Source organism: Myodes glareolus, chromosome 10 (genome assembly GCF_982192425.1).
Source record: "Myodes glareolus chromosome 10, mMyoGla1.1, whole genome shotgun sequence".
In the NCBI taxonomy this organism is placed as follows: domain Eukaryota; kingdom Metazoa; phylum Chordata; class Mammalia; order Rodentia; family Cricetidae; genus Myodes; species Myodes glareolus.
Window position 1 is genome coordinate 13,608,396 of NC_142035.1, and position 142,099 is coordinate 13,750,494.

Here is a 142,099-nt window from a genome sequence, read left to right on the forward strand (position 1 = left end):
ATATGCCATGTTTTGTTGATATCCACAGGAGACCTGCCCTTTTCTAAACAGAAATGGAGGAGTGGAATGGGAGGTGTGAACAGAAAGGGTGGGGTGGAGGAAGGGACTGGGGGGAGAGGAGGGAGGGGAAACTGGGATTAAAAATAAAAAAAATAATAAAAGCATCTCGCAGGAGGCAGCAAGCACAGAGTAATGAAGACCAGCTTAAAGTCACTGAGAATCTGGGCTGGGGAAGTCCAACAGGACACCAACACATGTCCAACCCTGAGGACCCTGGTCAGCACTCCTCTACTGTAACTAACTGCTCATGGAACCAGTCCTTGGGTACATGAGAAGCGGCTGCTTCTGTAAAACTTGACATGGTGGGTGCCTCATGAAGAGTATGCTGGTAAATGGGATGAGTGGGCCATGCTACACAGTGTTACTGTACTCTTTTGGGAAGGCCCCACTTGTGGAGATGGGGGTGGGGCGTGAGCTGTAACTTCAAAAGCAAGAGCAAATACTGGCCCCAGTAAGACTTTTTCAAAAGCAGGCAGCTATGAGCTGCCATAAACCATACCGTATCAATTTGTTTTGTTTTGAGACAGTTCTTCTGTGTAGTCCTGGCTATCCTGGAACTCATTCTGTAGATCAGGCTGGCTTCAAACTCAGAGATCCATGTGCTTCTGCCTCTCAAGTGCTGGGATTAAAGGTGTGCACCACCACCCTGGGCTCCCAACATGATTTTAAAACTTAAATTGTCTGCCTTGGCTATTGAACTTTCAGCACTTCAACTTTGCACCCAGGCAAGCACCTCACTGCCTTCCTACTCAGGGCGTTGCTGCCCACCCAGCCCTGAAGCCCTTAGCAGCCCCTCACCAACAATTTGGGCAAGTAAACTCAGTCTGCCTTCTGATACAGGGGAATGTGACTCCAGGACAGTTTCTGTCTTGTGCCACCAGAGGCATGCTGTCATCACTCTGGAACAGGCAGAGGTGCAGAGGTCCCTCGCCCTCTCTCCCCTCCTCCCTCCTGACACCCTCCTCATTCCCCTCCCCCCGCGCCCCTGCTTGCCGTTGTTCCCTCCCCTCGTGAACCTGCCCATCAGCTCAGCTCGCCGACGTCTCAGCTGAGCAGACACCACTTCTCATCCGCACTGGCAGCCACTTCAGTGGTCACTCAGTGCCACAAGCAAAACGCAAGTAGTTGGCTCTTCCTGCCCCATCCTCTTCTTCACTTGATCCTCACCCAGGTGTCGGGTGAGCACTTTGGCTGGACTGTGGGGCAGCCCCAGTGATGGGGAAATCCCACTGATGGCCCTGAGGTTCCTGGTCCCTGCTGACCACCAGGACTTCCTCAAGGGGCTTCCTGCTCCTGCCTGGCCCTGCGTCCCTTCACACTCAGCAGGGAGATGAACACTTTCTGAAAAATTTTTAAACAATTTACATTGGGGGCGGGGTGTGCCGCACCACTGCACGAGGAGGTCAGGACACGTGAGAGTTAGCCTCCCCCCTCCGCCTTTGTCAGTCCTGGCCATTGAACTCGGGTCTTCAGGCTTCGCAGCAGGTGCATTTGACTGCCGAAATATCCCTTTTCAATCCAGCTATGCTGCCCCAATGTTAGGAAGTTCGTGGGCTGTCCACCTGTGTCTTCTTGCTTGTTAGCTGCAGGCCTGGACCCCCTCCTGCACCTCTGGAGAGAGGACCGGCAGCTGTGCCTGTGTGTGGTGCTTGTCTCTGAGTCACTGGAGCAGGAGGAGGCTGGGAGAGGCGAGCCAGGACGGGGGCCAGCAACACCCACAGCCAGATGGCCGTCAGAGATGTCGGAAGATGGGACAGGATGGCCAGCCCTTTGTTATCCCACATTAGAGACTTCAGTGGGCTTCCCCGGGGTGAAGCAGGAGCTTGAGCGAGCAGTGTGCACACAGGAGACCTACACTGCAAGGCTAAACAGTCAGAGGCTGACTGCTGTCCCTACCTGAAACCTCAGTCCTTCCTTAAGGGAAATTGAGTCACACATACACATCAGAATACACCACAAAACACGAATGTCACCATTCACATGGGACATGGCCACAATGAGCAAGCATTGTCGTGAAACCACTCAGGTGGTGATGTTCATGGACTGAGGACGGGCCCCAGCAGTCCTTTGTAAGAGTAGCTAGGCCTGAGGACGGGCCAAAGCAGCCCACTGTAAACCAAGTAGCCAGTCCAGTTCCTGCTTCCCTCGCTGAAGAATATTTTTCTAACAAGTTGAGAAGCAAAGGGATGCCAAGAAGAAAGCTGAAATGCTTGCTGGGAGGGCAGGAGACAGCCTCTTCCAGATGAAGGAGTTGAGTCAGCTTTCCCCAGAGTTGTCAGACACCCTGGGCTTCCTACAGAGCCAACTCCAGTGGTCACTGCATAATGCACCTTTTGTCTGGGAAGTCATTAGGGGAGGATCAAGCTAGTCCTTGATAGAGAGGTGGCACATGGCTGCTGGCTGGGCAATGAGACACCAGGGCAGATCTGCAAAGGTGCCTCTGGCAGGAGAGGACACGAGGGCTCTCTCCCTGTCCAGACATAACCCCTCAGCAATTCCTGCTTTTCTTTTCAGGGGCCAGGGTTTGAGACAGAGTCTTACTACTATGTAGCTCTGGCAGTCCTGGAACTCACTCTGTAGACCAGACTGGCCTTGAACTCACAGAGATCTGCCTGCCTCTGCTTCCTGAGAACTTCGATTAAAGATGTGTGCTGCCGTGCCCTACGATAGTTCCTGCTTTTAAAATAATGCTGGTTGGAGCTTCTGTAGCCATGTTGAGAGTTTGAGGTCACAGCACAGGTGGAGACTGAACCTGCCCTCTGCCATAGCTTTACCCCGGCCCTGTTCCCCATCTCTCTGCTCATGGAAGTAAGCATCTCCTTATCACTCACATACAGGCTGCTGTCAGTAGGTTTTTGGTTATCTGAAGTCCAAAGAATATGAACTTGTATAGAGAATTCCCAGGCCTGAGAACCATGCTTGTCTCTAGCTCCTGCTGCCTTGCTTAGTTGTGTGGGACTTTGGGGAATATAGTCTCATCCATTTAGATAAAAGTCAGAGGCAAAGAAGACCCATTCCAGACATATTTTGGACTCAGAGCACAGCCTTGAACTCAAGGCCTGGCCAATCTGTTTCCAGCTGCTTCTGTGAGCTCAGAGAGTCCAGGTTTCCTTGGGTCTCAGTTTCCCCACCTGCGAAGTAAAGCAATTGGTGTGGGCCAGACATTGCTGCACCTGCAGGCCTCCTGACTGGACCCACGCAGTCTTCAGCTACCAATGTAGAAGGGTTGGGTGGGTGAAGAAATCCAGGGAGTTGACTTCCATGGAAACAGCATCAGGAGAGAGCCATGTGGGCTCTGTTCCTACTCACCCCTTTTTGAAGGGTGTGTGCTCCCCTCACTCCAGCTCCGTTCCTCCTCCCTGTCCTTCACTCGGGCTGCTTCTGGGCCCTACAATCCTGCCATAGTGCCCTCCGAGTGTCAGAGGGGAGAGGATGTCTTCCCATCTCCAACCTCTTCACTTGCCTTGGAGAACCCCAGAGCAGGCAGTCTGCAGGCCTTCCTGGGGTTTCCTAGGCACCTCTAAATCACCTCACAATTCCACACTTCCTCTCTGTCTCCCTCCACACTCAGCATGACAGCTCCCACCCCAGGCCCTCGTGAAGGTAAGCTTTAACTGTGAACTTAACCTAGTGTCAGCTGGGAAGAAAATCATAGTGAGGAATTGTATATATTGGGTCAACAACGTGTGGGCATGCCCGGGGTGGGGGGCACTGTCATACTTAATGGATATGGAAGGCCCAGACCCCTGTGGGCAGCACCATTCCCTTGGCAGGGGGTCCAGCAGAATGCAAGCAAGGAAGCAAGCACAGTCAATGAAACTGGTGAAATGCATTCATTTCTCTCTGCCTTTGAATGGATGTGACTAGCTGCTTCACATTCCTGCCACCGTGAATTCCCTAAAATAATAGACGATGCCCTGGAATTGCAGCTACAATAAGACCTCTCTCCCCTAAGCTGCATTTTGACGGTGTTTAGCCAGCAGCAGAAACAAAACGAGACCGTGCTCCTGTGACCCTGTCTTCAGCTCAGAGACTGTGCTCCTGTGACCCTGTCTTCAGCTCAGAGACAGCCAGACCAGCATCTTAGGAAGGACAGTGATTTGGCTGCTCTTGGAGGGATGGGCAGGCTCTCTTTCCTGCACTTGGTGGTTGACCATAGACCATGCATGCTCTCTCTGTGTTTCTCTACTACCAAAACTTGTTAGGAAGTGAACAGGACCTGCCGCTGCTTATTGGAGAGTGTCAAAGGTTGGTGGTGTGAGCCTTCCTCTCACACATCCACACACATCATCCACATTCAGAAACATACATATACATATATATATACACATACATACATACATACACATTTGCATGTCTATATAAACATATTTACTTACATATATACACATATGCATATAATAATACATACATATACACAGTTAGACATAACATACGCATACATACAAATACACATACATATACATGCATATATATACACATACATATAAGGACACATCACACATATACTATACATATCCTTGAAAATACATCACATACATGTATATATAAACTCATACACACAATACACAGAGAGAGATCACACGCTCCATACACATATACAGGCCCCGCCTACCCACTGACTTCTCTGCTGGAGGCAAAGCTGAATGTAATCCTGGCCTGGGGTTTGGAACAAAAAACAATGAGAATGCTGGGGTCTGATGCGATCAAAGCCACTTGTGTGTAGTCTCCTCCTCTACCGGGAGCCAGAGTACTGCCCTCCCCATAGGAAGGAAAATCCCCGAGGATGAGCTGCTGGGCCCCCAGGCCACGAGGGGGGCTGCTAATCCCAGCCCCCACCTGAGGGCTCTGCTGGGACCTGCCTCAAAGCCAATATTGCTCTTGGAGCCTCTGAGCAGTGTCCCACTGGGAGTTGCTGACAGTGGCACCGGGGAGGAGCAGGGAGGAGCAGTCGTCCTGGGAAGGAACGCTGGAGTGGTTTCAAGCATTAACCACTCTCGGACTTGCTACACAGTCCCATGTTGATCTCCTTTCTTCTTTCTTTCCCCACTCCTCTCTCTCTTTGAGGCAGGGTCTCGCTATATAGCCCAAACTAGCCTCAACCTTATGATTCTCCTGCCTCAGTTCTCCAGGTGCTGCCCTACTACCTTGAGGTCATTTTCCCACACGGAGTTCTTCAGCACTCTGGAAACCAGTTCCATCGATGGCAGTAAGAATCCCACCAGGGATCACAAAGCCTTCCTCTCTCTGACATTACCAACTTGGTAGCACAATGAATGCCTTGAGTCACATCTTCTAGTTTGCTTTGGGTGTCCCAGGACCACCCGGGTCTGGCTCAAGAGGCCTCAGGACAGCGTGGCCAAGGGTGAGCAACACAGGCCTGAGTCACAACCAGCATCTCTGAGCTCCACTCTCTTGCTTTGTGAGGAGGGCAATTGAAGCCACCTGGGAGGCCATGGACACATGAAGGAGAGGAGCCAGGCAGCACCAGCAGGGCCAGAACTAGGAGGGCCTGACCTGCCTCCTGAGCACCGTAACTGGGAAGAAGTAAGAGGCAAGAGTTCTTCCTCTGCTGCAGGCTGTCTCCCAATGTTTCTCATCTGCAGGCTGGCCCTGGGTGTCCCTCAGCTGCTGGCTGGATCTGGAAATAGGCTCCTGGGCTCACTACGACTCAGTTATTGTCGCTACATCTGAGCCACAGGACAGCCCCTTCTGTTCTAAAGCCAGGCACCCCATTCTAAGCTCTCAGCTTGTTCTGGAACAGGGGAGCCCACCAGGGCTCCTTTTGATACTCCCTGGTCCCAGCAACGTGCACTTGGACCTTAGGGAGTGGGTCGGTTTGTGCCCTTTGCAGGCCTGGCCTCCTCACTAGAGGTTTTCTGCTCCCTTTGATGATGCCGAGCTGGGCTGACTGGGGTCATGGGAGGAGGTTTCATCACAGCCTGGGGCAGGTCCACTGGGAAGTCCCTTGCCCTGGGATTTACAGGAATGCTGTAGCTCGACAGGGTTGAGGGTGAGCCTGGGGCTTCTCATCCGGCATCCCGCCCACCCAAGGCTTCCCAGGCCTGTGAGTTCCCAAGGTCACTGGGACTGCGCTGTCTGTGCCCCCAGGTACTTAGTCTCGTCCTGTAGATCACTTGTAGACTTAAGTAGATTTTATTTTAAAAGGGGCTTTGAAAATTCACGGGTGAAATAAATTTTTGAAAATTCACTTGCCCAAAATCAAAGGTAAGAATGAATGAACATCGCCAGACAGTAGTGGCACATGCTTTCAATCCCAGCACTAAGGAGGCAGAGGCAGGGGGATCTCTGAGTTCGAGACCAGCCTGGTCTACAGGGGATGAGTTACAGGACAACCAGGGTTACACAGAGAAACAAACAAAGAATGAAGGAATGTACCACAGTGTCATGTGACTCTGGCAAGAGACCAAATTCTACCACCCCACTCCAAGTCTGCCATTCCAGTTCTCAAGAACCTGAGGCAGGAGAATTGCCGTAAGTTCAACACCAACCTGATCTACAGATCTGTCAGTAAAGTCACTGCCAATATAAATTGTAAGAATGAATTTGCTCCCGGGCACCCACATAAAAAGCCAGGCATATTGGTGTGCCCTGCAATCCTGGTGCCAGGGAGGCAGAAACAGGAGGCTCTTTGTGCCAGTCAACCTGGCCTAACTGGTGAGCCTTGGGTCCCGGTGAGACATCAATCACAAAAATTAAAGAGTAATTAAACAAGTTACCGATACCCAGTGTCAACCTCTGCTCTCCACACACATGCACACACACCCATATGTGTATGTGTACAAACCCCCCCCCCCCACACACACACTTGGGTATATAATGCTCAAAGCAGCACCATTCTGATCAGCCAAAAATGCAAATCATCCTAATGTCTGTCAGCTGATGAATGAGCGATAAAATGTGTAACATTGCACAGTGAACTCTCATTTAGCCATGAAGAGGAGTGAAGTGCACACTAAGACAGGGATGCATATGGAGAGTATGTCGAGTGGGAAACACAGACAACAAGGGGCCCACACTATCTGATTCTATTGACATTAGCTGTTCAGGACAGGCAGAGCTCTAGAGGTGGGAAGTAGGCTCCCAGTTTCCAGAGGCTGGGGGATGACTGTTCACAGTGTGGAACTTCACTGGGGGGCAGGGAGGCGCGAGCATCTCTAATAAATCTCCCAGGAGTTCCCACATGCAAATAAGGTTGGGAATCACCATGCTGGACATTTTCTCATGGGTGCTGAGGTGGGGATCAGCTTGGAGGGCGAGCACACACAACCCACTGAAGTTTACAGTACCTGCCAAAACCTGGAGTGTGGAGACATGCACTGGCTGCAACGGCCCTGTCCCATGCTATCACTGACATCAGTGACCTCACACCTAAGAAACACACACATAACTGTCCCTTGGTGTCTGTGGTTCTGGAACCATGATGGATGGTTGACATGGCAAAGGGACATCACGAGCCTGTGAGTACAGAGGGCCAGCCACACTGGGTCATGGCTGTATAGGTCTCAGCTTGTGAACTCGGGATACACTACTGTGCTTTGAATCCCCATTTGGTATTCTTGAATATGCTTCATAAGCTCTTTGTATCAGTCTCCCCCTCTATAAAATGAGGCACCTGAGGATCAGTTTCAATGGCCTGAAGCATGCAAAGCTGTTGATGGAAGTTTCTATCCCACCAGCCAGCTCCCAAATAACCACGCAGAGACTTATTATTAGTTATAAATGCTCAGCCGATAGCTTAGGCTTATTACTAACTAACTCTTACAACTTAACCCTTATTTCTTATTTACATTCTACAAGTTGGTTCAGTACCTTTTCTCAGCACTGCATGTTTATCTTGTTTCTCCTGGGATCTCGTGGCAACTCCACCCTTCTTATTCTCAGCGTTATCTCAGTCTGGCTCTCCTACCTAACCTCTTCCCTGCCTAGCTATTGGTCAGTTAACTCTTTATTAAACCAATGAGGGCAATACATCTTCACAATGTACAAAAGGATTATTCCACAGAAGAAAGCCGTTGAGATTGCGCCAGACTCCACATAAGCACCCAGGGAGTGATGACTGTTGGTATTTCATGAATAAGAAGAATTGAAATCGACACCCAGGACATCACACAAGTCAGAAGCATCATTTAATCCCATTTAATCCCTTCCTGAGTTGCCTTTTGTTGCTTTGAATCACTCTGACCAAAAACAACTGAGGGGAGAGAAAAGTGTATTTCATCTCACAATCCCAGGTCACAGCCCATCATGGCAGGAAGGCATATGAAGCAGAAACCACAGCAGAATGCCGCTTGTTGCCTTATGCTTTCTTATGCATCCCAAGACCACCTGCCTAGGGGATGGTGCTGCCTGAAGAGAACTGGGCCCTCCTCCGTCAACTACTAATGAAGACAGTCCCTCATAGATATACTCACAGGCCAGTTATATCTGGGAAATCCCTCCGTTGAAATTCCTTTCTTAGGTGACTCTAAGCTGTGTCAAGTTGACAGTTAAAACTGACTGGCAATTCTCTCCAGAGCCTGAACTATAGTTACATGTTTCCATAAAGCTAACTCTTATATGTTAGCTTCTGTATATGTAAATATACAGAAGTCCCCTTGTGACAAGATTCGCAAGCACCCTGACACCACGGCCAACACGAAGGAGTCAAAGTCATAAAATCTACTTTTTTCATTTTACTTTTTCTTTTTCGCTTTTCTTTTTGGTGGTGGTGGTATGTCCTATAGCCCAACCTAGCCTCAAGCTTACCTTGTAGCTGAGGTTGGTCTTGAACTCCTGATCCTCCTGCCTCCACCTCCCAAGTGCTGGGAGTGCAGGAATGTGTGCACACAACAAGCTTTATTTCCTGTTAGAACTTTGCTAGGCTTTAAGTTATCCCTTCCCAGATTTTATATATATTCTTTCATGGTGGGTTGGAGAGATGGCTTAGTTGGTAAGGTGCTTGTCATGAAAGCACAAAGGACCTGAGTTCAAATCCAGCTCCAGCGAGGCAAAGGCCGAGGTGACTCTCTCGAGCTCATCAGCAGCAACCCAGCTGAACTGCTGGCTGAAAGCAATTGAGGAAGACATCAATGCCTGCCAACCTCTGGTCTCTACATATAAATGCATGCTCAGGCACCTACATGCAACTACCGCCATGAACATATACATACAACATACACACACACACATACACCACACCAGACCCACAGACCCCACACCACCAGGTCAGGCCTAGCCCCATACTCTCATGTCATTCGAGCTCGAACAACAGGATACCCACTTTTCTCACTCCTGAAACAAGTCTTCTTAGGTAGGCCAGGCTGGTCTTGAACTTCCATCCTCTCCGTCAGCCTCATAAATTCTGGGGCCCCACACCTGGCCACCATGTGCTCCGAAGTCCCTATAGTCTACGCAGCCATATCGAAAGTGCTGCACTTCTGGTTGGTCTAGGACGTTAACAAGAGAGTACACAGGATCTGGAGAGACGGCTTAGCCCTTGAAAGCTAAGGCTCACAACCCCGAGAGTCTGCTTCCACTTCACCACTCCCCACCCCACCGGGAAAGAGACTTTCTAGGCTGCAAAAGAACCAGTGGAAATAGTTCATACAGAGCCGAGGACATGAAGAAGCCTTACAGAAATAGTGTTTTGCACACGTATGTGTGTGTGTGTGTGTGTGGTTCATGTGCGTGTGTATATGCGTGTTAACACATGTAGGTAAAAGCATATGTATGGGTGTATGTGCACTTATTTGTGTGCATATGTGTGGAGGCCTGAGGTTGACACTGAGAGGTTTCCCCGCCACTCTCCACCTTATTCACAGAGGTAGAATCTCTCACTTGACCCCAGGGTCTCTCGCTTGACCCCAAAGTTCACCCATATGGTCAATCTTACTCTGGGTACCCCCCATCTCCACTTTCTGTGCCGCCACGCCCATCTGGTATTTACATGCGTTCTGGGGATCTGAACTCTGGTCCGCAAGTTTGCATAGCAAATACTTTATCCACTGAGCCAGCCACCTAAGGAACTGCATGTTAGCAGAAATGGCAAGATCATTTCTCATCACAGAGAAAAGCCCCGGCTACTCTTGTTCCAGATCAGCTGTCCAAGAGCAGGAACCTCGCTTTAGGCAGCCAAGGAGCCAGCCATGTGCCCCACGGTCAGACTGGCATGAACAAAAGCTCCTTACAAAGGAGTTCAACTGCCCGGTATTGTGGGGTTCACCACGCACAAGGACAAGATACCAAAGGGAAGGGTTGGAGTGAGTGAGGATCGCCGGGGAAAAGGAGGACTCCCTCAAAAGCAAGACACTACAGAAGTTTGGGCAAGGAGACCAGAGAACCGACGTCAAGGCTGAAGTGGTCCACGTCCAACTTGTTTTAACTTCGGCACTGTGGCTGCATCTTAATCTACTGCTGTTTCAGCCTGTAATGGCAATTCCACAGTTACCAGGCGGCGCCAGTTACCCCAGCCATTTGGGTGCAGCCTGGTGGGAATCCTGTTCCCGCAGGCACTGACTCTGTTGCTGCTGCTAAAGGTGTCTTAAACTAAACCTATCATTCTGTTTATAAATAAGACTCAAGATTCAAAGGCTGGGGTAAACCCTGCAAACTCAGAGAGACTGGGTCACAGTTAGCTAACCTTCCCTCTTTGCTGGCATCTCTGAAAGACCCCTGCTTCAACTTTGCCAAGCCAGAAAAAGCCATGAACCTCCAAGCATCACCCTACTTCTTCCCGTGGCTCTCTGTCTCTCCCGGATGCCCTCTGTCAACTAGTTGCTAACACAGCCTCCATGGTTAATTTGTTTAATTAACATAAATGTGAGCTTGGGGTTCACAGTATGATTGAATCCCCCCCCCAACATTGCCTACAACACATGAAGAATGGAACTGAGGAACTAAGAGGTGTCCTTGCTCCCACCAACTGTGGCTACCAGCAACTGAGTGAAACATGGGGTATCTAAGAAACGGCCATGCACGGTGTTTCAGACCTCCAAAAATACACGGGTTGACATCCTGCCACCATCGGATGAATGACAGCAGTACTTGCTAGAAGACTCTTCCAGTGCCAGGATGTGAGGCGGCCTTGGTGGGAACAGGAGACCCCCCCCAACAATCACAAAAAAACCTATAGCATTTGGGTGGCGGCGGCGCACGCCTTTAATCCCAGCACTCGGGAGGCAGAGGCAGGCAGATCTCTGAGTTTTAGGCCAGCCTGGTCTACAGAGTGAGTTCCAAGACAGCCAAGACTACACAGAGAAACCCTGTCTTGCAAAACCAAAACAGACAGACAAGCAAGCAAGCAAGCAAACAAACAAACCAAAAACAAAAGAACAAAACAAAACAAATATATGACAACTCAGCCTTCCAGGAGGGAGGCACCTCCTGCCATCCCTAATACAGATGCTGGGAGCCGAGGCAGAGCTTTGGCTTCCCTGGTGCTCAGCTCCCATCCTGCTGTGGGAAGAGTCCAGCTCCTTCCTTGGAGCATTTGAAGCCAGAGGCAATTGGGGCTACACAGAGGCTGAGGCCTGGCTCAGCTGGGACCTGTGAAGACCAAGCTCCCCTTCTAAAGGGAAATGGGATGAACGCCTTTCTCTGCTGATCCTTCACACAGAGTGTCCACAGTGTGTTTGAAGATTAACAAACAGAATGTGACGTGGGACCACGGGAGAGCTCGCTCTGTTAGTGACAGTGCACGCTGCGCTCATGAAGGATCAGAGTTCAGTCCTCAGCACACACATCAGGCGACTCATGACCAAACTATTGTTCCAGGGAATCAAATGCCCTCTTCTGGCCTCCGTGGACACTCGGATGGCGGACATTTAACGCAGGCCCAGAAATAAAATTAAATGTTTTTTAAAAAAATGTGAATGTCAACAGAATCAAAAGATCTGAGGTTGGCTTGGGTCTTTAAAATCTGGGACTTAAAACTTGAACAAAAAAATGGATTCTTTTTAAAGAATAACATTCATAAATAAAGGGGGCAATTCCCTTGAGGCGAAACTGCGAAAAGCTAATGAAGATGAAGACACCAGGATCAAATGCATGACCCTGTGTACAAGGACTGAGCCCCGCACACATGGATGCAATGAAAGACAAGCCAGGGAAACCAAAGACAGGCTACTTAGGAGCACGCAGAGGGAAAAAGGCAGAAAAATGTAGACGACTCTGAAATTCGCATGCTGACCCCAAGCACTCTAAGGAGTGCAGGACAGGAGAAGGCGTGGGGAGAAGGAAACATTTGAGGGGAGAATGCCTGGGTCCATGTCACAGCTGGAGAAGACATGTCTCCGCAGGTCCCAGAACCTCAGTGGACTCTAAAGAAACAGACACAACGGAACCCTGGACCAAACTCAAACCAAGGCCACGACACCGAGAGATCTTCCCAGACAGTCAGAGTTAAGATGGACACCATCAGCAGGGGACAGGAATTAAAAACTGGTTAAATTGTTACTGGAATCATCGGAGATACGAGCGCAAGGCCCTCCCTTCCCATTTCTCTCTCTTGTGTATTTTTTTAAAAATTTTATTACTGGGGGGGGAGAGAGAGAGAGAAAGAGAGAGAGAGAGAGAGAGAGAGAGAGAGAGAGAGAGGAAGAGATGTGTCACCACTTGTGTGTGGAAGGTCAGAGGGCAACTTGCAGGGTCATTGTTCTCCTTCTATTGTGTGGGTCCCAGGGATCAAACCACTCAGGTTGCCAGGTTTGGCGATGCCTTTACCTGCTGAGTTATCTTATGTTTTTTTTAAGCTCTGCATATGTGCATAGGTGTGTGCGTGTGAGAGTGTGGGCATGCATGAACCATAGCACATGTGTCATCAGAAGTCAGCATTGGTGTTCCTTGTCACCTTCTGCCTTGTCTGAGAGAATACTAAACTAATGTGGCTATATCGAAGTCAGCCATGGTAATACGATCTTGGGTTTTCTAAGTCTGAAGCTGAGGCCAAGATTACAGCTCTGCCGTGATTCTTAATGCATGCAGAGTAGTGGCAGTGTTAGAAATAGAGGAGATAAATATGGTTTTCATATTTGACAGAAACTGGTAAAATAATGATGCCTATAGACTATAAACTGTATATTCAATGCTGTTCAATATCCCCACCAAAAAAAAAAAAAAACAACCCACAAAAAATGACAAAAAGCAAGAAACTTCCCAACAAGGCCCTTTCTCTACAGAAGCCCAGAGCCCAGCATTGAGGACAAGGCACCCAGCGACAGTAGCCAATGGGGAAACATGGCACACTACTAAGGAGGTGGGGGGACCTGCTCAGTGAAGAACGCAGAGTCAGACCTCACGCCTTTTGCATTGCATGTGCAAGGCCCTGGGTCCCTTCCCAGCACCTCGGGGACCAGTAGAGTCCCGATGATCCGAAGCTGCACACACAGCATTCCCCGAGAAGCGGCCCCAGGAGCTGCTGGCAGGAATGTAAAGTGCAGAGTCGGAGGAAAGATTCCCCATTTTCTTAAAATAGTAGAGGCTGGATCTTAAGCTGACCCAGCAGCTGCCCTTCTGGGGCTCCGACAGAAAACTACACTCCATACATAACCCGCCGTGTTGGCAAGCTTCCAGAATGCCAACACTCAGTAAGTGGAGACAGGAGGATGGGAGTTAAAGGTCATTCTCAGCTGCATAGGGAGATAGAGGCCAGCCTGGGCTAAATGAGAGCCTGTCTCAAAAACACACAGCCATCAGTCTGTAGCAGTTGACACTGCAAAGGGAAGACTCCCGCCCACAGGTGACTGCACCCTTTGCACAAAGCACTATCTCATTTCAACTCCCCACCAGCCTCCAAGTCTAGAAGAGGCTGCAAGCCCCGTCACTCGAGGCCATTTGTGGGTCACAGCAGCGTGGTCTGTCCCGAAGGGTCTGAACTGGGGTGGCAGTGCTGAGGCCTTCAGCCCCACCTGGTTTTCTCCCCATTTCCCACCTGAGTCCAGAGCGCCTAGCGTGGTGCGGGTCTGCGGGGTGGGGGCCCTGGGGCCCCTTCCCTGCTCCTTGTCCCCCGACTCTCTGCCGCCCAGGAGGCGCGGCCGGGGCGGTTCCGCGTGGCTCCTCCCCGCCCCTCGGGGTTTTAGGTCCCTGCCCGCCGCTAAGGGGTAGTCGGGCCGCGCTTCGGCGATCGCGCGGATGGCGGCGCTGGCGGCGCTGGCCAAGAAGGTATGGAGCGCACGGCGCCTGCTGGTGCTGCTGCTGGTGCCGCTGGCTCTGCTGCCCGTGCTCTTCGCCCTGCCGCCCAAGGTACGGTGGCCCCGGGCCGAGACCCTCCCCTCTTGAGCCTGCCTCCCATTGGGAACACCGGCCCCTCTTCTCCCTTCGTTGCCTCTCTGGGCGCTCCAACTCTTCCCCACTTCTAAAGGAATTCTAGATTTTGAGTTCTAACCGCTTGCTTGCTACTGGGGCATCTCCCTTCACAGTGACAAATGTGTGACCCGCCGTCAGTCTCTTAACCTCTTTGAACTTTGGTTTGCTTACCTCTATCTAAAAAGGGGATGCGATAACGCAACTCGGGCTCACGGTGAATTTGAAGGAGTCAGTGTACGTCGGTGTCTTAGAACTAGCCTGGTATGTAGTAAGCGCCTAATGCGTGCCAGCTGCTTTTGCTTTGTACCAAGTTGCTCAATGGTTGGAGACCAACACCTTCCTGAGCGCTTTCTAGAGGAGACACCACCTGAATGCGTCACCTCTGAAAAGTCTCTACAGAAGCCCAGCTCAAGCTGGGACAATTAAAGCTGGAGGCAGCAACACTCTCAGAGTGCCTTCGAGTGAGGACCCAAGTGCCGAGAACCCAGGGCCTTTGCTGTTTCCAGGGAAGGCTGGGATGAGCTCAGGGCTCACACCAGTTCCTAGGGGCTCCAGTACCAGTACCCAGAGGGTGTGAGACCCCATCACACTTAGCCTATTCCAGAAGGTTCTTGGCCACGTCAATAAATTAGTCAATGTTCACAAAATAAAAGATAGCTGAAGCTGTCATTTAAAATATGACACCCAAGAGCAAGCAGCTGGGCCCCAGGAGCAACCTGCAGAAGGTCTCCATCATGCCTGACAAGAAACGGTGACTCTAGATTATTGTACAACAAGTTCTTTGGTGCTCACTTCTCCAGCCTATCAGACCCTGTTGACTTTGAAGAGAGCAAATAAATAACTACAGAAGGAGTATGTCACCCTTGCCAAGACCAACGGGGCCCTGGGCGAATTGCTGGCCTGGGGGGCTCCCCAGCTTCCTTCCTTCTCTGGCTCTCACTTTTCTTAGCTTTAAAATGGGATGATTTTCTCTTTGCCTTTGGGGACCAATGAGAGGCTGGTAGAGGCTGGTGCAAATGGCTCGGGAAAAGATGGAAGGTCAAGCTGGAATGCTGGTCCTAGGGGCCAACAGAGGTCTGGATAAAGGCAGTGGTCATATAGGAGTAGTATTCCTGAATGGTCCCATGGTTGCTGTGCGCCCTGCCCCAGAGACAAAACCGTAAACCTAGGAGCGGGTTCACCAGCACGGGTCTCTGAGGAGGTCTCACCAAGAAAAAGGGCATTCCTACCCTGGCTTTCACTGAGTGGGACAGCCACAGCCGCCTGACCTTGTGTTGGATTCGTGGGCAGCAGGGAGTATGGCAGCTTGGGCCCCCTGATGAGGAAAGGTCTCAGACCGGGCTCTGCAGCTGTCTCCTGTACTTTCCATTCAACCAGGGAGGTGACGGGGTTTGCCTCCATCCTTGACAAGCAGGGATGTGAAGACTCAGCAAGGTAATCTGCCGGATGTGGCCCAACACAAATCTCAAGCTTAGTAAAAACATCATGAGATGTTTTATATATATATAAATGATTTATATATATAGATGATTTATATATATATATTTGGTAACTCAATGGTGGGTTCTCAAGCATTCGTAGACGACACTGTAGAGCAGTTTGAGAAGGTAAGGTTGTGCACACTGGACTGGTGCCTTAGTTATCTAGCAAGGACCTTGTTGGTGGGGCTCCCTGGTGAGAATTCTTTATGTGACCCTAGATGCCACTGCCTCTTAGTGACTGACAGACAGCTGGGTCAGTTTGGGCGAGGAGGCTTGAACCCTGTGCGCACAGAATGATTTAGATAGTTCTTCTCAAGACCCTGGCTGGTACGAGCTGGTTTGTTCTATTCTTTGTGTGACGTGAAATGTGATTCCATGGAGGGCCTTTCTTTTTATTGCTAATGCTTGGTTCATAGCTTGCAGGCCGTGTAGATGTGACCTCTCTAAGGTTGGTGGGCCAGTCTGAAAATGTTAATTACAGCTCGGAGCATCTATAGTGTCTGCCCCCTTTCCCTTGTCATCAGATGGCCTCCTGGAAGCCTCTGAGGCCAAGGCAAGCCAAGGTCACCATGTAGGTGGCATTGGAAATGCTTGAGTGTGACAGAAAAGGGAAGGAACTCAGAGGGCCTGGGCATCTGCCATCTGGTGTGTTGTGGAATAGCAGCGCTTGCCCCAATTCAGCCCTGGTTTCAACCTCTGTGATGCCTCTGGGCCAAATGTTTCTGATGTGTCGGGGTCACTGATCCAGATGGAACTGGTCCACTGCGGGAAGCCGGGGTCAGGAACAGAGAAGCTCCTGGCACTATGTCTTATACTAGGACACAAGGTCTGACCTGAGAGGAATGGAGTGAGCCAAGTTGAGGCCTAGATTCCCCAGCACCTTGAGGATTTTTTTCCATGAACCCTAGAAACTTTGGAAGCCAAGAGTCTGCCATGTTTTTCACCAGTGGCTGTCTCAGGAGGTGGAAGTATACAGGTAGCCCTGGATAGCTAGTGAGTGTGACCGAGACCATTATAACGTGCTTTGTGATCAACGCCAGCCCGTCTGCTTGCCAGCCTGTCTTCCAGGGGGAAGAAAGTGGTTTCTTTCCCTCTGATCCCCACAAGGCTCAGACTGCTGCACTGGTGGGTGACGCTGAGGATGCTCTGAGGAAGAGTGGCTGGAACGTTCCAGACGGGACAGCTACAGAATGTTGCACCGACGGGGCACTGAGCAAACTGCAATTGAGGCTGCATTGAGCCTTGGGGCACAGCTGGATCCCCCTGGGGAACATCCTCCTCGACACACACTTTTAAGTTTGCCCATCATAGCTGTCTCTGGAGAGGCTTGACCTAGGGTGGTCGTCTTTTTAGGGGTTGGTAGTTCATCTGCAAGTTCAGAGATACCCTTTCTTATGTTTGGCTTATTCTTCATACCAGCGGGTGGCCATGGAAGGAAGAGGCGGCACAGGGACAGCCTGTCGGCCTTCTGTGTCCCACCTAGTCTTCTGTGCTGACCTTTGCTACCTCATTCGGCAGGCTCGGCATGAACTCCTGCCCCACTGGGCGACTGTGAGAGTGTTTGGGGGTCCTGGCTGCTCACTGTCCTCCTACGAAAATGCAGGGACCACCCACGTGATGGCTGGTGGCTCTTAAGTTCAGGAAGTTTCTGAACAATGGTCACCAAAGATGGTGGGGCCCAAAGGTCTTGTGTGATGTGTGGGAGAGGAACTTCACGGAGGTGACCCACTGAAGGGAAGACCCTTCCTGTTATCTAGGTGAACCGTTATCACATGAGTTATATAGGATGGACCAGGTGGTATTGGAGGTGGAAGGTGGCATGATGACCTCAGAACTGCCTCTCACCCCAGGGTCTTTGCACCTGTTCCCCTCTCTCTGAACCACTGCTTCCTGAGGAGCCTTAGAGGTGGACACTCTCACTTCACCCATGTGGCTCGCCTCCTCCAAGGCCTTCTCCACCCCCACCTGCAAGTCCTGTCTAAAAGAGAAAACAAAAGATCTGCATACCTTGCTCTGTTCTCTGCCCCTTCCCCTCACCACCTTGATCATTAGATGTATCTACCGGCATGCCATCTACAATCCCCCGGACAGGGTTTCCTGTCCCCGTCGCTGCGGTGTCTTCAGTCCAGCGTGGGGCCCGACGTGTAGTAGACACTCAGCAAATACATGTTGCGTAAGAGAGCAAAGGAATGCTGGTCACCAGCCAAGCCCTCGCGGTACGCTTCTCACAAATCCTCCGGTGACCCTGGAGGAGCCCCTGAGCTCCTTTCTGCCCACCCCTGCAGATCCTGGGGCCTGGCTTTGCTAGTGCTGGCTGGTGGCTGCCGTAGGGTGCTTCCCAGGCGGAGCCAAAGCTTTGTTTGTCCCCATAGTGCTGGGGTGACAGGGATAATCGGTCCTTGGGTCATCTGTCCCATCGATTGTTCCTGGCCTGGATGGAGTAGGAACAGGGTGGAGGAGGGCAGGACAATCCTGGGAGAGGCAGGGAAGAGGGCCTCCAATGCTTCAGGGCACCTTGACCCCGGAGAGTAGGAACTGACAGAAGTCACATTGGCTGAGCACCTACTCTGAGTCTGGCTGAGAGCCTACTATGTGTGTGGCACATTGTATTCAATGGAATCGATCCCATACATCAGAAAAGGCAGCCTCCAGGACTCCAGGCAGTAGAGCACCAAGAACATTAGCAGAGGTCTTGAGTCACTTTCAGGGTCCTGCCCTACATCAGGCTGTTGTCTACCTGCCACCTCTTCTCGTGGTGCCGGGATTTATCAGTGAGCTCCTAGACACAGGGTGATTGTCATGGAGGAAGAAGCGTGTCACACTCATGGGTGCCTAGAAACAGGAGCGGGCCACCATGCCACCAAGGGTGCCCAGGAAACCCAGGGCCTGCAAGAGCCAAAGGGAGGGAGGGAAAGAAGGAGGGAGGAGACTCTTCTATAGGAATGAAAGTTGAGGTAGGGCTGAGGCAGAGTTATAGATCAAGGCTGCCCACTGGGAGGACCTCAGTGGGCTCTGGGACACAGGGTTGTCCCCAGATAGTGTCTGGTCCTGGACTGATCTGGGGAGGTGAAGAGCAGTCTGGAGCGTGAGTCCCTCTGAGCAGGCAGCTGGAGTGTAGGCTCTGCAATGGTTCCTCCGCCGTGTGAGCAATGCTGCAGACGTCTTAGCTCTAGGAATCTGTGCATCTTGGGTGGTGCGGCCCCTCCCAGTATCAGACCACCGGCAGCAGAAACTCTCTCCTGTCCTCGCTTCTTTACCTACTACTATCCATCCAGACACTTGTGAGCCTGCCGGGTCTTCGCACCTGCCCAGATGAGCCTGCCTCAGGGCTTTTGCTCCTTCTTTGTCCTGGAACTCTCCTGAGCCAATCTGTGTAGCTTGATGCTTCTGGTTATTGAGGTCTTAGGCCCAAGGACACCACTTCCAGGGAGTCCTCCTGGATGACCACTTTGAAAGATCTTGACCCACTCACCCCGCAGAACCCCTGCAAAGCTACTTCGCTTTGTTGTCTGCACGGAGTTGTGCACAGGTCCCTTGCTTTGTTCAGTGTCCTCTCACCCTGGGCTGCGGGCAGCGTCAGAGCAAAGCCCCATTTGCTATGGTTCCCTCTGGGTCCCTAAGGTCTAGGACTTTGTCTGACACATAGAGGGCACTTGGCAACAGCAGAGAGGTCAAGCTTGGGTTTAAACACAGGTCCTGGTTTCAGAGTGTGTACGCCTCTTAAAACCGCTGCCCACATCTGGCTTGTGGCACACTTGAACTGAAAACAACAGCCTCTGCTTCTTCAGCTGGGAGATTGAGGTCAGGGGACAGAGGGAAGCAGGCCTGGGCTCCCCAGTGGGGAACCCCAGAGCATCCTAGGAGTCCTCCCAGCTAGGTGGCCAGCCTCCCATCGCTTGTGGGCATCCCTAGCTCTGGGCCCCAGCCGTAGTCCTCTGAGGCCCAGCCAGCTTTCCACTTGTCCATCCTTCTGCCAGGTGTGTAAACAGGCCCGCGTGGTTCCTGGTGGCACAGCTGGGGGCTAGATCGAGTGTCCTGACCCAGCCCCACAGGACGGTGCTCTCGGCACTGATGAGCCAAGGGTTCTGATACCCCAGACCCTGAAGACACAGTCAGCATGCCAGTGCCACGCTGCTGCCTCCAGTGCAGGTGCACCAGGGACTTGGAAAGAGACACGTGGCCCACGCAGCCTCCTGGCAAGTTGTTTTCCTCCCCAGCTCCCCAGCCTCAACTTTCTCTCCTGCAGAGTGGCTCAGTGAAACCCCCTTGCCAGGAAAACGAAAATGTTTGGTGACGACAGGTGCCTAATAAAGGCTGGCTGCCGCTGCCTGCAAGATGAGAGGACCAGTGTCCATGTTCTGTCTCTGAAACCCACACCAGGCGTGGCAGCAACCCGAAGGACGAAGACACTGGAGAAGGGCTCTCCAGGATAGCATGCCTCTGCCACCCAGCCCTGTGGGTACCCACAGTTTCCCAAAGATACCTTAGTTTGTAGGCTGGGCTGAGAGGGGCCTCGGTGTTCAATGTGTCATACTCTTCTGCGGGGAAATGCTGGAACCCAACCCAGGAGGCTGCGGGGAGGGACCGCTCCCCACTCGCCAGAAGTCCTTGAAGAACCACAGCTCATAATTCATATGCCAGCTCAGGGATGTTCAGGGCAGCTCCACACGGGTGTGTGAAGCAACCATGGTACAGAATAGTTCAAGCATTGCATTGAGCTGCCCTGACTGATTCATGGCAAATTGAAACTACTTTGAGATAGTCCCTCGTCCCAGTCACAATGTCTTTTATTGAGAAGCATGACAACAGGGGACTGGAGAGACACCTCAATGGTTAAGAGCACTCACTACTAGGGCAGGGATAAATAAGTATTATAATACTAAAAAAAAAAAATCTGACAGAAATGTTGGAGAGGATGTTGAGAAAGAGGAACCCTTACTTACTGCTGGTGGGCATACAAATTCATAGGACCATCATGGAAACTTGCTTGGAGGGTCCTCAGAACATTTTAAATAGCACTAACATGAGCCAGCTATTCTGCTCCTGGGATATACCCAGAAAACCCCACATCCTGTCATTTGCATATTGCTGATTTAGGGATATTGAACACTTTCAGAATTAGGGATTGGCTATTTGTGTTTATCTCTCTCTCTCTCTCTCTCTCTCTATCCTTCCTTCCTTCCTTCCTTCCTTCCTTCCCTCCTTCCTTTTGGAAGTTGCCTATTCTTTTCATTTGCCCATTTGTTGATGGATTTATTGCCTTGACTTTTAATTTCTGAGATTCTTTGTAAGTTCTGCTCTTAGCCCCTGTCTGAAGCAGACTTGGAAAAGACTGCTGCCCATCCCGTGAATCTCCCATGCCAACTGTTAACTCTGCCAGCTGTTTCCTTCTCCGTGTGCTGACTTTATCTCCACAGAGTTCCAGTTGTTGGTACTTGGTGCTGGCTCCCAGGCCGGAGGTATTCTGGTCAGAGTTCTTGCTGACCCTGCTGCCTTGAGGGGTCTTCCTTGGCTGTTGTCTAGGATGTTCAATGTTTTGGATTTTAAGGTCTCTCATCTCTCTCATGCTGATTTTTGGGTAGGGTGAAAGCTGGAATCAAATGTTCGTCTTCTGGAGGTGGATTCCCAGTTCTGTCAGCACCAGTTGAACAAGCTCTCTTTTTTCCAATGTACATTTTTGCCTCCTTTGTCAAAACCCAAGTGGCTTTGTCAGTTTATTTCCAGGTTTCCAATTCTGTTCCGGTTGACCTGTCTGCTCTTACGCAACACCAGGCTGTCTTTGTCACTATAGCTCTGTAGTATAATTTGAGGTCAGGTGTGGTGACTCTTCCAACTATGTTTCTACTCCTTAGGGTTGCTTGGGCTATCTGTGATCCCATATGAATTTTTGGGTTGGTTTTTTTTTTCTAGATCGGTGAGGTGTGGCATCAGAATTTTGATAGGCATTGCATTAAACCCACACATTAATTTTGGTAGGGTAGCCATCTCCACAGTATTAAGTCTACCAATCCAGGACCGTGGGTGGTCTTCCCTTCAGTGGGTATCTTCTGTGATTTCTGTTTTTAATGACTTGACATTTTCATTGTGAGGTCTTTCTCTTCTTTGGTTAACTGTATTCACAAGTACTTAATTTTGGGGGATGTATTTTGAACGGGATTTTTTTCCCCTAGTTTCTTTCTTGGAGAACACAGGAGAGAGTAAGGTACGGGGGTATGGCCCTGCCTAGACTGCACGGCGCACAGGAAGCGTTTCTTCCCCAGCCTTGCCAACAGCTGCTCCTGGTCACCACATGTTGGCTGCAAGGACACCTGTGCCAGGCGCTGATCTACGGATTCCCTTTGGAGGCTCCCCCTCCGCCTTGATTTACAGAAGCTCACCGTGAATGAGGCACCAGGGTCACTGTCTTCCTGGAGAAAGGTGGAGAGGAACAATGAGGTCACTCTCTTTAGAGGATGTACCACACATGCCATACCAAGCAATGCTTCAGCCTTGCATTGGCTCCCTCACTCGTCACAGCCACTCTGTTTAGAAACGGGTGAACTGAGGCATGGGGTCAAGTTCAGCAACTCCTCTGTCCACAGATACAGTTAGCATGAGATGAAATCATGGCTGAACCTTGATGGTCTGCACCCTGGCCCTCAAACCTCTGCCTGGCTCAGGTGCCTGTGTGCAGTGCTGGATTCAGCCCTTCACAGTCAGTGTCGTTGACTCCTCACACTGGATGGTTCTGGTAGAGGGAATGAAAGGATGATCCCAGAAGAAAGAATTCTGTGTGTGCTTCCACTTCCTCCCTGGGCCGGTCAGCTTGGAGGGTCAGCAGAGCTGGGTGCAGGTTCCTTCTTCCTGAAAGGAGAGACTGAGGCGAGGAGGGCCAGAAGCACACTCAGGGTTCATGGTTGAGAGGTATGCCTGGGTCATCCTGTTACACAAGAGATGGTGGGTCTCTGCTATTCTCCCCGTACCTTACCACTGCATGGTTCAAGACCCAGAAGTCATCAACAGAGTGGGTAGTGACTCAGGAGCCCACCATGTTTCCTCTTGAGTGCCCTGCTCAGTGTGCGTGAGAGGTTTTCCCGGCTGCTTCTGGTTACACACAGGGCAAGGAAGGGTTAAAGGGGGCAGAGAAAGCTTCCCTCTCATTGTATCTCATCCCAACTCCCCAGAATCAACAGTTTTCAGGAGACAGACAGAGAGGAAGAGAGAGAGGGAGAGAGAGAGAGAGAGAGAGAGAGAGAGAGAGAGAGAGAGAGAGAGAACAAGTACATGCAGGGTACAGCTGGGTGATGGAAGGTGGAACAAGACTATCTTTCATTATCTCCGCCACTTCAAGGAAGGTACCACTAGATCCCAGGAGCCCAGAAGGCAGAGGGCTTAGGCCTGGGGATGACCAGAGCCAGGAAAGCCAGGATGACCCTGCTTCCCAGCCCTTACCTTCCCATGACCCTCTGAGGCCAGGCAGTACCCAAGGTTTGCTGATCCCACTGTGGCCCAACTTTCCTAATGGCAAAGTTGGACATCTAGAGAGACCAAAGAACTAACACGTGTGAGACAGGGCTGCTTCCCCAGGGCACCTGGCAGGTGCTAGGGCCACCCTGCACTCATCAGATGATATCACCGACTCAGGCATAGAGAGGCTCAATATTATACAGTTGGCTGAAAAGCCAGGCCTTAACCCAGTGGCCAAGCCTAAATTCCCTTCCCCACCTCCGGCTCGACTACCTATGTCCATTCCAGTCTCCATAAAAATCTGTCTTCTGGCGAGCTCCAGACACGTCCAGAGTCCCAGCTTAGCGTATGATTGGCTAAGATAAGTCCCAGATAAGCGTGTGAAGGCATTCCCTTGGGCAGCCTTCTTCAATGTCCCCACCCTGTCCAGCACAAACTCCCCTTTTACCGCACCTCCCAGCACAGCAGCCGTCTCAAGCTGGCCTGAAACCTCACCTCCAGGTGTTAGATAAGCAACACTGGTGGGCTGCTGCCCTCTCTGAGCCTCGACTTGCCCTTCAGCACAATGGGCCCGTCCTTCCAGGAGTCACCCAGTGGAACTGAGACTCCAGAACCGCAGACTGGGGTTGGTGCAGCTCAGCTACTTGACCAAGCTGCTGTGGCTGAGACAATCACCCTGAGGGTGCTTCTGGCCCAGTCCTCCCTGCCTCAGTCTCACCTTCTAGCAAGAAGGAACCTATAGACAGCTCTACCCACCCTCCAGGCAGAGCCAGAGGGTAGGCAGGAAGTGGAAGAGCACATAGAACCTTTCCCGCGGAAGGTCTTTTGCTGTGTACTGAGCAGGGGCCTGCCTACCGTGAGCTGGTGCAGCCTGCAGAGTCACCTCCAGGTTGGGTATGGACTCCAGAAGCAGGTGGTAGAGTGGCTCGGGCTAGTCTTGTTCTTCCCCTTCCTGGTTCTTTGAACTTGGGAAAGATATTCAGATTTTCTATGCTGCAGTTTCCACCTCTGGAAGAAGAAGAAGAAGAAGAAGAAGAGGAAGAGGAAGAGGAAGAGGAAGAGGAAGAGGAAGAGGAAGAGGAAGAGGAAGAGGAAGAAGAAGAAGAAGAAGAAGAAGAAGAAGAAGAAGAAGAAGAAGAAGAAGAAGAAGAAGAAAAACTGCTGAAAAGCAGCTAGCAGTGATAGGGAGACTGGTTTGCATATCTGAGAAACTGAGGAGCAACGTCCATTAGGGGTGCTTGGGCAGCCCTTTGCAGTACTGAGGGCTAGCATGGAGCGTAGATATTTGCGTTACAGTAAGTCGGTGACTGGTGGCTTTAACGGGACATGGGGTTCATCCATGAACCCTTTAGGCCTCTCCTCTTCACTTCTTAGAGCCCCTTTCTTTCCCTCTAAGCTGGAATAAGGTTCATCTGCGCTGGTGGGCTGCCTGTGCAGAGAACAATCTCAGTGGCCACTCTCTCGTTCTTCTTATCTTTGGCTCAAAGAGCCCTAGAGAGGGAGGGTCTGTGAGCGGTAGAGGCTCCCTGTCAAAAGGAACCTGGAGGGTCCCAGGGCCAGGCCTGGGAGCACAGAACCAGTTTCCTGGGTAGGACAATGGCAGATCACTGAGATGGGGCAAGTGACCCCATGCCAGGAAGCCATGGACACAAGGCGATAAGGCATCTAACCCATGAAGCGTCTGGGCTGGGCTAGATCCCCCTTTGAGTAGAAGCCAGGCACCTGCTCACCGGCCTCCATTTCCTCACCAGACTCACCTCAGAACAGACGCAAGACACACTGGACCCATCTGTCACGCTCAGTCTTGCACCAGTACCAGGCACACAGGCGCCTCAGATTCATGTGTTCAATAAGTCAAAGGAAGCATTCTTTTATTTTTGAGACAGGGTCTCAGGTAGGCCAGGCTAGCCTTGAACTCCTCAGGTAGCCGAGGATGACCTTGACCGTCTAGGCTTTCTACCTTCAACCCCCAGGGACCCTGGTCACAGACTGGAACAGCCTAGATGGGATTTGAAGCTCATCCCACCAGGAATGGACTTTCCCCAAGCCAGAGAAAGTCAGTCTTAGCATTGGACTGCTAAGCATGGGAGGCCTCTCCTCAACTCCACATTTAGAGTTGATGGGATTGTGGGACAGTTGGGGAAACTGAGGCACAGACAGGGTAGGAGCTACTCAAGGTCATACAGTGAGTCAGCTTCTTTTCCCAGTGGAACACAGTCTGCTGAGGGTTGAGTCAGGCTGCGGGGACTCCTGATCTGGGGCCATTCCTGACTGGTGCCCGCCTGCCTGGTGTTTTGTGAATGATTAGTGAGGGCTTAGGCAGCCAGAGAGTGTGAGCTGCCCCAGGACCACTTTTAATGAATGGCTCCAGAAGCTTGAACTTGTCGGGACATCTACTAATGAGTCCAGGGATCAGCACTGCGCTGAGCGCTGAGCGGGGGCAGGGGGCAACATTCCCGCTCTCCTGTCCCTGCTCTCTCCCCTGTGGATGGGTGGGGGCAGGGGCAGCATTGTCCTTTCTGGTGCCTCCTTTCTCCCCTGTTGAGAGCCCAGTGGGGCTTAGTTGCTTTCTGTGAGACAGACAGGGGAGCCTGAGAGTCAGACTTACAGGTTTCTGGTACTCTGAGAGCGCCTTCTGTAGACCTCATTTACAAACTGACACACGAGGAGGCTCAGAAGTGAGAAACACTTGCCCCAGAGCTCTTGAAGTCTGGGAGCTGTGGTACAGAGTCTGCACCTAGGACTGGATGACGCCTCCTGGCCTTGTCTCCGGGTCTCCAAGGCCTTTGAGGGTCCCTCACTTACTAGTGGAAGCCTCTGACTAGTCTGCTTCTTGGCTTGGTGGCGCGCGTTTCTGTTGGGCTCTTGTTTGTGTTGTTAGGCCTGTGGGCCACCGACCAGTGGTCTGTGCTCCAAACACTGGTGCCCTCAGCATCCGTGTCTAAATGATATCACAGAAAAGACCTCGAGTCCCTTGCAGAAGTCAGATGGAAAGTCTGAGGCCTGCCACCTTTCGTTTGGCTTTGTTTGAGATGTAGGCTAGGCTGGCTGCAAAGTTCAATCCTCCTGCTTCAGCCGTCAGAGTGTTAGGCCACCAGGTAGGGCAAACACAATGTAAAAAGCTCGTAAAGTGCACAAAATGACAGTCATCTACGGGAAGTGGCCTCGCATTTGTAGGGCACAGATGTGACTCTGCACCATGCTTGGCTGCCAGGGATAGAGAACCCTCACAACAACTGTGCTAAGATGTTGAAATTCTTTTGAGAAGAGTTAAGTGATAGAGGCAGGATTTAAATCCAGGCACCATGGCACTGGACACCACTCCTTAAGCCGCAGGTTCCTATGGGTCCAGGTTTTTCCTCCCTCTCGATTCCCTGTCTACTGCTGTCCCCGCTCCCCAGGTCCCAAACCTGCTTTGTGGGGGACTACCTGCCTTCCGGAGGCCAGCCCCTCTGGTAATAAGATTGGCCATTGTTCCCATGCTATATGTGAAGTGTGTCTTAGTGAAGGAGGTGGCTTGGCCAAGGTCACACACCACAACCTGAGCCCCTAAGCCTGACACTTCCAGCCCTGCTTGGCTGTTTCCCTGCTGGAGCCCCAAGTTTGAGGCCTCACAGTGGTTGTGCATTCCTGGGGCTGCTACAGGGCCTACATGAGCCTCAAGGAAGGAGCAGGTAGCACTGTGGGCAGCTGGTTCCCTTCCTTATCCCCTAAGGGTCACCTGACTCTCTACTACCATCCTGGTCACCGCCCACACGCACTCCGATAAAGGTTTCAGGAAAGCCAGTGGAAGGAGGAGATGCTAGAGTGGATTTGGGGTTCTGTGAGCCCCTACCCTTGGCTATTTCCTTCTCTTTCCCTCACTGGCTGAGGGGCCAGCCTGGAGCAAGGGGGGAAAAGTCACCTGGACTGCCTGGAAATCATTCCCCAGCTCAAAAATTAACTTTCTGACACGGCATTTTCTCCCCACCCCCCTGCGTGCTTTGTGTAAAGACTTTAATCCCTGTGGCGAGGTCCGACCTAAACGCTGAAGCTGGACCTACTTTGGCGGAGGAGTTACAATGTTTCCTGTGAGAAGGCAGGGCTCCAGTCAGAGTGTCAGGGTAGCCCTGGTGTGACTTTGGCTGAATCAAGGGGCAACCAGCTGCCAACTCTGCTCTTGATCCTCTCTGGACTAGGACAAAAGTGAGCCCAGGGCATCCCACAGAGCAGGATGGGGGAGGGGCTTCCAGTCTGGGGGAAGGTACACAAGCTGTGCTGTAGGACACAGTGGTGCATGTCCAGAGTCCTAGTTCTCAGAAAGTAGAAGGAGGGGGGTGGCTAGGAGTTCAATGCTGACAATAGCTATGTAATAAGTTTGGGGCCAGCCTAGGCTACACAAGACTTTTGACTCAAAAGCTGAACTGATCTACCAAGTAAGGTTCAGAGTAAAGGTCTGTCCTGGGGCTTAGGTCGGGGTAAAAGTGGAAGCTCTGGCTGAGAAGGGACAGCTCTGATAGGCCTGCCCACTGCTGCCTGAACCCTCCTCAGGGCCTTGTCACTCAGCCTCACTTCAAAGGCCTCTCTCTAGAGAGTTTATCTTCATTCATGTATTGTGGTTGTTGGTGGGATTATCTCAGGCTAAACCTCTTCTCACTAGCTGGAGTTGATAGCTGGTCCACAGCCCATTCTCGCTCCTCCCTCTAGCCCCACGCTCCGTGAAGATAGGGCTTTTGCTCACCTCCATGCTCAGGTCTGTAGATACCAGCTACAGGGATGAAGAAACAGTACAAACCAAGCCACGTGGGCTTGCAGGCAGGGCACGGCAGAGTAAGTGGTGGGCTCACATGAGCAAAACCCCTGCATAGATCAGACTTGCTTTTCTGACAGCACTCTGGGTGAAGAAAGAACATGCTTCATGGGGAGGAACGCCCCACTGGAGGGTAGCTTAGAGCCACGACTGGGCTTCAGTGTCTCAAGGGCCACAGGGAGGGGTGGGGGTAAAGTGGGGCTCAGGCTCCTAGGGACAGAAAGTATTGCTGACCCTCTGTCTTCCGGATAACAGGTGTGTATCCCCATGCCCAGCCTGAAATGGTTTAAATTGCTGGCCACAGACACCTCAGGTATTGAGTAGATACGCTGAGGGAGTGCTCACACCTTCAGTCCTTAAGGTGATACCAATACATGGAGGGACTATGAAGGACCCCAGAGCCCTGTGCTAAAATGGTCTGCTCTGTCTTAAAATCCCCAGCTTACAGATGTAAAAGTTGAGACCCGGAAAGGCTGGGGAAAATTTCAGGACCATGGAGAGCACATACGGCGCTCACAGGTCTGCATCCTGGCCACCAGTGGAATAGTGGGCCAAGGCCGAGAACCCACGGCGGTCACAGTTTCACTGCGCCTCAGAGCAAATGGGTAGCACTTCTGCCTCTAGGCCCCGTTTCATGACCACACATGACCACACATCAGCCACATGACCACACATCTACCAGCTACATCTGTGAAGTGCTGGCTTCCCTTTCCTCCTCCAGGCAGGTTGCGGTAGCAGCTGCTGGTACCTTTGAATTTTCTTAGAGGTCATTGAGGAGACACTTGAGCATCCCAGCTTCCTTTCTGGATCACTCTGGGTAACTCCTTTGCTTTTAGTTCTGCCCAGAGGTTCTGATTCTGGAGGAGAAGTTGGCTGAGAGATCGGATGACTCAGAAACAAAACAGAACAAAATACTGACAGTGGAGGGCCCAGAAAATGAGGCCTGGAGATGATGGCCGTCTGAGAGGCCAGGTGCCATTGCAAGAAAGATGTCCCAGTCCAGAGCTACAGATGGGACCTGGGAAGTAGTCAAGCAGTCTTTAGCATAGGAAGAGAAGGACAGTCTACTGCATGCCTGTTCAAATACCATAGTCCCATGTCACAAACTTAAATTAAAGAAGTGAATTTTAAAATTCCACTTTCTTGGTGGCACTAGTCACATTTCAAGTGCTTACTGGGCTCACCAGGAAGCCACTGAAAATTGCAGTAAGTGGAATTACCGTCCAGGGTCTGGAGGCCTGGGATGGGGATAAGGTGCCGCAGAATTCTCCAGATGCATCACCAAACACCCTCAGCCTCGGTTTGCTCCTCTGAAAATTGAGAATCGGGATTCTGAGACGTCTGCATCCCATAAGAGCCTGTGGGAACAAAAGCCTGAAAACGGGAACTGGAGAGGTGGCGCATAGGTTGAGAGCACTGGCTGCTCTTCCAGAGGACCAGGGTTCGAGCTCCAGCACCCACTTGGCAGCTCACACCTGTCTGTAACTCCAGTCCCAGGGGACCTGAAATCTCACACAGATATATACGTGCAGGCAAAACACAAATACATATACAAAATAAACTATTTTCTTTTAAAAAAATGACTGAAAATGCATTTTGAAATGTGTAGTTTATTAAGAATTATCTTAGAGATGAGCTCATTTTTTTAAAAAAAGTTACTTATTCATTGCTCTGTTCTAAATCTCCACAGCTAATATGTGTGTGTGTTGTGTTTGTGTGTGTGTGTGTGTGTGTGTGTGTGTGTGTGTGTGTGTATGCCTGTGTGTAGATACATGGTATATGTACTTTTTAGTGTGGAGTGTGTATATATGAGCATTTATTTGAGACTGGTTCTAACTATGTAGTCCAGGTTGAACTTGAACTCGTCATGATTCTACACCTGCCTTTGCCTCTCAGGTGCTAGGATTGCAGGTGTGTACCTTCCATCAGACCTGACTCTCATTTTGTGGGATCTTCTTGCCTTGTGTTTGTTTTGAATCCTTACCTCAGTCACTGTCTCTAACAGGCTGGCTTTATGTTGCCACTTACTGCCTGTGCCCTGGTTTTCACCACCCTCTATTGAATGTCTATTGTTAGAGTCATTTATCAATTTATTTTCATGGTGTTATTTATTTTCTTTTAAGACAGGGTCTCACTAGGCTGGCCCGGAGCTTGTAGCATAGCCCAGACTGACATAACTCAGAGCCTCCTACCTCAGCCTGCCCAGCACTGGGATTACAGTCCTGTGGCACCTGTCTGGGGTTTCTGTTTCTTATTTGGAGATTGGTTTGGGGGAGGCCATCCCTTCTTCTTTAGCCTTTTGTGGAGGAGCATTTGCTCTGTGGCACCCGCTCTGTAGCACAGTTCTTTCCGTGTTTGATGCTTCCTTTCCCACCCCATCCTCTGTCCTCTTATTTCTCACAGCGGCTGTGTGAGGTTCCTCACTGACTGCTCACCACAGACTTAGGGCCGTTTGTCAGAACCAAGTCTTGGAGGAGAGTGTGGGGCTAGGGACTAGAATTGTGGGTGTCCATGAATTAGTACTATGGGCTATCTTAGACCCTTTCTCATTGATACTGCCCCTGGAGTCCTCTCCTCTAGGCAGGCTGGAGCTCAATGTGAAGAATGGCACATGCTTGGGTGAGGTTTTAGCTTTTATGTCTATTTTAGCCACAGTGCACACCAGCTGAGCATGAGAGCATGCTCCCGTCATCCCAGGAGTCAAGAGGCTGAGGCAATGAGGGACACTGAGTTAGAGAGCAGCCTGGGGTATGCAGTAGTTTTGAGCCCTGTTTTTTTTACTCCAAAACCCCCAAACAACTAAAATCAGTGGCCATCAGAATGCTGAGCCGTCGGTCACAATGCTGATTGACCATCGCTGCCACTCAGACAACCTGCTTCCTGTCCAGGGTCCTGGAGTCTCTGCAGTCAGCTGCTCTGGACTCTGCACTGTCAGGTATCTAAGGATGCTCCCTGCCCAGGTACATGCACAGTGAAGAAGGTATTGTCCCCAGCAGCTGAGCTGCTCTGAGGCTATATCTGCCGATACAAGGTTCCTCCTGGGGCTAAATCTTAATCCCACTGCTTCTTCACACCTGGGCGGGGGGAGGGGGACTTCACTCTTTCCTTTCATCATCAAAGGTGGCATCTTGTTCCACTCTGACCCTCTTTGTGGCTGATCCCCTATTGCTCCAGCAATGAGACCACAATAGAAAAGACTTTATATTAACTTATAGCCGTGTGCCCCCTCCCCGCCTACTAATTCCGCTATCAATAAATGCTCGAGAGCTTTGCTCTGAATCAGTTCTGTCTCCACCCCAGACCCAGCTGGGTCAGGAGGAGATAAGGTTATCAATCCCCTGGCAACTCTGAATCCATTTGCATATAGGGTGTTCAGCTGGGCAAGGGAAGATATTTGGGGTCACCAGCACTGTTCCATTGCTAACCAGAAAAATAACGAAACCTATTCCTGATGTATGTGCTGTCCAAGCTCTGCTGCATTGTCAGCTTCCTGCCAGGGTCTTTGTCTCTGGAGACATCTGTAAAGATTGAGTTTCTATTGGAGAGAAGAATTGGGAAATCAAGACTCCTGGCCAGACTTATCAGCCCAGGAGCTGCAACAAAACGTGACCTTGGCTTTCTGGGTGTGACTGAAATGAATGGCTTTCTACAATCCCTTCTGAAAGGAGGAAGGAGGTAATGGTGGCCCCATGGAAGTTGCTGGGGGTATTAATTGAGTCTGTGGGTGAGTGAGAAGCCTGGGACTTAGGAAATATTCAGGAAATGTCATTGCTACTGTCATGACACATTGACCTGGTCACATGAATCAGGTTAGAGAAGAAAATGGGCCTCAGCTTCTCAGCTTGACATTTCCAGTATTTTGTGCATCCTGACTCTTTCATGTTCAATCCTACTTTCTTCTCTTATAACACCCTTGTCCAGGCAGTGCCCGCTTGTACTGAGCCCAAAGATTGAAATAGGAAGTGCTCCTCTTTGGCGGGTCTCAAAGAATTGTGTGCAAGACACAAACCCTGCCAATTCCAGTTCAGTTCAGCAGAGTCACAGCTAAAACCAGCAGGGCGGGGGGAGCCAGGAGAGGACTAGGGATGGTTTTAGTGTCTGATTTGATTTCCGAAGGCGATGCTAGAGTCTTTCCGTTTTCTGTTTCTGAGAACTGAAAGAGAGACATTTTCAGGATACTTGTTCCTCTTAAGGTGTTCAGTTTCTCTTCATCGTCCCTTGGACACTCTCGGCCCCAGGGCTCCTCCTCTTGGTTCCTGTTTGATGAGTCTCAACCTGAATGTTAACTAGCCAGGAAGCCACATTGTTGTCTGAAAGTTTTAGGTTGAATGTTATTTGTGAGCTCTACACACATACACACACACACACACACACACACACACACACACACACACACACACACACACACCAAAGGCCTCAGGACAGCAGAGGGAGGGCTTGACCTTCGGACTCTGTGGAAGTGCAAACCCTCTGACACAGAGCTGAGAGCTCCTGAAAGTCTTCCCGATTTCTCTGCTTGGCTTATAGCTAATTATCCTTCTGGACTCTCCTACAGGACCTAGGGCCCTTCTGGACACTGAGTAGGCTGCTTTGCGCTGAGACTAGGAGTCTGCAGCCATAGCTCTGCAGCCACCTGCCCTACTGCAACTGCAGAGGGCAGCTGTTCACCTGCATGCCTCTGTATCCTGAAACTCCAGCTAGGGCCTACCCAAGAGTGCCCACCCATCCGTCCATCACCTACCCATCCATCCACCCATCCACTCATCTGTCAACCCACCTATTCACTTATCCATCCATCCATCCATCCATCCATCCATCCATCCATCCATCCATCTAACCATTCATTCATCTGACCATCTGCTCATTCATACATTTATTTACCCAACCTCCCCTGAAGTACCAAGACTAAATATGTAGGGGACTGTGCTAGGTTCTGGAACACAGAAGAGAATAAGACACAACAAACAGAAACCCTCTCCTCGTGGAATTTTGATCCTAACTGGGGAGACAGAATCAGGCACAGTGTTCTGGTGAATGCTGGTATCTTCCCAGGTTACATACAATGGGGCCAGTTTCGTAACTGCTCCACGGAGTACAAGATGGGCAGACTTCAGGAGTGCTCTAGTCTGTGGATGAAGGCATCTTGAGAAACTGCATTAAACAAATGCAGATGTGATTCTGTGACTTGTCAGCTTTCAGTGCATCTGTTATGGAGTTTTAGTGGCTGCCAAGGGGAACAGTAGTTGGAAACTTCTCTAGCCTTAGAACTCTTCTTGGGAATATTTCACATGGCCTGGGTTGATGCACCTGGGCTTCTGATATGGAAATTACATGAGGCCCGATCAGCCCCTAGCAAACCCCCCTTTGCAGGGGTTCTGCCCACATAGAATGCGTCGTCCACTCTCTGAGTGTGGTGCAATAACACCTTTCTTTCTGAACCACATTCATGTACCTCCTCGAGAACTATGAGTAGGAAGGCCGACAACTCAGTTGGTGAATTGCTTGCCATGCAACAACGAGGACCTGAGTTCAGTCTCCAGAACTGATGCAGAGAGTTGGGCATGGAGGCCTCTGCTCATGATCCCAGGACTGGGGAGGCCAGAAGGAAGGCCCCAGAGTGCATGGGCCAGCCAGGCTAGCCTAATTGATGAGCTCCAGCCAATGAGAGATCTTGTCTTAGAAGAGGTAGGCCGCATTACTGATGAACCCTGAGGTAGCCTCGAGCCTCTACACATGCAACAATTTACACATGTACACACACATCCACATACATGCGTTTTAAAGAAAAAAAACCCACATATTTCCCTCCAGACGTGGTGACTCAGACCCGTAATCCCAGATACTTGGGAAGCTGAGACAGAAGGAGTAAAGTTCAAGGCCAGCCTGGCCTCTGACATATGTCCAAGACCAACATGGACAACTAATGAAATCCTGACTTAAAATCTACAGAGGTAAAAGGAGGGCTGGAGACACAGCTCAGAGTTATAAGGTTTCCCCACGTGTGCAAGGCCCCAGTTCAGTTGCTGGTACTCCACAAAACCAAAAACCAAACCGCGACAGAACAGCCTATGTTCCCATCTGCCTGTTTCAGAGCGTTACAGATGGATGCTGGGTAAACAATGCTAGCCCTTGTTAGCTAGGTTTGGCTTAGACAGGCTCTGGGTCCAGCTGGAGAACACAACTGCTTTTCGATTCCCACACAAAAGAAGCTTCCAGCACAGGCAGAAGGCATCCCCTCTCCTTTCCTGTGCCAAACACCTCTTAGCCCCAGATCAGAAAGCTGCTGCTGTCTCCTGGAAGACTTTGTTCTTTCAATGGTTCTTCAAAGGACCCAGAGACAGGATCTGAATCAAGGTGTGGCAGTGACCCAAGATGCAGAGCCTAGGGCAAGGGTGCTGGAAGGAAGCTTGGGTGATGGCATTCGATATGCTGCCGTCATCTTGCGTGAAAAGCCACCAAACTTCGTGGTGGTAACGAACTGGTCCCAGAATGCTGTTTCCCTGGGAGTCTTGGTCAAATGTGCATCTGAAGCCAGGAGAAGCCAAACATATCTCGGCTGTGAACAGCAGCGATGCTACAAACTGGGCAGGAGGATGTCTCAGTTCATTTGAGCTTCTGTATCAAAATGTTTTACCTTGGGTAGTTTATCAACATGCAAGTTTATTGCTCACAGTCCCGAAGACTGGAAACCTTCCATGATTTTGTAAAAGTCCGTTGTGAACATTCTCTTCCTCAGGGTTTCCCACAGAGATCATGGGGGTGTTTTCACATACCTCCAACAGGGTCTGCTGAGCATAGAGACAGCTTCTCCATTCTATAGTTGAGCAAAATGATCTGTCCTCTTGAGTGGGAGTCTTGGTGTCCCCACTCCTGCCACAGCACCTCTGGCCTGGCCACAAGTCACTGACCATGTGACCACAATTCACTGACCACGTGTTTGTCCCATCTCCCGCACAGGAGGGCCGCTGCCTGTATATCATCCTACTGATGGCGGTGTACTGGTGCACGGAGGCCCTGCCCCTGTCGGTGACAGCTCTTCTACCCATCATCCTTTTCCCCTTCATGGGCATTCTACCCTCCAGCAAGGTCTGCCCCCAGTATTTCCTCGACACCAACTTCCTCTTCCTTAGCGGCCTGATTATGGCCAGCGCCATTGAGGAATGGAACTTGCACCGGAGAATCGCTCTCAAGGTCCTCATGCTGGTTGGGGTCCAGCCTGCCAGGTAAGGTCATGCCACAGGGTGGCCTGTGGTGGGTGGGGGCACACAAGTTCTTCCTCTTTGACCATTGGGCCAAGAAGCTGTCATTCCTCACGTTTGGCTTACTAGTTCCTTGACAATTTGGTGGGTTCCGCGCACAAGCGATGTACCGTTGATTTGGTGGCAGTGTCCTTTATATGCTTAAAAGTCATCTAAAGCCAGCCATGGTAGTGCACGCCTTTAATCCCAACACTCAAAATGTAGATACAGGTAGGTCTTTGTGAGTTCAAGGTCAGCCTGGTCCGCATAGTGAATTCCAGGATGGCCAGGGAAACACAATGAGACCCTGTCTCAAAAAGAAGCAATAAAATAAACTGCAAAGTCACTGGAGATTGAATTGGACCCCGGGCTCCTCCGCCATGTGCACAGGGTTTTAGAATAGTGTCAGCAGGCTCCTCGAACTGAGGCCAAGGCCCTCTGTCTCCAAAGGAGAAGAGTGTTTCTATAGGTGCAGGTATTGTTTCCCACAAACCCCTGCGGCAGTCTGCCGACTCTCAGTCTTCGTAGAAGGCTGTTAATTGCACGATGTATAACTCATGGGTTTTAAAATAACAACCCAGGCCTGTGATATGGCCCATCCCGATGACAGGACTTAATCTTTGATAAAGCCTCCACTTACCTCCTACTTCATTCTGTGTATTAACTTAGCTCCTGGTGGAAAAGCCCATGACACTTCGAGTCTGCTAATGGGGGTGGGCCAAACAGAGATTGGGAACAGACGCAGTCCGGTGGGCTTTGTGCTGGCAGTGGGTGAACAGTGGGTGCAGGCAGGAGTGGGAGCAGGGCAGGGAGGGGACCAGCCGGCAGATCTCGTGCTGGGTCACTTCATTCTGGAGTGGTAACCATTAAGGACCAAAGGGCAAGGCAGGGAAACCCTAGGCTTTGAACTGACTTCGTGACCAGATCCCTTTAAGCACAAGAAACTCAGTTTTCCTTGGATCTAAAACAAGCCGAGGGTGGACAAAACAGTTCAGTGGGTAAAGGCACTTGCTGCTCCAACTTGGTGACCTGAGTTAGATCCTAGAACCCCCCCTTCAAGTGGGAAGAGAGAACTGAGCATGTGCCTTGACACACACCCCGAATCAAACAAGTCTGGCAGTGGTTCCCCTATTTATTATTCATCTGCCTTCTCTGGACTCTAACTTCTCTCCTGGAAAACCAGCCCCTTAGACTCCCCGGGGTCAGGAAACTAGACCATAGTCCCTCTTGGACCCCGTGTCCTAGATCCAATCTTAACTCTTTCTTCCGCCCAGGCTCATTCTGGGGATGATGGTAACCACTTCATTCCTGTCCATGTGGCTGAGCAACACGGCCTCCACTGCCATGATGCTGCCCATCGCTAACGCCATCCTCAAAAGCCTCTTCGGCCACCGTGAAGCTCGGAAGGACCTTGATCGGGATGATAAGAACACAGGTGAGGCTGGAGGGTTGCCAGGGTGACACCATTGCTGCAGGTGGGGGGAGATGAGCAAGGTCCACAGGCCACTGGAGAAGGCCCAGGATACAGACCCGGGCTGGGCACACTCTTATGTCTTAATGGTGACAATTCATTGAGAATCAGATGGGCCAAACCATGGAACCCTGGAGATTTAAGACTTGCATTCATTGTATACTAAGCAATGGGTTTGGCACGCTTCCTCTACATTTGGAAGTAGGTAGGTGCTGGAGTTAAGTTTGTTAGTAAGCATTTGAACAGGTGCCCATAAGCACTGAGACCCAGCAGGGCACCTAGGGAAGCCATGAGGCTGGCAAATATCAGATGGGCAGCCCCTTCCCCAGACTAGTGAGAACAAGGGCTGTGCAAATTCTCAGGCAATGCTGGAGAAAGCATGGTCCAGGATAGCCCTTCCTGCTGGCATGCCATAAGAATTTAATGAGGTTACACTGATGTTTGCAGTTTCTTTCCCAGACGCAAATGCTCAGATAATTCTCCAGCCAACTGCAAAGAGGACCGTGTGCTGCTGTTGCTAGTGCCCTCCGTGATGGGAGGGGGGATACAGGCTGTAGGGGGGACTCGCCTCTAACATCCCAGCCCCGCGGGAGGCAGAGACAGGCTGATCTCAGTGAGTTTCAGACCAGCCTGGTGTACATAGTGAGTTCCAGGCCAGCCAGGAGTATAGAGTGAGACTCCATCTCAGAGGAAAGGCTGGCAGGAGAGGCAATATTGCCATAAGGACTCCTGTCACAGACCACACTGACCAAGAAATCTGACGTCTCAGCCCTCTGATGCTGGGCTCTTAGCAGCTGCTGTGTTTTCAGAAGTGTGTATGTGTGGTGGTGGGAGTGGGGGTGGTGGGAGTCGGGGGGGGGCACTGCTCAGATGGAAGTGACCACTGTAGATCACGCAGAGAGAAGGTGACTGAGCCTGACTTTGAACCAGGCAGTGTGACCAGAAAAGGGCTACATCAGTGAGAATTCTTTTGGCAGCAATAGAAAGCATGTCCATCTTCCAGTGTCTTAAAAACATAGGGACTTATTTTGTTCAGACATGACAGAATCAGAGAAAGGCATTGTGGGGTCACTTCGGAGGCACAGGTACATCGGGACCTTTCATTGGCAACCCTGTGATTCTCTCTCACGGTGAAAAAGTGGCTGCCTGCCCCATCACTTCTGCTTTAAGATGTCTTACTTTTTATTGATGCCTTTAAGAGAGGCCTAAAATCTACGCCCATGTGGGCCGAAATGGCCTGCTCACCTCCAGCATTGTTTCTTCCTTGATCACAGAACTTACACGCACACACACTATGCTGAGGAAGGCTGAATTTCCCACCTTGCGTCTTAGGTAGTCAGGTGTCTAAGTTTGGTCCATGAAACATGGCAGAAATATGGGGCCTCCTGTGGTTCTGCCTTTCCAGCCTCTGCCTTCTGCTGAGTGGGCGTGACTGTTGGTGAGGGCCTCCTGGGATGAAAGATGAGGGTGTCACCTTGACAAAAATGGCCATTCTGGTCACTCCCCAGAGGGCCATCCACGCCAATAAATGCAGCAGGCATTATCCTCGGAACCATGGGTCGTATTACCCATGAAACCATGCTAGCTATGCTCTTTGCAGATATGAGGTAATATGTTAACACGCCTAGAACAGACTTGTCCCACAAGTCTGAAGACCCAAGTTCCATCCTCAGAGTCCATGTTATAAGCCAGGTGAAGTGGCATGTGCTTGTAATCCCAGCACTGGAAAGGGGAACACAGGTGGATCCCAGGGACTTGCTGGCCAGTCAGCTTGACCAAATTGGTAATTCCCAGGCCAGTGAGAGACTCCATCCCTCCAAAAAAAACAAGATGCCAGGCATCATGGTACATGTCTTTGACCCTAACACTTGGATGGTAGCTCATCTCTGTGAGTTCAAGGTCTTCCTGGACCACACAAGAATTTTTGACCAGTCAGCACTGCATGTGAGACTACTGTCTCCAAAAAAAAAAGAATGACTCCTAAAGAACAATTCACAGACACACACATGTAGTACACTGCATGCACGTCCGTGTACACATGTACACATACAATCATGTGCATTTATGTACATCTGCACATACATGTACCCTGCATACACATATACACATGCATGCATGCATGCACATCTGCATACACATATATAGTGTACGCACATACTCATGTGCATATATATGTGTACCTGCACAAACATGCACACTGCATACACATGGACACACATTTACACTGCATACACATGCACTTGTACACACATGCACACCTACATACACAAACATACACATGTACATTGCATACATATAAATGCACACACATTCACTGCATACAGACACACATATAGATTCATACACATATTGTACATTGATCCATACACCATTCACAGACTGTCTGTGTTTGGCAATGCGTGTTTACTCATTCATCATGCATGGCCTTGAAAACTAGATGTACTTAGAAGTGCTTCACAGATGGGGTTTTCCCACGGCAGAAGGACAAATCCAGACTGTCACTGTTGGAGAAGTAGCAGAGCTGGGTTGTCACAAGGCCAGAGCCTTCCAGGTAACACAGGAGTTTTGCCAGGTAGCGGGGTTAGCAGCTGTTCCCCGTAAATAACCAGACAGTAAACATTTTAGGCTTGTGAGCCACTCTGTTGTAACTTCCAAACTCTGCCTTTGAAGAAGGTGGCGGAGTGCCAGTGCAGACTGCATGCCAAGAAAAAGTCACGTGTGGGAGCCAAAATTAAGATCTCTTCTCATTTTGTCATCCCCTAATGTTCTTTTTCTATGAATCTTGTGTGTTTCCATGTATATTATACATGTTCATATACGTTTGAGGGAGGTGCACATGGAGCATGTATTTTGAGACAGGTTCTCTCGAGGAATCAGGAGCTCACCTATTCAGCTAGAATAACTGGTGAGCCAGCCCCGGGGTCAGTCCCACCTCCACCTCTCCAGCGCTGGGGTTACAGACACAGGTCATGCCATCCCATCTCCACCTCCCTGTGCTGAGGTTACAGACGCAGGCCACATTTGAATTTCATTGGGTACTAAGGATGGAACTCAGGATCTCATGCTTCTCCAGCAAGCACTTTGCCGACTGGGCCACCCCCAAACTCTGGATATTTCAAACTATTTAAAAATGCGAGAGCTGTTTTTGTGTGGCAGGTCATGGCAAGACCAGGGCAGGCCTGATCCAGACTACAAAAATGAGAGCGACTGACCTCACTCTATGATGCTGGTTTACTGGGCTTCAAACGGTTCCCTCCCACGTTGTGGGGCTCTGAGAAGATGGTCATGCTGAGGTGGCATCAGACCATTGGCACTACCCCTTCGTTCATTTCCACCTCAGCTGAACCTGTGCCCTGTCTTACCTGATGTGTCTGCGGAAGAACCATGCCCCTTGAGTGCTTGCTGTGTTGGAGGGCCCTTCTGAGGGTCTGTGTCTGAACGGGGTGGACTCCTAACATCCTCATTTTGATAAGTGGGATTTGAAGAAGAAGCAAAGAGAGATGAAGAGGACCCCAGAGGTTCCTATGGTAGTAACCTGTGGCACTAGACATTTGAGCTGGGCTGGCTGGGGGTGGGGCTGTATTCGCTTTATTCCATTCTCCTGCCTCACACAGGATGGCCACATGAATGTTCGAATGTCCAGTCCATTATAACAAAACCCAAACTTGAAGACCTTGAAAGGAGAGGGGACTCACTAAAAGTCACACCAAAAAGTCACACCAGTGATGTTTGTGATAGAAATCTATAGCCTCTCTTCCTACCCTGCAGGCGGTGGGGAGGTCGCAGCCCTGGAGTCAGAGGCCTGGAAGTGAGTGAGCAACCTTGGGGGCTCAGAGCAGTGCTGAGCCCAGGGTAAAGACCGCGGCCCTCTTCACTCAGTTTCTGTGCTTTAGACAGGTGGGAGGTTGCTAGTGGAGTCAGATTTGAACAAGGAGTTTTCCAGAAGCTCCAAGTTCACAAGGGTCACTGATAGCCAGGTCAACAGCAATGCCAGCACAAACTGTCCTTTCCTCAAGACCCTAAATGTCAGCTTGGCTCAGCTTCTCATTAGCTCATTTGATGTCTGTGGTCCCCACTCTGCAGACAAAGAAATGGAATGGAGGCTCACAAAGGCAAAATGTTTCGTCCAGAGCTCTGAGCACATGGACCTACAGGAGAAGATGCTGGTGTAGGGTGGGGATCGCTAGATAGAACCCCAAGAGGTCCTCCACCTTACAGGGAGTCCCTGACTCCTCTCCTTCCTATTTTGCTACTGCTGTCTAAATGTTCCCTGGCATTTTGTCATTGCATCATCTACCTGTAGGGAGCGCAGTTCTAACCCAGGCTTCAGTCAAGGAGATTCCCCTCAGCCAGCAAGAGGTTTGCCTAGCTTTTGAAACTATACTCTTCTGCCTTTTCTCTGCCTGGAAGAGGCCACCCACATGTGTCATTCATATGGCTGGAGTCGTAGCAACCATTCAGGTTGAGGTAATTGGTTCCCTCCTTCACTCTTCACTTGCCAGTTGCCATGATCCTGGGCCTCTCTAACCTAGAAAGTCAGGACTAGTCTGTCTTATGTACGGCCTGTGATGTGCATGAAACAAGAGCCTGTGACCGAGGAAGGGGCGATTATGTGGCTGGTGTGATGGTTCACACCTGTAATCTCAGTGCTTAGTAGGCAGAGAAAGGAAGGCATCATGTACAAAGGCAGCAGGGCTATGTGGTGAGATCCTGTCTCAAACAAAACAAGATAAAGCAAACACAGGATGGGGGAGATGGTTCACTTGGTGAAGTACTTGCCGTGCAAACCTGAGGACACAGGTTCGGAGCCATAGCACGTAGGTGAAAAGCCAGGCAGAGTGGTAGGTGCCTATTATCCCGTCACTGGGGAGGTGGAGACAGCAAGATCCTTGGCATCCGTGGCCAGCCTAGCCAGAGCTCCAGGTTCAGGGAGAGACTCTGTCTCAGAAAACTAAGGCGGAGAGTGACGAGAAAGTCACCAACACTGACTTCTAGTCTCAAAGCCTGTACACACATACGAACACGCACACACACACAGAACTCAAAGACACCACCAACAAAGCACATTCAACAGTTTGGCAGGGTGGGCAGTAAGGTCCTCGCTGCCTTTCCACCTGTGTCCTTCCCACCCTGGGAGAGGGGTCATGTGATCATCTGCCTTCGGTCCAACATCTCTCTCCAAGCCCGCGAAGCGTCACTCCTACTCATCTTGTGAATGGCATTTGCTGGTGCTGGGATACAGTAGGTGCTCAATAGATGCACACAGGTAGTGATGAAGCAAATGAACAGGTCAGTTAGTATCTGTACTACCCCTTAGTGTCTCTCTTCACCCTATGGAGGCCATAGCACTTACCACCGGCCTACTGGGTGTACTGAATGGACTGTGTTCATTAAACTACTTAATGTGTATGTGTGTATGTTGGGGGGTGACCCTCCACAGGGTCCTTGTTACCTAACATAATAGGCTAGCTCTTTCCTGAGGCAAATTCAAGAGGCTGGACAGGGAAATTGGAATACTGATCAGTTCTGTGTCAGATATATTAAGTGCCCATGCAAGTGCCCTGGACACGGCATGAGAGTTGTGTGTGTGTGTGTGTGTGTGTGTGTGTGTGTGTGTGTGTGTGCGAGAGAGAGAGAGAGAGAGAGAGAGAGAGAGAGAGAGAGAGAGAGAGAGCGAGAGAAAGAGAGAAAGAGAGAGAGCTGGGTAAATTATCAGTCCTAGGTACAGTATAGGCCTGGCTTTGCCTCTAACCCACTGGGTCCTCTTGTCCCCAGCCTTGACCAGCCTCTCTAGGCCTCATTTTCCAAATGCAGAGGACGGTAGCAACCCATCTCCATGGCTGCTGGACCTGTGTGATGGCAAGCAAGCAGGTCCAGCCCTCCCACACAGTGTACACTCAAGGTTTGTTTCCTGTGCAGCCCTTACGTAAGTACCAAGCTCCGGGCTGACCTGTGTCTTCAGGACTCAGCAAAGGCTCCCTAGAGACTTTGGCCCACAGATCTGTTTCCATTCAGTCTCTAAGGCTACTTGGGTCATAGGAATGCCGTAAGATAGCCAGAGTAAATGGCAAACAAGGAACGCTTGCCTTGGTTTTCCTGGGTTTTCTTTTTTTCAACTTCTGCTTCACCCTCATCACTGTCATCAAAATTAGTGCCCAATAGAGACCATTCTGCCATCGATATGAACCCCCACCCTTACCCACAGGTGCACACACCAAGGCTCTTATGCCTTGTGGAATCACATGTAATCTCATATGGAACTCCCCAACTCTGATGTAGGCAGTGAGCAGCCAGGCTCCACATGAGACGCACTGGGGTAATCATGCCCACCACCAGGGCTGGGGTAGACACTGTAGGTCTGTTTCCCTTCTGTGACTACAGACCTGTAGGTCTCAACCCCAACTACACAAAAGAATCTCCTGCCAATGTTGTCAAGACTACCAAGGCCCTGCCCACTGCAGAGCCCCTACAGACCCTCTGAGTGGGACCCACCCCCGAGGGAGTCCCTAGGGCTGCCAATGTCTGATGCTGCCCCAGATACGTGGGGCCCAGTAGGAAAAATACAGGGCAAGCCAGAGAAGGTGAGGGCCAGGGGTCACTGGGTTAGAGGTCATCTTCTGGAGAGTGACACCTCCGCTCCACCTCCACTCCACCTCCCACCATCTGTATGCTATTAACAGCCCTTTACTTCCTGCTTCAGTGCCTTGGGCCGTGTCCTCCGTGCACTGCATGTGAACATGTGTCCCATTGCCCTAGCTGTGAGCTGCTCAGCAATCTAGGGGAAGTGGACCTGGCCTTTCACCTGAGACCCCCTGCTGTGCTCGGCAGGGAGGTGGCATCCTAGGACACACCACGATTGATGCCATCAGCCACCATAGAGTCTTGTTCTTCTTTGGTGCTGGCAAGACAATGGAGCCAGGAAGGGTATCCCCAGGCTAGTGGGTGACATTGAGAGAGGCCAAAACAAGAGTCCAGACCCTTCCTCCCAGGGCACAGGGCTGACTGTGTGTGCCTTTTCTCCCATCACACAAAGCTGGCTGTATGTACCCTTCCTCCCAGCGCATAAGACTGACTGTGTGTGCCCTTCTTCCTAGTGCACAAGGGTAGTTGTATGTGCCCTTCCTCCCAGGGCATAGGGATGACTATATGTGCTCTTCCTCCCAGCGCATAAGGCTGGCTGTGTGTGCCCTTCCTCCCAGCACATAAGGCTGACCATGTGTGCCCTCCTTCCTAGTGCACAGGATGACTGTGTGACCTATGGCTAGAAGGAAATTCCTAAGTGGAAAAAAATCAAATGGTGACTGGGTGTGCATGTTTGTGTGTACATGTTCGTGTGTGTGTGTGTGTGTGTGTGTGTGTGTGTGTGTGTGCATGAGAGATGGGAGAGAGAGAGTGAGTGCGTGCGCACCTCCAGCTCCACTGGCTTCTTTTGACTTGTAGCCCCTTTTGCCTCAGGACCTTTGCCATTGCTCATCTCCACTCTTGGAATTCTCACCCCCTGCCCTGTCCTCACCTCCAGCACATTGCTAAGAGATGACAGATGTCCCCCTCACCCAAGTGTCCTGTCAGTCAGACTCTTGAAAATGATGTCTCATTCCCTTCCCTGTGCTGTTTCCTGGGACAGCCACCCACCTTACGTATTCTGCTTGTTTACTTTGTGCTGGAAGGCGGTACCCCTGTGACAAGCCTCTTTGTGTCTCATCACTCACTGCCGTGCACACAAGAGACACAAGATTTCGTGCTTGGCCCATTTTGTAAAAATTTGGCTACTTGAGTTCCAGCCCTGTGCTCCTAGTAGCCATGAGGTCTTGGTTTTAAAAGAAGAGAAACACACACACACACACACACACACACACACACACACACATACACACACACACATAACTTGCACAACTTCAGTGTCTGTGATCACCCAGTCACCATGCTCTTACTTAACTACAGCCAGCTCCCTGTAGTCCACCCAAACCTAGAGATAGCTAGAAAATATAACTCCACATCTTCCTTCTTAAGTCTCTCATCCTGCAGGACATTTCTGTCACCCCTAACCCTTCCTGACTCACTACTGTCTCCGGATGCCAGGTGTTGTGGAACAATCTTTTTGGACACTGTAAAGATATGCTGCTCTCAGTGGTTTAATAAAGAGATAACTGGCCAGAAGCTAGGCAGGAAGAAGTTAAGCAGGAAAGTCAGACTGAGAAAATACTGGGAAGAAAGGCGGAGTTGCTAGCCGGCTGCAGAGGAAGCAGGGCATGTGGAAGATGACATAACAAGCCATGAACCACGTGGCAGTATGTACATTAATAAATATGGGCTAATTAAGTTGTAAGAGATAGTCAGTAATAAGTCTAAGCTATAGGCCGAGCATTTATAATTAATAATAAGTCACCGTGTCATTTATCGGGGAGCTAGTGGTCCTGATGAAAAACCCCACCTCTAGCCAGGTTTCCTTAGCACTGCCGGTGCCTCCAACCACAGGGCCTGTATACTTGATGTTTCTATTTTCTGGAGCCTTTTCCCATGGAGCTTCATAGACTGGCCACTGTCATCCTGCAGGCATCATCGAATGCCATCAGGTCATAGTGACCAGGCATCAGTGGCACGTGGCTGTCACGTTCTCTTTCCTAGCCTGGTTTTATCTTCTCATCTACTGAAACTGTCATTATTATTTGCTTGTCTGTCTTCTGTTCTAGAATACAGCCTCCATGGGAGCAGGGGCCTTGTTCTGTGTTGTGCACTGGGTACCCCAAGTACATAGTCTGTGCTCAGTGGCTGTGTTTTGGATGAATGGATTAGATGAATGAATGAATTGAATGGAGATCATTTCTCACATTGCTCGTCCTTCCCAGGTAACCTTTGGCAATGGCCTCTCAGATTGGCCTCAGTTTGAGTTAGGGGTTGTTAGTCAGCCTGGCAGAGGGGCCCCCTCCAAACATAGATGGTGGGTCGGAGTGTGGAATGCAGGGTGCTGATCTTTACTCCCCTCCAGGGCCCTCTATCCCTTTTTCCTTCTCTCCCTCCTTCCTCTCCCCCTTGACCTGCCTCATCTTTTCTCCAGTAAATGGCGCACCATCTTAGTGGTGAAATCTTGTTCCCTAGGAACTGGAAACTTCCAGTCAGTGCCCTTGGCAGTCACTAATATGCCTCCTCTTCTCTCCCAGCTGCTGTGAAGGGAAACGGACTTCCAACAGTGCCCACGGAGATGCAGTTTCTCGCCAGTTCAGAAGGGTAAGCTCTGACCACATTCTTGGAGACTTCCCAGAATGATTCAATGGGGTGATTGACAAGGCTTGGGTGCTGCACCAGCCCCAAGTTCTCTCTGGCTGGTCCAGGGTCTAGGTTTTTGCCCTTTACCACTTGGCTTAGGTGAGGCCCTGCTTTTTTTAAAAGCAACCAGTAGCCAGGTGTAAACACACACACACACACACACACACACACACACACACACACACCCCTGTAATCACACCCCTTTGGAAACTGAGGAAGGATGAAGGAGGGTTGGAGCCTAGCCTGGGCTACATAGCAAGACACTACTATCTCAAAACTTTTAATTATGTCAAACTAGAAGGCAACCATGGGACTGGCGAGGTAACTTTCAGTAAAGTGTTCATCTCACAAACAAGAAGATGAGTTTGATCCCAGAATCCATGTAGAAAGAAAGAAAGAAAGAAAGAAAGAAAGAAAGAAAGAAAGAAAATACCAAGCCCAATGGCCACAGGGAGATTCCAACTAGCCTACCCTCCTTGGTGAGCTCAGACCAACAAGAGATGCCACTCAAAAATGGTGGGTGACCACTGAATATGGCTCTCAAGATTGACTTCTGGCTTCCACAGACATACGTGTATATGTAGGCACATATGCATATTCAGGAACAGAAAACATGCACATACAGGCAAACCTGCATATAACAGGCACACAGGCACATACAGGCAAACTTGCACACACAGGCAAACATGCACATAAAGGCAAATCTGCACATAACAGGCACACAGGCACACAGGCACATACAGGCAAACCTGCGCATACAGGCAAACATGCACATACAGGCAAACATGCACGTAACAGGCACACAGGCACATAAAGACACTTCATGGTCTACTCCTCTGTGTCCCTCCTTTCAAGAGGGAAGCAACAAGACCCCCAGTCTTGGAGTTAGCTTCCTGCCCATTCCATGGTTACCCCTCTCTCTCTAGTGTGTGTGTATGTGTGTGTGTGTGTGTGTGTGTGTGTGTGTTCATAGTCATTGCACACATGTGGAGGACAGAGGTCAACTTTCAGGAATTGGTTCCTTCCTTCCACCATGTGAGTTCCAAGGATCAAACTCAGGTCCTTTTGCAATAAATCAATTTTACTTTTGAAAATACAATTTCAAATACATGTTTTGGAAATGGCTTGGTTACACAGGGGCAATTACCTCACTTTCACGCTAGTGTTGGAGATTCAAGCCCAGGGCGTTGTACATGTCAGACAAGCCTGTTGAACCATACAATTTCTTCAATTTCTTTTTAAAATCTTTATTCCTTTTTTCTTTTCCTGACTTATTGAGGAATAACTGAAAACAGCAATATGTCTTGAGACACGTGTTTGTGGTGAACTGATTGCTTTAGTTGTAACCCCCCCCCCCCCACCTCAGACCCTTTACGTACAGTTCCTAGTTCTAGCCACATATAAGCACTCTGTAGCAGCCCCTAAGGGTGGGAGGTAGCTCTGTCTGTAAAGTGCTTCTCACACAAGTTTAAGGATCTGAGTTTAAACGCCCAGAATCCAAGTAAACAAAAGTCAGACATTGCAGTGCACACCCATCACCCCAGAACTGGGGAGTGGAGACAAGAAAACCCCTAGGGCTAACTGGTGAACCACTCCAGGCAAATCCAGGTCTCTGATTTTGAGACGGGTGTTCTCACTGTGTGGCCCAAGTGGACCTCAAACTCAAGATCCTCCTGCCTCAACCTCCAGAGTCCTGGAATCGTAGGCCATGCCACCTCTGGTTTCCTCAGTCTCTCAAAGAAACAATTAGTAACTTTGTTTCATTCTTTCCCCAAAGTATACAAGGAAAACGACACAGAAAATTCAAGGAAGAAATAAAAATGGGGGAACACCATAATTCCATTCCCAAGGAAGGAAATGAAAGCAGAGTGTGTACTCCACTGGAGACTAGAATACTGCATATTCACAAGACACAGTATTACATGAATATTTTTACAACGAAAGCCTGGGCGGTGATGTCAGCTACTGCTGGTGTGATTCCTGATCCAGACTCTTCTCTTACCAGATGCCTCTCAAGTCGCCCATTTAATCACATTCTTAAAATTTAATTTTGTCTGAGTTTGTGACTATGTATGCACAAGTATGCATGCCCACTCACGTGTGTGGAGGCCAGAACACACCTTGCAGGAGTCAGATCTCTCCTTCTGCCATGTAAATTCCAGGGGTCTTTTTACCTGCTGAGTCATCTCACTGGCCCTGAAAGGACACATTTTAACAGCCGTGTAGGTGTCCCCACCCAGAAGGAGACTCAGCATGTAGCTAATTCCCCTTAGATGGACACTTAGTTGCTTTTGGGTAAAAGGGTATTTAATGTTGTAGTTCACCCTGCTACCAACTGGGACGCTGATCTCATTGTTTCCTTGGGGTAAATTCCTTGGGCAGAGTATCTGAGCTGAAGGTTTGCAGGGTCCATGGCGGTTCTGACTTTAGAAAGAATCCTGAAGCAGAAAGCAGAGTGTCAGGTGGCTGACTCCCTCTGGGGCCAGAGCTTCTGACTGCTCTGAATTGCCTCTCTCTGGGTCCATTCCCACAGAGGCCACCCTGTGGAGGCAGAGACCCCACCGGAACTGCCCGATGACTCCAAGGAGGAGGAATACCGCAGAAACATCTGGAAGGGTTTCCTCATCTCCATTCCCTACTCAGCCAGTATCGGGGGCACTGCCACGCTCACAGGCACAGCCCCCAACCTCATCCTGCTTGGCCAGCTCAAGAGGTAAGTGCCAGGCTGGGGAGATGGCTCAGCGGGCAAAGCATTGGCTGTACAAGCGTGAGGACCTGAGTTTGGATCCCCAGAACCTATTTAAAAGCGAGGTGTGGTGGAACATGCCTGTAATTGAGCCCTGGGGAGGTAGAGGCAGGTCCCTGGGGGTTCACTGGTCAGCCAGTGTACTTGAGTCAGTGAACTCCAAGTTCATTGAGAGTTCCCACCTCAAAAAGTAAGGTGGGGAGTGATTGATCAGGACACTCAGTATTGACATCAGCCTCCACAAGCACACATATGCATACACACACACACACACACACACACACACACACACACACACACACACACACAGTTAGATACAGTGTCCCCTGTGGGCCAAAGGTCATCCTTCTCTTCCTCCCCTTACTTATTTCCCAGCCAAGGATGGCGATCCAGTGACTGTCTTGTGGGAAAAAGACAGGCAATGGGCAGAGAGCAAATGAATGCTGGGTGGCACGCCTTGTCTTCTATTCAGGAGTTAGAGACGAGAGGGTCAGAGGTTGAAGGTCATCCTCAAAGAGTTTGAGGTCAGCCCGGGCTACTTGAGTCCCTGTCACAGAAGCACAAAAGACAAAAAGCAAATTGTTGTGTGCTATGTATGGCGTAGAAATAAAATGGAGTGGGTGGAAGTACAGGAACAACAAGACGGGGTCCCTGTCCGTCAGGGACATTTGTTTGCTGAGACGAAGTCGGAAAAGAGCCCCAGAGTGAGAGTATGAGGGCTCTGGAAGCCAAAAGAACGGAGGCTCTGAGGTGTGAGTGCTCTTGGGAGTCTCAGGAACCAGCAAGACCAGGGAGAGCAGTTGGAGTCGCCCCAGGAGACTGAGGCTGGAGGATCACTGTAGTTCACAAGTTGGACACTAGCAAGACATCGTCTCAAAAACAAATAAACAAACGGTTTTTGAAAAGAGTGGGGTAGGGGAGGGAGTCACAAGCATAGCATACAAATCCCAGCGTTCATCTTCTCAAGAAGACAGAGACACCCTGAAAGACCATGGTGGGATGGACAGAATATAAAACTTAGTTCCCAGCAGGAGGCATTGGCCCAAAGCAAGAGTGAGCCAGGAGGAGGCTTCCAGCTCTGAGCCGGTCCTTGTTGGAGAGTCCCTCTACCAGCAGATAGGGTCTCTAGACACCAACTTGTGGCTGGTCCCACACTTGAGAACAGGAGAGAAGGGCTCCACAGTGCTTGGCTTCACTCTGTTAGCCTAGGCTCTGGTTTGTAAAGCTGTTTCAAGATTCTAATTTTCAGACCCCAGGATTCCGAGCACACGCCTTTAGTCCACTGACATGCACAAACTCTTGGCATCCTTCCATCTGCCCGATGGTCCTGCTTTGGGTCTAGGGTAATCTGGGCTTAGCCTTCCAGTTCTTGGTTCTTGCTTTCCCATTGGTTGCTTGATATTGGGGGTGGGTCTATGGAGCCCCTCCTTAGAGACAGACAGGTAATCATGGGCTCTGGGTTGTAGTCAGGGCCTGAATTGGGCAGCGAGGAATAAGAAGGGGATGGATGATATCTAGGGCTTTCTTCTGTGACACATGAGCAGGTCTGGGCTCCAGCCTGAAAAAAGAAAGCAGGGAGGGCTATGGGGCTTCCTCATGTTGAACCACCGGTCATGCTGACTTTAGTAAAATACGTGGACCTTCAGGAAGCAGGAAGCACAGAGAGGGTTTTGTAAAAGGTCGCCGGGGTTGGCCCAGCATGAGGACCCAAGTTAGAGCCTCAGCATCAGGTCAAATTCCGGATGTGGTGCACACCTGTCATCCTGGCACTGGGAGGCTGAGACAGGGGAGTCTCTCAGGCTCACTGAGCCCCACAGGAACCTGGGAGACTAGAATGGCTATGCTGTGCTAGCTGCTCTTTGCACAAACACATTTTATGGGTTTATTCTGGTGACAAAATGAAACATGCACACTATAAACTTCCAGAAAATACAGAAAAATTTAAAACTTGAAATACCTTCAATCCCACTGACAGCAGACTTCCTTCTAGTCTTTTCTGAGTATATCCATACTATAGGTTGCCATTTAATGCTGTTTTTATCATATTGTTTGTGCACTTTTATAGATTGATTTTTATCTTAAAATGTTACAAAAATATACATTCTAAAAACTAGAAATAATCCTATCTGGGGTATTATACTTAATCAATTATGGACATTTTGATCACTTTCCTTTTAGTATTATTTTGATAATAGGAATTTATGCAACTTGCCCCATATCTGCTGATATGTTAATATATTTCTTAACTAATATGCTCTTTCTTAGCTAATATGCCTGACTATAAGGTGTACTTTTTTATTATAGAAATCAGATAAAGAAAACTAAGGATGAAATCCTCTCAGGGTCTCACCCTTCAGTTTATCGATATTTTTGTTTATTTGTCAGACAATAGCTACTCATATTTTGTTCTGTCTTGTTTATTTATTCATAACTGGCTGTTGGTAGCTATGTGTCCATATTCTTTTATCTAAAGCATTTTATAACATTTTTTCCTATCCAATTTAGTACCATATTTTTTGTTTGTTTGTTTTTCATTTTTGTTTGTGACAAGGTCTCACTGTATAGCTCTGACTTGGCAGGAGCTCACAGATAACTGCCCACCTCTGCCTCCTGGGTGTTGGGTTTAAAGATGTGTGCCCCCCAGTCCTACCCAGGATGTGGTGTGTTCCCTGTTAGAGTTACAAGAAATATTTGAGAGAAAAGTCAGCATTTAAACAAGGCATAAAAACAAGCGAAGCTCAGATTTGGCTGGGCATGCTGTCTTGAGTTTGCCATAGTGCAACCTGCCCACTTCACTGTCTGCCCCCCCCCCCCCCAGGCGCACAGGGCACTGAGGTTCCACTGAGTCAGAACCAGACCCTCCACAGGAGGAAGGGGGAGGAGTCCTCTCCTCCAGTCCTCCCAGGATCCTTCACTCTGCCCTGACCCCTGAGGCCTCCAGCCTAGCACTGATGGTCCCATCTGACGGCCACCCTTGCTTTTCCTTGTTTGCCAGTTTCTTTCCACAGTGCGATGTGGTGAACTTCGGCTCCTGGTTCATCTTCGCCTTCCCTCTCATGCTGCTGTTCCTTCTGGTTGGCTGGCTCTGGATCTCCTTCCTCTACGGTGGAATGAGCTGGAGGTATGAGGGACCTTCTTCTAGAGGGAGGACGGAAAAGCCCAAGCCTCCCTGCTGGGCCCCACCTGTTGACCTTTGAACAAAGGAAAGGTGACCCTGGTTTCCAGGATGGCTTGGACCAGTGATGATGTCGAACCAAGATGTAATCCTGTGCGCTGCTCTCATGTTCATCTTTACAGTTTCTTTCTGCTTATGACAATGGCTCTCTCTCTCTCTCTCTCTCTCTCTGTGTGTGTGTGTGTGTGTGTGTGTGTTTCACCATGTGTGTATCTCTGAGTGTATATTTGCATGTTTGGGGTACATGCATTTTCACACATATTGAGACCCTGAAGACCTCAGGTGTCATTCTTTTTGTTTGTTTTGAAACAGAGTTTCTCTGTGTGGCTTTGGAGCCTGTCCTGGTACTTGCTCTGTAGACCAGGCTGGCCTTGAACTCACAGAGATCCACCTGCCTACGCCTCTGGGTGTTGGTACCTCCATTCCACCCTACCCTTGGTGTTTGTTTTATGTTTTTTATAGGATCTCTCACTGGCCTGGAACTCACTAAATAGTGTAGACTGATTGGCCAGCAAACCCAGTCTCTACATCTTGGTGCTGGGGAATTAGAGGCATGCTGTACCATGCTCAGCTTTGTGACATGGGTTCTGGGGATCAGACCCAGGTCCTTCTGCTGACAGGGCAAGAACTTCACCAGCTGAGCCATCTCCCCTACCCCTTGACAGTGACTCTTATTTTCTGTTTATGAATGTGACAAATACTCTGTCCCTGGGCTATACTTCTTCCCCTTGTCTCACTATGTAGCCCTCCTCCTGTCCTCACCTGCTCAGTGCTGGAATGATGTGTGTGGGACCACAAGTGACTGTAACCCATTTCTTTAATGAAAGTGGTGAGTCTATTTAGAGGGAAAGACTACGGAAGTGTGAGCCAGGTACTGTGCGGATGTAGGTTAGAGTCGTCAGGGAGGAATTGTGCAAGAGCTGAGCTGGAGGGTGGCGGGCGTGGCACAGTTATTCTCCAACCTAGTGACCTCCCCTCATCTCCAAGCCTTGACTGGCTCGTCTGTGGAGTGGGACCAATAGGATCCATTTCGGAGCTGAGGTGTAAACACTTTGAACAGAGAGAGGTGCCCACAGGATGCTCCTGGCCTCGGACACTTTCGAAAGATCTGACGGCAGAAGCCCAGGCTGAGAGCCAGCTCAACCAGGAAAACACAGCCAGACTTAGCCCATGGCTTGGGTCCCAATCTCACTCTGTGCAATTCTGAACTCTGCCACCTTCCCAGCTCTTAGTTCTGTCCCCTGTGTGCTGGCCCTCTGACGGAGCAGTGGACACTCCCTGGCTTAGACTTTCTACCACGGTGATGACCTTATTCCCAATTAGAGCTGCTTCTCAGGACTGCACATTCTCCTGCCCTGAAACCTCCTCTGCTGAACGCATTAGTCCAGCACCTGCCAATCCATCTTCTGGCTGAAATATCATTCAGACAACCCCTTTCCAGGGGCTGACGGAGTCTCTGATCCCCCCCAGCCCTGAACCCAGCTACATTTCTGTTTGCATTCTTGTCCTCCAAGTTCTCACCAGAATGGGCCCGCCAAGCTCATCTTCCAGCTTTCGAAGGCTTTTCTAGCCCAACGCTCCAAAGCGCTTCCCCGTTCTTCCCATAAACCAGTTCCAAAGGCCCAAGAGCTGCATGGTCAGGTTTATCACAACGGAGGCCCCACTTCTCAGTGCCAGCGTCCTCCGACTGCCCTAGTGAAAGCAACTTAAGGGAGAGTTCATTTCAGCTCACAGTTCCAGGGAACCGTTCACCACAGCAGGGAGGTCAAGACAGGGAGCCGTGAGAGCAGCGGGTGACATCATATCCACAGTCAGTCGGCAGGGAGAGAGGACTGTTTCTGAGCAGCTTCCTTCCAGTTTTATGCAGTTCAGGCTTCCCTGCCCCAGGGATGTGGCTTCCCACCTCAGTTAGCCTAACCAGGACAGTTTCTCACAGGCATGGCCAAAGGTGATCCTAAATCCTGTCAGGGTCACAATAGGAAGCATCATGTAGGGAGAACCTAGACAAAAATAAAAAACAAATAAATACTTCATGGCATGAAGTATCACCCAGTTCTAGAGCTGAAAACAAATTCTGGACTCTCAATCCACCGAGGTCCGCATCCAGCACGGTGATTGAATGGCCCTCCTCTCCATGCCAGTCTGAGACGTTGTCCTCACCCCGGCCTGAGCTCTCACTTGCGGTGGAGTCGATTTCTGTTTTGTTCCATTGACTTTTGGTTCATCCATGTGTGTGTTTGACTCGTGCAAGGATTTAAAGCCCAAGAACATAGCCAATTCCATTTCACATGTCTGAAAGGCCGGCTGAAACATACATTCTAGGAAGGAAAGACAGAGGCCAGGAGGCCAAGCATCAGGCTGTCACGGTCTTCAGACAGGGCTGCTGCAGCTGGTTGGGGACAGGGGAGGTGATTAAGAAGGTAAACCCTTGATCATCAAGATGGTTTGGCAGGTAAAGGCTGCCAGCCTGAGTTCAATCCCCGGAACCCACACAGTAGGAAGGAACTGACTCCTGCAAGTTGCCCTCTGACCTCCCCTCCACGTGTATGCCAGGCTCCCATAAATGCATAAGTGAATAAACAAAAAAATGAAAATTTCAAGAGTAACGTAATCCCGTCTCCTGTCACACCTCCTAAGTTTGCCGTTCTTCCCAGGGGCTGGAGGAAGAAGAAGACTGAGATCAGAGCCGAAGCTGAGGACAAAGCTCGAGCCGTGATCCGAGAAGAGTTCCAGAACCTGGGGCCCACCAAGTATGAGCGAGTGTCAGGGTGTGAGTGAGCTGGCCTTTGAGGTTTCTGGGGCATTACCTCAAGGCCTTGCCCTGGTGCTGGGGCAGATACCTTCGGGACCATTCAGCTCAGGCTGGTTTTGGCTGGACTTCTTCCCTGTCTTCTCTAAGATACTTTTCTCCTTCTAGTACATGGGCTCTCTGATGCTGCCTCCCAGAGCTGTGTGCCTGTTTAATGTGTTTCCCATGTTATGAAAGTATGTAGGCTTCAGCAAGCTCAAATTCAAAGAGTGGTCTGGTCATTATTTCCTATGTGCCTTAAGACTCCACTTCTCAGTCTGTGAGCTAAACACACTGCTAGCCGCTTCTTCCAGACTTGGGGAGTCTGACTTTTCAGCTCTGTGCACCCCCTTCCTGTGTCTGGCCATGCCTCTCCCTGTGGATGCTCCTCTTGGAGTATCTGTCACTTCCTGTGCGTGCTTGTCAGTATGTTTGCATGACTGTTTCTCTGTCCCCCCGACCCTATATTTTTATTTTTAGACAGGATCTCTCTATTATACAGTTCTGTCTATCCTGGAGCTTTCTATAAGTCAAGGCTGACCTTGAACTCAAAAAGATCCACTTGGCTCTGCCTTCTGAGTGCCTGCAATAAAAGTGTGCTCCATCACTCCTGGCTTGTCCCCCTTTTTCTGCTTTTCTATCTTTCTTTTTCTTTTTTTCTGTCTGTAAGAACTTGACCAATTCCCCTTAACAATAGAAGCCTTTGGGGACCCTGGGCAGCTGTGAACTGCTTCCACCCTGGGGCACCCTCTCTCCTTCTGGGATTCCCCGAGAGGGAGTTGCCCTTCTCACCTCCAGTCTGAGCCCAGGATGCTGAGCATGCTTCCGTCTCTGCACCGCAGGTTTGCTGAACAGGCCGTCTTTGTCTTGTTCTGTGCGTTTGCCATCCTCCTCTTCTCCCGGGACCCGAAGTTCATTCCTGGCTGGGCCAGCCTCTTCAACCCTGGGTGAGATTCTGCAGACCCACAAGGCAGGGCTCGGTGGGGGGGTGGGGATTCTGCGATGGACCGTGTGGAGCTGAAGGGGCAGTACCTCCCAGAAGAGGTTCTGTGGATAACTCTGGATTCTCAGGTGACGAGCACTCAGACAAAACTGGGTTCGAACCCTAGCTCAGCCTTTACGAGCTACGTGACTCAGTGTGCCGTTTGCTCCTCACTCTCCTATGTCACACACTGAGCATGGGACATCGGCTCTGGGCACAGACTAGAGCAGGTGTGGACAGTCAAGGACCTGCAGCTTGGACTGGGTACAGAGAAAGTGAGTGAGCAGCACGGAGAAACGATGCAGAGGGGCATTGACTGTGACTCGCTCTGGAAAGCACTCAAGACTTCTGAGGCTGAAGCATGAACAGACTCAACTGTAGGAGCTGGTGGGAAGGAAGGACAGCCACGGTGAGGGGAGGGTGGAGAAGCACCGGTCTCCAAGGCCCTTCTCGGTATGTTAAGCACGGGCCTTTCCCTGAGCGTAGCAGGCAGGTATTGGAGGGTAGGTGTGTAAAAGCTTGACTATTTCTTGAAGCTAAATGTCTACAAGAACAGTAGCTGGGTGGAGAAGTGGCCACCTGTAAGAGCGGGAAATGTGCTGCCATCTCCCCCCACAGGGTCGCCCCACGGATTATCTCAGCCATCTCCCCTCCACAGGGTAACCTCACGGATTATCTCAGTCACCTCCCCTCCACTGGGTAACCCCACGGATTATCATCTCAGTACTTCCGTGTCCCCATCGTCCTCACAAGGCTCATCCCCATGATGGTGGCAGAAGAGTGCTCCATCTGTGATGGGCGATTGGCCTTGCCCCCCACCCCATCTTCATGGCAATTTTATATGCTCTTGTTTGGTGTGAGCTGCAAGAGTTAGCAACGGACTCTGGGCTTCTTTGAACTAAGAGCCGGGAAAATCAGGGTTTAAGGCCCATTCTCTCCACAGACCATGGTCTGGCCTTAAGTGGGTCATTTTTTGCTTCATGAACCACCCAAAACCTGCCTCAAAGGCCTTGTGTCTACCAAGTTTCCACAAAGACATAGCATGAGTCCTTAAAAGTGTGGAAGCCGGGTGTGGAAGAGCTGCGAGGCTGGTGGGCCTGGACTTGGCTGGCGTGGACAGTGGTCACAGGCTGGTTCGCTGCCTGTGCCAGGAGGAACCAAGCAGAAGCTAGACACACATCTGCAGGATGGTCCTTAGGGCCCAAGTTTAGGTGATTTATATGTGTTCTATGGACCCCAATATCCTGTGCCTCTCAAATTTCCCTCTTTAGAAAGTCCCTATTCTAGGTCAGGAGGGCAAGCTTTTGTCTGACAGCAGCAAAATACCCTAGGACATCCTGGGTAATGGCTTGGTGTTGGCTTGTCTTTCTTTTTTCTTTCTTTCTTTCTTTCTTTCTTTCTTTCTTTCTTTCTCTCTCTCTCTCTTTCTCTTTCTTTCCTTCCTTCCTTCCTTCCTTCCTTCCTTTCTTTCTTTCTTTCTTTCTTTCTTTCTTTCTTTCTCTTTCTTTTATCTCTTTGAAGGGGGCTGACACCCAACTCCCAAATAATCACACATGAAGACATTTTTTTTTTTACTTACAAATGCCCAACCTTAGTTTGACTTGTTTCCTGCCTGCTTTTCCTAACTTCAATTATCCTGTCTGTCTTTTACCCTGAGCGTCTCCCCTTCTTCATTTCTGCATATCTTTCTTTCTTATTCCATTGCTGACTGTGTAGCTGGGTACCTGGCCCCTGGAGTCCCCCTCTCTTTCTCCTTTTGCTCCCTATCTCCTCTTCCCACCTTTCCCCTCCTACTTGTTCTCTCTGCCTGGCAGCCCCGCCTACCCACCCTTTCTCCTGCCTGGCTATTGGCCGTTCAGCTCTATATTAGACCAATGAGATGTTTTAGACAGGCAAAGTAGCACAGCTTCACAGAGTTAAACAAATGCAATATAAAAGAATGCAATACATCTTTGTATCATTAAAATACAAAGTCCCCAGCATAAACAAATGCAATACATCTTCAATTAATATTCTACAACAGCTTGGGCCTACCTGGGTAGCTGCATCCCACCTGGGCACTACACAGGTTGGTGGTTCCACAGGCCTCTCCCCATCTGCAGGTCCTCGCTTACAAGTCTGCCAGTCCATGGCCTGGCAGGAGCCAGAGTCACATGCTGTTGTCTTCTCCCTGCAGGTTTGTTTCAGATGCTGTCACTGGTGTGGCGATTGTTATCATCCTGTTTTTCTTTCCATCCCAAAAGCCATCACTCAGGTGGTGGTTTGACTTCAAAGGTAAGATGGTCACAGCTGGAGCCTTTATATTCAATCTTGAACCCCACCCCATGGGGTGGCACCGCCCACATTCAGGGTGGGCCTTACATGGGATGGCACCGCCCACTAAAGGTCTTCCTTCTTTAGTTAAACTTCTCTGTAAACACCTTGACAGACATACACAAAGGTTGTTGGCATGGTAATTCTAAAGCCCATCAAGCTGGACCTCCAGCCCTAGGAACATCAAGGTCTGTACACACTCACACCTACAATTCCACTTTTGGGGGAAAATGTCCCTGTTTTCGCTGCTTGTCACCAAAACTGAACTGGTTTCCATCTGATTTTCTAAGGAGCCAAGAATCCAGATTTCTGCATGAAATGTCCCTAGTTTTAGGTATTGCCATATAATTCAAATTGCAAAGTCAACACGTGGGGCCAACAGGAGCATGAAATCACTTGCTATGATCAGTCAGGTCCATGGAGTTACCATGTTCCCTCTGAAGAGGGCTGTCAGCCTGAGATTTTGGAATGAGTGTGTGGCCAGGCTGGGGACTCCACGCATGGCCATCCTTGGGTTACCAGGTGGCTTGCACAGATGTGACTGAGGCAATGTTTTGTAGTGGATCTCCATGCTTTGAGTAGGATCTCCATGGAGTCTTGGCAAGGAGCCACTGAGTTTCCATGAGAAGAAGTCACCTGACAAAGATCATAGACCTAGTTAAAAAGAGATGAGCTATAGAACCCAGAGTACATGGGTACCACACCGACTGCCTTCCCTTCACGGTCTCAGGGGCACTTACAGGTCTCTCTTTAATAACCAGTCAGTATTGGCCCAGGACCTCGGTAATTGGGCTCTGCGCTGTAGTTGATAGTAGATGATGGTGATGGTGCTCATGGTGGGGATGATGGTGATGGTGCCAGTGGTGGGGATGATGGTGATGGTGCCGATGTTGAGGATGATGGTGATGGTGTTGGTGATGATGTTGGTGATGGTGCTGGTGATGATGTTGGTGCTGGTGCTGGTGATGATGTTGGTGATGGTGACGGCATTGATGATGGTGCTGATGATGAGGACGGTGGTGATGATGCTGGTGGTGAGGACAATGGTGATGATGCTGGTGGTGAGGACGATGGTGATGATGCTGGTGGTGAGGACGATGGTGATGATGCTGGTGGTGAGGACGACGGCGATGGTGCCGATGGTGAGGATGATGGTGATGGTGAGGGTGATGGTGATGGTGATGGTGACAAGGTTAGATCTTGTTTCCTCCCTGTCCAACCAGCTCTTCCTCCAAATGCCAGCCTGGCTTACTCAGCTGCATCATTCAGAGCTCTGCCCAAATACCACCTCCCCAGAAAATCCCTCCCCGAATGCACCATTGGGAATACCTCCTTCTAATCTCTCTATTTTATTACTTATTTGGTATTTTCCATCTTTGATGTGCATTTATTTATTATCTGTCTTCCCTGGGGAATGTCTCTTCTCTGAGGAGAGAGCTGGCCTCCATACATTTTCTGTGGATGTGACATCAGGAAAAGCATTAAGCCCATGGTGGACATGTGGGATGTATTGTCAGACGAAGGTCTAGGGCTTGCTGTGGGCTGAGCCCCTCACACTCCTAAGTCCTGGAAGGAAGGGTTGGCATCCCATCTCAGAGATGAGGAAATCAAGGCTCAGAGAAGTGGAGTCACTGGCTCAAGGCACCCAGTTTATGACAGGGATGCTAACTTGGTGTCCTAAATCCGGCTGTCACCTGCCTTTCCAGGCCGGGCCTGCAGAGCCCAGCCCACCTCCCTCCAGCCCCAGGACCAGGTGTCTGCTGTCCATCTGCCCCACTGTAGCCACTGCTGCTGGTGCCACTTTCCAGGAAACAGTACCCACCCCACAGTGCCATGGCTCACGGACCCTGCAGTTTATTTTTCTCAGTTTCCTTCCTCTTTTTGCCCTTTGTTTGTGAGAAAGGGCATTCTAAACCAAAAGGCCAAATCTACCACTTCTGGGTCCACAGTCCCCACAGACCCTGGGCTTGCAGTTCCTGGCCCTCCTGGGCTGTAGTCTGGGACACAGGAGCTGGACAGAGACCCACTCTCTTCTTAGAGAATGGGTATTCAGAACCAAGAGCCAAGCTACTTCTGGGTTCACACTCCCCACATTCAGCCACAGAGAAAAGCCTTTTCTCTTGCAAATGAGGAAAAAAATAGACCTTGGCCAGAAAGGCTGGTGAGACATTTAAACAGTGTCCAGCATGTGGAGAGTCTGGGTCCAGAGTAGTGAGGGCTGGGATTTCTCCCTACAGCCCCAAAGCGAATGTTAGAAGCGGCCTGACTTGCCACAGAGATGAGGCTTCAGGGCTACCCTCCCTCCCCACAGCCAAGCAACCCTGAATGAGACCAGGTCCCTTTCTCTACCTAGCTCCCAACTCAGAGACTGTGCCTCTGCTGAGCTGGAAGAAAGCCCAGGAGACAGTGCCCTGGAATATCATCCTTCTCCTGGGAGGTGGCTTTGCCATGGCCAAAGGCTGTGAGGTGAGAACTGGGGTGACTTGGGGGCAGGCGCTAGAGGAGGAGGGAGGATAACAGGCTAGGAGGAGTAGGGGGGCTGAGAAGGGGAGGAGGAGGCTGCTGGTTTGAGAGGACTAGGGGCTGTGAGGTGAAAGCCTGAAGAAGCTGCTGTGGGCACTGGAGGAAGAGAGGAGGGGCCACTATGGCAAGGGAGGAGCCAGGGAAGAAGGAGGCTGTGGGCTCAGGAGGAACTGGGCTGTGGAAGAGTGAGGGCTGCCACCCAGGATCAGTGGGCCACTGTGGACCCAGGAGACGTGGCATTCTGGACCTGCTGTTGAATAGAGTCTGGAGCTAAAAGGTGTGACCAGTCTCCAACTGCAGCTCCAGGGAACAAGCGAAGGGACAGTCTCTGTTCCTGTCCCCATTTTACAGGCAGGAGACAAAGACAGAAGAAGCCAATTGCTCATCCTGTTTGCTCAGCCAAGGGAAGGGGGCATACAGGAGAGTCCAGGCCGAGTACTTGAGAATTCGCTCCACCTCAGGCATTCAAAACCATTGCCAGCTCAGGGTGTCTCTGAGCTAAGGAAGGCTGAAAAGCCTTCTTACATGGTGTGGTGTTTGGAACGAAAACGGCCCCCAAAGGGAGTGGCACTATTGGGAGGTGTGGCCTTATTGGAAGAAGTGTTGCCACCATAGGGAGGAGCTTTGAGGTCTCTTAAGCTTCACATAGAGTGACAGTCAGTCAACTTCCTGTGCCCTGTGGCCTGCCATATGTAGAACTCTCAGCCCCAGCACCATGTCTGCCCATACACCTCATGCTCCCCTTCATGATCATAATGAACCAAACCTCTGAAACTGTAAGCGAGCCACACTCAAATAAATGTTTTCTTTATAAGAGTTGCCATGGTCATGGTGCCTCTTCACAGCAATAGCAAACCCTAACTAAGACTCATGGTATATCTGGGAAGACTTCCTGGAGGAAGTAGTATGTTGTACAGGTTTGGAAGGTCAGGCCATGCAGTGGGAGCAGACTGTCTCCATTAGAATCATGGACTTTCTTGTGTGTGGTGTTAGTTAAGTTGCTAAGTCTTCTGGGTCTCAGTTTCCTTATTTATAGAATGGGAACGACAGGGCAGCCACCTGCTAGAGTTGTCACATGGTGTTATAAATGAGACAGTACTTGGGACATGGCCGGAGTGGTTGACTATTTGGATTGGACATTAGAGAAAAGGCCAGTGGACGGTAGCGGGGAGGCTCGGGCTGCACAATTCAGTGGCTAAAGCATCTTTTGCTACAGTAACTGGGCGCAGCCTGGCCCTGGGGCTGGAGACCCAGTACCCCAGAGGCTTCTCCAGGCTGGGGGATTGGTAGAGGGGCACGGCCCCAAGACTGGGATGCAAGGCCACGGTGCATGCTGGGAGGCCAGTACTGGGCAGCCAGCCAGGGCTTCCATTCAGTCGGGCCTTTGTCTACCAGATGCCCCTCACCCCAGCCTCTGTCCCCAGGCGGCATAATCTGGCCCAGGAACCACCAGGATGCTTGTGATACCCTGTGGTTTCTGGACCCTGCCCAGGGCCTTCACCAGGCTGCAGTGGGGTCCACCAAGACTGAGGGTCCCTGGCTGAAGCATCGGTGGGCCCAGACACGTGGATTCCCCAGAAGCCGTAGCAATACATCTCAGGCCACCTGCTGCAGAGCACACGCTAGACACCCTGTATATTCCGCACCAGGGCCTATGCGTGGCGCCACACACATGGAGCCCCTGCCTCCCTCCCCCCTGCTGTTGTGCCTGCCTCCCTCTTCCTTCTCCCTGCAGCCCTCTGGCCCTTTGCTCTTCTTCAACCCTGTCAGACTCATTTCCACCCCAGGACTTTCTCTAGTGAACTTTCTCTGGCTCTGAGATGGGGGCCATGGTCTCTAAAGTCCCACTCCCTGACCCCCTTAACACCCAGTCACTCCCAAATGACTGTTCACTTCTTGGTGCCCTCTTCGCAAAAATATGAAGCCACCTGTCCCCAGCACCGGTCCAGACACCTGGGAGTGGCCCTGACACTTAATGGTGCCTCTCTTCGTCATTGCCTCAGGACTGTGAGACACTATCTGACAAAGGGGACTTAAGGAAAGAAGAACTTTCTTTGAGGACACAGTCTGTGACGGCAGGGAGGGCACGGTGGCAGGAGTGTGAGACAGCTGGTCACGCTGTGTCCACAGTCAGCAAGCACTTTCCTTCTATGCAGTCAGGATCCCAGCCCTTGGGACGGGTCCTCTCAGTGGACTCTTTCTGGAACCATCCTTGCAGTCACTCCCAGAGAGGTGTTTCCATGGTGATTTCAAGTTCAGTTGAGTTGACTTGAAGGTTAGCCATCCCAGTGCTCAGAAGGCCCATGTTGAGTCAGGGACCAGTTTGAGCATGCTAACACCCCAGCGAAGTTTCTAGAAGAGAGTGGGTCCCTGCCATTGCCACCAGCACACACAACCTCACAGCTACCAAGCTGCTGGCAGGTGAGCGTGCTGTGCCTGGTCTTCCTCGGGGGCCTTTGTGTGTGTCAATACGTAAATCACATCTTCAGGACAAAGCTGTCACTTAAGCTCTGGGAGCTTGAGGTTAAGTCAGAGGCGGTGAGTCCTGGGGGCAGATGGAGTCGTGTGTCCTCCGTCAGCCACTTTTGACTGGGAGACAAATTCTTTTTTTTTTCTGGTTAATTTTGGTGTGTCATGTTTTTGTTTTGTTTTGGTTTTGGTTTTTTATAATATGAATTTTTTGTTCTGGGGTATTTCATACCTACCTATCATTGCACTTTGACCCTCACTCCCTCCACTCCCATTCCCTTTTTCTTTCTGACCTTCTGAGTACACCCCCTTCCTCTTTGCTTTCAATTGTTTTTATTGAGCTATATATTTTTCTCTGCTCCCCTCCCTTCCTCCTCCATCCCCTTCTACCCTCTCCCATGATCCTCACGCTCCCAATTTGCTCAGGAGAGCTTTCCTTTTTCTACTTTTTCATACAAGATTAGATCCATGCATGTCTCTCTTAGGGTCCTCATTGTTGTCTCGGTTCTCTGGGATTGTGAATTGTAGGTTGGTTTTTCTTTGCTTTATGTCTAAAAGCCACTTATGAGTGAGTACATATGATATTTGCCTTTCTGGGTCTGTATTACCTCACTCACTATGAAGTTTTCTACATCCATCTATTTGCCTGCAGATTTCAAAGTGTCATTATTTTTTTTCTGTTGTGTAGTACTCCATTGTGTAAATGAACCACATTTTCCTTATTCATTCTTCAGTCGAGGGGCATTTGGGCTGTTTCCAGGTTCTGGCTATGACAAACAATGCTGCTATGAACATAGCTGAGCACATGTCCTTGTGGCACAGTTGAGCATCCTTTGGGCATATACCTAAAAGTGGTATTACTAGGTCTTGAGAAAGGTTGTTTCTAATTTTCTGAGAAATCACCACACTGACATCCAAAGCGGCTGTACCAGCTTGCACTCCCACCAGCAATGGAGGAGTGTTCCCTTTACCCCACAACCTCTTCAGCATAAGTTGTCATCAGTGTTTTTGATCTTGGCCATTCTTACAGGTGTAAGATGGAATCTCAGAGTTGTTTTGATTTGCATTTCTCTGATGACTAAGGATGTTGAGCATTTCCTTAAGTGACTTTCAGCCACTTTAGATTCTTCTGATGAGAGTTCTCTGTTTAGGTCTGTACCCCAATTTTTATTGGATTATTTGTTCTCTTGATGACCAATTTCTTGAGTTCTTTGTATATTTTGGAGATGAGACCTCTGTCAGATGTGGGGTTGGTGAAGATCTTTTCCCATTCTGTAGGCTGTCATTTTATCTTGTTGACCATGTTCTTTGCTTTACAGAAGCTTCTCAGTTTTCAGAGGTCCCATTTATTAATTGTTTCTCTCAATGTCTGTGCTACTGGGGTTATATTTAGGAAGTGGTCTCCTCTGCCAATGCGTTCAAGTATGAAATCAGATTCTTATGTATGACTGATAACCTTGGCAATGATGCTGTGAACCTTACAGCATGGCTAGGTTTCTGAGTTTGGGCTCAGAACATGTCTTTTAGCTCTGTCCTAGTTGGGGTTACTATTGCTGTGATGAAATATCATGGCCAAAGCAATTTGGGGAGGAAAGGGTTTATTTCAGTTTATACTTCTAGGAAACCGACCATCCTGAGGGAACTCAGGACAGGGACTCTCACAGACAGGATCCTGAAGGCAGGAACTGATGCAGAGGCCATGGAAGGGGCTTGCTCCTCCTGGCTTGCTCAGCCTACTTTCTTACAGAACCCAGGACCACCAGCCCAGGGATGGCACCACCTACCATAGGCTGGGTCCTTCCCCATTGATCACTAATTAAGAAAATGCCTTATAGCATGGAAACATTTTTTTTAAATGGAGGATCCCTCCTTTCAGATAATTCTAGCTTGTGTCAGGTTGACATGAAACCAGTCAACACAAGCTCCTTGTGCCTCAGTTTCTTCAACCCTAAAATGGAAATGATTACATTATTTTCTTCATGCATGGTCATGGAAATTAAATTAATATTAGCAAAGTGATTGGGAAAGTGCCCAGCATCGAGGAAAATATTCTATTGCTTATCAGGTTACTAAAAACCTAGCAAATCCTTTTAGGTGCTTATGACAGGGTCAGCCATTTTCCTACACATCCATTCAATTCTTTTTTTAAAAAATATTTATTTATTTATTATGTATACAACATTCTGTCTGTGTATATGTCTTCAGGCCAGAAGAGGGCACCAGACCTCACTATAGATGGTTGTGAGCCACCATGTGGTTGCTGTGAATTGAACTAAGGACCTTTGGAAGAGCAGGCAGTGCTCTTAACCACTGAGCCATCTCTCCAGCCCCATCCATTCAGTTCTTACGGTCTCTTAAAGAAGTGGAAGAACAGAGACATTAGGTAGCTTACCTGAGGTCACAGAGCTCTGAAGTGCTGCAACGGTTAAATGCCCACACAGTCACAACCGGCTTCCCTGTACTCAGACTTGCCTTGTCTCTTCTAAGAATGAGTTCGCTGAGCTGGGTCTACTGTGTCTTCTGAGAGGCCTTTAGAGAGATTTCCCAGGGCCCCGGTGATACATTCTTGGGGCCTTGATTGGGTTCGTTTTCTCTGCCACTTAAGGAATTAAAAAGCAAGGAAAGAGTTGAGCACACGAAGCAGCCACAGGGAAAATCTCAGGCAGAATCAGCTGGTAAAAAGAAGGCTTTTGTTAGGGGTGAGGAAACACACTTTTGCAAGCGTGCACACACACAGGTAGAGAGGGAGGGACAGCGACAGAGAGAGGACTATTTGCAGAGCAAGAGTATAGCCGGGACTTGGGAGGCTGCAATCCAGCCTCTCCACGAGGGCTGGGGTTTTAAGGTCTTTAAGGAACCCCCACCCTCACTAATGCTTGGTCTGTTAAAACAAAGACCATTTGGGGGTAAGCATGTATTGATCTGGCCTTGAACTTGTTGGCCTGGTCCATTGGCAAGATAGGAACACTATCAGGAGGAAAAGCCCACCCGCCAGACCTTTTTAAGCTGGAGGCTTTTGTCTCAGGTCGGGAAGATGAGGAAGAAGTGAGTAACTTGCTACCCTTGTTGTCTATCTGCGGTCCTACTTCCTGTCTGTCTGTCTGTCTGTCCAGTTCCTAGTCCCTCAACTGGAGACTTTGGATTTTGAACACCGAGTTTGAGTGTTCCTTAAGAAATGGGGCCGCACTGTGCAGTGAGGAAAGTGGGGAGAGGGGGGTCTAGCTGAGGAAAACCGGAAGAGAGACACCACCCTCGTAGCTCAGTATCCATCCATCAGCATTGGGTCTGCTGGTCACCTTTGGGTCTCTTCCCTAGAGACCCTAACAGTGGGTCGGGCACTGAGTCAGTCAGTTCTATGTCTGTCCGTTCCCGTCCTCCCCCCCAACACACAGGCATCTGGTGAACGCTAAGGACAGCTGGCCACACAGCACTCACGGTGCCCAGGCACTTTACTAAGTATTTTAGATCAACTACTTTTCTCCCTTGTGACCTCTGGTTTACAGATAAGGAAACTGAGGCACAGGGAAGGGGGTTATCCAGAATGACACCAAAGGAAGGGGTTAGCTGCAAAGCACACTTAAGCGTGCTAAGCCCCTCCTCCTAGCTCTACCCATTGCTTCTGGGTACTACTGCTGGTCTCTGGCCTTCCTGGGAATTCTGGGGGCTGTGTTTCCAAGGAAACCAAACCATGGTTCCTAGAAGAATTGAAAGGGACTGGGGGAAATCCCTTTAGTGTCCCAAACAGAACCTCAGGAAGTTTAGAGGAAGAGATTCCCTCCACTGAGGAGCCCAAGTCCAGGCATTGGGATGCTGGCAAGAGGCATCTCACTCAGAGGCCCAGACACAGGAAGCTCTCAATTGGCCACTTGCCTGGTCATTAACAGTCTCTGTCAGCATTGCCTCTCCGGTTAATTGTGCATGTTGTACCAGGCCATGGTTTGAGGGAATACCAGCTACCCGGCATTCCCTGTAGCCTGGAGGGCTGGCTCAGCCTCTCACAGAACTCTGCAGGCTGCTGAAAATGCCTAAACCCTACAAGTACTTTCCCGGAGTGAAATATGTCTAAGCTGTTATTTGTTTTTGTTTTGGTTCTTTGGTTCTGGTTTGTTTGGACAGAGACTCAGGCAACCCTGGATGATTTGAAACTTGCTATGTAGCCAAGGTTGGTCTTGAATTCCTGGTCATCCCGTTTCCTACTGCCCAGTGCTGGGTTTAAAGGTATGAGCCACCACACATAGCTTCTTAAGCTCTTACTGCTTGGGCCCTGAAAACAGCTCCTAAGGCAAATCAGAGGAACAAATGTGTTGTGTCTAGAAACTGCTGTGACCCAGAGTCAGCTGAGAACTGGCAGCTTCTGACGTCAGGTATGGTGACCCAGGCATGCAATCCCAGCTGCTCAGGAGACCTGGGTAGGAAGATCAGACGTTGAAGGCTAACCTGGGCTACAGAGTGAGTGCAAGGCCAGCCTGGGCAACTTAGTTCTAAAGTAAAAAGAAAAGTCTGGCCTTCAGGTAGAACTCAGTGGTGGAACATTAACCTCAGAGTCGTGAAGTTTTGGGTTCTGTGTCCGGTATTACAAAAGTAAATAAATTAATAATAAATACAACTTCAGCATGAGCAATGAATGTTTCACTCAACACAGAGCGGGCATCGAGCACCTCTCATGGATGTTGTACCCTGGGCCTGAGGGTGCCGGGTTGTTACCAGGCGGTGGTAGGTAGGCATTTGTTTCTCAGTGTTTGGGCCTCATCCAGCTCTGCCTTGGATTGGCCCCTAAACCCACAGCTCTGTTACCTTTCTCAGGAAAAGCCCTAAGGAGGGGGTGGGGGTCCCTGCTGGCTGCACTGTTACCTGGACCTTGCTGAGTTGCGCCACCAGGGTGTGGCAAGGAGCTCGAGGGGCCATTAGCTTTGGGATCTCTAGGAGGCTGGCCTGGATTAGGGTCCTTGGAAGACGTATCTGATGGTGGGAGAGTGTTAACCAAGGTAGTTCCTAGAGAAGGCAGTAGAGAGGGTACCCTGACATTTATGTAGCATTGGTTAGAGAGAGAAGTCTGGGTGGGGGGACTTCCTGTCCTTTCATACCCCAGAAACCATGGTCCACTTTGGACATTGCTCTTCCTTTGTTTCATTTTGCTTTGATTTAGGTTGTTTGTTTGCTTTGAGGCAGCACCAAGCTAGCCTGGTACTGTCTATGTTGCCCATGAATCCTCCTACCTCCATCTCCCAAATACTGACCTAGGTGTGAGCTACCACACTCAGGTGGGCATTGCTCTTAATTAAGAGTTGAGTTGAGTAACAGACCAGCTCCCCCAGAGGAAGATGGAGAAGGTAAGAAACTTTTTAGAGGTTCATACGGATTCCGGTGGATATTTCAGTCACTGCTATGGGGCCATGGGCAAATCACAAGGATTCTTCCTTCTCTAATAAAACAGGGGCAGGATAGTAGGGAAGAGCCAGCAGGTGCCAGAAGGTACCAGCAGGTGCAAAACCTTGATAATGGCGATTCTAGACTGGTGGCTAATGATAGCATGTTAATGATGAATTCTATGCTGTTGTTATCATAATAAAGATCCTTAGGGCTTCCCGTAGGTCTATCAGCAGTCACATTATGTCACATTTGCTGTATCAGATACATGCTCTGCCGATGTGATTAAAGCACCCTGAGAAAAGCGGCTTGAGGGAGAACGGGTTATTTCTAGTCACAATTCCCATCCATCATAGTCAAGAAGTTACAGCAGGAGCTTGAGGGAGCTGGCTATGTTGTGTCCAGAGTCAGAACAGAGCAATGAATGCCTGCATACGTGTACTCAGCTCGCTCTCCCCACTCTTACATAGTCCAGGACCCAAGCCCAGGGAATGGCAGTGCCCACAGTGGGTTATTTCTTCCCACATCCGCCGACATAACTAAAACAATCCCTTACATACTTTCCCACAGGCCAGCCTGATCTAGACAATCCCTACTGTCGCTTTCTACCCAGGTGTCTCTAGGGCAACAGTTCTCAACCCTGGGAGTTGAACAACCCTTTCACAGGGGTCACCTAAGACTATCAAAAAACACAGATGTTTATATTATGATTCATAATGGTAGCAAGATCACAGTTATGAAGTGGCAACAAAAATAATTTTGTGGTTGGGGGATCACCGTAGCATGAAGAACTGTATTAAAGGATTGCAGCATTAGGAAGGTTGAGAACCACTGTTCTGGAGTGTGTCAAGTTGACAAAACTAACCATTACATATTTTATATTATGGATAGTATAAGAGATATAATATACTTTATACATATGAGCGTGTCACCATATCGTAGCGAAACTTAATCTTTATGGAAGGAATGGCAGGCATTTTGAGTGGTGACCATCAATGAAGAAATGAGACTTAGCCATAAGGATCCATCTGTTTCCTTTTCCGATTCAAGTTGGAAATTCGGGTGCTGAACTCAAATGGAAACAAAGACTCTGCTTTCTAACCAAATAGATGATGGGATGGATCCCAGGAGTCTGGGTTACGGCCCATAGAGCTTGTGGCGGAGGGACTTGCACTAGCGGCTGCCTGTGAAGGGTGGTTCTGGGTGAACTGAGACCAAAGGCATGTCTGCCCACAGGAGTCAGGGCTGTCAGCGTGGATCGGTGGGCAGCTGCACCCCTTGGAACACGTGCCCCCAGTGTTGGCCGTTCTGCTCATCACTGCGGTCATCGCCTTCTTCACAGAGTTTGCCAGCAACACAGCCACTATCATCATCTTCCTGCCTGTCCTAGCAGAGCTGGTGAGGATTCCCGTGGGTGAAGAGACACCTCTGACCCAGTTCCCAACTCAAAGTCCCCTGCTATAGAGCTTCCCCAGACAGCCCTAGCTGCCCTGCTTGCTTCTAGAATCCACAGGAGAGCATGAACCACAGAACCAGCTCCTGACAGGGTTGTTGTCCTTAAAGGAACACCTAAGCGAGGTCTAGGCTAAGTAACCCACGAGGAATGCTGTGTTTCCTAGGAAGGAAAAGATTGTCAAACTTTGATCACATGAAAGCTCTTGAGTAGCCAGCCCAGCCCAGGGGAAAGTCCAGCCACAGAACTCTTGCCTCCTGTTTTAGACCAAGAATTTTCTGCAAGGAGAATTGCCCTGCACTGTGGAGTATCAGAGCATCCCCTTCTTCCACCCACCAGAGACCAACAGCATCACATAACAGAGGCAATCCAGGATGTCACCAGACATTGCCAACACTCTCCTGGGAGGACAAGTCTCACTCTGTTGAGACCCTCTGTTCTAAAAGCCACCAGTCTCAGATGGATTGGACTGGGAAGAGGGGACAGTAAGGGTGATTTATCCAGAACCTTCCTTTGCTAGGCAAGAGTATCCTTTGCTAACCTTCTAGTTCCCACCTCAGCCCAGCCATTCCCAGGGCACGGAAGGATAAAGACAGTACTGCAATCTATGATGTATCCAGCAAAGTCCCGAGGAAGCCAGGCAGAAGGAAAACAAAGCAGGAGAAAGTGCCAGTATGCAGGAAGGCCAGCGCTTGGCCAAGATCCCGCCACGACTAACTAAAGGCACAAGCCGCCAGCATGTAGATTTCATACTAGGATTTAAAACCCAGCAGATCTGGTGGCCCACACCTTTAATCCTAGCATGTGGGAGGCAGAGGCAGGCAGATCTCTGTAAATTCAAGGTCAGCCTGATCTATGGAGTAAGCTCCAGAACATCCAGGACTACATAGAGAAACTTGGTCTCAAAAAGGGGGAGGAGGTCTCGAAAACTCGTGATTTAGTTTTATATTTAAAAAGGTTGAAGTAAAGCAAGCAATAGGACACCCATCATAGAACCAAAGCAGACAAAACAGTGTTACCAGTACGGTCTCCACCTTGAGAGGTGGCTTGGCTTTATCTCATCTCTTTATGTTTCCATTTTTAATGGAGTTGACACTGTATCAGGCACAGACTTCTGTGTATTCTTTCTTCAACCCCTGAAACAGATTCCACTGTAAATGGATAGACTGATTAAGCATTGTCCTAATGGACATGCAGACTTCTGATCCAAATCAAAATATTTGCTGGCTGGGGATGATGGTAGAGCCATCAAGAAAATGCCCACACTTTGGGTCGGGTTCACTGAACTCTCCATCTTAGGAACATAGCAGTGCTTGATGGGGGCATGGGGGGGCACACACCTGGTCTCTCAACTCCAGCCAGGCTCTGACCAAAGGTGCCCCAAGGTAGTTTCTAGGATGGTGTAGCGAAGGGCAAGGCGAAGCCTGGTTATGTGAACCTTAGTTCTCGGCCCCCGGCCCTGGGCCAGCTGTAGCCTGGCTTCCGAGAGCCTATGGGAGACGCACTGTCTTGGGTCCCACTCAGACCTCTGGATCAGTTACTTTGGAGGACCCTAGCACCACACGCTAGCTCACATGGGAAGAGAGCTTCTAAAGTTTCTTTGCCTGTTCCCCGGGCAAATGCAGTGTGGCCCTGTCATCCCAGACCTTAAGAAAGCCTTCCATTTCTCTAAGACTGTGTGTCGTGTGTTTGCGTCTGGCTATATTTCTCTGTCTCCTTCCCTCTCCCACGAGTGTCTACTATTTTCTGTCACTCTGACACTCTCTGTAGCTTTGGCACTCTCTTTCCAACTGTCTTGGTCTCTTACTGCGACTTCTCTGGGCCAGGCCATTCGGCTGCGTGTGCACCCCTTGTACCTGATGATCCCGGGCACAGTTGGCTGCTCCTATGCCTTCATGCTGCCAGTCTCGACGCCTCCCAATTCTATTGCCTTCGCCAGTGGACACTTGCTGGTCAAAGACATGGTAAGTTGGGCCTTCCCAGCAGTGGTCCGGAAAGAGGAGGGGGAAGGTGAGTGGAGGGCCAGAGGAACCAGCATCACCCAGTTGGAAGTCTCTCCAGGCCCCAGTTTGAAGTCTCTCCAGATCTCTCTCCTTAGTTGGGTTTGTCCAGTGTAATCTGTGTTCCAGCCACTGGGGGGCAGCAGTGAGGTAGCGGAAGCCGCCTGCCTCCTGGGAGAGTTCTTTTGTGGCTGGAGGCTGACCTCAAGTGTTAAAAATATGTAAATTTCATAATTGCTAAGTGAGAAGATGGTAGAAGATGCTGGGGATATAAAGAGAATGAAGGGGCGGCCAAGATGGCCCTTCTGGGGAGAGGACCCACCAGCCTTTCTAGAGGCCATGAAAGGTGGAGGGGAGGGGGAACTGTTCAGGCAGAGAGAGCCCAGCCCGAGCAAATGTGTCACCAGATCCACAGAGCCGGGGCCTCTAGGACCGCATGGGCTTTGAGAGGAATGACATTATTAGATGTAGAGTCTGGGCTTCCAGGAAGCTGGCCTGGAACAATTGAAATGTCTTACTTTGTACCCTGGCTGGCCTTGAACTTGAAGCTGTCAAAGCAGAAACAGCTCTTACCTCAGTGAGAAAAAGAGATGATTTATTTGGAGCCAAATATAAGTGAACATGACCAGGAACACAGATTTCAGGTGCCGCCAAATGCGTGTTTCGGTGTGCTAACAGCTTCATGAAGTTTCATAATAACAGAACAGAGCGAGTCCTAAATCAAGGTGCTGTCTAAACACGTCGGTGGAAACAGCAGATAAGCAGAGTATAGAAAAATCAGCTGTAATCCCAGCTCTTGGGAGGCAAAAGCAAGAAGATCAGGAGTTCAAGGCCAACCTCCGCCCCAGCCTAGGATATATGAGACCCTATCTCAATTTTTCACTTTGGGAAGAATTTTCTTAACTGAACTTCCAGTGTGTGTGTGTGTGCACGCACCTGTGCCTATGTGTGCATATGAACATGAGTGTGTACCTGTCATGTGTGTCTACATGGTATGCTAAATGTGGGGAGAGGCATAATGATCAGATGGAACTATTGGGCAAGGCTCTTCTTTCTCTGTACTAAAGGGGAATCTATAACTCTGTTAAAGTGGCATTTGTGGCTAATGGGCATAACCCAAGGCCACTCCGTAGCCAGGTATCTGGTGCCTAGAGATCCTCAGGGGAGGGATTCACCTGCCCTGGGGGCCAGCCTTGGTCTTGGGAAGCCTCCATGGCCTACACTTGTGGCTGGCTCCAGCACTGCCAGCTGTGCACTGCCAGCTATAGGAAGAGGTAACTGTGCACTGCCAGCTGTGAGTCAAACCAGCTGTGTACTGCCAGTTGTGAGCCAAGCCATTTGTGCACTGCCAGCTGTGAGCCAAACCAGCTGTGCACTGCCATCTGTGAGCCAAACCATTTGTGCACTGCCAGCTGTGCACTGCCAGCTACAGGGAGAGCCAGATGTGCACTGCCAGCTGTGAGCCGGGCCAGTTATGCACTGCCAGCTGTGCACTGCCAGCTGTGGGCCAAGCCATCTGTGCACTGCCAGCTATGGGGAGAGCCAGCTGTGCACTGCCAGCTGTGCACTGCCAGCTGTGGGCTGAGCCCCTGTCTCCCACCTGCTTCTGAGGGCCTGTGCTGTTGCTCTGCTCATTCGGTTTCCACTGCAGGTGCGGACCGGCCTCCTGATGAACCTCATGGGCGTCCTGCTGCTCAGCCTGGCCATGAACACCTGGGCACAGACCATCTTCCAGCTGGGTACCTTCCCAGACTGGGCCAACACCCACTCTGCCAACGTCACCGCCCTGCCACCCACCTTGACCAACAGCACAGTTCAAATCCTTTGAGCTCTGCTGGGGACTTCCCTCTGTGCTGGGCCTTCCCCAAGGGCTGTTGCTGTCACTTGCTGCTAGGACCCTACAAGCTGATCGAGCAATTCTTTTCTGTAATCTAACTGGAGGCAGCAAGCAAGGATGCATGCCCTCCAGTGGTCCGCTCGGGCCTCAAGCTCACTGTCTGCAGCACGTTCTCTCTCTTTCTCATGCATCCCAACACCAGCTATCGCCTGGATCTGCTGCCCGAGGGACAGGCTTTTCTCACTAAGCTGGCCTGTGGTCAGGGTGCAGGCAAGTCCACTTCAGTCACGAGGGACAAACCTGAAATGGCTTTTGTCTTGCACACCTGGGGCGGGGGGCTATCCCTGCTTACGGCTGCCACTGGCTTTAGGTCTCTGAAGACATCACCACTCTGCTGGGGGGAGGCATTGTGGCTACAAAGTTCTAGGCCAGGTGTTACAGCTGTTTACTGCAGACTGGATTCTGCCCTTTTCTGTTTAACCATCTCCCCTGTAGACACTCAACAGTTGGAGGTTGTCTCCATTCCCTGAGGCGGAGGGAGGACACAGGCCTCCGGGAGTCTCTTCGCTGCCTCTCCAGTCCCCCAAGCAACGTCATGGGGGGTTGAGAAACCCTAGCTCAAGTGTCTACCCAAGATGCTTAGGGTTCTCTTTTCTCATCTGATTCCCTTAGGCCATAACTCTAGGTCAAGCCCTGCCGGGCCCTCATTATCCATCTAGGACCCTCCCATCTGTGGTCCTTGGGCTCCGTGGCTGCAGGCCGCCGGCTGTTTCTTACCCTCACAGCTGGGTTTGGCCTCTCAACTCCCATCCCACATGGTCAATATGTCTAAATTGCAAAGGTCACAGTCTTTAATGGTGAGAGAAACATCTGAAGATCAGTCAAGGCCTTGAAAAAAACATGGCATGTCTGCAGATGGAGACCCCAAGATAGCCTGCCAGCAGAGGCTGGAGCCAGGAAGCAGGCAGCTGCTGTTCTTACTCCCAGCTTAAGTTTCGGGCATCCTGTGAACAGCGCAGGGAGGGGACGGCGGGCATCTTGGAACCCCGCTGACACCCGGGGGTAGAGCCTTCACTTTCTTCCAAGGGTGGGCATCCCAGGGATGGACACTTTCTGATAAGACACAAATGAGTCAAAGTGCTTTCCCAGAGCTGAGGGGGCCCTGAGCCAGAGGGACACTACCAGACTGAATCAGCTTCAGCTCTCCGGGGATGGATGATGGTGTCCCTCGGGGGATAGGGACAGACCACACACCAAGGAGCCCACGGCCTTGTGACTACAAGATTCACAATTTCTGATACTGCTGATCAAAAATGCGCTCAAATAAAGAATGTTGGTCAATACCGAATTTGATGATTCTTGGTCTCTCAAAACAAAACCCCAGATTCCTGGTCTAGAACTTCTGCAAAACTGACTTCCGGCTCGCCTTTCTGCAAGGTCTCCCCTGTGCACACTCACACTTCCGCAGCTGTCAGAGTGCTGTGGTATTTATTTTTATGTTTTACTCTTTTGTTTTGGTTTTTCGAGACAGAATCTCTCAGTGTAATAGCCCTGGTTGTCCTGGAACTCCCTCTGTGGACCAACTGTCCTCTAACTAACAGAGATCCATCTGCCTCTGCCTCCCAGAGTTCTGGAACTAAAGGCAGGTGCCACTACTACCCAGGGCATTTTTTTGTTGTTGTTGTTCATTCCACTCCTCACCTTGTACAGTATAAACAAAAGCCATTCTCTGGCTCCCTGATGGGACTCAGATGTCTGAGCCAGGTGCTGGCATGTAGCCAGCGCTCAGTAAGTACTTGCTCCATGAACTGACCAAAGATTTGAGCATGCCCTCTGTCCTTTCTTTACTCCTCAGCTTGGTCCACTCAGCAGGCCCTTAACCCGTGATGTGCTGACTCAAATGTAGAAGAAAGAGCAAGCGGTGGGGCAGGAGACATAGATGCAATGAGTGACAGTCATCTTTTAAGTGGCCACATGATGGGCTGACTCAGACCGTGGGTTCCAGGCGGGTTTCTCTGAGGAGGTGGCAATGGGTTGAAGCCGGACACAATGACTGGACACTCATAGCTCTGTAGAAAGGAGAATATGGGGGTGGGGGGCGTCCGGAGGAGGACGGAACAATGACCTCAGGTTCTGGGCTATCAACTGGGCCTTGAATGTCCGACTTCTGTCCCTCACAGCGGCAGCTGTCCTTACCTCTCCCAGGACTAGTCTTCAGGGCATCACTGATCCCCTATACAGAGCCGGCTGTGCACAGGGCCCTGACAGAGGCACTCCCCACGGCGGTGTGGGAACAGGAAAGACTGCGTCACACGAAATGCACTAGGCCTCATCTGTAGCCTGCCAGGAGTGCCAGAAGAAAGGGCAAACAAGTCAATGACAGCCGGGTTTGTCATCTCCAGTGCCCGGTAACCCACCCAGCATGGCGGACTTGGGACTGATTGGTTGGTTTACACCTTGACCTTTGGGCAGAGCTCCGTGGAGGCCCCAGCACCTCAGCACCTCCCAGAACATGAGCAAAGGCCCTGTGGCATTGCCGGTGGCTGCCTAAACATGAAAACTTGTAACAGAACTTGGCTAGGGCGGGAATGACCCCAGTAGTCACTAACCCTTTGGGATCACTCCTCAGGTGACTGCCCAGGTCCCAGACTGGACCTTGGTAAGCAACTGCATTCAGAACAGAAGTTGAAGATCTTAGTTCTAATTTATTTCATGTTTTTGGCCTATGGTTTATGGTTGACAGGAATTGTAGAGAATGAAATCTCAGCTGGCGAAGGCTGCTGCATCTCACTGAAGGGAAAAGAGAAGAAGATGTGTCTTAGGGGGTCTCACAGCTGTGGAGACTTGGTGAAGCCCCCACCTGGTGGGATAAAGCACACGGGGACTAGCAAGCTGAGAGTGGAGAACGAACGTCAATTGGTATTAGAAGGCCAGCATCTGCTGAAGACCCCCCTCCCAATCCCCACCCATTCTTCTAAGGCTCTCCCTTCACTGACTGGGCCAGGCCCACCCCTATCCTGAGGGCCATCTTCTTTACCCCAAGCCATTGACCTAATACTAATCTAATCAAAAACACCCTCACATTAACAGCCAGAATAATGTTGAACCACCATTGGTACTATGACTTGGTCAAGTAGGCACACACAATGCCATGTGCTCCACCAAAACACACAGAGCCTTCCTGTGGCCTTTCCAGGTCACTCCTGGGCAGGGGAAGGGAGGAGGAGAGGGGTGGAAGGAACAGACCCCGCAGTCATGGTGCATGGCTCACCCTGTCAGAGTGTTCCCCAGCCACACGGGACGTAGCTCACCCCATCAGAGTCTCCCCAGTCCCACATCACATGGCTCACCCTGTCAGAATGCTCCCCAGTCCCATGGCACATGGCTCACCCCGTCAGAGTGCTCCCCAGTCCCCCAACACATGGCTTACCATGTCAGAATGCTCCCCCTGTCCCACAGCAGTGCCTGCCAAGGCTTTCTTCTCTCTCCTTTGTCACCAAGCTTCAGTGTCAGGAATGACCCCTCTGAATGTGGGTTTCTATCTTTCTTGAGAAACAAAATGCCAAGCTGGGTGTGGTGGTGCACCCTGTCTTCCTAGGGCTCGGGAGACTGAGGCAGGACGGTCAGGAGTTAGGCATGTCAGGATAGCCTGGGCTACATAGTGAGAGCCTGACTCCAGATATAAGCAAATGAAGTAGCGGGGGCAGCAGCTGAGCAGCTGGTGTGGGGATCGTTGTAGGAGGCTTTGTTGGGTTGCCAGTCCCCGAGCCATGACACAGAGACTTATTATTAATTATGAATGCTCAACCTTAGCTAGGCTTATCACGCCGGCTCTTATAACTTACTTTAACCTGTTTTTCTTCATCTGTGTTTTACCTTGGGACTTTTTACCTTTCTTTCATTCTGTTTGTCCTGCTTTCCTGAGTCCTCGGTGTCTTGGCTGTCTGGTGGCTCCTTGACTGGCTGTCTGGCTAACCAGCTTGCCCGCCCCTGGCATCTTCTCTCTATCTCCCTCATTCTCCCTCAAGCCTAAATTCCTCCTCCTACTTATTATCTCTGCCTGCCCGCCCCCTTACCCCTCTCCTGCCTACCTATTGGCCATTCAGCTTTTTATTAGACCAATCAGATGCCTTAGGCAGGCAAGGTAAAACAAATCCAACACATCTTTACATAATTAAATAAATGCAACATAAACAATACAACATATCTTTATACAGTTAGACAAATGTACCATAAACAAATCAACACATCTTTGCATAGTTAAACAAATATTCTATTCCACAACAGATCATACCATAAAGACCCCCTTGCCCCAAGTCCCACCTCTGTGTACTGTCTCTCTCTGCTTTCCACTCGGCCACCTTCCTGGCCTATGAGGGAATACGACCTCATGACTCCACAGTCTGAGCTGGAAGGTCTGTTTCAGGCCCAGTGGTCACTGCCTCTGACTGCCCAGAGCAGCACTGCCCACAGCACCTTCTGAAGTGATGGGGGTGGCTGCCATTTATTTGCCCACCAAACATTTAGGTCACAGCTTGAGGGACTCCCCTCGGGTACTTTCAGTGATACAAAAATAAATACAAATTATCCTGTCATGCTCTGGTGTATTTTTTACATGCTAAGCAGGTCATATCTGGGATACATTCAGTGGGACAAATACTTCATTATAAGGAATTTCAGGGCAGGCAAGATGGCCTAGCAGGTAAAGAGGCTTGTTGCCAAGCTTTTTGACCCGAGTTCAATCCCTGGGACCCACACAGTGGAAGGATAAAACTAACTCTTCAGATTGTTCTTGGACTCTCTCTCTCTCTCTCTCTCTCTCTCTCTCTCTCTCTCTCTCTCTCACACACACACACACACACACACACACACACACACACACACACATTAATAAATGGTTTTCAGTTTTTTGTTTTTTCTTTGAGACAGGGTTTCTCTGTAGCTTTAGAGCCTGTCCTGGAACTAGCTCTTGTAGACCAGGCTGGCCTCACAGAGATCCGCCTGCCTCTGTCTTCTGAGTGCTGGGATTAAAGGTGTGCACCACCACTACCCTGCTGGTTTTCAGTTTTTATGTTGTTACCAGAAACTTCTATGGCTCTTGCTGGTGGCTCCCATTCTGATTCTGTTAGGTTGCCTCTGATAAGATGTGGTGTGTGTGTGTGTGTGTGTGTGTGTGTGTGTGTGTGTGTGTGCCCACGTCTGTGTGCGTATGGGTGCACTAATGTGAGTGCCTATAGAGGCCGGAGACAACTCTCAGCAGCTGCCCCCTGACCACACTGAACTTCAGGACACAGTTCAGTCAGGCTAGCCAGCCAGCCAATTCCAGGGACCCCACTGTTTCCACCTGCCCAGGTTGGACTAAGAGTGTACGCCACCATTGCTGGCTGCCCTTTCTCCATGGATTCTGGGGCTAGTAGTCAGGTTCCCATGCTTACACAGTGAAAACTTTAACGCTTGAGCCATCTCCACAGCCTGCTGGGAAGGTTACAGCCACCCGAACATTCTCAGCCATGTGTGCTGCAGCCATCCTCTCCCCACTGCGCTAAAATGCACCAGGACACAGCGCGCTGTGGGGCTGGGAGTTGAGTGGCCCCAGGAACCGCTGAAGACTCTCTACTTCCTCTTCATCTTGTGCCTCTGATTCCTTTAAGATTAAACTCCCACACCCAGCTCAGTCCTGTTGACATCTGGTGACTCAAGCCCCTCCGGATGCTGTGGGCCTTGAGGCCAGGCCAGCCTTGCCTGAGTAGGGGTGACTATGTACATATGCCAAAAGAACCCCCAAATATCTCCTGCCTATTGCTCCCCAGGCTCTGTGCTCCAGCTCCCCTTCAGTCACCAGAGACTTCCCCAAACGGTCTCAGTTTCCTAACCAACCAACTACAGAACTGGGCAGAGTCTGGCCATGGTTTATGGGATGCAGTCCCACCCTGATGAGACCCAAGCTGGGGTGTGGAGATGGGGTTGGGGTGTATGGAGGACATCTGGCCTGAGCAATCAAGTCTGAGCAGCCTGGATTTCACCCAGGCAAGGCTGGAACCCAGCGGGAAGGGTTTATGGCGTGAACATTTATGTACTCCCTGCTGAATACTTTGTATTTCCAAACCCATGGAGTAGATGCTTTGTTCTCACATAGCAAATGTTGCCAAGACTTCAGGTAGGAACAGCTCTAGCTCAAGGTCACACCGCACAGCAGTGTGAAAGCTTGCCTTTGCATGAGATCTGTTGCCTCTACAAAGAGGCCCGCTGAGTAGCTCCTTGAAGTCCTAGACAGCAGAGGACCCAAGCCTCCTATAAAGACTGGCCAGCAAAATAAAAGTGTTAATATCCCTCTGCCCCCGCTCCCCGTGTGTGTGTGTGTGTGTGTGTGTGTGTGTGTGTGTCTATTTGTCTGTCCGTTTGTCTGTCTGCTCCCTCTCTTCCCTTCCCTGTTTACTATTTCCTTCTTTCCTGGCTTTAAAACCTTGGTCATTTTGGCACCGAAGTGTGAGTGTCCCATGGGGATACCTGGTACCCAGGCAACTTCATGTGAACTCTAGGAGAGTAGCAGCCCCATAAGACCTGAGGATTGACAGTTGCTGGGCTCTACTGTGTGCCAAGACTTTTGGGCATGGGTGGGAGCGGGTGAGTGAAGGCTTCTGGCTCCCTGGAGGGGTTCACGGCCCTCTGAAGGTCTGGTCGCTCGTGTCTCCCTCGATTCTGTTCTATGGAAGTCCTTTTCCCTATCAGGCCTGAGCCCATGACTCAGCAGGATATCCTTATAAGGGAAGACAGCTGGCTGTCAACTCTGTTCTTTGTGTGTGTGGGGGAGGGCGGGGGGGACAATCCCATGACGGAGGAGGCCTCTTGGGTGCAGTCCTGGTGTAGACAGTGATGGGGGACTGGTGCTAGGGAGAAGTTTCTACATGCCAGGTGGGGATGTGTAAGCGAATGCATATTTGATAGGTACACTAAAATAACCAGTTCAGCTCAAAACAACAGATATAATTTAATAATTGAAAAAACGGGGAAACTCACGTGACCGGAGTAAAGGTTCCGATATCCAAAGGGGTCAGGCAAGCACCGCGCAGAGGGCGCACACACCTATCTACCCCTGTTTACCTGCCTGGCTCCAAGCTAGATGTGATTGGCTGAGCTTTCCCATCAGGTATGGGCTGTAGTTACCTCTTCAGGGCAATCACTACAGGGACTCGCAACTATTGAGCACCTACAGTTTTCAATATAGGCTGCATTTATTATTCTCTTTCCGTGTCTGTACGTGGTGCTAAGAACAGCACAGTGTGGCCTTAGCAGGTCCCTGTGGGTCTCCTGTGGGTTTGCATCCCCAGAATCAAGGATTGGGTTTTCCTGGAAGGCTTAACTATGGGAGAAGGGACGGGGAAGCAGAGTGGAGCTCTTGTCTGGTGTTACTGTGATTGAGCTGCATGGTTTCTCTGAACCTCAATCTCTTCCTCCGTGAAATGGGCTAATTCTACCTTCCTGCCCTCAGGATCGCAGCCAATGCTTGGAAAATATGTCTCCTCTCACCCTCCTCCTCCCACCCCTGACTGCTCCTGACTGCCTTTCAGGGGAGGATGAAGCAGCTAGCCCAGCCCCCAAGAGTTGGGCCCCTGGCTGGGCAGGATGAGGCAGCCAGGAGGGTCTGATTAAAGGGACGAAAGCAGAAGCGACTGGACGCTCCGATCCCCACACTTCCTCTCCACCTGCCATGGCTGTCGTGGCAGCTGCCTGAACTCAGCTCTCAAGGACCATGAGGGACAACAGAGGAGCCGCGGAACACCTCATCAGGTTGGGGTAGGTTTGGGTATTGGGACACAAGGGGAACAGGCAAGAAAAGTCAGCAGCCCTTAAAACGGGCATGAACTCCAGTCTCAAGTCTTCCCCCTCACCGACTGAGACCACTAATGAACCCTCCCCTTTCTGGTCTCGGTTTCCTCCTGGTCGGATAGAAATAACAGCCATGGCTGTAAGGCTGTGTGGGAACAGAACAAGAGGGGGTGCAGAGGATGCGGTTCAGAGAGAAAGCTATGATACTCCCTGCCGCTGATAATACCCGGCTGACTGAGCACCTGACATGGCTTCCGGTTCTTAAAAACATGCTCCTTGGCATTATTTCAGTTCCCTGTTCCCAAACAAATCATGCTGCATGTAGTATGTAGTATGTAGTATGTAGTATGTATGTCCTCAGAGGCCAGGAAGGGGGTACAGGAGTTGAAGACTCCTGGGTGTGCAGCAGTGACAAGCGCCTATAGGGGGCGCACTCTGACATAAAGCCCTAGAGGCAGTGGATGTCCAGCTCCACCCAGCCACCTGCAGCAAAGACAGCAGTGATAAACCAGACATCCATGTTTCATGTTTGACCTGTAACAGGAATTCTAATTGGTCTTAGTAATAAAAACCCAGAGTCAGATATAGGAGTTAATGCTGAAGATTAGAGAAGCAGAGTGGCCAGCATCTAGAGAGTTCTTCACCTCTACCAATGCTCAGACCAAAGGGGCGATCCCGTCCTCAAACTGACTGCCTTTCAGACTGTACTGTTCCTCAGACTGCCTTGAGCTCCTGAGATTAAAAGTGTGTGCCACCACTGCCTGGCCTCTGGTGGCTTAGCTCTGTGCTCTGATCTTCAGGCAAGTTTTACTTGTTAAAACATAAACAAAAGATAGCTACACTGACCTCAAAATCCAGATGTGTTGTAACTTCCTTTCTGCTGTCACTAGTGTGAGCGCCTAGGAGATCAGAGGCAGTCTGCTTCCCTTACTGCCCTGTCTCCATGCTGAGCTCACAGTAATTCGCTGAGGGCTGGAGAGACAGCTCTCTCGGCTGTCTCTTGTCTTGTGCCTGCTGCACAAGCTCGGGGACCTGATGCCAATGACGCATGCAGAAAAGCAAGGCGTGAGAGAATGCACCCGCGAACCCAGCTCTGACTGTGATCCCAGCTCTGGGGAGGTGGAGACAGCTTCCTAGGGTTTGCAGGCCAGCCGTTTAGGTAAATTGGTGAGCACCGGGCCAATGAGAGACCTCACTTCAGAAAAATGTGATGGTGGGCCCGTGAGACATCTCAGTCAGCAAAAGTGCTGACACCAAGCCAGAGACCCAAGTTCAATCCTTAAAACCCATGTGATGATACAAGGCAAGAAACAGATCCTGGGAATAAGTCGTCCTGTGACTCTTACAAGTTGTTCTCTGACTCTATACACATGCACACACATGCACACACACACTCACAAGCAAAGACATACACACAGAGGCATGCAAGCACCCACAAACCCCCACATACCCACATGTGCACACCCCCCATGCATGCACACACATGCACAGAGGCATGCAAGCAAGCGCACACAAAATTAAAATGTAATGAAGAAATCGAGGTGGAGAATGATGTTGACATGCAGACACCCATGTGTAATACACAATAAATAAAAAAAATAAATAAATGTGATTTCAGTGACTAATACAGGGCTGGTTGAAGAGAAAAGGTCTCCAAGAGACCAACTGGTACCTTTCCTTGCCTGTAAATGATAGGGGTGACACTGAGATCTGTACAGAACATGGATGGGACCAACAGTGAGTCACACAGACTGTGGGGAAGGGAATCATTCTCTCTTCTTGCTACATTCTGTCTTTCGGCCATGTTTATTCCCCCTCCAAAACTTACCTTACCTGCTGCTCTCAGAGCCGGCAACCATGGCCTCAGTCCAGACACCCAGGCCCACATCCTCAAGTACTGAATACATTAGGCTATTGACTGACAGCCCTGTAAAGACTTCCTGGGGAAAGCTCTGACTGGTTCAGCTTGTGTTACCCCTGCCCCCATGGGTGGAATACCTCTGATTGATCTATCTGAAGGTGTGCCTGTCCCCATGGCTATAAGAGTAGGTTCTACTAGCAACCTGGCTGGTGGGACAGAGGATACCCACCCCAATCCTGACACAGAGATCCTCTATTTCCTTGCGTGCAGATGGAAATGCTGGCGTTTGGGGATCCACAAGGCGCTTGTCCCACTGCAGACTGCCTGGAATGCCTTCTCCCAGCCTGTCCCCACCAGCTGCAGTGAACTTCTGACACAGCTGCTCCTGTGTGCCTCCCTGGCCTGTGTCATCGCAGGCCTGCTTCATCACTGGCTGGTCTCTTCACAGCTTTATCCTCAGGGACCCCCTGCCCTGGTCACCACTGTCTGTGGTCTCCTGGTCTTTTTGAGCCTGGGCCTGGTGCCCCCCATCCGCTGCCTATTTGCGCTCAGTGTGCCTACCCTGGGCTCTGAGCAGGGCCGCCGGTTACTCCTGTCCTACAGTGTAGCCAACTTGGCTGTTGCCGTGGTGCCCAATGTCTTAGCCAATGTGGGTGCAGCCGGACAAGTGTTGTGCTGTGTTACTGAGGGCTCGTTGGAGAGTCTGCTTAATACCACTTACCAGCTGGGCCTGGCATCCCAGGCGCTGGGCCCAGCCAGCCAAGCAGGCAGTCGGAGCCTGGCGTTTGGGGTACAGGGCAACAGCTCAGCCTTCCGCCTTCACATGCATATGGCCGCTCAGCAGATCCTGGAGGACTTCTCTGGCCTGGAGTTCCTGACCCAGGCAGCACTGAGGACTCAGCGGGTGGTCACCGGCCTGTTTATGCTGGGCCTCCTGGGCGACTCCGCCTGGTACCTTCACCGCTACCTCACTGACCTGCGCTTCGACAATATCTATGCCACCCGGCAGCTGGTTCAGCAGCTGACCCAGGCTGGTGCCACACATCTGCTGGCCTCTCCACCTCCCTGGCTGCTCCAAACAGCCCAGCCAAAGCTGTCGCATGAGGAATTGCTGAGCTGTCTTTTCAGGCTGGGGCTACTGGCACTGCTCCTAGTCGCTACAGCTGTGACAGCAGCCACAGACTATGGGGCCTTCCTCTTGGCGCAGGCAGCTGTGGCCTGGGCTCAGAAGTTGCCCACTGTCCCCGTCACTCTCACGGTCAAGTATGACGTAAGTGCGCGGAGGTGAACGCTCTCGGAATTATTCAGGTGGGCGGAGTCTGTTCAGTCCTGGGTTTTGGCCTAGGTTTGCGGGCTTGAGTCATCATCTCTGGATACGCCTGGGAGTCATAGACAGATGGTGTGGAGGCATGGAGAACAAGAAAACAGAAATGGAACACAGGAAGGGGCTAGGGCAAGGTGCGGCCGCAGACGCTCCGCAGGGACTGCTTTCTCCAGCGTGGCCCCACCTCCTACTTTTTCACCTCCTTCCCATAAGGCTTTTGTGCTGTAGACCCATCAATGAATTGAATCATTGGTTAGAACAGAGCCCCCATGATCTGATCCCCCCATGATCAATAATCCTCACATATACACCCAGAGTGTACAGTGCTGACCATTCTAGCAAGCTGATGAGACCGTCACAACACCAAAGCATCGATTGGTGGGACTTTTTATTTTTTTCTCTAAAGACAGGGCTTCACTATGTAGTCTTGAGTGACGTGAAACTCGATAAAGCAGACCAGGCTGGCCTCAAAATCACAGAGAGCTCCACCCACCTCTGCCTCCTCAGTTGCTGAGATCAAAGGTGTGGGTTACCACCCTGGTGTGCCCAGTGAGTGGGTGGAACTCAGGTCTTCCATGCGCTAGGCAGTCACTCTACCGTCTGAGTCATTGATACATCCCCAGCTTTAAAAGTTTTCTCCAAAGTACTTAGGGTAACATTTGTGTGGTGCCGCTTTGCTGGCTACTGAGGTACAGTTGTCCCGCCCTTGACCCGTTCTGTAGATGGCAGGGATAGGGACTGGCCCGATGGTGCCTCTGACTCAATCCTTTTTTCTGTTTTGAAGGCCTCGTATAAACTCCTAGACTTCATCCTCTTCGTCCTCAACCAGCCTCCAGTGGAGAGCAAGTTTGCCTCAGCACAACGCTCCTTCCAGTGGGAGCTATACTCCATGCCCCATGACTGCCCCCTACCTCAGGCTCAACCGCCCCAAGTCAGGGCCGCACTGACCGCGGGCGCCCTGCAGCTGCTAGCAGGTGCCACCTTAGTGCTGCAGGCCTACGCTTGGCGCCTTCGGCATGCCATTGCCGCCTCTTTCTTCCCTGTCCAGGAAGCCAGGAGAGTTAGCCACTTGCAGGGCCGGCTCCAGAGGAGGCAAGATTGGAATGACCACCTGGACAAACAGGCCTGCACCACGGGCACCTGGGTACCCAGGGAGCCCAGGCAGGGGACAATAACTCCAGAGTCACAGGGGCTTAAGTCGCTTGACTCCTCTTTGGCCTCCATGTGACCTTGGGTAGAACATTGCCCTTCTCGGATCCTCAGTTTCCTTATCTACATAATGATGGCGCAATCTGCTTTTTCACATGGGCTGTGCACAAAATCATGGTCTTGAAACTTTGGTGGGTATCAGGATAGTCCAGTTCCTTCCGCTCCAGGGAGATTGCCCTGATAACATCCACGTGGAGATTCTGCCTGTGGGTTCACCTCAGCACTCCTCTGACTTAGAAGCCTCTCAATCCTCAGAAATTACAGTTATGGGAAAGTTTGAGTTTATTAATGAGTATATTTATTAAATATAAAAAAAACCAGTTTTACTGTTTTCTGCTCCTCCAGGGCTGTTCCATCTAGACTTGTCAAGTTTAGTAAATGGAAGTACAAGATGCTCTGCTCGGTTTTGAATGTCAGAGAAGGGACACATTTGTTTAGCATCCAGTGGCCCTTGGCTATGAACCTGGTCTCTGGTTAGCCATGAGTGGCCTTGAGTTCCCCACAGTAAAATAATAACCACAAGATTAAAATGACAAATTTTAAGTTCTCGATTGACTTTTGGGATCGGGGAGTCAGGCAGCACCCCATGCAGTAAAAGAGAATCAAGTGTTCTGAAGACTATACAAAGACGTTTGCTCCGTGGAGAGAGAGAGTGGAGTGGAAGGGGCACTAGCCCCAAAGCCTGTTTAACTGTTGTGGAACACGAAGTTCACATTCATTTCCACAGCATCAGCATCACAAACACAGAGGGGACGAAACACATCACTGTAACTGCGGCTACAACAGATTCTTTCGCTTCTGCGGTGGTCTGAGTGAGAATCGCCCCCATAGGCTCATATATTTAAATGCTTGGTCCCCAGTTGGTGGAACTGTTTGCAAAGGATTGGGAGGTGTGGCTTTGCTGAAGGAGGTGTGTTGCTGGGAGTGGGCTCTGAGGTATGGAAAGATCCACACCATTCCCCATTAGCTCTCTCTGCTTCATGCTTGCAAATCAAGAGGTGAGCCCTCACTACTGCTCCAGCACCGTGTCTGCCCACCTGCTGTCATTCTCCCCATCATGATAGTCATGGACTTTAAGTCCCAGATGAACTTTTTCTTCTGTAAATTGCCTTGGTCATGGCCTTTTGTCACAGCAATAGAAAAGTAATTAAGATGGCGTCCTTTCTTTCCCTTTTTGTTGTTTATTTTGTTTTGGGAAAGGGTTTCATGTAGCCCAGGCTGTCCTCAATCTCACTATACAGGCAAGGATAACCTTGAACTTCTTGATCCTCCTGCTTCCACCCACCAAGCGCTGGAATTACAGCTAGCCCACAGCAGCAGAAAAAGGGGAGAGCCAGCCTCAGTCACGGGAAAGGGGAAGACCAGTACCAAAGGCTGTGCTGTGCCCTGCATGTTCCCAGAGGTGTGCATAGGATTATGCATGTGCATGCACATGCATATGCACACACACACACACACACACAACTGTGCACACACAGGGAGAAGAAAAGAGAAGGGAAAGAGGTAAGGAAGAAAGGGGGAAAGTTTAGATATTTTCTTTTCAGGCATAAAATCAGATTATTACATTTAATATAATTTCTCTGAATTAAGTACATTCAGGTGTATTAAAAATGAAAAGGAGAATAAGTTCAGACTAGATAAACAGATGTGTGGTTGCCAGTCTGAGTTCTGTAGGACAGCAGAACTGGGAAAGAACAATCGAGGGGTCCTTTCACTGGTCACTAACCCATCCAGGAGGTCTAACCACAGGAACCCCCAAAGTCCTGCCTTCTGACACCATTACTTGAGGAGCTAGGATATCAGCATCTGAATTTGGGGCACACACATCAGTCACCTCAGGGACCTTATGATGTCTAGACAACTCTGTGGGAAGCAGGGGGACACTTTGGGACAGGATGAGCTTTATTCCCAACTCCCACATGGTGGAAGAATTGAACCAACTCCCCTGAGATGGTCCTCTGACCTCCACATGTCTTCTGTGGCATGCACACATATGCACATGTGTGTGCGTGCACATACACACACACATACACATACGATAAATGAATCATTGCACTTCTGAACTCACAGCTGCTGTCGTTGCTCATACTAAATAAGCCTTTTAATATTCTGGAATGGACTGGGGAGGGGCACATGAGGCCTCACTCCTGACTAAGGAACTATTAGCAACCAATGGCTACTGGGGTGGGGACTCCATTATGTTGAAGGGTGTGGCTCCTGGGGGTTGCTCATACTTCAGTGGATGGCCCCCACACCATGCACTTACTGGCAGCACTAATTTGGTTTGTAACATATTCTATATATTCATGAAATTCCCAAAGAATGAATTAAAATATTATAATAAATAAATTGCTGTAATAGAGCAGCTCCGGGCACAGAACCGGTCTCCCAAATGTTGCTGAGATGAATGAGAAAGCCTATAATGGATGGAGACTTTGCCTCCATCCTAACATGGACCCTCTCTCTGGATCTAGCTTCCATCTTAGTCTGAAGTGTAGACTGACCACTGGGGCTCCTTGTTTGTCAGCAACAGAATGCATTTCTGAGTGACTCGAAAAGCAAACGGTAGGTGTTGGGAAGGTCCAGGACCAGCAGAGCCATGGAGATCCACGTAGCAGGCATCATGGGCACTCTTTACGGCATCCATGCCAGAATGAATCAATCTCCCATTCTGCTCAGGGTTCAAGTTCAGACTCATGGCAAGTTTGACTTAGATCAAACACCTACATCTTGACTAGGAAAAAAAAGGGCCATCATTTTGTGGATGATCTTGACAGTTTTACAGGTTAGGTAAAGCTCTGTCTAGTGGGTTCTGTTCATATAGTAGACATTGGTGGGTCCTCGGGTGCAGTGCAATGCAGAGCCTATGAGCATATGTGGAATTCTTAGTAAAGGTTAGGATAGTCCCCAGTGGAAAAGTGTTATCAGAACAATGTACCTGTTTCATGAGGCTAGGCGGAAAAAAAAGAGAGAGAGAGAGACCCCACAAATTACTTGACCCACATTAATGGCAGCTGGGTACATTGTCTAAAGTATCAGAAAGAGTTAGAGCCTTCCTCAGCGCCTGCTTCACCAGGCCTTCTTGACTAAACCCCCTCAGCTACTGCGATTTCACACAGAGGCTTTTCTAGCGAACGAGGAGCCTCCGAGGAAAGCTGGCTGGGGAGTCTTCTGCCATCTAGTGGTCACTACGGGAAACTGCATCACTCCATCACTGTTCAAACCTGTGCTATACGTTTACTGGTATTGATTGACTGTGTGGCTCGACTTCATGAGATTCTTTATTCAGCTGAGGCACCCAGGAGCTTGACTGCATATAGTGCTAAAGAAGTCTCACTCCTTGAGTCCGAAGTTGGGACAAGGATTCCTGGAAGGTGAGGCATGGCTGGGTTGCTGAGAAAGATTCGTCTGTTCTCTTCATTGCCTCTCTGTTTCTTTTGATTTTCACTTGATCTCTAGTAACTAGGTGACTTGTAGGCCTCAGTCGTGACATGCTCAACAAAGGCCTGAGTCTCAGTAGTTTACCCTAAGGCAATACCTTGTTCTGGGAAGGACCACAAACTGAGATTACCCAGGCACCACCCAGGAACAGACCATCCAAAGGAAATTCTTAATGTTCCAACTATTATAGATAGGATCACCTGCCAGCACACACCCATCGCTTTTCACCAGGACACTCCTAGACAAATGTCAGTCAATCAGGATTGAACCTATCACCCCACACCCTGCAAAGTAACTTTTCTGGGGTTTGCCTTTAAATAGTGTTCTCTAGAAGGATGGGGTTACCTCCTTTTGCTGCTGCGCTGACAAGGTCCCGGCAGGCTTGTAACATGCACCCAATAAACCTTGCTTTTGCATTTCAGTGAGTCAGTCTCCCTGGTGGTATTTGGGGACACCGTGGACTGGGCATAACAAACTAAAGTCTTGCACAGACTTTAGGAACATTGCAGACAAACCTGACTGCCAGGACGTCACAGGTTGGTTGTTTGTTGTTGTTGTTTTGTTTTTTTTTTGAAACCTGCGGTGTCCCTTTTGATGCCCCCTTTGTTTAAAACCACAACAGAGCCACGTTCAATGTGGGAATCAATACATAAGCATCGAATCCTTGGAAGTCTGACTCACTGAGAGCCATCTCTCAGCCTCTGCACCTTGCTGTTCCTTTTGGTATTAATGATAACAGATAACTGTGTCAGAAACCTCCAGGCCTTCCCGTGAATAAAACATATTATGTAGCTTCACTCTTTTAATACGTATACATATATACAATTTGTCCCCATGGATGAAAGGTTAGTTTCTGTATTTCTTGCATTATATATAATTGGTGTTGTTAAACTATGTTGTTGAGGGACTGGAGAGATGGCTCAATGGTTAAGAGTACTGGCTGCTCTTCCAGAGGACCAGAGTTCCCAGCAACCACATGATACCCTCTGCTGACATACTCAGACACCAGTCATGATACACAAGTGATGGAGAGGCATACATGCAGGCAATATATCCATACGTATAAAATAAAATAACCGAAAAAGTATACTGTTAAAGTATTTTGCCGTTAATTATTGCGACTTCCCCTTGTGTAAAATAGGCAGAAGAGATTCACCTGTCAATAAACTCAGACAGTCGGGAGTAAACAGTATGGCTCTTATTTTCTTTTAAGATATTTAGAGACGGTCTGATTCATTTTCAATTGTTAGGTGTTTCCTGTAATTTTGGGAAGTTTCGCCATTATTTTTCGATTCTGAGAGAAACCTTTAGTCATTATTGATTAATAATCGTTGGGATTTCTTTCCAGGTTTGTAATCTTTCTTTCTCACACTCCTTTTGTACCCATGGCTCACAGCCCATTGATTAAAATCAAGCGCCAGAGGAAATCGTCTGCGGAGGCCGCAGCACTTTGTGGGAAATGTAGTCCCGGACAGCCTGTAGCACCCTTTGGAGAACCGTGGGAACCGCCGCACCGAGGCGTTGCGCATGCGCCGTCTCCGAGCCTTGATGGATGCGCTTCCGGTTCTCCGAGCGCTTCTAGGCAAGGCTCCCGCTGCTAAGAGCAGCGGTTCCTGGGAGCCTTCTGGGAACTATAAAAGAAGATTTCCCCGGAGCCAGAGGAAGACCGAGTAGCGAGCTCGGGGCAGGATCGGAGGGACCGGAGCCCGTCCTGGGCCCGCGAAGGCTCGCTACTGTCCAGCAGCCGGGCGAGGCCGCGGGGCGTCAAGGGGCTGCAGGCCTCAGGGCGGGCATCCCGGGAAGGAGAGGTGTGTGCATGCAAAAATCGGATCGCAATAAGTCCTGCGGATGCCCTTGAACCAGGAAACCTTCGGGGTTGCTTACCGGTTGAGCTGTGATTGAGGGAATGAGCAAGTCCAGGTTGGGCTGAATGACGCTTCATTGAGGGTTTGTCGTTTGGAGGGAAAGGATGCCTGCCATGGATGAGGGAAAGGTCTCTCCATCACTTAGAACAAACGCATGCCGTTTCGCCTGAGTTGCTCAAACCACGTCCATCACCACCCTGGGATTTTCGACTCCATATAGAATGACATAGTGTGCCTAGAGAGAAGGTTTTTCAGATATTTAAAAGTACCTTCTTTTCAAATGAGCAAGGCAGCTATTTTAACCATTTAGGTAGTTTGCTGGTGACAGAGCCAAGAATTTAATTCCAGCCTGTTGATTCCCAGGTCAGGCCTTTGTCCTCTACCACATTTAATCAGAGGCCTCTCATGAAACCGCAGTTAAGGTTGGGGGAGGGGAGCCGAATAGTAATCATCTTAAAACCCTCAGTCCTTCTGTCTGGGTTTTCTGATCTCAGCTCAGTTCATCTAATATGAACTCCTATGTGTGCTTTGTTTGTTTTTTAAGGCGGCATAAGTAAGACAGTAATTCAGTAATTAACCCCTTTGTTTCCATCCACACAGTGAGAAGAACTTGGACTGGCCGTTCAGAGCTGCTCGTGGGCGTTCCCTCAAGCAGTTGCTTCGTGTGTGATACTGGCCACAGGGTCCTTTCCTTCCACGGTGTGTCTGTGACTGACCCCATTCTTCCTCACCCAGCCCTTCGATCATCATTCCTGGCCCTTTCTGGAGAGCACCTGAAAATGGACAGTTCCCAGGTAACTCACTGAGGGCTTCACTTCCCAACTTAGGCAGTGGGTTGTCATTGGTTTCCAACATATGCACTCAGGTGAAATGGTAGAAATATATAAAATTCAGCCTCAAGGAAAATAAGGGAATCAGATCAATACCAAAAGAGTGAACTTATTGAGGGGCAGGGCAGTATATAACTTTAATCCCAGCACTTGGAAGGCAGGTGGATCTCTAAGTTTGAGGCCAGCCTGAGCTACATAGAGTTCCTGGACAGCCAGGGATACAGAGAAAACATGTCTTGAAAAATAAAGAAATAAACAAATTATACATCCCGGTAGGTTTATTCAGGTTGTACAAGAAAGACCCCAGTGATGTGAAGGAGGCTGTTACCATGGTTTTTCTGTCATTGGTTTATAAACATGTTCATAGGGTCTTTGAGCAGATGATGCCACATTGGCTATACCAACAACAGCTGTGGATCTTCACCTCGGCAAGGCCTAGTAATTACAGATGTCTAATCTGTTGTCGGGATAGACAGCCTTCTGATTGCTCCTCTTGAGGGAGTGAGTGAAAAACCTCAAATAAATGGGTTACCTGTTACCTGTACCTCAAACGATGTCCTTTTGCTATTTCTTTTTAGTATTTTTTCTTTTGTGCTTTTTTTCCTGTTTTTTTTTTTTTTGAAAGAGTTACTATAAAGCCCAGGTGGGCCTCAAACTGGTAACTCTCCTTAGGTCTCCTGAGTGTTTCAGCTCTGCTTTTAAATCAGGCGTCACAGGCACAGTTTGGTTTTAGATCCCGTGGTACATCTGTTTCACTCACCTGTCTAATGTCAGCCCAGTCCACGTCTGCTACCTCTGTTGTGATCAGAATTAGTTATTTTCAAGCCCAGTAGGCATTTCCACCCCGTGCTTCTCCGAATTCTCCGTTGCACTTGACCGTGTGACTGTCCCTTCCTCAGGTGCACTTCTGACCACTCCTAGCCGTCACATGACTCTTTCTGCTCTCATGTAGAGTTTTGCCGTGCAACCCTGTGAGCTCTAAAATCTTCCTGCCTTGAAGAACCTCAGTGTGGGATTCTTGCTTTACTTCTCTGCAAGGGTCCTCTAACGGCACTAGGAGTCCTGCTGTCCAAAAAGAAATAATGTTGACAGTCCGTCTGTCCAGTGTGCTTCTTCCCCCCACTGTTTCCTGCCAAGGTTGTTAATCCTTCAGTTACACAAGCTAGAAAGAAAATGAGGTACAAAGCCAGGTGTAGCGGCTCACGCCTTTAATTCCAATACTCAGGAAGCTAATTCAGGAGAGTTGCTATGGATTGAGGCCAGCCTGGGCTCCAGTCTGAAACTGTTTCAAAAACGGGGAGGGGGAGCAAAAGAAAATGAGGTATGTGTTAAGTCTCTTGGCGTATGATGTTGGCGTGTGCCCAGCTCCGGTCATGCCATCCAACCGGCTCATAATGTCTCCATTCCACATGTGGTCACTCCATCTTGGTCCTCAAGTAGCAGAGTACTTTGATCTCACACCCACTGATGCTCCCTGTGGAAGGGCATCCTAATTTTCTTCCCCTTTGACTGGACCTTTTAGCTGTTGTTTCCCACGTTTTCCAGCATGGAACAGCAAGCTTCTTCTGGGAGGCCAGATAATAACTGTGTACAGTTTTCTTGGCTACAGTCTCCTTCAGCTCTGAATGCAGCAGTTGTTGGATGAGAAAGTCACGGGCAAAGTGTGACCCAGGTGCTGACCAGATTCAGCTACAATGACTGGATTTAGCCCATAGACCGTGGCTTGCTGTCACCCATGTGCTGCAGGGTTGCCTCCAGTGTGCACATTGGGTCCTGCTGCTCTAGTGTTTACCTCTGTGGATTTGCATGTTTCATACTAGTGGTCTCCAGGGTGGAGGACGAGGAGCCCCGCAGCAGCCCCTGCACTTCTGTTCATATTCATGTTGCGGGCAGAAGCACGGGAACAGCAAGTTGTTAATGGTGTTAACATGCTTATTGGCACCAACATATGGCTTGTAGAGTTACGTTACGATTTCCAGGTAAATACATGGGTCATTCATACATGGACAAGTGTGTTACTGATGTGTTGCAGAAACCTGGGTAGGTACCCGTGTGCTCTGCCCGCTTCCCCTACAGCGTTCCTTTCCTACTGCTCTTCGGCTGTCATGCATGTTTTGCCTCAGTGTATTTCTCAGCGAGCACACTATGGCAAGACACACCTCACATGAGGATTAAAATGATCCTCTCACAGAAGTTCGATGGCACAAAATAGGACCCTCTGTCTAGCATGTGTGTTCCTGCCTGAGGAGCAGTTTCCGTCTGTGTCACTTATATTACTGGGCGCTCCGTGGGAGCAAGAGCCATACTGCGCACGAGTCAGTAACCTGGGAATCTAGGGCACAGTATAAGCTCCGCACATTCAAAACGCTCATTCATAAACAGCAGTTTCTCTTTCGTCCCCCATGAAGCATCTCTTATAGCCTAACGTTGGCCGTGGCAGCACCCTCCTTACGTTTGATATTCCCACAGATTTGCTGTTGCTCAGTTCTGATGATCTCAAATGAAACGTGTCCTTTCAGAGATCAATTTCCTTCAAGGATTTGACTGTGGCCTTCACCCACGAGGAATGGCGGTCCCTGAGGCCCACGCAGCGCCTCCTGTACAGGGACGTGATGCTGGAGAACTACAGGAACTTCATCTCGGCGGGTGAGCGCAGTCTCCGCATGCACCCCAGAGCTGGCCCTTCTTCTGTGCCACTAGAACATGCTAATATCAGAATGAGTTCTCTCTCCTTGAGTAACAAGGGAGAAAGATGATGACAGTTGTGTGCACGCATGCCCGCATGCACACGCGTGTACCTGCCCCTCACTCATTTGTATCAGCCCCATTGAGTTGTTGTGGGGCATCTTGGTTGCTCAGTTTCCCCAGCCTTTAGTCCTTGAAGTCCACAGAGCTTGCTCCAAGTTCCCTATTATTTCTCATTAACAGGGTTTCGTGTTAGCAAACCAGATGTGATCTTAAAACTCGAGCAAGGCAAAGAGCCTTGGATAGTGGAAGAATCGCCAAGTCAGAACCATGCAGGGAAGTGTGAAGACCGAGCAGGTAAAAACCAAAGAATTCGAGACCCTGACTGGTTAATGATCACAGCTGGCACCTATATGATCTTTTTTTTTTCTGAAATCTTCTAGGGCGTTGAGCTCTATAAGTGACTGAGGAAACTAGCTCCCATACTGTATATATTAAAACGTTCTTCCCAAAGAAATGTATTCTATAAAAATGTTTGACTTAAGTACTCTGTCCACAGAACCCAAGCCCTTCACCACACACTGATTCCGTCATTCTTCCCCCACCGTGCCTGCCAAAGCACTTGCTGCGTTCTTGCAGTCCATCCCCACTCAGCTCCTCTCTTTCTTTCTTTCTTTCTTTTTTTTTCTGTTTTTTTGAGACTGGGTTTCTCTGTGTAACTGGCCTACCTGTCCTGGAACTAGCTCTTGTAGACCAGGCTGACCTCGAATGCAGAGATCCACCTGCCTCTGCCTCCTGAGTGCTGGGATTAAAGGCATGCTCCACCACCGCCCGACATCATCTCCAACTCTTGTTTTCCATTCTCTGTTGCATCTGTACAAACTCCAGAGTTCTCAAGTTTGCCCCTTCTTCCTGGTGAACACTGGCTTTCTGAGGTCGGCTTTGCCTGGTCTCTGCCTGGCGACTTTGCTCTTCGGTTCCCACCATGTCCTCATCCGTGTCACCCGTCAGCCACACTTCCAGGAGATGTTGGGGACTGTCCCATGTTGGAATGTTTCTGCCAGTCCAAAGCTCTTATAGTCTTTGCTAGTTTCTTCTTTCTTTGGCATAGTTAAGTAAGCTGGTAGAGGTGAATTTGCTTCCCCCCATCCCTTGTGTTATTGTTCATTTTTTTCTCTATAAATGTATAAAGTAAGAGATACACTTGAATCTCTTTAACACTGGAAAGCCGGCCCTGAAGACTTGGCCCCCATAAAGCCTTTGTACAGGCCTTTGAAATTGTCATTTCAAAGGTACATAGAACTCATGTATTAATGTTAATTCCATTCCTTCCTTCCAGAAGACGAGGATGCCTTAGAGAAGGACAAGGGAATACAAGACAAGCCTTTGAAGCCAGTTTTAGCCCACACTAACAAAACAGTGCCAGAAAAAGCTGCTTTGTTTGAGAAAACAGTTGCTCTAGACATGAACACTGTTTCTTCAGAAAAAATGCTTCATAAATATGATCCAGGTGGAAATGACCTGAAAGCTAATTCAGAAAAAACTGTCGCCAAGCAAAGCAAAGCAAATGCAAAGGTACTTGCTGAGCCCGATGACCACGAGAAGCCTCCGCTCCACATGAAGGCTGACAAAGGCCATTCTGGGACAGAACGCAACAAACGTGATGGAGTTAGGGATGTTAGGGGTCAAGGTGAAGATCTTACCAAAGACCAGAATGTCCAGTCTGTAAGTCAACCCTCCGAACACGACCAGGGCGGGAAGCCCGTGCTCCAGCAGTCAGCCCCCTCTGCAGGAACGGAGGAGTGTGCGGAGAGGAAGCGGAACGAGTGTGCAGAGTGCAGGAAAACGTTCTCGAAGAGGTCCACCCTCATCGTGCACCAGAGGATCCACACGGGAGAGCGGCCATACGCTTGCAATTATTGTAGGAAAACGTTCCGTATAAAGGCAAGCCTCACTCGACACCAGCGGATTCACACTGGGGAGAGACCCTATAAATGCAAAGAGTGTGGGAAAGCCTTCATCGACAAGTCTGCCCTCATCGTGCACCAGAGGATCCATGGCGGGGAGAAGTCCTATGAGTGTAACGAGTGCGGGAAGACCTTCTTTCGGAAGTCAGCCCTGGCTGAGCATTTCCGATCCCACACTGGGGAGAAGCCTTACAAATGCAAGGAGTGTGGGAACGCCTTCGGAAAGAAGTCTTACCTCATTGTGCACCAAAGAACCCACCGAGGAGAGCGGCCCAACGAGTGTAAGGAATGTGGGAAAACCTTCTTCTGTCTGTCAGCCCTGACGGCGCACCAGAGAATCCACACAGGGGAGAAACCGTACGAGTGCACGGAGTGTGAGAAGACCTTCTTCTGCCAGTCGGCCCTCAATGTGCATCTGAGAAGCCACACCGGGGAGAAGCCCTATAAATGCCGCCAGTGTGGCAAGTTTTTGTGCACAAAGTCTGCCCTTGTCGCGCATCAGGTGATCCACAGAGGAAAGAAGACTTTCGAGTGTAATGAGTGCGGGAAGCTTTTCTACCTTAAAACAACACTCACGATACACCAGAGAACTCACACCGGAGAGAAGCACGGTGCACTTAGTAAGTGGGGCCGCCCGCCCGCCGCGAAGTCAAACTGCAGTGAGCAGAAGAGGGCGGACACAAAGGAGAGTCACGAGCACAAGCGCACAGTCCACAAAAGCTCCCGCCGCTTTGCACATAAGAGAACCATATGGGAGAGACCGTACGAATGTCCCGAGTGTGGGAGGGCCTACTGCCGGAAGTCGGCTCTCCGGCACCATCAGAAGACACACACAGGAGAGAGGCCCTATGAGTGTAAAGAGTGTGGGAAAACCTTCTGCCAGAAAGTCTCCTTTACTGAGCATCAGCGAACTCACACCGGGGAAAAACCACATAAGTGCAAAGAGTGTGGGAAGTCTTTCCGCCATAAGTCAGCATTCACGGTGCATAAGAGGATTCACACCGGAGAGAAACCATATTCATGTAATGAATGTGGGAAAAGCTACCGTCGGCTCTGGACTCTGACTGAGCATCAGAAAATACACACAGGGGAGAAGCCCTATGAATGTAACACGTGCAAGAAAACATTTCGCCATAAATCAAACTTCCTTTTACATCAGAAAACTCACAAGAAGTGAATTCCAACAAGGCAACAGATAATTTACATAATGCTCAAATCCTGGATTATGCATCAAGGAGTGAGACCTTGTCAGCATATGGGTTATCAGGAGATTTTCTATTGACATCAGCCCCTCACACCGGAGAACTCACGTAGGCAACATACAGTTTATTTTATGAACGTCAGACTTTCAGTGTTACAATGAAAACATTCAGCATTTCAAACACTACACCGGGTGTGCCTGCCTCCCTTCCAAATCCTGAGACAAATACGAGTCCCTACCTGATTACCGTCCACAGTCAGTTTACATAGCTTGTGTTGCCAGACGTGAGCATCCAGTCTTGTTGTCCCTGTGATAACTGAATGGTTTCTGTTTATGAATTTACCGTATTCACAGCTCAGATGGTACAGCCTGCTTGTCCTCTGTCCCCGTTGTTGTCTAGTGACAGACCCCAGTCCCTTTATCTACAGGAGTGAGGAGGCTGAAGCCGAGAGGTGGCATGTAAGTGCCTCCAGGAGCCTTCAGGTGAACCGAGTAGACAGTGGGCCAGGCGCCATGGACGCAGGGGCCATAGCGAGAACAACAAAGACGTAATAAGCTTCAATAGTGAAAAGGATTTGGGGAGTGTTTGACTCAAAACACTGTCTCTGCTTCTAGTATTTTTAAATACCTCTGCCCCCTTAGGGGTTTGATTATTATGTCAGTGTTTAAAAACAAAAAAGTCTCGATTTTCTAATGACCACATCCATAAGGGTGTTATTTAGAGTTTACCTATCAGCTTCTGAGCAAAGGTCTCTGTGGTGCCAAATAGAATCACATAGTGTGGATACGTGCATCTGGCCGGAATCTGTTCACACGGGGTTAATGCCAAGTCCTGCTGGCCAGCCATCCGTGGAATTTTCCACAAACCCAGCCAGCCCTGCTCTCTGATGGGTTGTTATTTCCTAAGACACTGAAGTGAGTTTATTTCATTGACAAAACAAAGGAGAGCCCCTGGGTTTCTTGTCCTGGGCCTTGGCTGTGACCAAGCTGGCAAAGCAGCATGTGCTGTCATTTGGCTAATCAGCCCCTTCCGTGGACAGACTAAGTTGTATCATCCAACTCTTGGTAATGAGAGTCTCTCTCTGACCTGTCTGCTGCTTCTGGTTGTGATGTTGGGCTCTCGGGTGGGGAAAGCTGCCCTCTGAGGCCCATCAGAAATCCCAGTGTGAACAAAAGCAGTCTATTTATTCAGTCTGTATTTTATATCCTGCAGTAAGGTAAAGACATACTTGTGAATGCTCATGTATTCCATGTATATAATATATACATACTGGAACATGAATATATGCGTATCAGTAGTAATCATTTCCTGAAATTTTTAATAATTACTTAAAAGATTTGGTTGCTGCTGCAAATGGAATTTTATCATCTGTTTTTAAAATTACTGGTAGAGGCCTGACGAGGACTAGCAAGCAGAGCTGCTGGCTGGCAGGCCTGACAGCCTGAGTTCAGTCTTTGCGCCCCACATGATAGGAGAGAACTGCTTTTCTTGCCAAGTTACCCTGGGCTCCACAAGTGTGATATGTCATGCACGCACACACAAAATAAATAATGAAAAGTTAAAATGTTTTAAAAACTCACTGATAGAATTCTTGCGCATTTTTGTCAGCCTTGTCAGAATGTAGCCTTATCCTTACTTTTCTTGCCCTTGGAGCTCTCACAGATCCGTATGGAGGAGTTTGTGGGCTGTTTTGTGTAGGTGTTTTTGCTCTCTGGAAATCTGTGCCCTAGCTGTCTAGTTGTGCCTTCTGCTTACCCTTGGGTTATGCAGCTAATCACGATTCTGTGATGACTGAATTGTTGGCCTTTATTAGTGCGAGTTAGTGTATAGACGAGAATGCTGTATGCTGGGGGAATGTATTTTTCAAGTCTGATGGGAAAAAAAGTAAGTCCTCAAGTGGAGGAATAGTGAACCCCAAACACAGAAAATAACAAGACACATCAAAGTAAAACTCCAAGGTCTGGTGAGAAAACTCAGCAGGTAACGGTGCCTGTTCTGCAAGCCAGCAACCCAGGTCACTTGTAGAGGTTGACAGAGAGACCCAGCTCCATAAGTTTGTCCTCTGACCGTACGTGAACTGCAGTGCACACATGCACACACAGCATAACAGTAGTTTTTAAAGTTGTTTTAAAAATTAGGACATACAAATTAAAACTAAATGGAAAAACATCTTTAAAAGCAGCCAAAGGGAACAGCGACATGTAGGGTCTGCGAGCTTCCTACAGCTGCTGGAAGAAACTACCACCCTGACCAGAAGAATGGATCTCATCTCACAGGACCCAGGGTGCTGCAGGCCTGCCCTCTAGTGACTGTTGGAGGCTGCCTGGGCTTCTGCCGCATCGTCTGCCTGCAGCTTGTGCCAGCATGTTCTCACTGCGTGTGTCTGTGTACGTCTGATCCGGGTTCCATCTTACTCAAGCATGACCTCATCTTAATGACTGACATCTGTAACGGCCTTATTTTCATAAGGTCACATTCGAGGTATTAGAGGCTGTGAGGTGTCTTTTGGCATCCTAAAATTTACCCCCACGTTCACCAAATTAAAATAACAATAGATGTTTGTTGTGTGAGACTTTTACTGGGGAGATGCAACATACCTACTCACCCTAGAAAGGAAACCTATTCCAGACCAAAGTAACGATTACACTAGAGTCCAGCTTGGTGAGCCAGTGAGTCTGTTGGGGTTACTAACAGGAGTATGGGGGCGTTGCTTACAGGAGCGGGGATGGCTCGAAGACAACTGTATCACCAAAGTCCACCCCGGCACGGGTGGTGAAAGCTGCAGCCTTGCAGCCCCCTGCACAGGTTGCAGGGAGTCTCTGCAGCAAGGCTAAGGTTGCAGGGAGTCTCTGCAGCAAGGCTGATCATTTATTTACTTAGCATTTGTTTACTGAATCTACAGAGAATCTGAGAATATTCCAAATTTCAGCTTTCGTGAACAATGTGGTATACGGGGTAAGATCACTTGCTACCAAGGCAAACACCTGCATTTGATCCCCAGGACCCACATGGTAGAGGCAGAGAACTAGCTCCTGCAAGCTGTCCTCTTGCTGCCTCTTCCTGCCCCCCCCACACACTGGCACACACATCCATATCCACCAAAAACCCCATACACGCAAGTAAATGTGATTTTTTTAAAAAAAGATTGGGTTAATTGCATGTTTATGTGTTGACAGGAAATTCTAGGAAGGACATGGGTCTTAGTTTTCTTACTATTGCTGTGTTAAAGACACCATGACCAAAAGCAACTTGGGGAGGAAAGGGCTCATTTCACCTTCGAGCTTGTAGTCCATACTTATGGGAAATCAGGACAGGACCTAGAGGCAGGAGCTGAAGCAGAGGCCGTGGAGTAGCAGTGTTTACTGGCTTCTCCACCTACTTTTTTTTTATATACCACCGAAGACCACTTGCCCAGGGGTGGCACCACTCCTAGTGGATTGGGCCCCTCCGCAACAATCAAGAAAATTCCCCACAGGTCAGTCTGGTGGAGGCGCCCACTAATCAAAGTTCCCTCCTCCCAAGTGACCCTAGTCTATGTCAAGTTGACACAAAACCAAGCACAAGGATGGAAGGAAGTTCCGTTTTGGGCAGTGAGTGGAGCTGGAGTCAGTTGCACAGGGGAGAGGAGTCTCAATGATAGAGATGCCGTTGCCCTGCCTGGTCCTCCGTGACGCACGCTGGCAATGAGTGGGTGGACAGAGTGGAAACTTGTGGACTCCCGTTATAATTGCTCCTATTCTGCCAGCGAAGTGGAGAGTAAATTCATTCTCTGAAAGCAGGAGGCAGGTTTTAGAAATTGTTCAGTATTGATGGAGCTGACAGCCTTCAGTTCTGCCCTATTGCTTTGCATTTATAAATCATCCGTCCTTCGTAGCATCCCGCTGTGGAGAACCTTTTGATATTTAGAAAAATCTTCGTTTTCTCAGCTGATGTTTTCATAAGATGCCTTAGAGCATCACAGGAAAGTCCCTATTGCTTGCAGGTGTGCAGGGGGAACGTTGTCCACTGACTCCATACAGTCAGACCATGTTGAAATCCCTCCTGGTTCCCCCAGAAGCTAGCTTAATGGAAAATGATTGCATTTTCTAGTCTCAGGTAGACCTAGCGCCCTCTAACGGGCTACTTGCTCATAGCATGCGTCTGGACTGTGTGAAGTCAGTGGGACTCCTTGGGAAGAAAGCCTTAGGTTCCTCCTGCACAGCAGATACAGTGTGAAGGGTTCAAAAGCTGCATCTTCTGCTCTACCCCTAGAATCCTTCTACACACAGGAACACTATCAGCAAGGATCTCTGGCCACCAGATGGCTGGTAGGGTGTCCCAGTCAATGACCCTCTGCTGTAGTTTGAGCTCTCTCCAGGTCCCCAAGTTGTGTATTTTCTGTCATTCCAGATTTAGTCAAAAGCAGAGACCACAGTTGTTTTCTGGGTCTGTTGCTGACCCTAACTCCAAAGGCATGGCTGCTTCCCTTCTCCTCTCAGAAGCTGCTAGATTTATAGCCTTTTCTCTCGAACTTATACAGTGGTCTGCAACCTAAAATTATATATGTATCTATACAAACATGCAAACACACACACATGTAAACAGGTTTGACAGTAGGCAACCGTGGAGAAGCTGTCACCTGGCTGAGCCCACGTCTAATTCCTTGGCTTGCAATCTACAGGCTGAACAGTCAGGAAGAGAAAGTGAGCATCAAATGACAGAGTCAGGCTGACCTCAAAAGCAGATGAACTTGTGCCTGCAAACTGTGTGGTGTCATAGAAGTGGCGCCTTCTGTGGTGTTCCTTGTGGAATATTTAAGATGTGCTACTTTCATCTATGCTGTGGAATATTGGTTTAATGGTGCCAAGATGTATTGCATTCTTTTATGTTGCATTCATTGTCTTGTTTTAACTGTGTGAAGCTGCGTTACTTTGCCTGCCTAAAACACCTGATTGGTCTAATAAAGAGCCGACCAGCCAATAGCAAGGCAGGGAAAGGATAGGCAGGGCTGGCAGACAGAGAGAATAAATAGAAGGACAAAGGAGCAAGGAAAGGAGGCGAGGATGATGCCAGGGGCCACCCTGCCACACAGCCAGACATAGAAAAAGAAGGGAAGAAAGGATATACAGAAACAGAGAAAGGTAGAAGCCCAACGGTAAAAGATAAACAGGATAATTAAGAAAAGCTGGCTAGAAACAATCCAAGCTAAGGCTGGGCATTCATAAGTAAGAATAAGTCTCTCTGTGATTATTTGGGAGCTGGGTCGCGGGCCCCCAAAGAGTAAAGAGTAAAAAACAATCAACTACAGTTTCTAAACCACAACATAAGCGGAGACCAGACCAGTGGACAGTGTTGTCCTGAGTCCCACTCAGAGTCACTCAAGACTGTTCTTGTAGTTATTTTCTCAGCCTAGGATGCATCAGAAAGAAAGAACTCAGGACTAGAATACCATTGCTGGGTTCCTGAGGCCTTTTGTCCTCAGAAAACATGCTTCCAAAAGCCCAGAGAGAGTGGCCTGCGACATACCTAATCTATATATTCCAGGCTACAAACCTGTGCAGTATGCTATGGCAGACAGAGACACCATGCAGGTTAGCAACCGTGTGTATCTAAACAGAAACGACACAGTAAAGGAACTGCCTGACATAGTCACTTTCTCGTGGCTGTAAGAACATGTCCCTTGAAAGCCAGTTAAGGGAGAAAAGCTTTGTTTTGGATTATGATTCCAGAGGGACACAGTCCACCACGGCAAGGAAGGTGTGGCAGCAGGCATGGTGACAGGAGTTAGAGGCTGTAAAACTTCAAGGCCTGTGCCCAGTGACCCACTTCCACTAAGGCCCCACCTCCTAGGGGATTCAGAACTTTCCCAAACAGCTGCTGGGTGGGAAGCAAGGGTTCAGCCACACTGGCCTATGGGGGACATCTCCCATTCACATTCACCCACAATAAGAGTTTCCAACTCCATTTCAATCTCATGGGCCCCCTGTTGTCTTTGTGGCATTCGTCAGCCGAAGCATCATTATGAGGCGCATACCCGTTACACACCAAATAAATGCACTTTTGCCAATAAAAATTAAAACATTGACCATCAGTCTCTGTCTTGGTTTCTTTTCCCATAAGTTAAAGGGAAAAGGTATTGTTCTAGCCCGTGGTTTTGTAGCCCACCATGGTGTGAAGTCAGGGCACAGGAGCTCCAGGTGACTGGCCACATTACACCTGCAGGATGGACGAGAAACAAGGGGTGAGTGCAGGTTCACCATTCAGCATCTTCTCTCCTTTTCATTCAGTCCAGGGCCCAGCCCAGGGAACAGTACCACCCACATCCAGGATGGGTCCCCACCCCAGTTGGAAAATCCTTACAGGCCCTTTACCCCACCCGGGGCAGGGGTTCTAGGTTTTACCTGGTTGACAGTACTTTCACAGTCCCCTTGACCATAGGCAGTCATTTACAGAGAGGTAAGGACTGTCACAAGGTCGGCACCATTCTCCTTTACTTCCAAGTATTTGTATCCACACTCTGAAATGGCACCACAGGAAATGTGGAAGGCAGTGCCCAGGAATTCCAGGTGTACAGATGAAATGATACCTAAGCCTGGTACTGAGGCACAAACTCCAAGTCAGCACAAGCCTTCCCAAGCTCTGGAAGTTGGGCAGAACAATAATACAAATAGCAGTGAGTGCTAATTCTGAGCTTAGTGTGTGTTGTGACACTTGGCTGCATCACTTCAACATAAACCAAGATGCACCCATTTAGCGGCGGGGCCCATGGGTACCGCTGCCGCCGAGGAACCCATTGTGTTTTAGAATATTTTGAGTTATTTGGTGGCTTGGTTAATCATTTTAGCATTCACTTTTACTAAAATTGTAAATCACTTAATCACCGCACCACCCTCACCCGAAGTCATTAAGTGATAGTGCTTTTAGGGGCCTGCAAAAAAGGACTCACGGAGGCCAATTACTTTGAAGTGGAAATTAGATGCTATAATGCACAACAAAGACGCTTAAACAAGCACCATAATGCACTGTGCTGTTAATTTGGTGGCGAGCCCTAAATACATCATGCTAACACTGGTGAAATTAAAGAGGCAGCATTAGGGCGATGCCTTCCCCAGAGAATGCCAATTCCCACTCCTGAGCATGACCCACCCCATCCTGGGTCCTCCAGGAGGTTAGTGCTAAGTAATGGAGGTCAGGGATATTTGCAGGCTGTTATAAACAAAATCTGTTCAGAGATTTCTCTGCTGTTATGGGTGAGATTTTTAAATTTTGGTACTCGCATTTCCTTTTAAACCCTTTGGAAGGGCAGATGATTAAAAAGACAACTCATGGCTTATAGTCTTAATTTCTAAAGACTTAATCCTTTTTTTTTAATGGGTGTGGGTGTTTTGCCTATAAGCATATCTGTGCAGGGCACATGCCTGGTGACTCCTGATGCCAGAAGAGGATGTTGGATCTCCTGGAACTGGGACATGAAGCAGGGCCTTCTGGAACAGTCACCTCTCAGATCCTTATTCTTATTTTTTTAAAGGGGGGGAGGGTGTTTCTTAGGACAGGATCTCACTATGTAGCCTGATTAGACTGGCCTTGTACTCACAAGTGATCCATTTGCCTCTGCTTCCCAAGTTTTTAGACTAAAAGCATGTGCCATCACTCCCAGTTTTAATTCTTATTTTTAATTATGTGCATAGTATGTGTGCCTAGGTATGTCTGTGTAGGCACCTGAGGAGGTCAAATCCCCTGGATCTAAAGTTAGAGGAAGTTGGGAACTGCCTGGTGTAGGTGCTGGGAATGTGTAGGCAGAGACAACTCATTTGTTTCCTGGCCACCCAGACTCGAAATAAACACACAGAAACTATATTAATTGTAATACTGTTTGGCCAATAGCTTAAGCGTATTTCTAGCTAGCTCTTACATCTTAACCCATTTTTATTAATCTGTGTATTGCTGCGTGGTTGTGGCCTACTAGCAAGATTCCATCCAATGTCCAGTGTCTGTCTCCTGTGGTGGTGGCTACATGGCTTCTCTTTGACTCTGCCTTCTTTCCTCCTCTGTCTACTTGGAATTCTCAACTTGCTCTATTCTGCTATGTCAATGGCCAAAACAGTTTTATTTGTTAACCAATAAAAGCAACACATATACAGAAGGACTTCCCACACCATTTCCCCTTTTCTGTCTAAATGAAAAAGAAGGTTTTAACTTTAACATAGTAAATTACATATGATAAAGCATGTATCAAACAAAAATTACAGTTACAATATTTATATCTACTTTATCTTTTATCATAACTAAGGAAAACTGTATCTATTCTTCAACTCCACCAAAGACTCTAGAAGGATATATTATCTAAGTAAACAGGAAATGCATTATAAGCAACTTCCAAAACTCTAGAATTGACAGAGACATCTCTCTGCCTGAACAGTTACTCAAAGTTCTTCTGTATCATTGAAGCATCTACCTTCAGCCTACAGGCCCATATAGTATCTGGCATCTGACAGACTTCTCCATGAAGCAGGAAATTTCAAAGACAGTTCCGCCTATATTGGCAGTTTGTCAGTCACTTTCTTCTGTGTCCTGCAGAATATCTAGCAGACTTTTATATAACAGGAACCCTGAAGGACCATCTAACCTTTAGGCAAGTTCAGTAGTCTTTTTTTCTGTGGGTCCTGCATGTCCAGTTCATACAGCATAACATCAAGCAGTCTAGGCAAGAGCAGTTTTTTGCCCAAATGGCTAGCAAACTCTACAAGGAGCCTCTTTAATGCCCATCATCCTCTTGAAGTAGATTGGTGCTGCCAGGAGCAGATGTGTCTCATTGTCATGAAAAATCCTAAGTTCTTAAAACATTCTAAATGCCATATTCCGTAGGTCTTTGTAAGGTTTGAAGATGATCTATCTAACCGAAATATATCTCTATATATCTAGACAACCTAACTAACATGACTACAAGCTTGAGTATTATAGATGACTATCTATTAACCTGTATTTGTTAATTATACATTACATTTTTAAATGAGCTACACAAACACAATGCCTTAATCAAGATCAGAAATATACATATAACAAAATTGACTTTAAATTTTTATCAATAGACCAAGATCCATATCAATGCAAAGTATTTATCTCTACAGCATATCCCCCTTTAAATATAAACAATCATTTATAAACAGTATTTAAGAATTTGAACATAGCACCCTTTGACATGGATTGAATTTTGTCTGTAAAATTAATGTTATCCTTTTTAATGGTATTAATTTTTTCAGCTAGCTGTTCATTACTAGTCTGTAAAGACTGTACCATTTCTAAAAGTGCCCCAATTTTGGCTCTGTTATCAAACCATTTTGTTAAGGATATAATATGAATAACAAAGCTAATTTCCAAAATCAAATAAATAGATGTATAAGGAAAATTACATAAACCTTGTAGAATACCATCCATAGCATAAGCAAAATGGTTATTAAATTCCTGAATGGTAACATTGTCAGTGATCATATAATTTTCAAATTTATCAATTAACTTACCTCCTTTAGGAAATTTCAGTGAATGGGTGTAATAATATTTATTGGCCAGCAGGTGTCACAGTTGTAGCCGCATGAAGGAAAGATGAGGAGAGATTAGGAGAGACATGAGCAGCTGCCCACAAACAATCCTGGTTTGGTTTCACGGCTTATTGCCTACTTAGATACTGACAAGTATGTTTTGTTTAACGAATTAAGAGCAGTTATTAAGGACAATTAAAGCAATTCTGTACATGGAGAGAGAGGTTTGGTTTTTTTTTTGTTTTTTTGTTTTTTTTTTTTTTTTTTTGGTGGCCAGAATAAGAAAGACACCCAAAGCTTCCCCTCAGCTGTGATGTGCAAAATGGGGGAGTCTGCAAAGGCAGAGGAATGGGGTCAGGGTCTTAGGCAGTGGCAGGTGGTCCATGGGTGGGCAAGAAACAGGAGTGGACTGGCAAACCAGAAGCATGGCGGAGGTGGGATGTCCCAGTAAGCATGGACTCATTCCCACGTTGTGTGGCAGATTGTTGATGGAGGCTGAGTGTTTGTTTCACAGCTACCCAGACCTGAAATAAACACACAGAAACTGTATTAATTGCAATATTGTTTGGCCAATAGCTCAAGTGTATTTCTAGCTAGCTCTTACATCTTAAATTAACTCATTTTTATTTATCTGTGTGTCATCACGTGGTTGTGGCCTACCTGCAAGGTTCCGTCCAGTGTCCAGTGTCTGTCTCCTGTGGTGGTGGCTACATGGTTTCTCTTTGGCTCAGCCTTCTTTTCTCCTCTATCTGCTTGGAATCCCTGCCTTGTTCTATTCTGCTAAGCCATTGGCCAAAACAGCTTTATTCATTAACTGATAAAACACATATACAAAAGGACTTTTCACACCAGGAATCAATCAAGTCCTTTGCAAGAGCAAGAAGAAAGCCCTTAACTGTTACACTGTTTCTTTAGCCTGATATTATATTCTTATATAATGTATATTTTATCGGAGGCCTGTAAAAATGACTCATGCCCAGCAAGCATGAGAACCTGAGTTCAAATCCCCAGCACACACATAAAAACCTTGAACACTGAGAGGATGGGGAATGGAGACAGGTTGATCCCTAGTGCTCCCTGGGCAGTTAGTCTAGGCAATCTCCGAGCTCCAGGTCTAGTGAAAAGACCTTGTCTCAAAAAATAAAGTGACAGAGGAAGGTAACATGCACATACAGGCACATACAGGTACACACATACATGTGACACTGTGGTGGTTTGAATGAGAATTGTCCCTCATAGTCAGCATTAGAACACTTAGTCCCCAGTTGATGGCACTGTTTGGGAAGGCTTCGGAGGTGTGGTTTTGCTGGAGGAAGTATTCCCTGGAGATGAACTTTCAGATTTCAAAGACTCACACCAGTCCTGGTTTGCTCTCTGCTTCCCACTTGTGGTTCAAGATGTGAGCCCTTGGTTGTTTCTGCTGCTGTGTCTGTCACCTGCTGCAGGATTCCCTGCTGTGATGGTGGTGGAATCAAAGGATCAAATAAATTCTTTTTACTGTAAGTTGTCTTGGTCATGGTGTTATCACAGCAAGAGAAAAGTGACTGATACAATCACACACACACACAATTTAAAAATAAAGTATATTTTACTTAAAAATGCATTTGGCTGGAGAGATGTCTCAATGGTTAAGAACTCACACTGTTCTTGCAGAGAGCCTGAGTTCAAACCCGGCACCGATATTAGAAGTCTCACAAACTGTAACTCCAGCACCAGGGAATCCAACCTTCTCTTCTGGCCTCTGAATGTGCCTGCATATCACATACACACACACACACACACACACACACACTCACCCCATGATGGCTATTCATGGCTGTCAACCAGACTACATCTGGAATCATCTGAAACCCAAGAGTCTGGGCACACTTGTGAAGGGTTTTTTCTTTATTAAATCATTTGAAGTGAGAAGACCCACTTTTCATCTGGATCTTTAATCTGAACCACACCTTCTGGCAGCCTTTATAGGACATGGAAGAAGGAAACTTTCTGCCTTTGCCTGCTTGCTCATGTTGACAAGTCCATTCCTTCACTGGAATGAGAGCCGACTTCTTTAGGATTCCAGCATGTACTGAAGACCAGCTGAGACATCCAGCTTCATGAACTGAGCAGCTCCTGGAACCTTAGACCTTCCATTGTAGACAGCTTTGTTGGACTAGATAGACAGTGTTGGACTTAGCCTGTAAGGCATACTAATAAATCATATATATGTGTGTGTGTGTGTGTGTATGTATATGTATACATATATACATATATATGTGTGTGTATACATGAATATATATTCATTCATTCTATCAGTTCTGTTCCTCTAGAGAACTTTGACTAATACACACACACAATTAAAAATAATAAAAGTAAATCTTAAATGTACATTATAAGCTCTGCCTACTTCCATGTATTATATGTTAATGTGTTATACACTGTAGTGTTTAATGATTGTCCTCTATCCCACTTGGTGGATTCTCATAGTTTTTGTAAATTAATTTCCCCCTCACATATTCCTGTCAGCAAACACCGAGGACCGTGGCATCCATGTGTTTTTGGACTTTGCTCCCTTAAGTCATAACCCTGGAGACAGAATGGCTGCATCAACACAAAGCATGAGCCCTGAGGCAGAGAGACCTCCAACTGTCCCACAAATCGCATTCCAGGAAGATATTTATGAGAATGAGCGTTTCTCCACATTTCAGCCACCCTTGATATCATATTTCTTTATAATCTTCGCCTACTGTGAAGGCAAAGAAGTATTTAAAAACGTGTGGTTTTAGCTGTAGTTTATGGCCAGCGTCCGCATATTTATTCCTCATTTGCATTTCCCTTTTATTACTAGTCTTTTGTAGCCATAGATCATTTCTATGGAACTGTGATCTTCTTACAAATGGGTAAGAGATAATTAAAGGGAGCCAGTAAACCATTTCTTTCATATACTTACAAAATGTATTTTCCAACCTTTTTTTTTCGCGGTAAGGTTTGAGATTTTTTTCTAGAGCAAAAGCTTTGAGTCATGTCTTTGGTAGGTGCTGTTGTTGATCCCTGGCCATGTTTTAAAGGAGATAATCTTTTTATATTTCCTATATAGTGCCTGGTGGCTTGAGGTCAGAAGGTCGGGTCCCGTCCACATGAGGTGCATGTGATAGTGCGGTTCCTCTCCCATCCTGGCTCCCCTAGTTCCCTGAGATGGTGCTTTAGGACCTCTTCTCTCTCACTCAGCCTCCTGCAAGGGCATCTCGCCTTTATCGTATCACTAGAAATTCTTATGAACTCTTGCATTTAAGCCTGTCTTGGCCGGAAGCAGGGGCGATTTTCATGTCTAATTGATAATACTCTAAATTATAACTCTTAATGTTGTTTAGGGACTTGTTTCTTCAGATGAAACTTAGATACATTAAAAACAGCGCAACAGGGACAGGATCGCTCCACTCACTGAGCTGCCGTTGGAGGATATACTCTTCCTTTGGCAAGGCAGTCTTTAGGGGCCGTTGGAGCATATACTCTTCCTTTGGCAGGACAGTCTCCAGGGTTTTTTGTTGTTTTGTTTGTTTCGTGGTGGTGTAGACAGAGTCACTCTTGGCTGTCCTGTAATACTCTATGTAGACCAGGCTGGATTCAAACTCACAAAGATCCTCCTACCTCTGCCTCCCAAGCACAGGGATTAAAGGCATGTACCACTACATCCAGCCTCAGCCTCCAGTTTTAATGGCACCCAGGAGCAAGCAATGATTACTTTCCTGAGAGTTCTTCCCAGCACTTGTAAACCTATTTCTAGATGCTGAATGCCACAGTGAATAGACTATTTAGTCCATTGTCACTCGCAGAAGAGACAAAAGGTCATGGATTTGTGCATCATCTTAAAGCATACTGACCTGCAAGTCTTTGGTTATTTCCAGGGACTGGAGGGATGGCTCTAGATTAAGACCAGGGGCTGCTCTTTCAGGTCCCAGCACCCATGTCAGACAACCACAACCACCAGTACCTTCAGCGCCAGTGCATCTGACGCCCTCTGCTGGACCCATAAGGTATCTGTACTCATACAAACCTGTACACAGAAAGTAATTAATATGCTTAATGAAAAATCCAAAATGAAAAAAAAAATTAAAAAATCAAAAATTAAACTCCTAGGATTCTTTTTCAATAGCTGCATTGTCCAGGGACTTTAAAGATGGCTCAGTGATTAAAAGTATTTTTAATGATTGCAAAGGATCAGAGTTTTATTCCAGCATCCAGTTAGGGTGGCTCACAACTGCCTGTAACCCCAATTCCAGGGATCGATGCTTCTGGCCTCCACGGACACCCACACTCACCTGCACAAAACCACTCACACATGCACAAACTTTTTTTTAATCTTTTTTTTTTCCTTGTTCGAGACAAGGTTTCTCTGTGTAGCCTTGACTGTCCATGAAATCAGAGGTCTGACTGCCTTTGCCTCCCAAGTGCTGACTGGGATTAAAGGTGTGTGCCACCACTATCCGTTTTTGTTTTTTTCTTAAATCATCACTTGGGAGGCAGGGGCAGGTGGATCTCTGTGAGTTCGAGGCCAGTCTGGTCTATAAGAGCTAGTTCCAGGGCAGTTTCCATAGCTACAAAGAAACCCTGTCTCAAAACAAACAAAACAAAAACCCTTAACATATCACCCAATATTAACCATGGTCGTCTCTGGGGAAGAAATTGATTTCCTGGCTCCTTTGCTCGTATACCCCCTTGACTTGAGTATTTGATTTTGTCTACGATTTTGGGGAATTGCTTTTGATAGCCAGTTTTTGTGTGCAGATGTCGTGTGCATGAGCAGAGAAAACTTGAGGGTCATGTTGATCTTTGATAAGAATGCGTGGTTTTACTTCCTATTAACACTTCACCTGCTTGCTTTTTTCTCGCTTGGTGTGGACAGGACTGTTCTCCCAGTGGCTTTGCCGCTAAGGCCACGGTGCTGCAGGTGGCTAGGCACAGCTCTCCAGCTAGACAGGAGCTCTGCGGCTCTGGGAGGGGCGCGGGCGCCGTGGGAACGGAGTCTGGAATGTGATGGAGGCTAAGAGGGTCGCGGGAACCGGTTCCTAGCTGCTGTGCTGCGCATGTGCAGTTCATCTTCATTGTTCGCTCCCGCGTCCCGCTGCGCTTGGAGGAAACCCTCAGATCCTCAGGGTTCACGCGTCGCTCAGAGACCCGGTCCCCAGGTCAGACGCGCCCACGGGTGAGAGCCAATTTGGAGGGTTGCAGTGCCAGACTCGGGGGGCGGCTTGCGTGCTAACTAACACCTGCGCGGGTCCTGGGAGGACTCTGACACTGACCCTGAATGTGCTCCGGGCTGGTGGAGGTGGGCTTCTTCAAGGGGAAGAAACTGGGCTCGGACTTGGTGGTCCGGATAAAGTGAGCTGGGGGCTCTAAGCTCCATAGCAACCGTCGGATATCAGAGCCACCTGCTGGTGCTCTAAGCCCCGTAGCAACTGGCAAGTGACTTCCACGGCTTCATGGGATGAGCACCAAGTCCGATGACACCTGTCCGAGGCTGGCAGGACAAGGGCAGTGAGGGTTCTGTAGCTGAAAAGGCTGCCCTCAGATTCTTAGCTCAAGTTCCAGCACTACTGCCGAGTCCCTATGGGCAAGAAGAGGAATACAAGACTCAGTTTTCCCATCCGTACATGGGAGTTCTTCCCTGAACCTGCCTCTTAGGTGTTCTGGGCAGTGCCTGACATAGGTTTTAGCGGGGATGGTGGCATTTGCTCAGGATCTGAAAGGGTTCATTAAGCCCTAAGCACCGTTTGGCTCTGAGATCACTGTTACAACCCTGTTCTAACAGAAGAAAGACTGGGGGCTGGGTGAGGGGCGGAGTCTGCTGAAGAGTGAGGATGCAAACCTCAAATCGTTTATTTCCACATCACAAGCTCTGTTCAATCTAGTCTCTCTCTCTCTCTCTCTCTCTCTCTCTCTCTCTCTCTCTCTCTCTCTCTCTCTCTCTCTCTCTCATGCTCCACACGATTCCTCCTCAAGGACGACTGGACCTGCTTGGAGAAAGGAACCCTGAGTCTTTCCTAAGGGGCTTCTGGGATCACTCTTTAATGAAGGCCACCTGCCTGTGCCCACTGCAGTTACAAACTTAAGTTAGGCTTCCAGCAGTTTTCTGAGTCTATACCAGAATCAGCCAAAGTGCTGAGGCCCAATAGCCCCTGGGTACAGAAGCTTAGGATGACAAGGCTCAGCAGCCCCTGGGTACAGAAGCTTGGGATGCCTATGGAGAGGTCTCTAAGTCCGACTTTCTGTGTAGTTTGGGTGCTGTTACCATTGATATGGACGTTCACTTTGAGACCACCATTGTAGAGAACAGTGATATTCAGGAGGGAGAGAGAGAGATAGAGGAGATAGATAGATAGGGTGAGAGAGAGAGAGAGAGGGAGAGAGAGAGAGAGAGAGATATTCAGCCAAAGGCTCCAATTCCTTGAATTTACTCCCTCCAGTCAGGTTCAGAGTTCTCTGGATCACGGTTCCCATAAGGAAGAAAGAAGAGCACATCAGAAGCAGGACTCCCCCATGGGAGACCCCTCCTCTCTTGGGTGCAGTGCTCCACACTGTAGGGAAGAAGCCCAAGAAACAGGCAGTGTCCACATTCAGCTTGTGAAGCACTTGCTGAGCCTTCTGCCCTGTGACGTCATCTCAGTAGACACCTGTCCAGTGGCAACAGCGGGGCCAGCTTCCAAGGGAAGGAGGTGACCTGGGCCAGCCACGGGAGGTGGACAAGAGGTAGGCTGCTTGGCAACAGAGACTTCCGTGGGAGGATGGTGAGGGAACAAGATGAGGAAGTTCAGGCAGATGCACCGTCCCCTCCTCCTGGAAGCTCCTCCCATCACCCTCCTTCTCACACTCACAGACAGAGCTAGACTTCAGGGCCATAGCTCCCACTACCATTTTAAGGGCATGTCATTCTGCTTTGCAATTAGTAATCCTTAACTACAGGATTTCTGGGGACAGTCTGCCAGGGTTTGAAACTTCGCCCTCCTTAAGAATGGCTCGATCATTTCTCACCTCGGTTTCGTCGTGGAATAATAGTGGTTACCTACATCAGTCTCCCGGAACTGGAACTGTAACTAGGTCATTATCATTTGCCTGCAAGTTACTTGCTAGTGACCAGACCACGAGCATCAGCGAGACCCAGATATTTGAGCATCTTCATTGTTAAATTGTTTTACACATGCTACGTTCAATGTCCCACATCCTTCATCTCAGCAGCTTGTGAAGAAGAGGCAAGTGGTTCTCTGAGGTTGAAATCAGCCTGGTCTACACTGAGAGCTCCAGGCCAGTCAGGGCTATATAATGAAACCCTGTCTTAAAGTAAAACAAAACCTGTAAATGATTTACACCTTTTATTGCAGAAATATTCAAAACATACAAAAGTAGAAAACACCTGAATAATAACTCCTGAGTGTGTGTTACATATCGAGCTAGGGAGAGACAGTCTTATTGTCTGTCCACCCCCAGCATGTACACACACATACGTATATACACACGCACTTAAACACATGTTCATACCCTTTCTCCTTCCCACCTTCCTTTATAAGATTCTCTTATTGGTTTGTAGTTTGTTTGTCTGAAACAGGGCCTTCCATGTAGCTCAGGCTGGTCTCAAATGCTGCATCCTCCTGCCTCTGTTTCCTGAGTGCTGGCATCACGATGCTCGACACACTGCTACCCTTTGTTCATAAGATTAAACCCCACACATCAAAACACGCAGAAGACCTGAGTTAGTTGCTCTAATCATTTGCTTGGCTGTCTCTTTCCCAGCTTAATGTGATGCTGTGCCTGTCTGCTTGCTGCCAAAGCCAAAGAGGCCATGATCACTGTGAAACGCTGGGAGGAAGCCAGTGCTGGCTTTCCTGATGAGAGGCCACTTTCTCTGCGCTCCAGGTAGCAGTAAAACTTCCCGAGCATCCATCTACTCACCCATCTGAAGGGTCGGGGTGACATCGCACCCCCATGTAGTCATTTGTCAGCAAGGCTCTGAGGACCTTGACAGTGACAGTATTTCTCATGGCTTTTACCCTCTTCCTTCTCCACAGCCTCTGCAGTTTTCAAGGACAGACGGACATGAACACAGCCCAGGTGAATCCCCCGCTTGTTCCTCATATGAGTTTCTTTGCATTGTTGGTAACCGCGCTTCCTTTCCGGTCATCTCCATTCCTCTGACCACATCCTCACTTTCCTGGCATCCTCCTTTTGCTGTTTGTTTCAGGAACTGTTTCCACCTGTGACGTCACATGGATGCGCACAGCGGTCTTGAGTGTTGGTTTTATGGAAACATTCTACCTTTTCACTTTCGTCTTCCCTTGTATAACACACATTTTAACCGTTTGTCGTGTACCTTCTACCCACTTAAACAATAATACTTTAAATTTGAACATGCATTTTCTGGTAATTTTTGCTTTCCTTTTTATGGCATAGAATGACAAAATGGCAATAGTTTATCAGCTGTAATATGATTATTTTAGAATGTATTTATTTATGTAGGTGGTGGGAGGAGTGTGTGCATGCCGCAGTGTTCTTGTGGAGGTCAGAGGACAACTTGTGGGGGGTTCTCTTTTCACCCTCTGGGTCATGGGGGGTCAAATTCAGGTGGTTAGCCTTGGTGGCAAGCTTCCTTACCCATGGAGCTAACTCACTGGTCCCATCTCTAGTGCTATGTACAATGTTCCAGTCACTGTTAACTTCCCTCCCTGAATTACTTTATGCGAGTATGACAGCATTATCGAGTACACACTTTTATTATACCCTTTCTACTGAGGGCTATAGACTGCTGGATCAACTTTTCATACGTCATAATCCCAAAGTTGCACCTTAGATGTTGGGTTGTTTGGAGGCCACCTCCAGCCCAAGTTCTGAGAGCTAATTTTTGCCTTTTTATGTCCTAGCCCACATGCTAAGCCTTTAAAAACTGTATTTTTGCTCCTCTGGCCACTGGGAGCCATGCATCTTCATTATCAACCCCAGCCCCATTTAGGTGGAAAGGGAGTTTGAGGCTCTCTTTGCTGGCCCCTGGTGCTGACGGTGTGGTTTCTCCTGAGAAGCAGTGGTTGATTTTATGACTTCATCCCAGATGGCTACGGGGGGTGTGGCCTGCTTCAGCCTCAGCACTACTTCCTGTGGCAGCTGTCCTTCAGGCTTGGTACCCATGATTCCTGGCTTTGTGTGCCTCTCATGGGACACAACAGCGCTTGCAGGCTGGCCATCTGCCTCCGTTGCCTCCGTCGCCTCCGTTGCCTGGAGATGGGCTTTGTTCTCTGTGGGATTCTGCTGAGTTTGGATGGAGGCTGTGGTGCACACTGCACAGCGTGACTGCTGGTCTGCCCTCTGAACCTGAAATGCCCGTGTCCTGCTCAGTCCTGTGAATGAGGGAACACTCAGGGAGTCTGGGAGAAAGAAGTGGGTGGCTCTTGTGACTTTGTAACTGTCACCTCCTCTTTCTCACCTGGCCTCTGGTGTCAGGTACTTCACCAGGCCATCACGCCTGCTCGTCTCTCCTTCCTCCAGTCTGTCCCTGCAGAGAGAAGCCCTGCCCCGGTCCTGAAGACTCCCCAGTTCCTCCCGCGTGTGCATTCTTCCTGCCTCCTCCTCTGCCCTGGCCACCCAGATAACCCTCCCAAGCCCTGCCCCCACCATCGGGATCCCCTCGCTTCCTTCTCCTCACTTCCAGCTTCCATAAGAGGGTTATCTCTTGAGCATTCTGTTCTCGTGTTTTCCCTGAGGGGGTTGTTTTTCTATTTTCTCCAATCAACAAGAAAATACTTAGCATTTCTCTGTCCTTTCTTTTCTCATAGAAAATGCCCATCCTTATATCAGCTTGGAGACACTGACTTGAATGTTTAAATATTTTCCTTAAAAACTTTATGTATTTTTTTTAATTTGGGGGAGCGCGTGCCTCTGTGCACAAGTGGAGGTCAGAGGGCCTGTCTCAGAGCCAGTCCTTTCCTTCTACCACATGGCTCTGAGGACCCAACTCAGGCTTGGCAGCAAGCGCCTTTACCCACTGCGCCATCTTGCCAGTCCAACATTATTTCTTCAGGATCTACCTTTTTTTTTTCCAGTAGTGGAGACTGAGCCTAGGGCCTTGCATGTTCCAGGCAAGCACCCTACCACTGAGCTATGCCCCAGCTAGCTCCTCAATATTTTAAACTCAGCTCCCTTCCCATCTCAGGGCTTTTAGGCTACAGCTTCTTGTTCCTGCTGCGTTTGTTCTGTGATCCGCGAGTCCCTGTCCCAGCTCACTTGTTGGGCTGTGATTCTCTCAGGAGCCACCGGCCTTTTCTGTTTCCTGTGCCGAGGAAGGCAGAGGCCTCACTGCAGCTGCCCAGCTGGCTGCTCAGGTGACTGGCCTGCATTTTCTCTGCTACATGGAGCTGAGTTTTCTGGCCAGCTTTCCCGTGAGGTGGACGCCTGGCCTGGGGCCTTGCGCACAGGTGCCAGGAGATGTCTTAGGATGTTGAGTGTGTATGGATTGAGAGAGGGGACCCCTCCTTTGACAAAGAGAACAGAACCTACTTAATGGTGTATCTCCCCAGAACGACCCTGAAGGAAAGTAGTACTATGTCAGTCAGGGTACTGTGCCTAGTTCTCGGTTCCTGACTGGATTCAGAATTCTCACAGACTCTAGGGGACAGTCTGCTACTTGTCCTAGGGAATGGTTTCCTGAGTACCAATCATCAGGGGTAAGAATCTGCCCAGAATCCTGGCAGTCCATCTGCTGATCACAGCTCTACTCAAACCCCAGTCTCTGAACCTTATAAGCCTAAAGGCCTTGCTAGGCCCTGTGGGGAAACCTGAGGCACTGCCCAGCCTGTGTTTGTGGTGTGAGGCAAACAAGTACCCGAGGTGCCTGCCACCACTCACTGCTTGCCAGAAGCTAATAGAAAGGCCTGGCCTGCCCACAGCCCCTCCATGCTCTCCTCTGTCAGATAAGCCTGAGGCTTGCTTCCCTGCTTCTCTCTCAAGATGCCGTGGAGCAGAAGGGAGAGGTGTACTTGACACAAACTGGAGAGTCACTCACTCACTCACTCTTGAAACTGTCATTTCTGAGGGCCACTGTGGATCAAAAGTCCTGCTTCTGGTCCCTTTTGCACTTCAGGGCCTGCTCATTGTCTGCACGGGTCATCTGCCTTTGCTCCAGCCTCAGGGTTCTTTGTGAACGGTTTCCGACCTAGCAGTTCTGGATGCTGTTGAAATAGGCCTGATCTCTAAAATGTGGGTTTGTCCCTTATCTCTCTTCATGGTCCAGGCTTCTCTTATGCCCACCTGTCACCTGGACATCTCTACCACATGTGTTTCTCATCCCTAGAGTACAACGTGCCCAGGGACCCCCCCCACCTCTCTCTCACTCCCTTCCTCCCTCACCCTTTCTTGTCTCTCCCTCTCTCCCTGATGCATTCTTTGGTTTTCTCAGTCCCATCTTAGGAAGGTACATGTCCCCAGCCCCGAGCCCACTTACTGGAGTATGTGACCCAGCACCGAGCCCACTCACTAGTGTACATGGCCCCAGCACTGAGCCCACTCACTAATGTACGTGGCCCCAGCACCGAGCCCACTTACTAGAGTACATGACCCAGCACCGAGCCCACTCACTAGAGTACGTGACCCAGCACCAAGCCCACTCACTAGTGTACGTGGCCCCAGCACTGAGCCCACTCACTAAAATATGTGAACCCGGCACCAAGCCCACTCACTAGAGTATATAACTCAGTACCGAGCCCACTCACTAGAGTACGTGGCCCAGCCCCGAGCCCACTCACTAGAATACGTGGCCCAGCCCCGAGCCCACTCACTAGATTATGTGGCCCCAGCCCCAAGTCTACTCACCACCTTCAAAGCTCCTTTCCTCTTCTTCCCTGCTTAACTCTATGTAGACTCTGTTTCAGCACCCTCATCCTGACTGCCAAGGCTCTAAGGCTCATTACCATAGTTACCACTCTGTTACCACAGTCCTTTAGTACTCATTGAAACCTGGCCACTCAGGGTGGGGTAGTCCTTTGTTGTAGGGTATTTAGCTGTGTATCTGGATGGAGCCACTAGATGGCAGCAGCACCCTCTCAGTTTAGAGTACGATGCCCACAGATGTTGCCAGATGCCCCAGGGAGGCCGCAATGGAGAACCAGTTACTCATTCATTCACTCATTCACTCAATCATTTGTTTGTTTATAAATTCAAAATGTATATGGGTGTGTTGTCTACATGGTCAACGAGTCCTGAAGAGAGTACTGGACCCTTGGAACTGAAATTAAAGACGTGTAAGCCTCCATGTGGGTGCTGGACTCATAACCAGGTCATCTACAAGAGCAGCCAGTGCTCTTGACCACCGAGCCATCTCTCTAGCCCAAGAATCAGTTTCTCTAGTCAATCTCCAATACGCTTCTGGAGTGTTGCTTTCAAAATATAAATCTAGTTGTGCTTGTTGAATTGACTGTGTGTCTCCACTGTCCAGAGAGATGATCCCCAAGAAGGGCTATGCACCCTGAGGAGTGAGCAAGCCAAGTCAGAGGTGTGTTGGGACAATACTGGAATAGCTACCGCCTTTGGAGTGTGTGTGGTCCCCCCGCCCCCACGAGGCTGTTGACCTTTGGCTTGTGGACTGCATGTATACACTGAAGACTGCCAAGGGATGTACTGATGGAAGCCACTGGCCTCCAGAAGAAAAGTCATTTTCCTGATGTTTGAACTGTCTGAACCCCACCTGAACTGTTCTGGTCTCCCAGGCCTCCGGTCCCCTCCTGCCGCACCTCTCTTCCTGTGACTCCTCTAATGTCAGCTGTGCGGTCTCAGAGCTTGCTGTTCGCAGGCAACCAAACCCTGACCGAAGGCTGGGAAGAGGCTCAGAGGGTGAAGTGCCGGCTATGCAAGAGGACCTGAGTTCAGATCTCCAGCTCCCGTATTTAAAACACCAAGCATGGTGGCATACACCTGTAATGCCAGCACTGGGGGGCTGAGGCAGGAGGCTAGCAGCTTGTGTGTGGGTGGAGGGTCCTCACTGGAGACATATGCCTGTAATACCAACACTGGGGGGCTGAGGCAGGGGGATGGCAGCTTGTGTGTAGGTGGAGGGTATTCACTGGAGACATATGCCTGTAATACCAGCACTGGGGGGCTGAGGCAGGGGGATGGCAGTATGTGTGGGGGTGAAGGTTGCTCAGTTAGTATTAGGGAGATAACTCAGGGTGTAAAGGCGCTCGCCCCACAAACCTGACAGCTGGAGTTCATTCCTGAAAACCCATGTAGAACTCAGGGGATGTAGCACAAGCGTCAGTAATCCCAGTGCGCTCCCCGCCAGGAGACGGGAGGCAGAGCCAGGAAACCGCAGAAGCCCACAGCCAGCTGGCCTGCAGTGTCTACGACATCCAAAGACTGTCCTGTGACCACCACGCACACATCAGGGCATGTGTGAGTCTGCACCTTCACACTGGAATGAACATACATGCACATGGACTCACACACACAAACATTCTCATACACACATCCATATACACACATCCATATACATTCATACAGAGACATCCACATGTATAAACACATACACACATATGCACAACATGCACATACATACACACATATATACACCACACACAATACACACACACATGCACACACGCTTGGTGACTGGTGAGCTAAAGAAAGAAGTACATCTCCCACAGTTCCTTGCTGTCTGTATGCATAGGAAATCTCAAGTCTGTAAGATCCTTAAAAGTGAGCTCCCAGGCTTGCTTGCTTAAGTGTCCTCCACAGCCAGACCAGGCCCAGGTCTACACTATTGCTTTATGAGTTAATCTGTGAATTTGGCTTTCCTGGTGTTTCTGTGGTGATGCCATTTGTCCTCCAAAATGTAACACACAGAAGCGGACATGAGGTAACCTTACGCTGTTTTCTGGTGTGCAATGGCAACATGCCTTAGGTGTCTCTCCTGGTACTTTGTGGTGAGCCCTCCCAATTGAGCCCCACAGTTCTGTTGCAGGGACAAGTGTTCTTCAAAGATGTGTGTGTGACCTTCACTCAGAAGGAATGGCAGTTGCTGGATGCTGCCCAGAGGCGCCTGTACAGGGAGGTGATGCTGGAGACCTACAGGCACCTGCAAGCCGTGGGTAAGCCCCGCCTCCCACGCTGCTCCCATCAGCTTGTGCTCCTTATCTTAGAAGTCAAATTAGTGTCAAGGGTAAAGTTTTAAGCCTGGGGCTCAGTACTTAAGAGTGCCTGATGCTCCCCAGAGGACTTGAGTTCAATTCCCAGCCCCCACATGGGGCAGTTCCCATCTGCCTGAAGCTGCAGCTCCTGGGGGTCTGAAGCCCCCTCCTGTCTGCACTCATGTGCACAGTCACCCACCTAGTGCCTGCGCCTCCAGTCAAGGACTCAGCCTGGTCTGAGCAGCGACAAGATAAATACACATGGCCCGCTCTCCCCCTAGGAACTTAGCCAGTGGCTTTGGTGAAACACACCACAGACTCATGAGTATGTACCCGTCCCTCAGGCCTGAGCAATCTTGTCAAGCCTTTGTCATCTTCTCGTCACAGGCTGCAGTGTCACCAAACCTGAGCTGATACGCAAGTTGGAACAGGGAGAAGGTCCTTGGGAATCTCCAGGTCTCTGCCTCTCAGGTGAGTTGATGTCAAGGAGGAGGAAGAGGGTAGAGCCTGGGTGGCCAGGGCAAGGCTCGCTTCCTTTGAATGTGTCTGTGGCCGAGTTGGTGGAGTGCTTGCCTAGCAGGCCCAGAGCCCCAGCTTTGATCCCTAGCAGAGCATAAAAAGCACAGCACAGCCCAGGCCTATAATCCCAGCACAGAGGCAGGAGGGTCAGTAGTTCAAGGTCAGCCCCGGCCAAGCGAGGCCCTGTCTCAAACAGAAACAAACAAATAAACAACAAAAAGAATATCTTTGAGAGGCTCTAGAATTTTCAAAGAGATAAAGAGAAATGCTCACGGCCTGATATCCACCCCGAAAGTAGAGATGTTCTCTGCAGGCTGCGTGTGGTGGCTCACACCTTTGATAGAAGCATTTGGGAGGTAGAGGCAGGTGGTACAGCCTGGCTTACACAGAGAATTCCAGGCCAACCAGGGCTATACATTAAGACCCTGTCTCGATAGATAGATAGATAGATAGATAGATAGATAGATAGATAGATAGATAGATAGATAGATGATAGATAGATATAGATGATAGATAGATAGATAGATAGATAGACAGATAGATAGATAGATAGATAGATGGATAGATGATAGATAGATAGATAGATAGATAGATAGATAGATAGATAGACAGACAGATAGATAGATAGATAGATAGATGAGAGAGAGAGAGAGAGAGAGAGAGAGAGAGAGAGAGAGGATAGATAGAGATGACAAATAAACATCTTTGCCTGTTTGATGCACCGTAGCTCGCATTTGTGTTGCCTCCAGTACCAAATGCTCTAGTTGTGCATCCTGCATCCATTCATGTGTTCCTGTATTCGACAAGTATCAGTTAAGCGCCTGCCAGGGCCCAGTTCCATTCTAGCATGGAAGACACGGACAAAATCCCCATCCCCATCAAAAGGTCCAGGTAGCAAATCCGTACAGATGAGGGCCAGTAACTCTCAGAACTGCTAAAATTCAAGTCAGATGATGGAGAAGGAGATGGCCAGGGCGCTTCCAAGAGGTTCTGAAGCCTCCTTGAGGAAATGAACATCTGCACAGGAATGGGGGGCAGAGTGCCAAGCCTCGGAGACAGGAGGCAGGCTTAGTGTGGTAAGCAGCAACAGAGAAGTTGATGGGACTGAGGGCTGCTGGGTTCAGATAAAGAAGGCTTAGAGTTAGCTGTTTGGGACTTTGCTGGGGTGGTCACAGGCCTGCAGAATTCATTGCACTTAACAAGGTGACAGATGAGAGAACAGGTCAGAGACAACACCTTGTGGCCTGAGCTTGGAAATCAGCAATGCAGACTATGATTGTACCCTAGCAAGGGAGATGGCAAAGTACCACCTATCCAGGATGGGAGAGGGAACCAGAGAATCAACTCAGAAACAAGGGGATGGTAGTAGAAGGGGGAATCCCAATACAGTGGTTGCTAGGGACTGGAGCGGGGTGTGAACAGGTAGAGCACACAGAGCAGGGAAACCTCTCATGATGTTTTACTGTAGTGGGGGATGCCTGCCATTATGCTTTTTTGTCCCTTCCCACAGAATATACAATAGTATATTATAATACAATATTATATTATTATAATATATTATTAATATATATAATATATTATTGTATAGTACAATAATATAGTACATGTGAGTCTCCAAGTAAACTGAGGACTTGGGGTAAATGTGATGGCAAAAGTGGACACCCCTTTGGGGTAGAAGTCGATAGTTAGAGATGGTCTTGGTTTCTTTTGCTGTTGCTGTGATGAAAATGCCCCGGCGGAAGCAGTTCCAGGATGGAAAGGATTTTGGGGCTCACAGTTCAGGTCTAGTCCCTCCCAGCAGGGGAGTCACAGGAGAGGAAGCATGAAGCGCTGGTCACGTGACACCTACATTCACTAACTCATCCTAGCGCTTGACTCCGTTCCTTATTTTACACTGTCCAGGATCTCCCACAGAATCTACAGCCCGTGCCTTCCCATGACAACAGGCCCAGCCTAACACCGACCTTCAGGCCTGAGAAAATGAGTGATTCCATAAGTTTGCTTGGGCGGCGGTGTGCAGGGTGGAACAGAGAGGCCTGGAAGCGTGGAGCGTGGCTTAGTGATCCTTTTGCAGCAATTAGGTCCGATGCGCCTCTCGGGCTACACATCTCTTGGGTGCCTTTCAGTTCTCCTGGGCTCACTGTTAGTGTTCCCTGACCTTGCTTCAGTTTTTAGTGCCCTCCATCTGTGGTTGAGTCCTTTGTCTGACAGTCTTTGTTGCCAGCTGAGTTTTATTTCTAGCTCTCTAGTCACTTAGTGGCCATGTTTGTAAGAAACCAAAGCTATTGGTGTTATTTTCTTCATTCCCTTCCACTTTCTCCTCCATCATGCATTTTTGTCTTCATTTTCATATTACCCAATGAGAAGTCTAGATGAAACGCCTGCTTAAAATGGCTTCCTTCCCAGCAGAGTGTCTCAGAAAGCCCAGAATCAAGTCGGCATAAGACATGTGTGTGCAGACTCTTTCCTTTAGCATTGTATTTTGATGTATAATATATGTTGACTTCTCATGTTCCTAGAAGTCCGGGGAGCCAATAACATGACAACAAGCCAAGGAAATGAAGACGAATACTTGAGTCAAGTTTTATTTGTCAACAAGAAAACACTAACTAAGAAGAAAAGCAAGGATCTAAAAGAAATAGTTTGTCTGACCACAAACTCAGTGGCCTCAAGAGAAATACACTGTAAGTGTCACTCAGCAAGCTTGGGAAACGTTGAAGGACTAATTACTGATAACACAAACTATGCAAAAAAGTTTGATGGTTTAGGTGAGTCTAAGTCCCTTGAAAGTAAGCGTGAAAAAGATCACACAGGAAGCAAAACCTGGGAAGCTGATCAAAGAAAGAGACCCCATAGTCCTACCAAGGGCCTTGCTCCACTTCAGAAGGCCTCGCATTTGGAGCAGCTTCTTGGATGTTCAAATTCTGGGATGACCTCAGACAGAAAGACAGGCCCTGTTATGCACAAGGAAGCTCACACAGGACAGGAGGCCTCTCAGGATAGTAAGTGCGCACAAGCCACCGCCCACAAGATCAGGTTCCAGTCTTTTCTAAGAACCCTTCGAGAAAGGAAGGCACAAGAGGCCAGCAAAGGTGGAAAATCCTCTTGCGTGAAGTCAAAACATGAACATCCAAGAACTCACCCAAGGGAAAAGCACTGTGGATGTGATACGTTTGAGAAATCCTGTCGTGAGAAGTCAAATCTTACCCGACATGAAAGAGTGCAATCAGGAAGAAAGACTGGCGAACGCAATGGAAGTGAGGGAGCCTTAAGAAACTCACCCCACAGCCAAAATGAGAAAATGCACATGGGAGAAAATTCGTGTGGGAAATGTGGGGAAACCCTTCACAGAAAGCCATGCCTTACTCAGAACCGGAGAACCTGCACACCAGAAAAACCCAAGTGTGCCGACAGCCACACAGCCTTAAAGAAGTCACGTCCAGTCCGAACTCAGATAACTACCCCAAAAGAGAAAAACCGCAAAGGTAATGAATGCAAGACATCCCCGACCTCCGTCCTCAAGGGATCCAAATGTGCTCAGCACCAGAGACCATCCTTGGAGGAGGAACCTGATGAGGGGGAGGAAAGTGGGAAGTCACCCCTGGGTGAAAATCAGAGTGCTTGCAAGGGTCAGAAAGCCCATGAGTGTCGCAGATGTAAGGAAAGCTGTGCTAAGAAAGCAGGTCTTACCCAACCCCAGAGCTCACACCCAGAGAGCAAACCCTACGCTTGCCACGAGTGCGACAAGTCCTTCCTAGTGAAGGCAAACCTCACCGAACACCAGAGGACTCACACCGGAGAGAAACCGTACGAGTGCAGCGAGTGTGGGAAGTCGTTCTGCCAAAAATCCGCCCTCAAGATACACCAGAGAACCCACACAGGGGAGAAACCGTACAAGTGTAACGAGTGTGGGAAAACCTTCTGCGTGAAATCGAACCTGACACAGCACCAAAGGACTCACACCGGAGAGAAGCCATACAAATGCAGCGAGTGCTGGCGATCTTTCTGTGTCAAGTCCAACCTCGTCGTGCATCAGAGAACCCACACAGGAGAGAAACCCTACAAGTGTTCCGAGTGCGGGAAAACCTTCTACGAGAAATCTGCCCTCACAAAGCACGAGCGGATTCACACCGGGGAAAAACCCTACGAGTGCAGCGAATGCAAGAAAAGCTTCAGCCAGAGGTCAGCCCTTACCAAGCATCAGAGAAAAACACACAAGAAGAAAGCATCTTCCAGTAGCCTTCACGGACAGACGCCAGAATCGACGAGCGAAGCTCGCTGAACATCAACAAAATCCAAGAGTGGGGAATGATGCTACCATGGCAACAGGTATAGGAAAGCATTCACTGACAGGCTATAAGTGATAGGAACGAGACAATTAATGTAGGATGGAAAGCCTAAGAATGTTTCAAACACATGAATGCTTTCAACAGGTATTCAATGTTGTTGAAGGAAAAAAATCTAAACTTTTAATGAATATGGAGAGAAATGTCCTTGTGGAAATATTGTCTAACTAGAAGTTATATTTCAGATGTGACGTGCAACTCATTACATGACAGATAACAGAACGCCATCTGTTCTTAACAGAAAATGAAATATGGATCTTTCATAACAAGGATAATTTCGGCTACTGATTCAGTTGTAACAAACAGCCTACCCATCTTGATTTTCTTCATCGTATTCTCTCCTTTGCTTCCTAGAAGTTTATTTAATTTTTTTCCATAATAAAGAGGACATTGACCAAGAAAAAAGAACTAAAGTGGAAACGACCAAAAAAAAATTAGGAATCTAAGCATTCAAAGTAAAGAAGATGCCAGGAGCAGCTAATGGAAGCAACATGAGCAATGAATCTCTATGCTAAAGATGGGGGTCATTTAATGCTAAGTTTAAAAGGTTGTGCGGTGGCCAGCAAGGTGGCTCAGTGGTAAGGGCTCTTGCTACACAAGCCTGATGACATCAGTTGATTCTTGGAACCTATGTAAAGGTAGAATGAGAGAACTGACTCTATACAGTTGTCCTCTGATGCCAAACATGCACTGTGGCACACATATGTTCACATATGCGTGCATACACACACACGCATGCACACACTCTAATAATACATACAATAAAATTTTAAACACACAAAATTCCTAAATCTAACAACAGATTATAAAAGAGAAGAAGAGGAGGAGGAAGAAGAAATAAATTTAAAGTCAGCTGAAAAGGGAATTTGGATACATATATACAATAAAATGTGACTTTGTAATGGTGAGTCGTGTATTGAATTCAACTTCTGTGGAATTTTGTCTAGGGGGAAGGTGAACTTTTAAACATCCTACTTATGACCTGGGTGCATGCCTTTAATCCCAGCACTTCAGAGGCAGAGGCAGGTAGATCTCTATGAATTTGAGGTCGATACAGAGAGAGTTCCAAACCAGCCAGGCCTATGCACAAAGACCTTGTTGCAAAACAAAACAACATCAAAAGCCCAGTTTTAAGACTATAGGGATAATGAACAGCCCTCCCCTCCACATCTGACACGTGGTTCTGGGGATCCAAAACCAAGTCCCCTCTTACACACTGAGACTTTAACTGCTGAGCCCTCTCCCTAGCCCCATAGCTGTGTGGATCTATAATATCTGAAAAATAAAGGTCTGACTTTTCAAAGGAATGGATACACTATGCAGAACGGCATCTCCTTTCTGGAAAGCAGAGAGAAAAGACCTAAGCCCTGGAAGCTCCAAGGCCCTGGTCCCACCACACGTATGCCAGTCTGACTTCCCTTTCCAGAGATTGTCCCACTCTTGTTAAAGAGAAACAAATTCTGTAACATCCTACCCCCTCAGAGAACTCAGTCGTCTTTGGGATTATTTTCTCCTCATCTACCTCCTCCTCTTTCACACTAAAGCTAAATGTGAGGCCATCTGTGCACAGAGCACAGTGCGGGAGATGATGTGTCTTCACCTGACTTTGGTCGGTCTCTGCCTGGTCTCCAGATCCTCTGGCTGCCAGTACATGGAGCTCACTGGCTACAAGCACAGCGGTCATGTGGGGTTTCCACAAATGGAGTGGGGTGGGGGCAACTTTGGGCACTCACTTGTGACTTCGGCCCTTGTTTATCTTCGCCGTTTGCTGCTGCTGTAACAGAGTACCCGAGGTTGAAGAGTTTACAGTGAAGGCAAATTTAATTCTCACAGTTTCAGAGGCTAAGTCTGGTGAGGAGCGTCTGTTTCATCTAGCAGCGGACAGTAGAAGGAAGAGTGGAAGGGAGAGGGGGACAAAGGGTGGAGACAAAGCAAAGCCCTGACTTTTGTCATTGGCGTTAATCTATCCCTTGTACCCAGAATACCCCACCACCACCACACCATTGCATTCAGACTCACTTTCCAACACAAGGTTTTGGGGGGGGGGCACAGTCAAAACGTAGCAATGTTGGGTCTGGGAGTCACACAAATACTGAGGATGAGGTCACCGAAGTTAGATGAGCAGAAACAACTTTATTTCATCATCCTGGGGTACCTAGTCAGGACCACAGGCAAGTCAGGATCTATACTGTGACCCCGAAGAGAGGGAGTAGGTTCTTTTTAAAGCAAAAATCACGGGGGGGGGGGCGAGGACAATGTATGAGAAAGAATTTTTACAATTTGAACTTAAATCCTGGGTGACTACATTCTGGAGATTTACAACTTTTGAGAACCAGGTATTTGTGCAAGCCTAATGGGATTTGTAGAAGCTTGTTTACATGAGTCTGTGGTTATCTTGACATAGCTCTTAACACAGTTGGAGTCTTAAATTTTTAACTAACTGTTGTCCCTGTGACTGAGAATATAGGACAAGGGTCACGCTCTAGAAGAAGTTGGGCAGGTGGGCTAATGTTCAGACTTACCTTGGGCCCTTCAGCAACCCTCTAGGCTGGCGATAAACCTATCATCTACAGTCCAAACTGATACAGCCTCACCTAAGTCATAAGACTATATAAATCCCAGTTTTCCTTTTCTTTTCCACGTTCCCTTTAAATGTTTATTGTTGCACTCTTTCTCCTCCTGGGCCCAGGGTGAAACCTAAAGAGCCAGGGTGCTTAGGCAATAAATAACCAGGAGGTCTGGAGAGATGGCTCAGAGGTTAAAAGCTTTGCCTGCTCTTCCAAAGGTCTTGAGTTCAATTTCCGGCAACCAAATGGTGGCTCACAACCATCTATAATGGGGTCTGGTGCCCTTTTCTGGCCTGCAGGCATACACACAGACAGAATATTGTATACATAATAAATAAATAAATAAATAAATAAATAAATAAATAAATAAATAAATATAACCAGGAATAAATGGTGGCTGGGTAAGCTAGGTTAGTGACCGCCTTGGCGAGGAGATCAACAGAACTGCTGAAGAGCGATGCCTGGGGCAGTGGGTGTGGCTTTTTCAGCCCCTGGCCGGCACCTTTGAGTGCTTCCCCTTGTGCTCTTCAGTTTCACAGCAGCAAAACACCTGGGAAGAGCTGAGGACAGGTGGGCAGGAGGGTCATGAATCATATCCTGCTTGCCGAGGCTCGGTCATGATCTGTCTGGGGTGCTAATAGAGCCATGGCTCATCCCTGGCTACCCTCTGAAGCTGGGTGCCTCCTCTCATACTTCTGGTCCCAAAAAGGAAGGTGGGGTGCTTCAGAAAAATCGACCTTTCTGAGATCTGCTGTGAGGCCTCCTGGGTCCTCTCCTCTAGTCTAACCTTCCCTGGGTGTGCCACCCTCCTGAGAAGTCACAGGGAGACTCCTGCTACCCCACCCCACCCTAGTATTTCTCCATCTCTGAGGAACAGTCTCCCGCAGCAAGACTACACAGACAGGGCTTGACCAAAGTCATCCTCACCCGCCCCCTCCAGCTTCTAGAATAGGGACATTGAAAGGTAGCAGTCCCTTAAATGTCTCCAACTTCTTCTATGGAGTCACTCCTGCCTACCGCTGGTCTTCCGTTCCACCTCAGAGCCTAAGAAGGTGTCTTTCTCTGAAGCCCATGAAAACAGACTTGGGGGTGTGTGGAGGTGAAATTTGGGGCCGAGAGAAAACTGATCCTCAATCCTAAGGTTACCACTAACCACGGTGCGTTTCTGTCTCAGTAGACCTCAGAGCCACACCTAACCCCCAACACATGTCTGGTGAGGCTAAAATAATAGCTAAAGGAAGGGGCTAAACTTGACTTCCTGAAGAATGTCCCCATAATGCACAGCAGAGGGCTCTGGTCACAAATGTAGAGACTGCGGTTTCCCTGGCCTGAAAGCTCTCTGCCCACGCCTGTCATTCGGCACCTCTCCCCCCTTTTTCATTAATCTATTACACAACAGTGCGCAATGCTGAGGAAACAATTCCAGAGACTCGCTTGTGTCACTACACGGGTAATTAAATTGTGTAGATTTACATTTTAATTACATACTGCTTTGTTCCTGCTTCTTTTTTTTTCCTGAGGGATAACACATGTATCCCCAGGAGTCAATAACACCCTCAATGGGGCGAGACTTTGTTCTTCTATTCCACCCCGCTGCGAAATCTTAGCTGTCATATCAGTGTGTGCCCCTACAGAAGACCATGATATATACATATACATACAAACAGATAGATAGATAGATATAATATATACACACACATATACAACAAAAGTAAATAAATGTACAACATTTTGTTGTATTATAATTCCACCAAAAAGGGACCAATTATTAGAAAAATACCTAAAGAAGCTCTTTTGGGGAGCCACATTTCTAAAAATAAAAATTGAGAAACACTCAATAAGAGAGGGAGAGTAGATTAAGAAAATACATTGTGCCGGGCAGTCGTGGTGCACACCTTTAATCCAAGCACTCGGGAGGTAGAGGCAGACGGATCTCTGAGTTTGAGGCCAGCCTGGTCTACAGAGGGAGTTCCAGGACAGTCAGGGCTACACAGAGAAACCCTGTCTTGAAAAAAACAAAAAAATAAAAAGCAAAGAAAAGAAACAATGTCACTGCAGCATGCCAGAAGTTATGGACTTTTAATCAATTCTTCTAGAATCTGGGGTGTACCATGCTGCAGTCCAGCCTCAGCAATGCCTAACTGGAGATTCTGTCATGGCTCAGGATGAACCCACCTAAAAACCAGAAGCTTCAAGGTCCCACTCTGATTGTCCCCAGAGTCCTCTGGTTCCATCAGCACTTCCTCCTTCCATCTCCTTCCCCATCCCTAAGCAGCTGTGGATCTGCCAAGCAGCCCTAGGTCAGTTCCCACTTCTGAGTACACAGGTATGGAATTCATGGTTCCTGCCTCTTCATTTTCCAACCTCCTTTACTTAGCGGCGAGTTCACAGGACATTTGTGAGGCAGGTGTGTAGAGGGCATGAGCTGTGAGCCCCAGAGACTTCCACAGAGATCTCAAAGGAAAGCCAGGCAGTGTGTGGCCAGGTCCGAATCCCTGGAGGCAACCGTGAGAAAGCAATGTATGAGGCTGGAGGGCAGGCAGCATTATGCCCAACTCTAGTGGATACCTCAGGGCGTTGGAGACGCCAGGAGCGTGAACATCTGCCAAGGAAAGTTACAGGTGGTAAACCGAGTCAGCCTGAGACATCAGGAGAACTGCAGCCAGAAAGCTGTCTGGCTAACTTCTCAAGACTTCAGAGGCCCCATCCCACCCACACAGGACCCTTCAGCGACCCACACTCCACATACATGCAACCTTTCAGAGCCCACGTCCTACCGACATGACCCAGAAGCCAAACACCGAGCAGCGGGATTTAATGTTTGCCCCCTTGAGTTTCAACCTGCTTTGGTCCCATCTCTCTTCTATGCCTGCAATCCTTTTTGAAAGGGCAGTGATCAGCCCATGGCTACCTCACCACTGCGTCCTGATGATAACTTACGTTTTGAATTTCACAGAACTTTGCAGAGTCAACCTTGAACTTCAGCAGAGTCTTCAGACGTGGGCTTTTGAGCAATCTGAGACTACTGAGCTGCTGAGTGACTTGACTGAGAACCACCCCCTCCCATAGGCTCAGAGGTCTAAATGCTTGGTCCCCAGCAGGCAGAACCGTTTGGGAAGGATCACAGGGTGTGGTCTTGGTGGAGGAGGTGTGTCACAGGGGCAGGCTTTGAAGCTTCAAAAGCATCCCACCATACCCACTGCTCTCTGCTTCCTGTTTGTGGGTCAAGATGCGAGCCCTCAGCTATTCCTGTCCCCAGGGCTTTATTTCACTGTCATGAACTCCAGTCCTACGAAACTGAAAACCCAAGTGAATGTTTTCTTTTATAAGCTGCCTTGGTCTTGCTGTTTTAATCACAGCAGTAGTACAGTAACTAGGATAGATGGGACCCTTGGATAAGGACCGAATGCGTTAGGCACACTATGAGAAGGGAATGAGCCTTTGGGGGCAGGCGCAGATTGTCACAGCTTGAATGTCTCTCAAAGGAGAGGTGAGCTGATGGCATCTTTTGCGTCCTGCCACTTTGTGCTTAGAAAGTTCTGGAGACAGCAGGTTCCAAAGCTCAGAGCACTGTTGGACCCAAACACCAGTGAAAAGAAGAGGTCACTGTACATCAGAGGGTCCGGAGAAGCAAAGACTTCTGCAGCAGGTCCAGCGAAAGTGCTTTAAAGCCAGCACCCCCACCCCCACCCCACCACGGTGGTGGACAGCAAGGTTTATGGCAGGTCTCACAGTGCAAATGATAACTTGGGTTCCAGGTGTACCAGACACCTTCCTCATTGCTGTGACCCAATACCCGGCAAAAGTGACTTAAAGGAAAGAAAGACAGTCTAGCTTGCAGTCCATCATGGTAGTGAAGGCGGGGTTAAGGTGAGTCTCCCCTCCTTGCTGAGACTTTTCCGGGAGCACCCTCACAGACACAATGGGAGGTGTTTCCATGGTGACTCTGCATAGTCAGGTCAACAATGACAATTGAGTATCACACTAGAGTCCTTGGATGAATGCCATGTTGTCCACAGCAGAGAGGCACTCACTATTCAATAGAAGCTCCTGGGTGCTACTGGGCCCTGGTGGGGACAGAGCGTCTGATCATGAGACAAGAAACAGCCATTGCAGGCAGAACTGCTCCACAGTGAGGCAGATTCTGTCACATTAGCTAAGTCATACGGTCAGATGGGCCCAGAAGCATGCAGATCAGGACAAAAGTGGGACACCAAGGATCAAGCAGAGGAGGGCCGGGGGCAGAAACCAGCTGTATGAATGAGTTCCCACACCCCATTTCCTCCTGGCCTCTTCCCCAACCCACACACAGTGGCTCAGAAACCAGGATCCCTGACCAAGGAAAAAGCCTGGTGGAGAGTATGAATTTTCTGTCTATTTAGAAAAGAAAAAAGAAAAGAAAACAGGAAATGGGCTTATCTGGCCATCATAGCCTCCTGAATGGACACAGTAGCTGTCACAGGTGGGTCACACCAGCAGGCCAGCCACCAAGTCCAAGACAAGTACAGAAGGAGAAGGAAGCTGGAACAGGCAGCGGAAGACTCAAGATTTTCTGGGCAGCCGCTCTCCACGGCACTGCCCCTCCTAGAGTTTTGTTACAAGAGGAAATGGAATCTTTTATACGTTGAAACCGCTGTGGGCTGGTATCTGTGTGATGGGAAATTCCTAACCTCAGCGTGCGACTGAGCCTTGTTTCCCAGTCCTGTTCATTGGACTTGGGTTTAGTGGAATCCACTCTGTCTGAGGATGGTGTCAAAATGGATTCTACCTTTTTTATGCTTCTGTTTTAACCTAGGCTCATTACTGTCTCACTCTGTTCTTGCCTTTTTCCTTAATTTTTGCTGTGACAGGGCCTCATTCTGTAGACCAGGCTGACCTTGAACTCACAGGCATCCTCCTGCTTCTGCCTCCCAAGTGCTGAGATCAAAGGCGTGCACCACCACGCCTGGCTCACATCTTCTTATAGATGCTGATGTTCTGTGCTTTTCTACTTCACACGAGGGTATGTTCCCCTCTCTTTTATTTTTTTTTATCTTTTGGCTTTTTAAAATACGTAGACCATTGTCATGGTCTGTAAGTCATCCTGTGGGAAGGAGCCCATTGGAACGTCCATTTCCCTGCCTTAAGATGACTTCATTTATAATCCATTTATACCCCATTTTCCCATAGACCGAAGAGATTTCAGAACTGTTATTTTCTATCTCCACCCACCCTTCTCCCCAATACTAGGTTGACACCCACCATCCCCCCCACTTCTGCAAGCTTTTCCACACATTTCTCTCTCAGAAGTCTATCGATAGTTCTTATACAGTTCTAAACGTTTAATTTATTTATTTGGTGGAAGGAGGTGAGTGTGCACTGGCAGTTGTATGGAGGTCAGAGTTGTATTCAGCTCCCATGAGTCAGTTCTCTCTTTCCTCTTTGTGGGTCTTGGGGATCAGATTCAGATCGTCAGGCCTGGTAGCAAGCGCTGTTGTCCACTGAGTCTATGCAAAGGCCCAGAGGCTACAAATTTTACTACAGCACCAAGTGTTTTCACGATGACGCCCAGGAAGCCCAGTGTCAACCTCATTGTCTCTTCACGTACTTCCCTCCCTGGACGCCGATGCGTTTTCCTCCACACATGTAATGTTAGTCCTTGGCAGCAGACGAGCCCGACAGCGGGCATTATTCTTTCTAAGCTCTGCTTGGAATTTAGTTGGCTTTTCAGAGCTGCAGGTCAAGTCTTTACTGAAAAGAGTGGAGGGAAAATATCTTCCGGTATTCGTTTAATCATTGCAGATCTTCCGTTTGCTTCATGAACAGTAATATATTCAGTAATGGGTGACTCCATTGGAATTACTCCATTGCTTTGCAACACTCGCTCAAGCCCCTGTCCTCTTCCCTCCGTCTCCATCCACTTGACGTTGTCATCTGTGCTTGGTTGTTCTCGACAGTTGGCTCCAGGTCAGATTTCAACTTCCACTTGGCTCTCAGTCTGCAAATGAGGTCCAGGCACACACGCCTACATCCTGTGTGTGTGTGTCTGTGTGAGTGAGCAAAGGTCAGCGTCTGAGTGTATTGTCTAGAGTGCCTTCATATTGTGATGGCATTGTTTCCAAATCAGGTGCCTTCCATAGGTGGGTAACTGCTATTCTCTGTGATAGCCCAGCTCTTCGCTTTCCAGGCCTCCCTCGGGGTGCCCAAGCCACAGTCTATACGGCTGGTGGCCATGTCAGAGGAACAGCAGGTGACAAATGAAGTTCAGGTGTCAGTCCACCAGGAGGAAAATCCCTGACAGATGAGTCTCAGATAGGCAAGGCCACAAGAACCCAGATCCCAGAATGCCTTTGGCTTCTGTTGTCTCGTTACATGTTTACTGCTGTCATTTTTCTCTGGTATCTGGCATGGTGTGAATGGGGGTGGGGAGATGCCCACTGCCTGTAGTGTAAAGTGTTTATCTCATGGAAAATACCATCTACAGGGTATTTTTACCTGTGGATTATTATGAAGATGATTTCTTCCTAAGCTGTACTGTCTAATTGATGACAATAATGTTAGTTTAAATAGAGTTTTGATGATTAAAAAAAATAAAACAGAGAGGAGTCCCACAGCTAGACCACATGAGTTTCTATTGAGGAGTCACATAGACTATGGCTCAAGTTAATGATTAAGGAAAACAACGGAGTCCCAGTGGCCCAGCTAGCTTACATTCTTTTAACCTTAATGTTGGGAGGTGTGTTCCCAGGTTTCAGAGTGCATCACAGCTGCAACAAAGCCGTGAAAATAACTTAAAGTTAAACTAAGATGTTTTCGTTAAATAGCTTTGATGTGAAAAATCCAAGAAGACAATCTGAAGTTTTAGAAAGGCACACAGTTGAACGAAGAACTTTTAAGGTCAGGGAGCAAGCACAAAGCAGCCCGATTGTTGAGAGCTGACGTACTTCTAGTTGATGACCAAAGACGATGATTAATTCTTTATACTCATTCTGCTCTCAATCTCCTGATATAAGAAACTATTGATTAGTGGGTCTGTACCCTAAAGATTTAAAGTAGAGCTGACTGATTGTTTTTCATGTATAAAAGTTTAGGCTTGCAGTTCCTTTAAAATTCCTTATAAGTTTACCATTTAAGATAAGCAATAAAGTGATTGGTCCTTTCTTTGTAACAGCAAAACACAGCCTGCCAGTGGAAGAATACCTTGCTTGCTTACACACAGTTAATCTATCACAAGTTGCTTGGGTATGAATGAATGTGAGTTTTTTGGGATAATTTGCTTTTCACCTGTAATACTTAAAGTGTTCAATCATGTAAGGGATACGGAAAACATGCTGTTTTTTTTTTTATTCATTGTAATCATTCACTTGAAAAATAGAGTGTAACCACATTGTAATTTTTATGTTGCTTGAAAGATTTGCCGGGGTTTATAAGCTGTGAGGGAGAGAATAAAGACAGAGCTAAAATGAGTTAGAAAGAAAACATCAAGAACAAGAGAAGGAAATCACGGGGAAAATAAAGAATAGAGAATGCAAAGGAAGAATAAAGAAGAGGTCTAAAGGAAACCGGCAGGAGAGCGTGTGAGTGTTTTTCCCCAACTCCCTCAGATAAAAAAGTCATAGTACACATTGACTCTGTGGATTCCCTTTGAGCCCTGCGCTGCTGGAGGCTGCCCCCGCCCCAGAAGCATTAACCTGGACTTTTCTTGCTGGCTCTTTGGGACCCTCAGTCAACTGCTGAGATCTGCAGTGGGAGCATCCTGAGTACTAGGTATTCCAGCTGTCTTGGCTTCACCCCTCTGGTCTCCCATGCTACAAAGGCCAGAGCTTTCCAGGTACTGAAACACCACACACTGATTTATTTCTCATGCTCTGAAGGATGGAGCAGTCGAACCCAAAGAAAGTCCACCTGGGCCGATGCGCATCTCCCTCGGCGGGCGTGGTGGGGGTGGATTCTGTAAGTCAAACGTTCCAAGTTTCATTGCTTTTCTTCTCACCATCACCCCTGCACCCACACTTCTAGTCTGTGAGCTCTCACGGGGGCTCAGAGGCAGACGGTGCTTACCCAAGGGATCTTATATCTGCTTACTGGATCTTACATCTACTCAATACTCCCAACACAGCTCCGCTCACAGAAGACTGAACAGCTGGGTTCTTCCTTAAGATTTTTTTCACTATATTTATATTTAAAGGATATAAATCTATTTCCTTTAGATTTATTAAGGGAGGGAACTGGAGAGATGGCTCAGTGTTTAAGAGCACCGACTGCTCTTCCAGTGGACCTGCGCTTGGTTTTCAGCCCCTTCCTGGTAGCTCACAACCATCTGTAACTCCAATTTCAGGAGATCTGATGGCTTCTTCTGACCTCCTTGGGAATTAGGTACACATATGGTGCACACACATACATATACACAAACCAAACACCTATATACTTAAAATAAATAAAAGCAATTTAACAAAACTGGATGTATTTAATTTTTGTGCCTGAGTGTTTGCCTGCCTGCTTACATGAGCTCATGCACCACATGCACACAGTGCCCACGGAGGCCAGAAGAGGATGTTGGATCACCTGGAGCAAAAGCTATGAACAGTTGTGAACCACCTTGTGGATGCTGGGGACTGAATCCTGGTGCGAGGGCCCTTGGTAACTGGTGTTTAGTGGAAGGACAAGCACAGTAAGAGGTCATTCAAGCAGCCATCCCCAGGATCCTAGGACAGGATTCCACTGTATTCCAAAAAGCAGAAACATTCCAGAATCCTCCAGGCCATTCCCTAGACCCCAGTGCAGTAAGACTCAGAGCTGACCAAGCAGAGAACAGTTGAACAGCAAACAAGAACCTCACCGCTGGCAGAGCCCCTGTAGACGTGAATATCCAAAGCTCACTGGTGTAATTATCCATGCAGTTAAAGGAAATCAAAGTCAAAATTAGAAATTACTTCTAATGAATAACAATGAGAGCATAATATGAAAGAAAATCTGCGAGCTGTGACCAAGGCTGAATTCTAACATTTAAAAACTGAATTAGAAAAACAAAAATGATTAAAAATAACAAAGAGGTCTCAGGTAAGGCAGCCTAAAAGAATAAGTCTAATTTGTTCCCAATGCAACACTTATTAAAAATAAAGAAAGCTTTAGCTTTCGCTTTCAAATTTTGTGAAATGTCAGACCCCCAGAGAATACAGGACGGGGAATAACTGCCTACATATGAACTATTCACACTGGCCATGTGCAAGCTTTTGTACGCTTGTATCTGGGTCTCTTCCTTGCATACACATGCATACATATTGTTTCCTGAGCTATTTGGAAATAAGTTACCCATGTTACGACATTTCCCACTCAGGCATTCAAGTCCCAAGACTACAGACACTTCTTATCGCCATTGCTGGCTCCTTTGGAAGAGAAGTCTGGAGACAGAGATAGACTTGCAGGAAACTCATTAGGGAAGATTCGGGATCAAAATCTGTGAAACGGAAAAGGAGAGTTGAGAAGAGGAAGAAGTGGGCTGTGACAAAGACTCAGGAAAAGCAGAGCGGCCACCATTACAGCTTCCAAGTTGTCTTAAGTCAAATTAAAGGGAGATGAGACTGTACATCTTCATGACAGCCAGGAACTGGCCATGGTTTAACCCCAGGACTGCAATAAACAAAAATTATAAAGAAAGAAAGACAGGAAAAGCATAAGAGAAAGGGGAGGTGAGCAAGAAAGAAACAGAGGAGAGAGGAGAAAGAGAGAGAGAGAGAGAGAGAGAGAGAGAGAGAGAGAGAGAGAGAGAGAATATCAAATACATCTTCAGTTGGGGCTCCAGTGAGTTTCTTTAAAATCAGTGGCCCTGTGAGAGAAAACAGGTTCATAGAATTAAAAGAAAATCTACAACTCAAATACATTTTAAAAACTCTTTAAACTCAGAATATATAAACATGCATGAACCATTTGTCAAAACTTATTATCTACTTGGGCATGAGGAAAAATCTTGCAAAAAAAATGAATTAACTGAATATTTGACAAACTATCTTTTCTGCTACAATCTAATATAAAAAGAAAGAACGCAAAAGGTCACCAACCATATGCTCACAGGTTGGAAATTATGTTGTGGAAATTGCTTTAACTTTTAGTTAGAGATTTGTTACATTTGCTTATGCTGTGGAATATTACTTTAACTGTGAAAGGGTGTGTTTGTTTATGCTGCATTTGTTTAACGATGTTATATGTGTGTTTAACTATGTAAAGGTGTGTTGCATTTGTTTCACTTTGCCTGCCTAAGGCACCTGATTGGTCTAATAAAAAGCTGAACGACCAATAGCTAGGCAGGAGAAAGATTGGAGGGGGGAGGCTGATGGGCAGAGAGAATAAGTAGAAGAGAATGAGAGAGAAGAAAGAGAGAACAGGGGAGAAAGAGGGACATGCCTGGGGCCAGAAGCCTGGCAGCTGCTAGTCAGACACACACAGGAGGAAGAAGGAAAGTAAAACATACAGAATGAAAGAAAGGTAAAAGAAAGTCCCAAGGCAAAAAGTAGATAAAGAGAAATAGGTTAATTCAAGTTAAAGAGAACTAGCCAGAAGCAAGTCCAAGCTAGGCCAACTGTTCATAACTAATTTCATAACTAATAAGAAGTCTCCGTGTCATGATTTGGGAGCTCGTTGGTGGCCCAAAAGAAAAAAGTCTGGTACAAAACTAAGAGTAAGAGAGAGACACACTCTGAGACACAGACACTGCCTGCACCAGTTGGATGAGGAGAACCATCCAGTAACTGATGGAAGCAGATGCAGAGATCCACAGCCAACCACCAGGCTGAACTCTGGGAGTCCAGTTGAAGAGAGGGAGGAGGGATATATGAGCAAAAGGCCGGTCAAGACCGTGACAGGGAAACCCACAGAGACAACTGACCCAAGCTCATGGGAGCTCACTCTAGACTGACAGCGGGGGAGTCTTCATGGAACTAAAATAGGCCCTCTGCATGCAGGCAACAGTTGTGTGGCTTGGTCTGTTTGTGGGGCCCCTGGCAGTAGGATTAAGATCTATCCCTGGTGAGGGGAGTTGACTTTTTGGAGCCCATTCCCTATGGTGGGATGCATTGCTCAGCTTTAATACAGGAGGGAAGAAGGGCGTGGTCCTGTCTCAACTTGAAGTGCCAGGCTTTGTTGACTCCCCATGGGAGGGCTTACCCTCTCTGAAGAGTGGATTGGGGTGCAGTAGGGAGCGGGAGGAAGGGAAAGAGGTGGAATTATAGTTGGTATGTAAAATGAATAAAAAAATGAAAAAAGAAACACACCATTAGATCATCCTTGTATCTAAGAAAATAAAAAATTAAATTTAAAATGATCTGGAAAACAACACAAGGGGCCATTCTCATACAATGATCAGGAGGCAGAGGGCATCCTGACCATAAATGAAATGTCACAGGTTTGAGATTCTTTAGAGGACACAGAGGCACACACCTTTAATCCCAGCACTCAGGAGGCAGAGTCAGGCGGATCTCTGTGAGTCTGAGATCAACCTGGTCTACACAGCAAGCTCCAGGCCAGTCAAGGTTACATAATGAGACCCATCTCAAAACAAACCAAACCTCCACCAGCTCCATCAGAGGTTTTGTTGTTGTTGTTTGCTTGTTTTGGTTTTTGGTTTTTCTTTGTTTTGTTTTTAGAGACAGGATTTCCCTGTAGCTTTGGAGCATGTTCTGGAACAAGCTCTTGGAGAGGAGACTGGCCTCAAACTCACAGAGATCCCCTGGGACAGTGGTGGCGCATGCCTTTAATACCAGCACTGACGAGTCAGAGGCAGGCGGATCTCTGTGAGTTCGAGGCCAGCCTGGGGGACTGGAGAGATGGCTCAGAGGTTAAGAGATTGCCTGCTCTTCCAAAGGTCCTGAGTTCAATTCCCAGCAACCACATGGTGGCTCAGAACCATCCGTAATGAGGTCTGGTACCCTCTTCTGGCCTGCAGTCATACACATAGACAGAATATTGTATACATAATAAATTTCATTCTTGAAAACACTTTGGTTGACCTGTTGCTCCAGCTGCAGGTGAGCCTGCCATCAGCCACTCTGCACTTGTGGGAATCACTTCGGCTTGACCAGGAATTCCATCTCCTCTCTATTGGAATAGTGCTGCTGAGGCTCTATCCACACACATACCCATGCACACATATGTACCCGAACACACATGTTAGGGGGAGCCAGATATTTGTAAGGCCGAGAACTTAGAATAGGGGGTCTTATTTTTATTTTTTAATAGAATCTACGCAGGGAGCCTCATTTTTTTCCTTTTATTAATTGTGATGAGAGTTATTTTTGCTATTTTTTTTACTTCTTTTTTTGCTCATCTATTTCTTTTACATCCTGGCCATAGACTTCCCCCATCCTCCCTCTCAGTCCCTCCGCCACATTCCCACCTATCATCCCCCAATCCCCTCCTCTTTCATTTCCACCCAGGAAAGGGTGGTCTCTCTAGAGTATCAATAAAATATGGCATATCAAACCACAGTAAGAACAAGCACTTCCCCATGTATTAAGGCTAGGCAAGGCAACCCAGTATGAGAAGGGTCCCGACAGACAGAAAAAGAGTCAGAAACAGCCCCGTTCCCACTGTTAGGAGTCCTACAAGAGGACCAAGCTACATAACTGTCACATATATGCAGAGGACCTAGGTCAGTCCCATGCAGGCTCCTTGGCTCTCTGTTCAGTCTCTGTGAGTTCCTACAAGCCCAGGTTAGTTGATTAAGTAAGCCTTCCCACGGTTTCCTTGAACCCCCTGGCTCCTACAATCCTTTCTCCTCCTCTGCAGGATCCCTCGAACTCAGCCTAATGTTCAGCTGTGGGTCTCTACATCTGCCTCCATCAGCTAGTTGTCAGATGATGCCACTCTGACGACAATTGGGCCAGGCACCAGTCTGGTCACAGGAGATGGCCAGTTCAGGCTACTTATCACCTATTGCTAGGAGTCTAAACTGGGATCCTTTCCATAGACTTCTGGGAGAGATCTCCCCTGCACCAGGCTTCCACCAACCCCGAAATACCCCTTCCCTGGCAGTCCCTCTCAGCACTTTTCCCCTTCATGTCCCCCCAACATGATCGCTCATGTTCCCATCCCCACCCCCTTCAGTCCACTCACAAAATCTCTTC

At 48.8% G+C, this 142,099-nt stretch overlaps 4 protein-coding genes across 10 annotated transcripts; all 4 read left to right on the plus strand.

Moving 5' to 3' along the window:
- The first annotated feature begins 14,175 nt into the window (after positions 1–14,175).
- On the plus strand, positions 14,176–75,049 carry Slc13a3 (solute carrier family 13 member 3). Of its 5 annotated transcripts, none has more exons than XM_087911007.1 (13): positions 14,176–14,301; positions 35,038–35,303; positions 36,593–36,753; positions 45,948–46,014; positions 48,587–48,766; positions 51,795–51,920; positions 54,629–54,724; positions 55,605–55,709; positions 57,921–58,018; positions 60,411–60,523; positions 69,653–69,814; positions 71,696–71,833; positions 73,521–75,049. In XM_087911007.1, the coding sequence occupies exons 1-13, from the start codon at positions 14,191–14,193 to the stop codon at positions 73,695–73,697; spliced, it is 1,800 nt and encodes a 599-aa protein (XP_087767133.1). In that variant the 5' UTR covers positions 14,176–14,190; the 3' UTR covers positions 73,698–75,049. The 5 variants fall into 5 exon arrangements, with proteins under 5 accessions (XP_087767133.1, XP_087767136.1, XP_087767134.1 ...); XM_087911009.1 differs by having other exon boundaries at positions 14,177–14,220; XM_087911010.1 differs by lacking the exon at positions 69,653–69,814.
- Positions 75,050–81,340: 6,291 nt separating this feature from the next.
- Positions 81,341–86,464, plus strand: Ocstamp (osteoclast stimulatory transmembrane protein). The gene is made up of 3 exons (XM_048441078.3): positions 81,341–81,500; positions 83,665–84,664; positions 85,503–86,464. The coding sequence occupies exons 1-3, from the start codon at positions 81,457–81,459 to the stop codon at positions 85,944–85,946; spliced, it is 1,488 nt and encodes a 495-aa protein (XP_048297035.3). The 5' UTR covers positions 81,341–81,456; the 3' UTR covers positions 85,947–86,464.
- A 4,430-nt stretch (positions 86,465–90,894) lies between these two features.
- Znf334 (zinc finger protein 334) lies at positions 90,895–100,478 on the plus strand. 3 transcript variants are annotated; one of them, XM_087911013.1, is made up of 5 exons: positions 90,895–91,176; positions 91,834–92,027; positions 94,583–94,709; positions 94,992–95,105; positions 96,091–100,478. In XM_087911013.1, the coding sequence occupies exons 2-5, from the start codon at positions 92,013–92,015 to the stop codon at positions 97,890–97,892; spliced, it is 2,058 nt and encodes a 685-aa protein (XP_087767139.1). In that variant the 5' UTR covers positions 90,895–91,176; positions 91,834–92,012; the 3' UTR covers positions 97,893–100,478. The 3 variants fall into 3 exon arrangements, with proteins under 3 accessions (XP_087767139.1, XP_085553135.2, XP_048297032.2); XM_085697009.2 differs by having other exon boundaries at positions 90,896–91,288; positions 96,088–100,478; XM_048441075.3 differs by having other exon boundaries at positions 90,896–91,176; positions 96,088–100,478.
- Positions 100,479–113,419: 12,941 nt separating this feature from the next.
- On the plus strand, positions 113,420–127,343 carry LOC125404874 (uncharacterized). The gene is made up of 4 exons (XM_087911014.1): positions 113,420–115,517; positions 121,405–121,531; positions 121,958–122,041; positions 124,609–127,343. Exons 1-4 carry the CDS (start codon positions 115,446–115,448, stop codon positions 126,369–126,371), a joined length of 2,046 nt encoding a protein of 681 aa, XP_087767140.1. The 5' UTR covers positions 113,420–115,445; the 3' UTR covers positions 126,372–127,343.
- Positions 127,344–142,099: the final 14,756 nt, after the last annotated feature.

What these genes read in the sequence shown, in the direction of transcription:
- Slc13a3 (XM_087911007.1), top strand. Translation starts at nt 14,191, where the DNA reads ATGGCGGCGCTGGCGGCGCTGGCCAAGAAGGTATGGAGCGCACGGCGC. An exon ending in TCTTCGCCCTGCCGCCCAAG is followed by an intron (nt 14,302 to 35,037) that starts GTACGGTGGCCC and finishes TCTCCCGCACAG; the next exon opens with GAGGGCCGCTGCCTGTATAT. An exon ending in TACGGTGGAATGAGCTGGAG is followed by an intron (nt 51,921 to 54,628) that starts GTATGAGGGACC and finishes CGTTCTTCCCAG; the next exon opens with GGGCTGGAGGAAGAAGAAGA.
- Ocstamp (XM_048441078.3), top strand. Translation starts at nt 81,457, where the DNA reads ATGAGGGACAACAGAGGAGCCGCGGAACACCTCATCAGGTTGGG. An exon ending in GAACACCTCATCAGGTTGGG is followed by an intron (nt 81,501 to 83,664) that starts GTAGGTTTGGGT and finishes CCTTGCGTGCAG; the next exon opens with ATGGAAATGCTGGCGTTTGG. An exon ending in CTCTCACGGTCAAGTATGAC is followed by an intron (nt 84,665 to 85,502) that starts GTAAGTGCGCGG and finishes TCTGTTTTGAAG; the next exon opens with GCCTCGTATAAACTCCTAGA.
- Znf334 (XM_085697009.2), top strand. An exon ending in CAGGAACTTCATCTCGGCGG is followed by an intron (nt 94,710 to 94,991) that starts GTGAGCGCAGTC and finishes TCTCATTAACAG; the next exon opens with GGTTTCGTGTTAGCAAACCA. An exon ending in GAAGTGTGAAGACCGAGCAG is followed by an intron (nt 95,106 to 96,087) that starts GTAAAAACCAAA and finishes CCTTCCTTCCAG; the next exon opens with AAGACGAGGATGCCTTAGAG.
- LOC125404874 (XM_087911014.1), top strand. Translation starts at nt 115,446, where the DNA reads ATGGCTTTTACCCTCTTCCTTCTCCACAGCCTCTGCAGTTTTCAAGGA. An exon ending in CGGACATGAACACAGCCCAG is followed by an intron (nt 115,518 to 121,404) that starts GTGAATCCCCCG and finishes GTTCTGTTGCAG; the next exon opens with GGACAAGTGTTCTTCAAAGA. An exon ending in TCCAGGTCTCTGCCTCTCAG is followed by an intron (nt 122,042 to 124,608) that starts GTGAGTTGATGT and finishes TCATGTTCCTAG; the next exon opens with AAGTCCGGGGAGCCAATAAC.